The sequence below is a fragment of the Musca vetustissima genome, unplaced genomic scaffold (genome assembly GCF_032173495.1).
Source record: "Musca vetustissima isolate MV318-11 ecotype Yass unplaced genomic scaffold, APGP_CSIRO_Mvet_v1 utg14099, whole genome shotgun sequence".
NCBI lineage: Eukaryota > Metazoa > Arthropoda > Insecta > Diptera > Muscidae > Musca > Musca vetustissima.
This window is the reverse complement of record NW_026872502.1, coordinates 1-134,545: the sequence shown is the minus strand read 5'-3', so window position 1 is coordinate 134,545 and position 134,545 is coordinate 1. Positions and strand designations below refer to the sequence as shown.

General features: G+C 35.0%; 1 protein-coding gene across 1 annotated transcript; it reads left to right on the top strand.

Moving 5' to 3' along the window:
• Positions 1-77,404: 77,404 nt before the first annotated feature.
• On the top strand, positions 77,405-126,726 carry LOC133325411 (voltage-dependent L-type calcium channel subunit beta-2-like). Its single transcript, XM_061534212.1, has 4 exons — positions 77,405-77,529; positions 117,050-117,166; positions 117,298-117,519; positions 126,580-126,726. The coding sequence occupies exons 1-4, from the start codon at positions 77,458-77,460 to the stop codon at positions 126,724-126,726; spliced, it is 558 nt and encodes a 185-aa protein (XP_061390196.1). The 5' UTR covers positions 77,405-77,457.
• Positions 126,727-134,545: the final 7,819 nt, after the last annotated feature.

Sequence of the window (134,545 nt, the reverse complement as noted above, 5' to 3'; positions counted from 1 at the left end):
ATTTTTAATTCAACAGCACTTCATAATGTATATCGTGGATATATGTATATGTCTTATACGACATGTTGTTTATAAACATATTTTTTAAAAAATTTGCTTTCAGAATTCTGAAAATTATAAAAAAAACCTGAAGAAAATGACAATTCCTTTTTTGTCTTGTTTGTCGATTCACTACTTTTTACATTACCAGTAACTACAGAATTAGATAGCTTTTTCAGTCAACAAATGAAGTCAATTGTATACTTTATGTTCCATTTTTGGATATAAAGTCCTAGATCACTAAGTAACTAGCTATATAACTATGTAATAGAAGATAATTGATATTTTTGGATAGGCAATTTTCTGCAAAGACTTTTATTATCTATCAAGAATCCGGAATATTCAACTACTGCTATTTTAGTTGGGAATTTTTAAGATCAATATTGAAAATATTCTGCAAATATATTTAAACCTTTAATGACCTGGAATGATAAAAAATATAATCTGTAGAGGGACCTTTATAGGAAGTCTATATCAAAACATGGACCCATATTCACTTTTTATGTAAAAACGGTTTTAAACCTCCAAGAACCCGAAATGGAATATTCTGTTGGAAAACGTGGTTAAAACTGGAAAAACTTTTATATGGGCGGTTCTATTATATGGCAAAAAAGTGGACCTATATATCCCATTTTCAATGCCAATGCAGAGAACGTTATGTATAGGTGTTCCACATATTGAAGGTCTTATACTTGTCCTCACAACCCAGACTTTCCTTGGTAGTACATCTTTTGTTGGCCTTCTATAGACATGGAATACATTTTACAGGTCTTCTGTCTTATTAGACCTGTAGAATGTATGTTATGATAAAAATACCTGTACATAGTTTAAATGAAGAAGATTTATTTTCACCCAACCCAACCTAACCCAACTCAACCCCACAGTTAGCAAATTGCAGTGAGTCCGTCCACATCACATACTTTGTGGTGGTCATGTTGTTTGCCATTTTACATGTTCTTCAACAAGTTTGACCACAACATTCAATTGATGCTGTGTTGGCTTGTACTTTGGCTCACTGTCAAATGATTTGTCCTGCTGTTATATGCATGTGCCGAAGAATCTTTGTGCTGTTCACGTATTGTGAAATTTTTGTGACTGTGCGAATGAATTCTCTTTACAATAAATACAAAAAAGAGGAACAACAGCAAACCTTCTTCTGCTTCTGCTCTTGAGTTGAATAATAAAATATGAAATGCCATTTATTAAAGCATTAATAAGTGCGACCGACTCTTATTCGGTTATGTGCACTTGCAATTCCAATGTCTGGTTAACACCTTCCCTTACGTCCTCCCTTTATGCCTTTTTCACACAAACACACACACATTCACACCATCGGTCACAGAAGTCCTGTGGGCAATATGGACCCAATGGCCAAAACCCTGAATGCAATAACCTGACACAAATATAAAACAACAACAACACCAATAACAGCAATAATATGAAAACAGACAAATATGTTTCAACCTTCGTCGTCGTTGCCACTGACATCTTCAAAAAAGTACAACAACAAAAACAAATCTGTGTTCGTAAGCATAAAAATTGAAATGAATATGATCGGAAATATGCACCGACAAATATATATGAAATGTGAAATGAAGGAAGGGGTAGATAAAATAAATTTGGAAGAGAACTTAAAAAAATGTTCGGTTTTTATAGAGTCAAAATTTTAAAATGTTGACTCTATAAGAATACTGGGATACCTTTAATGAGGTCTCCGATTAATATAAATAAATTCATTTGATAAACCTACTTTGTATTACAACCATACTTATTAAACTACCCCACTTAAATATTTTGAACAATTTTTTTCTTAAGTTTTCATTTGGACACAGTGGGTGATTTTCGTTAACATACAACTTACACAGTTGTTGCTATTGTAGTTGAATTGCTACTGCACGGCACGATTTACACAACAGCAACAACTACAACCAGAACAGAAAACATTTCATAAGAGCTTTTTGAACTTTGTTTACGCTTATGTTATTGGAATTTTTGTTGTTTTCTTGACAAATACCAATAAAAAGACGTTATCATGCAGAATTTAGCGAAAAGAAAAGAAAACGACACAATATTTTATATGTACTGCAATATCAAAATCTCAGGTAAAAATTAATATTTTTCTAAAAGTGCCAGTGATGTGCAACCTTGGACAAGACATAAAGAATAAACTCATAAACTCTCAATTAGTATAACAAGTCAAAAATGCAATTAAAAAATTTAGCTCGGCTAGGTCGAACTTATTTTACCCTCCATTACATGTATACTTGAAATATAGTTTATAACCCCACGTCGAACTCTACTACAGTGAACTATTTTCGGAATTGTGGCGGGATCTTAATGTATAGGGGATAATAAGTCAAAAAATGTTTCCTAATGATATCTTGGAACTCACTTGGGACCAAAAATACGAAATTTCAGTTAATTTTTATGACAAATTTTCATAATATTTCCACCAAAGTATATTGAATTATATTTGCAATGAAGTTTCTGACACCTATATTATACTTCCTACATAATGGATAATAGTCGGAATCATAACATAAGAAGTCCAATAACTGGACTAATACAAAAAAATTTCCAACCGAATTTGTTAACCCACATAAATTTCTAATAGGGATTTTTACAAAAGATGTACAAAAATACGGATGTGGCTAAATTATGCCAGAATTTCACAGCATATAAACCGACCATTTCAGTTGCGGTTTGTCCATCATAATAGCAAATATCTTAACTCTTTTCATATACAACGAAAGGGGTTATATGTAAGCCTGGGGGGATAAAAAAATTGACCCATATAGATAACGTTAGTCAGGAAGATTTACCGTCAATTCAATAGAAAAACCAGTAAGGAAAGCCGACTATATGATACCCTTCACCACTTTGGGTATATTCAACAGATGAATTCTAGCAGACGTCGCATTTTTAAAGGACCAGTAAAATGAAAGTGGATCCATAAACATGTCATTCTGCAACCGATACTAAATTTTTCATTTGGTCAGATATAGAAGCTATAACTAAATTTGAACCGATTTCAGGAAACTTAGCACCCATCATTTTAGACCTAATTCATTACGCTGTGCCCAATTTCGTGTTAATCGAAAGCTATTAAGGGACGTTGGTACAACATTTACCTTAAATCGGACGAAAATATATATGGGAGCTATATCTAAATCTGAACCGATTTTCACAAAATATAACACACATCATTCTAAACCTAACTCATAACGCTGTGCCAAATTTCGTGCCAATCGAAATATATATAGGGACTTTGGTGGACCAATTACATTATATCGGACGAAAATATATATGGGAGCTATATCTAAATCTTAACCGATTTTCAGGAACATAACACACATCATTCTATACCTAATTCATTACGCAGTGCCAAATATCGTGCAACCATTTACATTAAATCGGACGAAAATATATATGGGAGCTATATCTAAATCTGAACCGATTTTCAGGAAACTTAACATACATCATTATAGACCTAATTCATTACGCTGTGCCAAATCGAGTTATATAGGGACTTTGGTGCACCATTTACATTAAATCGGACGAAAATATATATGGGAGCTATATCTAAATCTAAACCGATTTTTCCCCATGGACGGACGGACATGCGTAAATCGACTCAAAAAGTGATTCTATACATATTCTCAAAAGGGACCGTGTGTCTATCTCATTTCCTTTTGCCTGTTACAAACATATGCACAAAGACATAATACCCTGTACCAGTGTGGTGAAGGGTATAACCAGTAAAGAAAATAGTAAAGTCGGCCCAGTCCGAACCAGTAAAGAAAATAGTAAAGTCGGACTGGGCCGACTATATGTTACCGTTCACCACTTTGGGGATATTCTACATATATATATATATATATATATAGAAGCTATGCTATATCTAAATCGTTTTGCCAATCGGCCTATCTATCGGTCTTTAGTACATCATTTACTTAATATCGGAGGAATGTATATAGGAGCTATATCTAAATCTGAACCAATTTCAAGAAAACTTGACACACGAAAGGTTATAATAACTTCAGTACATTTTACAAAATTGTGTGCGGGTCGGCCAATCTTTGGTTCCTTAGTGCACAATTTACATAAAATCGGACGAAAATATATTTATATTTGGTAAAAATTTAGCAGGAAGATTTGGTAATTCAATATACCAAATTGCTGCCAATTCAGTTTAAAAACGTGAAAAATATAGGATTATGTACACAATTTTAGCTTTGTTTTTCGATTTCTACGGAAGTTGGTGTGATCACAAACGGAATGCCAAAATTAATAGAGTAACTTCGGGTAATGTGGACCATGCGTCAAATGTGGACCACCCCCCATATCTTAGAAAATGTCAATGCCGCCTTGATAAGTATTTTCCTTTTTGTTGAAAACAAACATCGAAATTGGTTTTTAATAAATAATTGCAATGTTGAAAATTTTGTAGTAGAAAATTTAGCTCTGATTGTAAAAGTGTGATTTGAACATTTCTTAGCACAATAGTCGAACGTTTTTGCAAAATAGTCAAACACTTTGTTTTTTCTCGAATATAAAGAAGTTATGTGGTTTTTCTTGTTTTCTTTAACAAATATATACGTTTAGCTGTAATTACAATCGGCGATTTTTAGTTTTTATTCATTTTTGAAGCCGATAATTATTTCTAAATAAAAATATTCAATGTCGGGTAATGTCGTCCTCATGAAAAAGTGGGACTTTTTCATGAGGACGAGTTCAAAACGTGGGTGAATTTAAAATGCGATGAGGTATTCTATCCTCTGAAAACTCGATATGCGAAATTACAGGTGCTTCGGTTGGATAATGAAGCAAGGACCTTCACAATACCGCAAATGGGCCGGTACCCTTAAATGGGGGCTATTCCAAAACATGAACCCATAAAATTTTGCATTCATTGTTACCCAAGAGTGTAATAAATTGAAATTTATCACAACCAAACCACAACCTACCTTTAACTTACTAATACTCATACTGGTCCACATTACACGCATTTATTTGCAGCTTAGAGTTTTTTTTTTTAAATATAATGCAATAACATTTTTATAGACAAATATATATATAATTTTTGACCTGGAATATATTTAGCCAACAAATCTACTAGGTTGTGAAAACAATTTATTTTCACTTTTTACCGTTGGTACGCCCACAATATCAAAAAAAAAAAGAAAATGGTGGTCCACATTACCAGAAGTTACTCTAAACCATCCATAATGTGGTCGAGGGGGATGTAAAAAATTAGAGGACCGATGGAGTAGGACTTGGCCTAATTTTGATAAAAATATTAATATATAATTCGTTTGTATTTGTAAATGATTAGCACATTATGGGACATAAGGAGTGAATCGACAATGTGGGTAAAGATAAATTGTAAATTGTCTTAGGGAAGATCCTCAAAATCCTAATTGTGAAAATTTAATTTTAAATAAAATTGATTTTATACGATTTTAAAGATGAAACTGAACAATATATAATATATTTGATAACATGTCATTTAACCAGAATAGTGATGTAATTATTTTTTTCGAATTGTGGGACGAAACTTTCAGCTTCTCTAGATTCTGGTCCACTGAATTCAAAAATTTGATTTGTATCCTTTTTTTCTTATCAGGACAATCGACAGGATCAATTTTCGGGCAGTGGTCGTATGTTCACACTAGCACTGCTCGAGTACAGGTTTTTTAGAAGATTTATTGATCGTATTATGAGTTTGACAATATGGTCATGCTATCACAGCTCGGGTTAAAAAGAATTGCTGAATACCCGATTTTTTGATATTCTCTAGGATGCAATTATATAGCCGTAAATTACAGCTATATTGAAAGAAGAAATCTAAGATGGATGTGTAACTCAGATCAAGGGGAGTACTTTCAGAGCTAGGCCTGAATAAAACATCCATCAGTTTTTATACCCTTCACCACACTGTGGTACAGGGTATTATGCCTTTGTGCATATGTTTGTAACAGGCAAAAGGAAACGAGATACACACATGGTTCCTTTTGAGAATATGCATAGAATCACTTTCTGAGTCGATTTACGCATGTCCATCCGTCTGTCCGTCCGTCCATGTATTTTTGTGAACAAAGTACAGGTCGCATTTATGATCCGATTTGGATGAAATTTGGCACAGGTCACTTAATTGGCCCAAGGACAAACCCTATTGAATTTGGAAAAATCGGTTCAGATTTAGATATAGGTTCCATATATATTTTCGTCCGATTTATGGTAAATGGTGTACCAAAGTCCCTATATATCTTTCGATTTGCACGAAATTTGACACAGCGTAACGAATAGGGTATAGAATAATGTGTGTTAAGTTTCCTGAAAATCGGTTTAGATTTAGATATAGTTCCCATATATATTCTCGGCCGATTTAAAGTAAATGGTCCATCAAAGTCCCTACATATCTTTCGATTTGCAGGAAATTTGGCACAGCTTAATGAATTAGGTCTAGAATGGTGTGTGTTAAGTTTCCTGAAAATCGGTCCAGATTTAGATATAGCTCCTATATATATTTGCGTTCGATTTAATATAAATATTGTTCTAAAGTCCTTAATATCTCTCGGTTTGCACGAAATTTGGTACAGCGTAATGAATTGCAGAATGACAATTTTATTTTACTGGCCCTTTAAAAATGCGACGTCTGTTAGGATTCTTATATTTACGCATGTCCGACTGCACACCAATTTCGAAACGAAATTTCAGGAAGCTAACTACATTTGTCCGCTGATGTTAATTTTATTTTGGTATTTCAAATGATATAGGAAAAATTAATATTTGAAAGCGGAATGGTACCACATTAAAAAATATAATTTCGGTCCGACAGAACTGAACGAAGGGCTATGCCATGGTACATTTTTAGCCGAAGATTTAACAAGCTGCAAGAACCAAAATGTTAAAATTCTGTGGAAAACGTGTCAAAAATTACAGCCAATTTGCTAGGAAAGCCCGCACAATATCCCAAAAATACCAAATAATGGGGGTACCCAAAATTTTGAGTCAATATTGATAATTTTTGTATGAAGATTTTTGACACATTGAGAATGTTAAATTAGCACATTGGATGATAAATGTTTCATAACTCTACAAAGTTCGGCAAATTTCAGAGGTACCATTATATATAAAAAGTGGACGAGAATAATACCAATAATACCAAATTGTACCGAATTAGGTTAAAAACCCTAAACCTAAACCATTTCCAATACCAAGCATCCTAGGAGCTCTATCGTGACTTATAAAGAAGAATATGACTAAATAAATTATAATTGTGTTAGTGCCAGGGGTTGCACAACCTGCCATTAAAAATAAAATTAAACGAATTTCAATAAAAAATATATTTTTGTTGATCTTGCAATTTTGTGTGTTATTGCAGCTTTTAATATCTCAACATTTTATGTTAAAAAATTCTTTTTTGCATTTTAACGTTCGTAGACTAAACACTATACTGTTACCCCTCCCTCTTCGCGTTTTCAAACCCCACCACCATCCAATAATCATTGAAGCAAACCTTCAGTCAGCATTTATTCGCCTCACACCGAAGACGACTGTCGAAAAATATTTGCCTGTCCATTTTTTTCTGTACATACCAAGTCGTCGGTCTGTTTCGCTGTGTGACTGTCCAGACGTTCTTCGCTGTCTGTGTTGTTGTTTTTCAGTTCAGTTGCTCAAAAGATTTCATTTTAAATAAATGTTGTACTTAATGACTGCAATGAAATATACTTTATAAACCGATAAACCTCAAGAAATAAAAGTATCTTTCCATTTCGTACATCCTTTTGGTTCGATCAGGTATGTAGAGTGTGATTCGTAGTGATGTTGTTGCTGCTGCTGCTGTTGTTGTTCGTCTTCTTGTTCTTTTTGTAGTTGGCTGATATATTCCATCCAAGTGCAGTACCCATACCCATATCTGTCTGACTGTCTGTTCAATGTTTTGTTTGCCAAACTCAATAAAAGTGAATTTTTCGACCAACATTACTAAGGCTAAGACGGGGGCCCAGTCAAGTCCTTCATACCCATCGACCAGACCCGTTAATGAGTTGCGAGCCTTCATTTAGGTTTCACATTATTTGTGAGTTGCATAAAATTTCATATGAAGATTGTTTTGCATTTGTCTGTTTTAAATGTATGTATGTAAGTATATATGTATGTATTTTTGCAGTTGTTAATGCATTGATTATTGTTGTTGGCGGAATAAATGACTTTTGCATCTTTAAAAGTCAAGTTTTCTTAAGCGCAAAATGTGTTTTTTTTTTTAATGTTCAGTGAGTCATTGCAGGTTCTTGTACCTTTTATGCATCTTCGTTGCTGTCGTTCATCTTGGGTATCCTTCGTCGTTTTTTGTTATAAAATCTTGAATTTTATAGTTTTCTGATTTGATTATAAATTATTTCATGACCAATATCTTTATGAATAGGTTTCAAGCTATTTGCTATATTTCTTAAGAAATCTGTCTTAAATTGCCGGACGATGTGACTTTGTAATGAGTTAAGAAATGATTTTAAAAGCCCTCGTTTTAAGTTATGTGCATGTAAATGTGATAAACATCAATGCAAGTAGTTGAATAAATTAACAATTTATAGCGTTGATAATGTTGTCTGATAATTTTTCGTTGATACAATGTTTCAGAATTCCTAAAATAGGGATCAAATTGTCAGCAAATCAATGTATTGGAAAGCAATTCCTGTCACTGAAAATATGTTGAGAAATTAGTGTTGTTAATTTTTTTAAATTCCTTCAAAATCCTAAAATACACAAATTTCATTTACGTCAATCACTTATTAAATTCAGTCCAAAGTCAGATGTGATTATGTTTTTAATTCTATACTAGAAAATAATTTAAACAGAGGAGAAATTCCAACTTTTGTATATAGATTAAGGGGGAAGTTATATACATCACCGTCTCAAATACGGACTGTTATAAAGTAGACAAGTGAAAAAGGCGTTAAGTTTGGCCGGTTTGAATTTTGGTTACCCTCCACTATAGGTAGCTACTTGAAATGAAAATATCGGGAACATACCAAAAACTATACCTATATAAATTGTAACAAGTGAAAAAGCGTTAAGTTCGGCCGGGCCGAACCACCATACAACCCTCCACCATAGATAACATACCAAAAAGTGGACCTATACCGACATGTCTAAAAACGGATTATGTAAACCATAATACAAATTTCAAAAATTTTTAATTGATAATTCAAATTCGAAGATGGGGAATATCGGCCCACTTCTCTGAAACCTCCACACAGGGGCTAGGTCTAAATGCGGCTATAGTTCATGATCGAACCTTACATTCAAATTTTTTATCTCACTATCCTCCGCAGGTGAAATGATTACAATAGAGACTTACAACCAAACTCAAAACGCGGAAGAAATCAGATAACTATTTTAATATAGAGGTTATATGGAGAATTTTTGGTAGAGAGATTTGTTACCCTATACGACTACAAAATACCAAATTGCAGCAAATTCGGTTGAAAAGCGCGCTTAAGAACCCCAAAATACCGAAAATTGGGGTACCCTTATATGGGGGCTACCCGAAAAAATGGACCTATATACATAATTTTTTGTAGGTGGAAAAATACGACCAAAACCCCAAAATACTGAAAATTAGGAGGTACCATTATATGGGGGCTACCAGAAAAAGTGGACCTATATTTATAATTTCTTGTGGATATATTTAGTACCCAATAAGAACTCAATGTACAAAATTTCAGCGTATTCGGTTGAAAAAAGCGCTCAAGAACCCCAAAATGCTATGCTATGTTATATGGGAGCTATGCCTAAACGTGGACCGATATATCCCATCTTCGAACTTGACCTGCCTGCAGACAAAAGACAACCCTAAAATCTCAAAACCCCAAAACGTGGGCCGATATTGACAACGCATGCTAAACTGGAACATTTGTATAAAATTCTGAAAATACTACAATTTTACGCTAAATATTAAAAGTACAGCAAATCGGTAGGTATCTCTGAACCAATTTTTTCAACTTTAATACACATCTTTCAATAGGCTCTTCGGTGCACCATTTACATCAAATCGACGAAAATATATTTGGGAGCTTACGTCTATCTGGACCTAACTCAGTACACTGCACAAAATTTTGCATCAATCGAACAAATATTGGGATTTTGGTGCACCATTTACATAAAATTGGACGAATCTATATATGGGAGCTATTTCAATCGGACAAATATTGGGAATTTAATTATTTAAAATTTGACGAAACTATATGTGGGAGGTATATTCACATATTCACAAATACGTCTATCTCTACCACACTCAGTATGCTGCGCAATATTTTGTGTCCATCAGGAAACCCTTGGTAGTTTGTTGCTTGATTTTTCTAAAATCGGATTCCATACGTTATGCATTTCTTCACAATCGGACAAAAATTGGAAGTTTTGTGCTTCATTTACATAAAATCGGACGAAGCTATATATGAGTTATATCTATATCTGAACCGATTTCAACAAAACTTCACAGATATTAAACTGGGCCTAATTCAGTATGCTGTGCAAAATGTTGTCTCGATCGGATAAATATTGTATGTTTGATGTACCATTTAGATAAAATCAGATGAAAATATATATGGGAGCTATATCTAAATCTGAATCGATGTTTCCTAATTTCAATAGGATTCGTCCTAGGGACAAATAAATGAGCTGTGGCAAATTTCATGCAATTCGGATCATAAATGCGACCTGGACTTTGTTTACAATTTATTATGGACAAACGGATGATGCTATGCAAATTCTCCAAAGAAAATGTGTGTCCATCTCGTTTCCTTTTGCAAGTTAAGACATATGTATAAACACATAATACCCACCTTGTGGGGAAGGGTAGAAAAGGGGGGTTACATGGGGACTACCTATCTTTATATTTTTATCGGAGGGATTTGGTACCCAATGAAACGATTATTTCGATGAGTTACAAACTTAAAAATAAATCTAATATAAACTATGGGTATGGGCCATTGACACTTTCAATCCTACAAATCTCTTGTATCAGATGGTATAATACCAGCAATGTTGCAGAATGTCTCAGGAGAGTAGAGCTGTTGGAAGTTGGAATCTATCCACTCATTAACACGGATATATCTTCTACCATGGTGGATTGGATTGAAGTTAGGCTGAAAGGTAGGATAATCAATGCAAACATTGAATGTTTTATAGCGAGCTTTGTCAACGGAAGCAATCCACAAGGTGGGTTGATGTCGCCATTGCTTTCTCTTCTAGTGATAAAATAAATGTTTGTTATCATTGGCAAATTGCAATTCTTACCAACAATATCTGACATTTTGCAGGGTGTACTAGTATGATCATCAGATCAAATTTTCAACGTTCCCTCTATTTACAATAGATGGAATATCTTGGGATGCGAACTGTCTCGGCAGCATCCTATACCACAGTTTATCTTGGAAAAGAAATGCAGAGGATCGTACAAAGAAAATATAATATTGCAAGAACTCAAGAGGAAATTACTAGGGACTGTCACTGCTCATCGTACTCTGGATTTACGATGCACCTGTCCTAAACAAATGTCCTAAACATCACATTCGATACCGGTGATTATATTTGTCGATAGTCTAGCTGCACTAAAACCAATCAGGTCGTGGACTATAAACCCTAGGGTAGTTCATGATTGTAAATTAGCTCAGATTAGATTTAGATTTTGTTGGGTTCTAGGTCAAAGTGACATCAAGGGAAATAAGGTAGATGTCGAGCTTGCTCGATGAGGATCGCAGTCAATCAATTAAACAATTTATGTCACAGTTAGACCTCCATTTATCAACTTTTTTTTATTGTTGAGGATGAAGAGGAAACAGGAACTATCAAACACCTACTTTGTTGACACGCCATACTTCGAAGCAGAAGGCATAACATTTTTCGGAAATTCGAGATATAAACGCTAGCCTTTTTCTGAAAATAGAACCCATAGGACAAGGCACAAACATATGTAGTCCCTCATATAATGACCACATAACGACGGAACCTCCATACAACAGGATGCGTTAAGTTTTTTTCTGTTTTCGTTTTATTTCAGAAAATATTTCACAAATTATAAATTGGAGATTACCATATTAGTTTAGGTTTAAATTTAAAACAATTTGACATGAACCCTGAGCATCGAATTAAACATTGACCAATAAATGACTATGGTTTTCATTATATCAAATTAAACATCATTTCCAATTCTGGTAATTTAAAAATACAAACAAGATTGGTAATAAAAGCAATGATAGGAATAAAATTTATATTTAGCACCATTTGCAATAATTTATTCAGTATTTCACTTTCAATTTCCTGTCATTGAAATCATCACTTCCTTTTCAATAGAATGACAGTAACAAAATTCTCAAGAATAGCTATCGGGCGAAGACTCAAAATACTCGTACTCTGTGTACTGCCAAAGATTCCTAATGAACTTGACAATGAAATACGACAAAATATGAATTTGATTATGGGATGTCTGCGGAACGTTGCGGTACCAATGGTCGGTTGCTTGTCCGTTCGTATGTATGCATGAGCTGTTTGACAAACAACAAAAACAATAATGCCACGATTACGCGATTATGATTACTCGTCGGCCATAACATAGCGTGCGAGTGAGTACGACAAGTGAATCGCATAAATTTCACCTAAAAGTACTTTGTTGACAAATTCAAATGGCCAACAAACCATCGAACAAAGACCGACACCGTCACACCAACGCCGGTGATGTCAAACCGAATCCATGGAAACAATAAAAATTTGTTGTGTTGATGGCGAAGTCTATTTGCAGAAAAGCGACACGACCATTACATGGTGTACTCGTACGACGAATCAATGAATGTTGTGTTGAGACAGTCCGTTGCGTTGCGACAATCCGTAAAATATTGTCATGTCCAGGGACATGTGTTTTGTGAATTCATATTCAGACGAGAATTCGCATCACAATCACATCATAATTGACATGATGGCGCTTTGATGTTCAATTTGATTTTATTTTTGCGCATTTGCCCATATCGTCTATTGAATTATTCATTGGCAAATGCTGATGGAAGGATACAAATAGATGGATGAAAAATTAATTAACCAATGTGAATAAACATTTGAAAAATTTGGGATTCATTTCTTAGCCGCCTTTGCATTATAGCTCAACCATTTTCAATTTGATTTATAAGGACACTTCTCCTTACTTAATTGTATTTGCAAGGACCAACAGGTCTGAAGAGAGATCACAGGTCTAAATAATGATTACTTGGTCTGTATAGAGAAATAAGTATCAATAAAATAAAATTTGAAATGGGTCTGTATAGAGGCCAATTGAAACTGTAATGAAACCAATTGGTTTATATAGAACAAATTGCTTTATATAGTCGGCTTGGTCTGTATAGGCCCAACAGGCCTTTGAAAAGACCAATTGGTATGTATATAGCTCATAGGTCCTTTAATAGACCAATTTGTCTGTATAGAGACCATAGGTCCATTTATAGATCAATTGGTCTGTAAAGAGACTATAGGTATTTATATAGAACAATTGGTCTGTATCGATAAAATAGGTCTTTATATAGACCAATTGGTCTGTATAAAGACCATAGGTCGGTATAGAGACCACAGTTCTTTATATAGATCATTTTGACGGTATAGAGACCATAGGTCCTTTTATGGACAAATTGGTCGGTATAGAGACCACAGGTCTTTATATAGATCAATTGGTCGGTATAGAGGCCATACGTTCTTTTATAGACCCATTGGTCGGTATAAAGACTATAAGTTTTTTGGACCAATTGGTCTGTAAGGAGACCACAGGTCTTTATATAGACCAATTGGTCTGTATAGAGACCACAGGTCTTTAATATAGACCAATTGGTCTGTATAGAGGCCGCAGGTCTTTATGTAAAAACGAGACAGATGGTTCCTTTTGAGAATATGCAGTCGATTTATGCATGTTCGTCCGTCCGTCTGCCCATGTTAAATTGTAAACAAGGCACAGGTAGCATTTATGATCCGAATTGGATGAAAATTGGCATAGGTATCTTATTTGGCTCAAGGACGAACCCTATTGAAATTGTGAAAAATCGGTTCAGATTTAGATATAGCTCCCATATACATTTTCATCCGATTTAATGTAAATGGTGCACCAAAGTCTCTATACATGTTTCGATTTGCACGAAATTTGGCATAACGTACTAAATGAGGTCTAGAATGATGTGTGTTAAGTTTCCTGGAAATTGGTTCAGATTTATATATAGCTTCCATACATAATTTTGCTCCAAATTTGGCAGGTCGTACTGAATTAATTCTGGAATGATATGTGTTTGGTTTCGAGAAAATCGGTTCAGATTTAGACCAGTAAGGAAAGTAGGAAAGTCGGACTGGGCCGACTATATGATATCCTTCACCACTTTGGATATGTTGTACATATGAATCCTCACAATTGCATTTCACTGTTACTCGAAGGAACATGCTTCTGTTCCTTCGGCAACCTATGATACATTTAATTTCATTCGGGCAGATTCTGCATCTGCACCAATTTCAACGATACGTAATAACGTCATTCAAGTCTCAATTTGATACATTGCGCAAAATTTCGTGTTAATCGAACAAACATTTATGTAAAATCGGACGAAAATATATATGGGAGCTATATCTAAATCCGAACCGATTTTCCCGAAACTTAACACAAATCACTCTAGACTTCATTCAGAACGCTATGCCAAATTTCGTGCAAATCCAAGTATATACAGGGACTTTGGACCACTTACATAAAATCGAACGAAAATATATATGGGAGCTACATCTAAATTTAAACCGATTTTACCGAAACTTACCACTCATCATTTCAGACTTAATTCAGTACGCTATGCCAAATTTCATGCAAATCGAATGATATATAGGGACATTGCTGCAACATTTACATAAAATCGGACGAATATATATACGGGAGCTATATCTGAATCTAGACCGATTTTCACGAAACTTTGCACACATCATTCTAGACTCAATTCACTACGCTATGCCAAATTTCGTGCACATCGAATGACATATGGGGGCATTGGTGCACCATTTGCAAAAAATCGGACTATAATATATATGGGAGCTATATGTAAATTTGGACCGATTTTCTTGAAACTTAGCACACATCGTTCTTGACATAATTCAGCACGCTGTGTCAATCGTGCAAATCGAATAATATATAGGGACATTGGTGCACTATTTACTGAAAATCGGACGAAATTATATATGGGAGCTATATCTAAATCTGAACCGATTTTCAATTTTACACACATCTCTCTAGACTTAATTTAGTACGACATGCCAAATTCGGTACAAATCGAAAGATATATAGGTACTTTGGTGCACCATTTACCTTAAATCGGACGAAAAAATATATGGGAGGTATATCTAAATCTGAACCGATGTTGCCCAATTTCAATCGGGTTCGTCCTTGGGCCAAATAGATGAGCTGTGCCAAATTTCATCCAATTCGGATAATAACTGCGACCTGTATTTTGTTTACAATTTAAAATGGACAGACGGACGGACAAACGGCATAAATCGACTCAGAAAGTGATTCTATGCTTATTCTCAAAAGGAACCATGATTCTATCTATTTTCCTTTTGCCTGTTACAAACATATGCACAAAGACTAATAATGTTTTATGTTTTGTTGAAACAAGTTCTGATACTTAACTTATTTTAGTTATGACTAATGTGGCTGCAAAATTTTTCACGGTAATGTTAACCCTTTTTCGCATCTCAAGTAATTCAATTCATAAATATACATGTATTTGTAACATTATTCCCATACCATACACCACCATCCGTATCTACATTTAAATCTAGTTTTTAATTAATTAAAAATTCCATACACATTGTCACAAATTATATGTCAATAATTGTCAATGAAACTAATAAATAATTGAACCGCCACTGTTTAATTGGAATATTAAATAGGAATTCTTTTCTGGCTGAAATAATTTTGGCTTGTCGGGAATTTGCATGAGAAATGTTTGTTATTATTGTTATTGTGCGACTGCAACAATTGACTCAATATTATTTTGTTCTTTGTTTGTTTTCTTTTCGTAAAAAATTGAACTTGAAATTTTTTGTTTCGATTAATTGAATTAAACGGAGTTCAATGTTAATTTCTCACGAAAAGCTGCAATGTTTATGAACTGTTAAATTTTGTTCGCATATTTGAAGATCGATAATATTTTTGACGGGTTGTAATATCCGAATGGAAATGGAATTTTTGATGATATAGAAATGCGTTCTTAGTCAATTTATTTTTATCTGTCCATGAACTTTGCACAAGTCGGATAATTTATCGGAATGCGGTAAAATTTTATGCTGATAATTTAATTGACCCAAGGACGAACCATATTGAAATTGGTGAAAATTAATTCAGATTTCGATGTAGCTTGCATATGTACTTTTTGTCCGATCTGAATTAAATGGTGCGGCAAAGACCCAATTTTTTTGAGACGAAATTGACATATGCGTACAGAATTAAGTCTAGAACGATGTGTGTTATATGTTTGTTAAATGGGTTAAGAAGGTGCTATGTGTCCAAATGTGATGTGGGTGCCATTTAAATCGGTCAAGATTTACATATAGCTTTATGTCGACCAATTGAAAGTGTTAAAGCATGTCCGACTAAACTCTTGCTCTTCTTCGACCCATTGCTCTTCTTCAACCACTACTCCATAACAATGTACTCGACTCCATACCCTGCAAATCCGCGGTAGCCACAACAATATATGTCCCCATATTTGTTGCGGTATGTCGTTGAAAAAAAAAATCTACACATTAATTTTTTGTTTGTATGTGAAACACGTTGTCCAATATTCGTAGCACATTACATACATATGTATGTACATGGTATATCACGTATAATTCAAAATATTTATGATGTGTGTTCATAAATTTTATGATGTATTTCAATGTGGGACATATTCACTTGATGAAGTTCAGAAAAAAGCAAAACAATAAAAACGAAATATATCAGTGCAACAAACAAGTGGTTGATGTACAATTTTATTGATCATTAGGTTGTAAAACAAACATAATCTCTTTATTAAAAAAATATGTGCATATGTACATGAATACGTATTTAAGATTATAAGATGCTTACGATTGTAATGTACCTAAATATTGGTTAGAGATTTTTTTAAGTTCTAAAGTGTACAATGTTTAAACATTAAGACAATTTTTAACCAGTAAGAAAAGTCCAAAAGTCGGACGGAGCCGACTATATGATACCCTTCACAATATCCTGTATCCTGTCAATAGAAAAGAATGGAATCGTACTAAATTAAATATGTGATCCAGGAACGTACGAACAATAATAATAACTGGATAATACATCCGGATGCCTATTGTTGAGGAAGTGAAAAGTGCTGTATTTTTTCGATTTTAGCAGATGGAACTATCTATATATATAAAAGAGCTTAGTGTTAAGTGAGTGAGTGACTGACAGACCATCGCCCAGACGAAACGGCTAAAGCTAGAAGCTTGAAATTTTGAGTGTGGGTTGTTATTGGTGTGTAGGCGTGAGATAAGGCTGGGTTTTGGAAATTCGAACTAGAAACTAGAACTAGAATTTGGTGCAAGTTGGATTTAGGTGAAGAGATTGAGCTGGAGTCTTCAAGTGGGAATTAAATGACTGTTGCAGTGTAGGATTGAGATAGTTTTGGAAATTCGTACTCTTTGGTACGAAAAGTGCTAAATGATACAAAATTTCGTACATTTTTGATTTTGCTTCAACGAATAGAGCTGAAAACATAAAATTTGGAATTCAGATTACTGTTGAAGATTGAGCTATAATGACATCTTTGGAAATTCGTATTGATGTGTACGAAAAGTACTTAATGGCACTATATTTGGTACAATTTGGATTTGGGTGAAAGGAGATAGCTGGAAACCTAAAATTTGGAATAATGGTTGCTGTTGGAGTATAGAATTAAGATACGGAAGCATAGTACTTATGTGTACTAAAAGGTACTTCATTTTGTACAACTTGATTATGTGTGAACGGATTGAGCTGGACTTTAGAATTTTGGAATAAAATTACTAAATGGGAAAAAGTACTAAATGGTACCAAACAGTTTAAAGTTGTTATTTTATAAAAACAACAATTCACTCTCATTACGGAAATAAGTAAAAAAAAATATCAAACGTTTGAGTAAAAAGCTATTGTGGTATATTAATTACACAATTTCTATTAATAGTGTCAGGCAGACTATTTTGCAAAACCAAAAACTTTTTTTGTATTCCCTTTCCGCATACGAAGTAGCGGGCACTTTACTAGTATATGTATAAATTTTTTTGAAAAGGTATCTGAAATGTCAAAGAATATCTAAAAAGGAAAATAATTTTCGGCCGTTCAAACGACTATATTCATAGTGTGAAACACGATGGGTGAAGCAGCATGCTTGTTCAGAGAGTAAAATCTCGGAACAATATAGGAAAATGGTAAGATGTAATATGAATTTAATTCTTAGAAGTAGACGTTTCAGTGCCAAGAAGGTTTGGTACGCAAAAGTACAGGTCAAATGTAATGAGTTGGAACTCAGAGTATTTTTATAGAACTACATTATTTGTCCCATGTTTAGACGAACTAATTGTATATATCACACTTACATTTCTGGAAAATGAATGAAACATTATCTAGAACTATAAAATTTCAATGTAACGATTTAAAAGAAATCATAGAATTTTATGCAAAGTATCTGAAAAGGGATCTGTGGATCACTATGTGGAAAGCGAAACATCCCCGACCATCTAATCCACTTGATCCGATTGAAGTAATTTGACGAAAATCGATTTCCTTTTTTCAGCTGATGCTGTTGTTACCGATATCGTTATTAAGATTTGTAACAATGTATTTATATTTACATTGTTACAAACCTTAATAACGATATCGGTAACAACAGTATCAGCTGAAAAAAGTTTTTCTACCATACGTCGAGTAAAAAGTATCTGAAAATGCATAATTGTATGCATAATTCTGAAATAAATACTAAACTACTAAAAAATCTAAAATCAGTGAGCGGAGCAGTATAGTCGGACGGGGTCGACCATATGATACCCTACACAACTACCACGAAAATCTAACTTTCTGCGGTTCTATATTCTGAGCCTGGGCAATATTTCGCGATATTTGTACGCATTGACCGATTAAATGTCTACAGCTCCACTTTCTAACTCTGGCATGATTTCCAAATCTTGTTTTCCGATGTGAATATTTAGGCAAAAAAAAAAAAATGGTCACTTTAGATTTTGGTTGGTTTGACCTTCGGAATATTGACCTATCATCATCTTCTAAACAAATCCCATTCATCGTGTAAAATATGTGATATTCTGCCCTAATTATGGCCTCTAGAACGACTACAAAATCTGACAAAACTAAAGTTTTCGATTTATAACACTCCCTAAATGTCATCTCAACACCAGCGACAATTATAGGCGTCGTCCTTGACCATAACTGGAACTTCATGTACAATTTCCCTGCGTTCAGGGTAATGGAGTAATAGTAATACTAAACAATATCATAACACATAGACATTTTTTAAATATTTACGTATAACGCGCACATCCGAGTACCTACAACAATATAATTGGTATTATTTTAAAGGTCAACAACTCCTCTTGCAACTCCTCAATTTCTCGGGTAAATGTTCTTTAGGATTAAATACATACGACCTTGAATACAGTTTTTGTCATTTTCCACACAAAAGTCTGAGTCCATTTAACATGCTAAATGTTGTCCAATATTAATCTATTCTTATTCTTTGTTCCGATATTTGGAACTTTGGGGTTCTCGATGTAAAATTTTGGGATGTTCGGACCATAATTGTGGCCTCTGGAACGACAAAAAGTACGTATTTGCTCCATTTCATCCCCTAAAGATTAACCGATCTTTACCAAAAAATATTGGGGTTTTCATTGGTCAGAACTGCTCCCACATGCAAAATTCCGTGAAGATTGGTTCATAACTGTGATCTATATCGTGTTTACAAATTCAATCAAAAATTTAACTTTTTTCATGTCGGATACCAAACCAAGGGGTTATCTTGATTCCTTTTGCCTGTTACAGACATATGCATAGATACATAATACCCTGTACTACTGAGTGGAGATGGGAAAACAAATCGGTCGGGACATTTATATGGGACCTATGCTCTGAAAAAATTATGGTATTTATTCACCATAAATCATATATGCCAAAGTATAGAAACTTCGATGAGACAATTCGATTAAAAACTACTCGCTATTCTGGCATGGGGCTTATGCCAAAACATAGACTTATATTGATAATTGTCTGCATACATGAATGTCAATTTTCAAGAACCCTTTAACCATGTTACAACCATATGGGTGGAAAATGCGACTCAAGGTAGCAGTTATACCAAAGTTTAAACGGCTTTAACTGGCATTGAAATTTAACCGATTGATATGTTTTGGTAGGATACTTTTAAACCCCGTGATAAACTGAAAACTAAATCAAAACCAATTCGGACGAAAAACGTGCCTAGAACCCCAAAGTTCCAAATAATTCAACAGAATTGATTGTAAATTAATATTAACGATTCACATTAAGTCGAAAATCTCTCTACCAAAAATATAAATGTTGACACAAGATTTCCGGTAATCTCCACATAATAAACTACCAGAAATCTTGTGCCAAAATAGATAATTTATGGTAGAGAGATGTCCAGGTTAATGAGAATCTCTAAAATTAATTCACAGTCAAAAGCTCAAAATTCCTATTATTAAGAGGATACCATTATATGGGGGCTACCTGGAAACTTAGGTAAATATTGATAATTTTTGAGAACTCACATTATAAAATTATGAATATTTGGTCGAATCCAATAAGGTAATCGGTTAAGATTTCCAAATAAATCCCATATATTTATATAATCTTTCTTTAAATAGCTGTGAAGTTATGTGCGTCGACAAAGCTTCGACCCGAAGGATACAAAAGTATCCTCCATCAAGAGTTGGCCATTCAAAAATATCTAAAATCGGCCGGTACCTAAAATTGTTTTATTTTACACAATAGGTTAGGCTGACAGTAGTTAGCCTAATGAGACTCGAGTTGTTTCATGTCGCAGACCTTAGAATGGGTAATACGACTGAACTTCCAAAGTTCCGAAAATACAGACAGAGGGACATTTTAAAATACAGACAGAGGGACATTCTGATGAAAAACGTGCTCAAAAGCTTAAAATGCCTATTATTAAGAGGGTACCATCATATGGTGGCTACCTGGGAACTTAGGTAAATATTTATAATATTTGAGAACTCACATTATAAAATTATGCATATTTGGTCGAATCCAATAACGTAATCGGTTAAGAATTCCAAATAAATCCCATATATTTATATAATCTATCTTTAAATAGCAGTGAAGCTATGTCCGCCGACAAAGTTTCGACCCGAACTTTTGTATCCTCCATCAAGAGTTGGCCATTCAAAAATATCTAAAATCGGCCGGTACCTAAAGTTGTTTCATTTTACACAATTAGTAGTTAGCCTAATGAGACTCGAGTTGTTTGGTGTCGCAGACCTTCGTATGGGTAATACGACTGGAACATCCAATGAACCGAAAACACTGACAGAGGGGCATTTTAAATTCGATATTGTATTATTTGAACCTATTTTAAATTGATTTACAAATTTAATATACCCTCAACAATTTATCTAATTTGTAGGAACTTCTTGAAATTTTGTACTGATTAAATTAATAGTTGATAATAACCTCGTTTGCTAAGCAACTATTCTATAAACCTCCGTTTAAAGATTGAGAATTTGGACGTTCTTAATATGACCAACGACTTTCATCGATCAGACGCCAATGCTTAGGGGTTATTTAAAGATGCGATAACTTAAATAATTCTACATGTTTTTTATACTTCCCCATTCACACTTGCTTCCTATTAAAAAGGCGAGCGAATACGAAAGAGCACATCGGCAATATCAATTTTGAAACATTTAAGTTGTTTTGCAACATTAAATCGTTCGACATGGTTGAGTGTGACGTGACGGTGTCGTCTTCACCGTTGAATTGTTTGTCGCTGTTATTGCTGCTGTCGTCTGATAAATGCCTGAATTGGCAATGTGACAAATACGACTAATAACGATGAAATTCGTTTTATTTCGTTCTGGAATATATCCTTCCCCGTGTCGACTGTGGTCATACCCACAAAACAATCCCTAAAATATAAATGTTTGTCTTTATTAAAAAGGATGATGTCTGTGGCGATTGCAAATGTTTATTAAACACGAACACTTGTGTGTACGCACGACGACGACAAGTACATATTATCCATGCAGTACATTTAACATGGTATTCTATCGTTTACGGGGCAATTTTTTTTAAGTTCGTATGTGGTTATACAACCAACCGCACAAACACAGCGTATCGACAGACCAACAACGACGACACTCCTTTTTCGCTTTTATTTCGAAATGACTGCCAACATATGACGTCCATTTACGTTTGCAATTGGTGTGTTGTTTTCTTTTTTTTTTTTTTTTTTGTTCTTTAATCCCCACGTCCCTACTGTCGTCAAATGTTAGGTTTATCTCTCCACGCGACTTTCAAATTGTTTGTGGTACGTCGTCATTTGCATTCAATGTTTGGCACTTTTAAAATTTGAACTTTAAAATTTTTGAATTGTTGCATATTTGTGGAGATTATTTAGTTTGGATATTTTTTTTTGGTAAAAAATGGATTAAATTTTTCGATTACAGGGAGACAAAATTACTACCATGAAATACCAAACTACGGACACCCCGTTTGGAAAATTATACTTAGACCTTTGTAGGGGGCTATGTCATACAATTATATTAAAATCGGACAAAAATATATAGATAGCCTATACCTATGTATATCCGAACCAATTTCAACAAAACAGAACACACATCAGTTTAGACTCAATTACGAACGCTGTGGAACATTTCGTCTCAATCTAACACAAAATGGGACGAAACTATATGGGAACTATATCTTAATCTTAACGGATTTCTAGAAAACTTCGCATACACAAATCTGTTCTTAATTCGCTCTGCAAAATGTTGTCACCATCGGACAAACATTGACAGTTTGTTGTATTTAAAATCGGACGAAACTATATATGGGAGCTATATCTAAATTTGAACCGATTCTAACAAAAACTCGCATACATCGAATTCGTGGACTTCCCCTTCTTTGCGTGAACTATCAGTTGGCTCGTTTTTATATGCCTCACAACATTACCTGGCCAATGTAGTCGCTGCAGCTCGATACGTCTGACATTGTCAATGTCCGGGAATAGATGGTACAACGCATGGTTCATTCGACGGCGAAATTCACCGTCGACGCAAATCGGTCCATCAATCTTTCTTTTCTCCCAAGCCCTCCAAGATCAACCTCATCTGCTTGCGCAAGTACCAATGCTTCAGATCCATACAACAGCACGGGCAGTATCAGCGTCTCGTAGAGACTTTGGTCTGGTGAGAGGTGGCCTTGTTCTTAAATTGCTTACTCAGACCATAGTAGAATCTGTTGCCCAACACAATTCTTGTCCGGATTTCAAAACGTATGTTATTACGCGTACCGCCATACCGAGGTATAGTTTTCAAGTTTCACAGTGGGTACGAGTCTAGTGAAGGTCTTACAAGTTGATACCATCAGCTTGGTCTTCTCGCAACTTTGGCAGACTCCTTTACAATTCGTTCAAACGTGACTGTTACCGCTCGCAATGTTCGACCCATTATAACGATGTCGTCCCCGTAGACGAGCAACATGTGCTGGTTGGTGTACAGAGAGTCTTTTCTGGTCACATTTGCATCTCGTATGAACTTTTCAAGCGGAATGTTAAAAAGGTCACACAACAAACTGTCACCATGTCTGAATCCTCGTTCGATATTTATGGGCTCCGAAAGGTCCTTTCAGACTTTAACAGCTAACCTTGTGGCAGTTAAAGTTATCCTGCATAGCAGTATTAATTTTGCGGGAATGTCGAACGCAGACATATCTTTAAATACCTCAGAGCGGATAAGGCTGTAGAATGAGGATTTTTAGACGACGAATAGGTGGTATGTGTCGATATGTTTTTCGTGGGTCTTTTCTACGATTTAGTGCAGTGTGAAAATCGGGTGGATTTGCCAAGTCTGAAGTCGCATCGTTCACAATGTACGCTGGATAGCACTTTATATGCGATGGGAGGGAGACTTATTTCTCTATATTTCGCCCATATCGTTTTGTCTCAACAACGCCTTAGGTTTAGTGTATTGCTGGGCAAGGATGGGAACTGCTGCCCCAGTTTACATGGATCAATAAGCTCGTTCTCTGCTACTGTTTTCAGTGTTGCCCCATACGCTGCGTTTTTCAAACTCCTGATAGTACCATTGGTTCCTGGATGGTGGTTTTTGGTACCCAATTGTAGCATTCGCTGATGCTTGTAGGGAGCGGGAAAGCATTCGGAACAATGTGTTTTCGTCAAGTGGAGTAGTCTTCTGCTATCTGTTATGTTTGCAGATTTTCGAATTTGAGATTCCGTGCTTGTAGATCGCACCTTTGCTGCTATATTAAGACGAGTGCGAACCTTGACTGCGACAAGGTAATGTTCCGAATCGTTATTCTGTCCTCAGATTAAATGTCTTCCGGATGGATGAATGTCTTCCGTATATCACAACAGTTTGATTTATCGTTGCTTGATCAGGTGAAATCCAGGTGGCCTCAAGGTGCTTGAATCTGGTGCTGCTAACTACCATGTTTTTTGCTGCGGCGAAGTGAATCAACCTCATGCCATTGTCGGATGATTCTTCAGGGATGCTGAATTTCAAATAATATAATCAAAAATAGTTTCCCTTCCGATTTTTTTATTAAAGTCTCCTAGCTAAATTTTAATATCATGGCCAGGGCAGCGGTCATATGCTGTTTCTAGGCGCCCGTAAATAATGTCTTTGGTCTGCTCATATTGTCTTCCGTCGGAGGACGATACGACTTCCCATTTATACCGATTATAGCAATTCGTTACTGGAGTCAATCTGGAAACGAAGTCTTTTATTCTCTTGTGAACCACAACTCCGCTATAATACAGTGCGTAATCGTCTTATTTACTTACGCCTGTCCCTTTCCAACGAAAACTGTACCTGTTCTGTACATCGTGCGCACATTCCAAGTGCAGATTCCCAAATCGTGGTCCTTCGTACGTTTGTGGGGTCGTCAACATTAGAGGGGGTTTCTTATGGCTGAACTCGCGGCATATATCAGCTCACTATTTCAAAGGCAGCTAACCCAGGTGACACCGCGGGGGTCAGTGTCAACAATTGAGATCAATTAGTATTGGGTCCGAATTGATCATGTGGACTTGGACTTCACGATATGCTGTATTTATGCAAATGTCTCTATAAGCTCTTTGCTTATAGCCAACCAATATCATGTGAATGCAGTCCTTGGTGTCCACCACAACACATTGCAAAACAAGTACGACAGGTGCCAAGCCAAACGAGAGAGGTTTTAGTCCAAACAAGATGGAGGGTGTAGCCAACTCAATTTACATTGGGCCCGAATTGACAGCTCGATATCGATACATATTCTGGATACAGATTAGATGATATGCTTAATTTATTCAACTGCACTCAACTCTCTTCATAAGCTCTTTGGTCATAGCCAATACAGGCTACAACCTTTCTGAAACTGGAAGTGGGGAAATCAGAACAGGAACAATAAATTTAGTTCCAATAATATTCAACCGAAAAAAAATTCTTGCTCAATTTTGTTCCACATCTTCTTGTCTCTTGTCTCTCATAACCGTAAAATCATCCTAGGCAAAATTGTAACCCATAGTCAAGTTAAATCGAATCCGAATATTTTTCTCTCAGTGTATTTGTATATATTAAAGTATTTGTTATTATTTTTACTTGCTGCTGCAGCACTCGCTATGAAAAAGTACTTTTTGAATTTTAGCATTCAAACATCATACTCCGGCTTTCCTATGCTCTAAAGGTTCCACCACCTTCTGTTCACGAACAGAAACTTCGTTAATTTTTATTTTGTTTCATTTTGGTTTCAAAGCTAAAAATAATAAACACCCGTCCACCAGTCCGGTACAAGATATGAATGACTTAAACAAAAAGTATCCCTTAGAAAATATGAAGGCAAAACCAACAACAACAACTGAAAAGGCTTACAAAAAATAAACAAACGCAACGCAAGAATACATTTAACTTAACCTTGACTTTGAAAATTATTTTGCTGCACACTCCAATGAATATCAACAACATCATCGCCGTCGTTGTTGTCGTCAAAGTTGTTGGTTTTGTTGTTGCTAGTATCATTGCCAACACCATCACAATTCCGAAAGCAAAAGAAGCAAACAAACAAAAAATCATCATCGCCATCGTCACCATTGTGAAGAGCGTCATTATGGCATTAACAACGGCTCACATTCTCAAAAGGAGCCTCTTCGCATTTGACGATGAAAGACAAGAAATAAAAAAAAAAACAACAACAACTGCAGCAAAAATATTAAAAGTAGAACGATATTATGAAACCATATCTGGAGGCAGGGCAGAAAAACTTGAAGAGGTTAGATGATACAGCCTTCAGGCAGCAACACACCGAAAAACACACACATACACACAGACACCAGAAATGAAAACATTTCGTTTTTAGGTCGAACTAATTAATGATCTATGAATGAATAACAAAATGCATACGATGACATTTTTAATTATGTACTTTTTTGAGAAGTATTTTTTGGGTACTTTTTACTTTGGTTTGGAGGATTTTAATTATTTTAATGAATGTTTGAGAAATGTAATGTTGTTAAAAGAAAGGAATGAGTTGGGAATTAGTTTTGGCAAAAAAAAAAAACATATTGTAGACCTGAAAGAACCAGTATGAAAAGTACAAAAGTCTGACGGGTCGACTAAATGTCCTCCACCACTTTGTTAGCCTTCAAGAGCTTATTCTAAGATTCTCAATGCGTACACAATACTTAGCGTTTATATGCACCCAACATTTAACAGTAAAGCAATTAATCCAATTTACTCAAAATTTCAAGTCGATCGGGCAGACTAAGTGTCTTTGATACCATTTGTATTTAATCGGATAAAATTGTTTATGAGAATTATATGTACAACTGGGCCGATTAGAAACAGTCTTGACACATGTCATTCGGTATCTGCAGCACAGGGGAGCTATATTTATACCTGTTTACATTTTAGATTTTTATTGGGTAAAAAATCTCTCTACTAAAATTATCAATATATGATCAAGTTTCGGGGTAACCTTATATGGCGGTATGGACCATTCTTATGTCATTTTTGATTTACTGTATTTAGAATTTATATCAAAATAATTTGGAAAATACATATGCGAATTTTGTAATACCAATGAAGAGTAGGTAAGATTGTCTGAAATAAAAAACAATGGAATGAAGAACTATTCGGGTGAGTGGAAAGCAACATAGAAGCAGAAACAGCCGAATATTGATTAATTGGAAATAATACGTTTGTCAACAAGAGATAGAGAGAGAGCGGAAAAACGGAACAGGGTTGTAATATTAATGAAATGTTTACATATTTTGAAATAATATTGGCTTTCCCATGATTATAAGAAAAAGCGGGACATATGTACTGTATGGAAAAATGACTATAAATAAAATTATGAAAATATTCATTAATTTTTTCTGTTTATACCCTTAGCCTTATAGCAAATAAGGGTATATGGGCACTTCTGTGATAATTTACACGACTCTCGGAGGCGAAATAAAACTTTAAATGTTAAATAAATCAAACTCAATTACATGGGAAAACTCTGCGAATTGTGTGAACATTTTGAACTTAAAATATTTATACCCTTCACCACACTGTGGTACAGGGTATTATGTCTTTGTGCATATGTTTGTAACAGGCAAAAATAATCGAGATAGACCCATGGTTGCTTTTGAGAATATGCATAGAATCACTTTCTGAGTCGATTTATGCATGTCCGTCTGTCCGTCCGTCCATGTATTTTTGTTAACAAAGTACAGGTCGCATTTATGATCCGATTTGGATGCAATTTGGCACAGGCCACTTAATCGGCCCAAGGACGAACCCTGTTGAAATTGGAGGAAATCGGTCCACGTTTAGGCATAATTCCCATATAAGGGTACCCCCCCCAATTTTCGGTATTTTGATGTTATTTAGCACATTTTTTAATTTAATTCGCTGAAATTTGGTTCTTTTAGTTCTTATTGGGTAGCAAATTTGCCCACTAAAAATTTTAAATATAGGTCAATTTTTTCGGATAGTCCGCATATAAGGGTACCCACAATTTTCGGTATTTTGGGGTTCTTGAGCTCGTTTTATAACTGAATTCTCTGAAATTTTGTACATTGGGTTCTTATTGGGTACCAAATTACTCCACTAAAAATTATAAATATAAGTCCAGTTTTTCTGGTAGTCCACATATAACGGTACCCCCAAATTTTTGGTATTTTGGGGGTTCTGATCGTATTTTTCGACCGAATTGACTGTAATTTAGTACGTCGAGTTCTTATTAGGTAGCAAACCTCTCCACTATAAATTATAAATACAGGTCAATTTATTCGGGTAACCCCCATATAAGGGTACCCCTTAATTTTCGGTATTTTGGGGTTCTTGAGCGCGTTTTTCAACCAAATTCTTTGTAATTTGGTTTTTTACCATTCACCACACTGTGGTACAGGGTATTATGTCTTTGTGTATATGTTTGTAACAGGCAAAAGGAATCAAGATAGACCCATGGTTCCTTTTGAGAATATGCATATAATCACTTTTTCAGTCGATTTATGCATGTCCGTCCGTCCGTCTGTCGTCCGTCATGTTAAATTGTAAACAAAGTACAGGTCGCATTTATTATCCGAATTGGATGAAATTTGGCATACGTCACTTATTTGGCCCAAGGACGAACCCTATTGAAATTGGGAAAAATCGGTTCAGATTTAGATATAGCTCCCATATATATTTTCGTCCGATTTAAGGTAAATGGTGCACCAAAGTCCCTATATATCTTTCGATTTGCACGAAATTTGGCACAGAGTACTTAATTAAGCCTAGAATGGTGTGTGCTAAGTTTATAAAAATCGGTTCAGATTTATATATAGCTCCCATATAAATTTTCGTCCGATTTAAGGTAAATGGTGCACCAATGTCCCTAAATATCTTTCGATTTGCACGAAATTTGGCACAGCGTACTGAATTAAGCCTAGAATGATGTGTGCTAAGTTTCGTGAAAATCGGTTCAGATTTAGATATAACTCCCATATATATTTTCGTCCGATTTAAGGAAAATGGTGTACCAAAGTCTCTGTATACCTTTCGATTTCCACGAAATTTGGTACAGCGTACTGAATAAAGTCTAGAATGATGTGTGTTAAGTTTCGTGAAAATCAAAAATGCGACGTCTGTTAAGATTCATCTGTTAAATTTACCCAAAGTGGTGAAGGGTATCATATAGTCGGCCCCGTCCGACTTTACCACTTTCCTTACTGGTTTTTAGATAATTTAGAGATATCAAGCATTATAATTGCACTTTCAAAATTTGGCCTGTCCTATTTTTTAGATTTTTTCTGGATCACCCACGCGAACTAACTTATACGCAATTTTTTATTTAGAAGATTTTTTTCTGCAGTTTCTGCATTTATCGTCATTAAATTAGTATTTTTGCTAAGGACAAGAATAAACTAGTAAAGAAAGCTCAAAAATCGGACGGGGCCGACCCGTCACCGCTTTGTATACATAAGAGACATGCTAATATACACAAGACATGCTAATAGAACACACATATAATCTTCAAAAGGCCATTGAAATGGAATCGGGCGAAAATAAATGTGTGATCTACATTGATATACGTGAACCAATTAAAAAACCCAACCCACAACCCATTAGATCTATGAAAGATTGCATGTCAATCGGATCCCTTTGTGTACCATTTGTAAAATCGAGCAAAATAATATATGTGGAGCTATATGTCAATCTGGACCTAATTGAGCAACCGTGCAATAAAAAATTTGGTATGTTGCAGCACAGTGCGCTGTCCACAATTTTATCTCGTGTATATCAAACAGACGTAGCCTCATCGATGCACCATTTACCTAAAATTAGACGACATTTTAACAAATCTTTACGAACATCAAACATTAATTAAGTCAGTATGCTGTGCAAAATTTAGTTAAAATCGGTCATCATTTAGATAAATTGGACAAAAAATATATATGGGAGCTATATCTAAATCTGAACCGATTTCCATGAAACTTTACGGACATCATACAGGACTTATGTCAGTACCCTGTTCAAATTTTTTTATTAATTAAAAAAAAATATTGTGAGTTTGGAGCACCCTTTACCAAACTACGGAGGAAACTATATATATGAGCTATATCTAAATCTGAATCGATTTCAACAAAACTTGGCATACATCAATGTAGACCTAGTTCAGTACTCTGTGCAAAATTTTGTCTCAATCGGACAAATATTGACAGTATGGTGCTCCATTTACATAAAATCGGACGAAACTATACATGGGAGCTATATATAAATCTGAATCGATTTCAACAAAACCTGGCTTACATCAATGTAGACCTAGTTCAGTACTCTGTGCAAAATTTTGTCTCAATCGGACCAATATTGGGAGTTTGATGCACCATTTACATAAAATCGGACGAACCTATATATGGGAGCTATATATAAATTTAAGCCCAATTTCTCCAATTTCAATAGGGTTCGTCCATGGCCTAAATAAGTGGCATGTGCCAAATTTCATACAAATCGGATCATAAATGCGGCCTGTTCTTGGTTCACAAAAATACATGAACGGACGGACATGCATAAATCGACCACGGGTCTATCTCGATTCCTTTTCCAAAATTTCTATTCTATGGTGTATATATTTACTGATGAAGGACATAATTCCGACAGGTTAATAGAATATCCAAGAGGAGTGGTTGACCTTTAAATTGGTATCAATTATATAGTTGTATGTACTAGTATGCGGGAGTTATACTAACTTAATTACAGATGTCTACGTATTTTGATGTGGTTGTTATTAACATTACCACACTAGAAGGCGAAAATGTCGCGTTGAACGCTATGACATTCCGGTTATGATCAAGGTTGACACCTATAAATTTCGGTGACGGACAGAAGATATTTAGGAGATAGAATGGACCAAAAAACAGAGTTCACTGTCAGGGTAAGATAGAGGAGCTGTTGATCTATAATGGATTAAGGGGTGCAAATATTGCGAAGTATCGCCCAGAAAATTAGAATTTTGTGGTAGAAATAGCAGGGTATCATATACTCGGCCCCATACGATTATACCTCTCCGTTTTTTTACCTAGAGTGGATCGAATGTAGTATTTTTCATTGCTGTCGAATTTTGCAGTATAGACTAAAAAAGGAATTGATATATCCTCCAAGGAAACAGTGTGGGTATTAAACTTAGGTTGTAAAATTTTACTGGGACTTTCCACATAACAAATTGTAATAAAACGTTGACAATGTGCGCTACCTTGTTTTGAAAATATGTCGCCTGACAAATCTAGAACTTTATAAATACATAAAACACGTGATACATTTATATGTAGGCCATGTATTTTTTACTCTCACCTCTCGTTAAAAAAAATGCAGCTAAGATCTGGATAATATCAATCGTATGGAAGTTAGTATATATCCTACAAATTCCAAAATTCTTAATGGATACTTCAGAAACCTTTAGTAGATTATGGATAAATATAACATTTTCTTTCCTATATGAATTCTGAAAGTATTGGTATCACCGCGTCAGGATGCATACAATTGGTAGTAATTGCAACCTGTACTGATTTGTTGCATTCGGACGATACTGGGCTGCATAACTTTTCACTCTATGCACGCCATTGCGATAACTCCACTCGACTGATGTTGAAATGTAAACTCGTTAATAAATTCTAAAATGATGTGGTACCTATAGTTTAATGATTGAAATTTTATTGTAAACAATTATCAACATAATAATTTCGGTATCATTCTAACTGAAAGTAGAATTATCCTTCGCTCAAATATGACATTTTATATTTTGGTGCCTAAAGAGTTCCTTGCTTTGCCACGAAAAAAAATTAAATTCTCGATTGATGTTTAAATATCAATCCTGGGGAAAACAATTCCGTTTTTTTACCAAGTATGGTTTTTATGCGAAAGTCATAATTTATCAACAGTAAGTAAAGCATTAAATTCATAAATACAATTTTTACAACATTTATTTTTCTAATGATACTCGTATTATATACAATTAAAAAATAATTATTTTTCTAGTGCTGACACTGATTATAAAATATAACTTTTTTTGCATTGCATTTACAAACCTCAAACATATGTTAAAAATACAAAAAAAAATCAAACTTAACACTCCGTAGTCGTAACAAGAGCTCTAACCAACTGCCTATGCATGTTTTGTTTTATATTTGTTGAGTTCTTTTCTACTAGTATCAATTTTTATTTATATAATTTAATTATATAGAAATAATGCTACAAGCAATTATACATAGATATACTTACAACGCATACAAAATTGAAATTCACATCACAAAAAAATACAAATACATACAAAAAATACACTGTGCTACAAATTGGAAAAGGGAATATATAAAATTCTTTAGTCTCCTTATAAATGCCCCGATTGGCTAACGGATTTTGAATGCACCCACCGTTGTGGAGGGTATACAAAGTTCGGTCCGGCTTTTTCACTTGTTTAAGTATAAACTCCCTCCTGTCAGGATTTAGGTCCACATATTTGGTTAATGTATCTTTACAGATGTCGTCTTTTCGAAGGAACATTGATTTCATACTTTTTAAATAGACTGTTTAAAATGTAATATCAATCAAGCACCCACTGATTATTTGGTTTACAATCAACATGAATTTATACTAATTTCAGTACGTTTTGCCAACCATCGTTCTGGACCTAATTCAGTACTCTGTGCCAAATTTCATGCAAATCGAAAGATATAGAGGGACTTTGTTGTCCCATTTACCTTAAATCGGACGAAACTATATATGGGAGCTATATCTAAATCTGAACCAATTTTCTCGAAACTTGGCACACATCATTCTGGACCTAATTCATTACGCTGTATCAAATTTCGTCCAAATCGAAAGATATATAGGGACTTTGGTACACCATTTACCTTAAATTGGACGAAAATATATATGGGAGCTACATCCGAATCTGAACCGATTTTCACGAAACTTAACACACATCATTCTATGCCTAATTCAGTACACTATGCAAAATTTCGAGCAAATCGAATGATATGCAGGGACTTTGGTACACCATTTGTCTTAAATCGGACGAAAATATATATGGGAACTATATCCAAATCTGAACCGATTTTCACGAAACTTTGTACACATCGTTCTGGACCTAATTCAGTATTCTGTGACAAATTTCATGCAAATCGAAAGATATAGAGGTACTGTGGTGCCCCATTTACCTTAAATCGGACGAAAATATATATGGGAGCTATATCTAAATCTGAACTGATTTTTCCCAATTTCAGTAGGGTTCGTCCTTGGACCAAATAAGTGACTTGTGCCAAATTTCATCCAAATCGGATTATAAATACGACCTGTACTTTGTTTACAATTTAACATCTACAGACGGACAGACGACGGTCGGACATGCATAAATCGAATCAGAAAGTTATTCTATGCATATTCTCAAAAGGAACCATGTGTCTATCTCGTTTCCTTCTGCCTGTTACAAACATATGCACAAAGACATAATACCCTGTACCACAGTGTGGTGAAGGGTATAAAAAGGAAGAAAACTAATTTACAAAAAATATTTGTTGTTGTTTTTTGTGATCAAAGAAAAGTCCTTATTTTTATGTTGGGCATGATAACACCTCATTGGAGCATCGGTATCCGAAAATTCCAACGGTGTTAGAAAGAGTACATGTCTGGCTCTCGTATGAACTAGGATTATTGACTTCGCACAACAATTAACAACATGACGGAACTTTGACAACAACATGGCGGAACAACCTAAGTTAAGAAATAAGGAAGATCTTCTGCGATTGGCTTTATCCTAGTTCATACGATAGCTATACACTCACAGAGAAACTCCCAAAATTTTAAATCGATTGGGTTATTAGTTTTTGAGTTATCGTGCCCGCCATTCGCAAAAACGCTGTTTGGAGAAAAAAGCGTTTAAAGTTTGAGAAGCCCTCTTGCTGCCACTTGATGCTAACACAATAAATCTGCTATATCTTCAGGTTAATTCCCAGTAATTTCGTATTTTCTATCAGTTGATTCCTAATAACAAATACATTATTGCCGAAGCACAGTGTTATTTTTTAGTCGTATTTTAACTAATAGTACATTATATTTAAATAATTTAATTTAGTTGACTTTAGTTATTTTTTTATTATTGTTCATTTTTTTCATTACTCATTTTTTTCTTTGTTTGCTACTGCTACTAATGAACTCTTAACTGCAACTATACACACATAACAGCATACCTGCATAACTGCTGCCTCTCTCTATTTATATATAATTTAATTATAATTTAATTTTAATTTCTATATATATATATTTCTGTTTTGTTGTTTATTTACAGATCAGGATAATGAGGACAACTTTTTATATGTTTTTGTAAATTAAATGAATGTTTGTTCTTGTGAATATATAAATATAAATACCATAAAACAACAACTACAAACCGAAACAAGTCAAGTTAAACAATAAACAAAAAATAAACTGAAATAAATAAACACAAAAACGAATATCAAACTAAACACACAAACTTAAACTGATAACCGACTGTCCATTTTTTTGCAAAGTGCTACTACTACCACAACTACTATTCACTAACTAACTGGGATATGAATGAATGAATGACAAACAGAACGTGATACTACCGATAGAGCAAATAAACAAAAACCAGCAAATAATTCAATAAATTCAATAATTATTTACACTAAGGGATTTTTTGCAGAACCAACAGGTACTTGACAATCATTTCTTTTGTCCTTTTCTTTTGTATTCTCTTAAAATTGTCAATATCATAAACAAGTTGAAAATATTTATTTGACATTTTCCAATTGGCTGGTTTTAATTTGGACATAAAACTTAGACAAAATTCTAAAGAACATATCATTATATTAATAAACAAAATACTTAAATGATACATATATATTTTCTGACAACTACAATACAATAATTTTAAAATATTAAGAAATTTATTGGGTAAAACTTGTTAATAAAATATTTATTGCTGCATAGGTCCAATGATCTATCTACTAAATTTATCAATTTATTGGTGTATATGAAGTAACCTATACCATATGAAATTATTGTATTCTAAGATTTGCGATCTGGTCATTGATGGAGACACTTATTGATATGCTGTCGCATAATATTTGTAATCTTAACGGAAGATTGCGTGCCACTCAAGCCGCTTACCTTATTTACACATTCTCTCATTAGATGGGAGATGTATTAATTTGTATATATTCTGGTTAGGAGGAAACTTATTTGTCAATTTAACCTTGTTTCACTATTTGAACGTCTGTCTATTTAACCGAATGTCTTCCAAGCGAAGGTATATCTATGTTTAGATATAGCTCGGATATAAAAGCTAGTCTTCAATTGACTATTTTGAAGACAATGCCCATTTTTTCAACCGGATCGAATGATGATAAAATATCCTAGCAGACAGGATATAGTATATGTTAATGTTTTGAAAAAAAGTTATGCACTATTTTTATTCCCTCCACCATAGTATGGAGGGTATATTAATTTTGTTTTTCTGTTTTTAACTCATCGAAATAATCATTTCCGACCCTATAAAGTATGTATATATATTCTTGATCAGCGTAAAATTCTATGACGATTTAAGCATGTCCGTTTGTCTGTTGTAATCACTCCAGCGTATAAACGAATTTAGATAAATCGCCGAAATTTTGCATTGAGTCGTCTTTTGTCTGCAGGCAGGTCAAGTTCGAAGATGGACTATATCGGTGCACGTTTAGTCATACCTCCCATTGAATCCCACTAATGTTCGGTATTTTGGGGTTCTTGAGCGCGTTTTTTAACCGAATTCGCTGAATTTTGGTACATTGGGTTTCTATTCGGTACCAAATTTCTCCACGAAAATTATAAATATAGGTCAATTTTTTCGGGTAGTCCCCTTTAAAGGTACACCAAGTGTTCGTTATTTTGGGGTTCTAGAGAGCGTTTTTCAACCGAATCCGCTGAAATTTGATACATTGAGTTCTTATTGGGTACCAAATTTCTCCACTAAAAATTATAAATATAGGTAAATTTTTTCGGATAGCCCCCACATAAGGGTACCCAATTTACGGTATATTTAGAATTCTTGAGCGCGTTTTTCAATCGAATTCGCTGTTATTTGGTATTTTGTAGTCTCATATGGTAAAAAATCTCCCTACTAAAAATTATTAATATTCGCCCCCATTTAGGAACTACTCCATATAACGCCGTGTTTATACCCTTCACCACACTGTGGTACAGGGCATTATGTCTTTGTGCATATGTTTGTTACAGGCAAAAATAATCGAGATAGACCCATGGTTCCTTTTGAGAATATGCATAGAATCACTTTCCGTCTGTCCGTCCGTCCATGTATTTTTGTTAACAAAGTACAGGTCGCATTTATAATCCGAATTGGATGAAATTTGGAACAGCTCATTTGTTTGGCCCAAGGACGAACCCTATTAAAATTCGGAAAAATCGGTTCAGATTTAGATATAGCTCCCATATATGTTTTCGTCCGATTTAAGGTAAATGGTGTACCAAAGTCCCTCTATTTCTTTCGATTTGCACAAATTTGGCATAGCGTACTGAATTAAGTCTAGAATGATGTGTGCAAAGTTTCGTGAAAATCGGTTCAGATGTCCCTATATATCTTTCAATTTGCACGAAATTTGGCACAGGGTAATGAATAAGGTCTACAATGATGTGTGTTTCGTGAAAATCGGTTCAGAATTGGATATAGCTCCCATATATAGCATCGTCCGATTTAAGATAAATTGTGTACCCAAGTCACTATATATCTTTCGATTTGCACGAAACTTGGCATAGCTTACTGAATTAAGTCTAGAATGGTGTGTGTAGAGTTTCGTAAAAATCGGTTCAGATTTAGATATAGCTCCCATATATATTTTCATCCGATTTAAGGAAAATCCCCTATATTTCTTTCGATTTGCACGAAATTTGTCATAGTGTACTGAATTAAGTCTAGAATGATGTGTGCAGAGTTTCGTGAAAATCGGTTCAGATTTAGATATAGCTCCCATATATTTTTTAAATCCGATTTAAGGTAATTGGTGCACCAAAGTCTCTGAAAATCATTCGATTTGCACAAAATTTGTCAAAGCGTACTGAATTAAGTCTAGAATGACGTGTGAAAATCGGTTCAGATTTAGATGTAGCTCCCATATATATTTTCGTCCGATTTTATGTAATTGGTGCACCAAAGTTCTATATATCATTCGATTTGCACGAATTTTGGTATAGGGTACTTAATTAAGTCTAGAATGATGTTGCTAAGCTTCGTGAAAATATCCATGGCTAGGCCGATTGACACAACGTACTGATGTTATATAAATTAGCCTCTGGCAAGTTTCCCTGAAATCGGTTCAGATATAGATTTATAACAAAACGCGTCGTCTGTTAGGATACATATGTAAAGTATACCCAAAGTGGTGAAGGTATCATATAGTCGGCCCAGTCCGACTTTACTACTTTCCTTACTGGTTTTATATTAAAATAGTTAGCTGATTTGTTGCGTGTGTTGGAGTTGTTCCCATATAGGCGTATTCTACCACAGTATGGGGGATAGTCGTTACTCGAAATAGTCAGTTTTTACCTTACAAAGTATGGAATTCTATGACGATTTAGCTATCTGTTGTAATCATTCCGCCTTCTAAGGGTATCGTGATCAAAAATACTCGAACCTAACGATAATGAAATATATCGACCAGTACTGGTCCCCCTTTAGGCAAGCCTCATATAACTTTGCAATTTAAATTGCTGTAGTTTGACTATTTTATACACATGTTTCACCCTCCACTTTTTGGGGTTTTTAGATTTTAGGAAAATTCCCCATTCAAAATCGCTGAAATTTCTATTTGGTGTACATAATGGTTTACGTAAATCGGTTTGTAGAATTGTAGATGAAGATCGGTCAATATTCAGCGGGTCAAATGGACCCAAATTTTTGTGTGAAGAAGATGATAGTATATTCGACAATAGTTGTTAACCTTTAAATTAATACTAATTATATTGTTGTAAGTACTCTTATGTGGGAGTTTTACTTAAATGCTTACAGGTGTCGATATATTCTGATATTTTTCAGTATTGCGGTAATGTAGCACTGATGGATAGAAAATTTAGCATGGAGTTCCCGTTATGGTCAAGAACGACGCCTATAACTTTTCTAGTCGCTCTATACGCCACAATCACAAATTTTCCATTGGGAAGGGGATCTGAGCAAATAATTGGAATGCCTATTTTAATAATGAAAGGTCAATATATAGCGTGTCAAATGAATCAAAAATTGTTTGCGTAAAAAACATAATTTTTACCATTAGAAATAATTTGTTACTCCGAAAAAACATGATTCGGAAAAGATGTCGCAGAGGAGCTGTTGAACTCTAATCGGCAAAGGGAATGCAATTATTGCAAAATGTTCCGATTATTATCTATACGATATTCTTTAGCAAGAATATACATAAAGGATTCATTACAGCTTATAAGCCACCTTTATGCGAATTTCGGTTTAATGTGTTTTCCAACCGTTACCAGGAATATTATTATTTAGCAGGGTGTGTTTGTTTATTATAACCTTTATATTCCTCTTCCTTTTTTCTAGGAAAATTTGAAATTATCTCCGTTTAACTAAGTACCTACTCTTTTCCTTCCTTTCGAACAGATAATTTATAATTTTTATTGTATCTCCAAGTAATGAAATTAGACATTTGTTATTTAATTCATTTTTTAACCGTCATGAAATATATCCTTCGTAAGGACTCATTATACAGCATAAAGTCAGATGTTACTGATGTTGTTGCTGTTGTTTTATGGTGATTGTGACCTCAAGCTAAAGTGAGCATAACATGATATGTTTCTTAATCATTGGCGGCTGATGGCGGCATCATCGTTGCGGTTTTTAATGGCATCAGAACAAAACGCACACACTTTTTACCATAAAAAATCTAAAGTATCAAATGTTAGGTATCATTGGTTTTATCTTAAAGAGGTAACAGGAAAAAGGAAGAAGAAAATAATTGAAAGAGAATTAAATTAAAATTTAAAGAAATTAAACTGTACTCGGTCTCTGAACAGGCGAATTGGTCTTTATAAAGACCTATTGTCTCTATATAGACTTATGGCCCCTATACAAACCTATTGGTCTAAATAAAGACCTACGGTCTATATAAAGACCTACGGTCTATATAAAGACCTACGGTCTATATAAAGACCTACGGTCTATATAAAGACCTACGGTCTATATAAAGACCTACGGTTTATATAAAGACCTATGGTCCCTATACAGACCAGTTGGCCTATATAAAGACCGATGGTCTCTATACAGGCCAATTGGTCTATATAAAGACCATTGGTCTTTATATAGACCAATTGGTCTATATAAAGACCAATGGTCTCTATACAGACCAATTGGTCTATATAAAGACCAATGGTCTCTATACAGACCAATTGGTCTATATAAAGACCAATGGTCTCTATACAGACCAATTGGTCTATATAAAGACCAATGGTCTCTATACAGACCAATTGGTCTATATAAAGACATGTGATCTCTATACCGACCAATTGGTCTATATAAACCCTATGATCTCTATACAGACCAATTGGTCTATATAAAGACATGTGGTCTCTATACCGACCAATTGGTCTATATAAAGAACTATGGTCTCTATACAGACCAATTGGTCTATATAAAGACCTATGGTCTCTATACAGACCAATTGGTCTATATAAAGACCTATGGTCTCTATACAGACCAATTGGTCTATATAAAGACCTATGGTCTCTATACAGACCAATTGGTCTATCTATATAAAGACCTATGGTCTCTATACAGACCAATTGGTCTATATAAAGACCTATGGTCTCTATACAGACCAATTGGTCTATAAAAAGACCTGTGGTCTCTATAAAGACTATGGCCTCTATACAGACCAATTAGTCTATATAAAGACCTATGGTCTCTATACCGACCAATTTGTCTATACATAATTGTGTATGGTGTAAAAAGTTCGGCCTGGGCGGCATTACGATTTTCTAACATTGTTTGGAAATGTTATTGTTGTTGTTGTTGCTTCATGCTCTTTGTGGTATGATAACACAAGGGCGTGTGCTTTGTATACGTTTGTTAAGTGTCTGATCTGTCTATCAACCATTCAGCATGTCTGACCTTACTTTACGTTTCAATGTCTGGCTGGGTTGAAGATCACTCATGGTCACATAAAACCCGGCAGGTGGTGTTCCTAAAAATAGAGAGAAGAGAAAAAACTGAATACTTGATAAAAAAAGGAAATTATGTTTCAGTTAAAGTAAATTCTAACCATGCAATATGTTCTGTTATAATGATGTCCGCTACAATTTTTCAAGGACGGAAGGATAATTTGGAAACAAAAAATGTTAACAATTGCCAACATTAGACTCAACACAAAACAGACAGCAAAAGAAGAACTTCATTTGAACAATAATCCTTTTGCATTTATGGTTAGTTGTATCCTCAGGTTAGTGTTCAAACAGTTCACAAAAACACCTGGTTTTTTATTGTCAAATAAAAAAGTAAAAAAACAAAACTAACAAAATTTACTTTCAAATCACCGTAAATTTACCGCTAACAGCTCACACACAAAGTCCAGTAACTTTGAACGCAACGACAAGGCTCGAAGCAACAAAACCTAACCATAAGGATAATATGAATTATGTGCTGTGAATGTGTGGCATATCTCGTATCCTCTATTGTCTGGATCTCATCGAAGAGACCAATCGCATTGCTTCGCTGTTTTTGTAATGCCTCTTTGGCACATGCTAAACTTTAGGCCATACAGGACTTTTAGTTTCGGTGGTTTCGCTGAATTGTTATTATTTTTTTGTCTGTTATCCTTAATCGTCAGACGCAGATGGTTTGAACTGCAGCACGAGCTCTTACTGGCGAAAACTAATCATTTGTTAAATGTCTGCACAGACAATTCAAGTTCAACTTAATTAATTGCAAAATAATTCATGACATTTTTGTGGATTTTCTTTTCTTTTTTTTTTTTTGACATTTCGAGGAATCTGACTTCTAATTGTGAACGGAATTCTAAGAGAATGGCAACAGATGATTTTTATTTCCAGCATTTGGAGAAATAATTGTTATTACTTTGAAACTATTATAAAAGTAGTATGATGTGTCTCTAATAATGCAGGGATATGTCAATTCAATGAAAAATCTTTAAAATTACAAAAATACAACAACTTAAACAAATACATTAGAATTTATGTTCTTATACCCCATATCACACAGTGACATGTCTAGTTATTTTTAAAAACAATGTACAGGTCGCATTTACGATCCAACTGAAATGAAATGTGGCCCTGCACTTTTATTTTGCCCAAAAATTTACCCTATTTAAATCAGTGAATATATACTTTATGTGGGGAATGTGTCATAAAATTAAATTACAACCACTTCAAAATAGTAAACTTTTCTAAACATTATCCTACGTTCAATATATTTGGCAAACGTCCTTTCCATTTTATCTAGAATGCCAAATTGCATTCTAACCGATATAGCCCAATTTCGAACCTAACATTTTCGTCTTCACCCTAATTATTATTCAATCGGTAGGAATTTTTGTGTAGGGTCTAGACCTAAATGCAGACCGATATAGGTTATTCCTCAACCTGACGTTCTAGATTTTTATCTCTATATCCCCCGAAGGTAGAATGACTACAATAGATGGCTAAATCGACTAAATCGTATTAGAATTCAATACTTTGTAGGGTATAAACTGAATATCCCCCATACTATGGTGGAATGCGGCTATATCGAGACAACCCAAAAACGCGGAACAAATCAGTTAACTATCTATATATATAAGAGCTCAGTGTTAAGTGAGTGAGTGACTGACAGATCATCGCCCAGACGAAACGGGTAAAGCTAGAAGCTTGAAATTTTGAGTGTGGGTTTTTGGAGATTCGTACTAGAAGGTAAAGTACTAAAATGTACCAAATACGGTACCCCTTATATTAGGCGAACGGGAAGAGCTAGAATTCTGAAATTTGGAGTGTGGGTCACTGATGGAAAGTTAGAAAGATGTACAAAAGGGTTTTTGGAAATTCGACCTATAAGTGTACTAAAAGTACTAAATTTAGTTCTAATTCTACATATATTGAACATATATAGCTAAAATCTTGAAATTTTATATAGAATACAGGTTGGGAAGTGGTGTTGATGTATAGAAATGGTTTAAGATGCTCGTACTTATGTTTTTTAAAAAGTACTAAATGGTACTAAATTTGGTACTATTTGCATTTAGTTGAGTGTTCATAGATGGAATCCTGAAAATCGGAGTTAGGACTACTGTTGGAATACAGGATTGAGGTAGCTTTAAAAAATCGTACCTTTGTGTACGAAAAGTACTTAATGGTACTAAATTTGGTGCAAGTTGGATTTCGGTTCACATATAGAGCTGGAGTCTTGAAATTGGGAATTAAAATGACTGTTGCAGTGTAGAATTGAGGTAGTTTTGGAAATTCGCGCTTATTGGTACGAAAAGTACTAAATCATACTAAATATAGTACAATTTGGATTTTGCTTAAACGGATGAGCTTAAAACCTGAAATTTGGAATTCTGATTACTGTTGAAGATTGAGCTATAGAGACATCTGTGGAAATTCGTGTTTGTGTGTACGAAAAGTACTAAACGGCACTATATATGGTACAAATTGGATTTGAATGAACGGAGAGAGCTGGAAACCTAAAATTTGAAATAATTGTTGCTTTTAGAATATAGAATTAAGTATGGAAGCATAGTACGTATGTGTACTAAATGGTACTATATTTGATACAACTTGATTAAGTGGATAGAGTTGGACTCCAGAATTTTGGAATTAAAATTACTTTTGAAGTGTAGGATTGACGTAGTTTAATTATAGAAACAGAAAGTACTAAATGGTACCAATGGATAGGGTTCAGATCCTGAAATTTTGATTAAATTAATATTACTGTTGGAGTGCAGGATTGAAATATGTCGGTAGTTTTGAAAATGTGTCATTTCGTGTACTAAATGGTTCTAAATTTGGTACAGTTCAGATCAGAGTGAATGGATAGAGATGGAAAACTTAAATTTAGAATGCAAATCACAGAATTAAGGTAGTATTGGAATTTCGTACTCTTGGATACGAGAAGCACTAAATGGTACTAAATAGGGTACAATTCGTTTTGTGTGAGCGGAAACCCTAAAATTTGGAATCAAAATTAAGGGTGGAGTGTAGGATTGAGATATGGAGGTACTTTTGAAAATGCATGATTATGTGTAGGGGAGAGGGGGGCACCTTTGAACGTGGGGCACCTTTGAACAGCGCTCATAATATCTTGGTTTAATATTTTTCCGACCCGCAACCACATTTTTGTATATGGCAATCTTGTTCTCTATATGCGTAAACCACTTTGGCTTGCTTTTTCAGTTGTCGAAAAATTGTTCATGGGTGACCATGTTTTCTCAGTGTCATTGTAAACTTTTATTCATTTGGTTGTAAGGGCACAGGAAGAATTCTGTGATAGTTTTCTTTCGTCAAACAAATTTTTTGCATTCCAACAATCATTTCAAACATAACTAATGTAATTTCTTTCATATATTTTTATTACAAAAAAAGTTATTTTAAATTTCCGTAAAATGCCATGGGTGGGGCACCTTTGAAAATGCCCATTAAACTCGAGTAAAAAACGGAGTTTTTAACTTTTGGCTTCGATTTCTCAAAATTTCAAATGGGCTAATAAGATTACGAAATTAACTGTATTTTTCACCATATTAATTTTTGTTTTTTAGTCATTTTATGTTTTAATAACTTTTGATCTAAATTTTTTAAATTTTGAACAGTTTTTTATATATTTTTTAATGAATTAATGCATTTCTGATATGTATGAATAAAATACATACATATTTGAACATAAACACTGTAAAAAATCATGTCGTTCAAAAATGAACTTTGAGTTCGTCCATTAAAACAGTAATAAAATATATTTATCGAGCTTATAGTATGTCATATGTATATTAATTTTAAAGGTTACATATGTACCTATTAGTTAAAATTTATAAGAAACCAAAAATTATAAAATAAAAAATTGTATAAGGCTTGAAAGCAAAAAGTGTTCAAAGATGCCCCCTCTCCCCTACTAAATGGTACTATGTTTATTTATATTGAGAAAAAAAACTTATATTTTAAAATAAAATTACTGTTAGAGTACAGGATTGAGACAGTGTTGAAAATTCAAACTTAAAGTACGAAAAGTACTAAATGGCACTAAATATGCTACAATTTGGATTTATGTGAACGGATAGGGCTGGGATCCTGAAATTTATAATTAAAATTACTGTTGGAGTGTGGTGAACGGCACACACAAAATTTGGTACAAATTGGACATTGGTGAACGGGTAGAATTCGAATCCCGAAAGTTGCAACTTAGGTTACTGTGGGAGTGTAGATTTGATAAACTTTAGAATATGGGTACGAAAAGTACAGAATGGTATCAAATCTGGTACAATTTGGTTTTTGATGAACAGACAGAGCTGGAATTCTTAAATTTTGACTTACGATTACTATTTGAAATAAGGATTGAGGTATATTTGGAAATTCGTACATATGAGTACGAAAAGTACTAAATTTGGACTTTGGTGGAATTAAGATTACTGTTAGAGAGTAAGATTGATGTAGTTTTAGAAATTCTTACTTATAAGTATGATGGTACTATATTTGGAACCATTTGGATTTGGTTGGATCCTGCGATTTGGAATTTAGATTACTGTTGAAGTGGAAACTCTAATTGATTTGTACGAATAGTAAATAGAATAGCAAATGTACTAAATTTCGACACTGACGGAGAGTTAGAATGATGTACCAAATGGTTTTTTATACTAACTGGTACTAAATTTAGTGGTGGTATAGAGGTAGTCTTGAAAATGTGTAATTGTGTGTTCGAAAAGTACTAAATGGAAGTAAATGCGGAACCTGTACGTATTTGCTAAATTATATAATTGGAATTCTGATCTATTTATACCCTTCACCACATTGTGGTACAGAAATGACGTCTTTGAACATATGTTTGTAACAGGCAAAAAGAAACGTGATAGACCCATAGTTCCTTTTGAGAATATGCATAGATTCACATTCTATGTCGATTTATGCATCTCCGTCTGTCTGTATGTCCGCTGTCTGTCCATGTTAAACAAAGTACATAGTACTTATTTGGCCCAAGGTCGAACCCTATTGAAATTGGGAAAAATCTGATAGATATAGTTCCCATATATATTTTAGTCTGATTTTAGGTAAATAGTGCACCAAACTCCCTATATATTCTTCGATTTACACGAAATTAGGCACAGCGAGCTTAATTAAGTCTAGCACGATGTGTGTTAAACATCGTGAAAATAGGTTCCGATTTAGATATAGCTCCCATATATAACTTCGTCCGATTTAATGTTAATGGTGTACCAAAGTCCCTATATATGTTTCGACTGGTTTTAACCTGTTTAATGGAAGTACGAGAGATTTCCGAAAATAGTGCTTATGTGTATGAAGAGTACTAAATCGCAAACAATATACAACAAATTTATAGTATTCACGATTCCATATGAAATATTTTTTGTATTCCCTTTCCGCATACGAAGTAGCGGGCACTTTGCTAGTTTTAATATATAAAGGGTTACATGGGGACTATCCCCAAAACAGGGTGAATATAAATAATTTTTGAGACGGAGAACATCGGAATCCCCAAATTCCAACGGTGTTAGAAAGAGTACATGTCTGGCTCTCGTATGAACTAGGATTATATATATATTAAATTAGTGCTCTACATAGTTTATATAAATGGAAGCGAACAAACATAGGCTCCTCGGTGCACCATTTGCAATCGGACGAAAATATGTACGGTAGCTATATCTAAATCTAAACCAATTTCAACAAAACTTAATTCACTTCAGTCTAGGCTCGATTCAATGTGATAAACATAATATCATGCAAATTAAACAGGATCTATCATCATTAAAAAAAATTGGACTAAGGTATATATGGGAGCTATATTTGAATATGAACCGATTTCAACAATTTCCACAAAACTTCGCAAATTCAAACGCTGTGCAAAATTTTGCTTCAATTGGACTAATATTTGAAGTTTGGTGCACCATTTACATAAAATCGGACGAAACTATACATTGGAGCTATATCTAAATCTGAACCGATTTCCACAAACCTTCGCATACCTTAATACGGATCTAATTCAGTACGTTGTGCCAAATTTTTGTGTCAATCGGACTAATATTGGGAGATAGGTACACCATTTACATAAAATAGGACGAAACTTAAAATGGGAACTATATCTAAATCTGCACCGATTAAAAAAAAACTTCGCATTCATTAATATGGACCTATTTCAGAACGATTTGAAAAATTTTGTCTCAATCGGACTAATATTAGGAGTTTGGTGCACTGTTTACATAAAATCGGGAGATATATCTAAATCTGCACCGATTTTCACAAAACATCGCATACATATGGACATATATCAGTACGCTGTGCAAAATGTTGTAACAATCGAACAAATATTGGGAGTTTGGTGCACCGTTTACATAAAATCGGACGAAACTATATATGAGGGCTATATCGAAATTTGAACAGATTTTTCCCAATTTCAATAAGGTTTGTCCTAAGGCCAACTGAGTGAGTTGTTTCAAATTTCATCCAAATCGGATTATAAATGCGACCTGTGTCTATCTCGTTTCCTTTTGCCTGTTACAGACATATGTACATAGACATAATACCCTGTACCACCCTGTGTGGTGAAGGGTATAAAAATCAAAAAGTTGCTTTAGTTTTGACCACACAAATATTGACTCAATATAGTTTTCCACAGAATATTTTTTATTTCAGAAATAATTTTGCGTTTATATTTGTTGTTTCTTTAAAAATGAATAAATTACCTATATATTCCTGAAAAAAAAATTCACTATAACTTTATTTTCAAAAAAGTTTCATGTTATTTATTCAGTTTTTAATTTTTGAAATCTGTAGGCCTATTCTGTAACTTTTAACAACATTTGATATGGTTTAATTTTCTTTTGTTATTATAAAAACAACAAAACAAACAAATGAAATTGTTGTAAAATAAACAATGATTCGTCTGAATCGGATAATCTGTGGGAGTTTTTTGCACCATTTACAGAAAACCTGTATCTTATTTATTAGGCTGTGTCAAGTTTTGTATCAATCGGTCAAACATTGTAACTTTGATGAATTATTGTGGAATCGGACAAACCTATATATGCGAACTACGAGTATATCCAAATCTTAATAAATTTTTAGGGTTCATCCTTAGTCCAAATAAGTGGACTCTGCCAAATGTAATATCATTTAGATTGTCGGACGGATATGCATTAATCGATTCAGAACGTGATTTTATGATCTATAGTCATTTATGTCTGCAATGGCGATAGTTTCCAAGTATTAAACCTTGGGATGATATCCATTCTAGATATCCGGTGGTTTGATCGGGACTGATAAGCTTAAATACCCATTGAGTTATTTTATAAAATTTTTAAATATGATCAACATTAAATTCCAACAGATAAAATGCTTTCAAACTATATTTCCATATATTACAAACATATGTTCATACAAACATTTCGAACAAAGCGACATTTCTATAAAAACAACAAAAACACATTTTGTTCCCCAGTTAAAACATTGCAGCAATTCCCAAAACCATAACCAATCTTGCTCTCAATTAATTTGTGAATTTAAAACAGACCGAAAAAAAACATCACAAATTGTGACAAATGGCCAAAATGCAAATGGATATGACTAAACCACCGGAGATATTTAAACCCCTCTTTTGTTGGTCATAACTCAATTCTCGTATAGTTGAAGAAGAGAAAAAACACGACAAAGAACTGAAACCATTTTTAAATGACAATTTAAACCAAATCACGATATCTTCTAATGATGAATGTGATGAACTGTGTCGGCAATGTGGCCAAAGTCATTCATCAACGAACGGAGACCTACCACACTGTATTGAAGTGGTTTGAATGTGTATAAAAGAAACAGGAAGCAAATTACTCAGGATGTACAAATTGGAAGATAAATTATAAAAAAAAATAAAAAAAAAACAAAATTCAATAATCATAATAATTTTCAAATAAACAAAATTGGTAACATATGTGTGTATACAAATATTAATGTATGTATGGATGTATGTAAATTTTGTATACAAAGACATAAGGGCATAATGATGAGACATTTTAAAATCGAACAAGTGAAACAGGCTTTATTAAATTTTTATTCTGTTCAACATAGGTATACTGCCTTTTACTTAAGGTATACTTTTTATATAAGGGATAAGTCTTAAGGTTAATCATTATAGGCGAACTTGATCTGCCTGCAAAAAAAACCTGTTTCCCAAATATAATAGCCTAACAATATTGAGCTATTATATTTGGGAAGTATATTTAATATACAATGTGAACCCAAAGTATCAAATTGAAATCGATTTGTTGACAACGCGTGTCCAAAAGCTTCAAAATATTGGGGAAGGGTAATATGGGGCTTATACACAAATATGGACCAATATCTATATCTAAATTTGATAGGCTCGTTTTTAAATGCTTTTGGAACTGGGCATCCTCATCTATTCTCACAACATAGTGACATCCACCTTAGTGACATCTGGCAAAGCCGAAGTCCGAAAAAGGAAAATTTCGTGGTTCGACGGCTATATCCGTCCTCGACGCAGATCGACCCGAAGATCTTTCGAAGAATTTTTCTCTCAAACACTCCATGAGCTGCTTCATCTGATTGCGCAAGTACCCATGCTTCGGATCCATACACCAGTACGGTCAGTATCAACGTATTATAGAGTGTAAGTGAGACCTATTCTTCTCCGAATTTCAAAACTGATGTCATTAGTTTTATTTATGATGGTATCGAAGTATGTAAAATCGTTGACAACCTCAAAGCTGTAGTTTTGAATTTCTACAATTGGTCTTAATCTACCGCGTTGATACAATCATCTTAGTCTTCTCATCACTAACTGCCAGTCCCACATTGGCAGATGGCTGTTACCGCTTGCAATGTTCGACGCATTATGTCGATGTCACCGGCATAGGCGAGTAAGATGTGTTGTTTGATGTACAGAGTGAGTACAGAGTACATTTGCATCTCTTGTGACATTTTCCTGCAGAATCTTAAACAGGTCACACGACAAAGGAACGAAACCGACTTTAACTGCTGAATGACGAACACAGACAGTGTTTTCATCACCTCTGAGCGGAGTGGGCTGTGGAATGCGACTTTATAGTACTTTTTATTAAGTGGAATGGGTAGATGTGTCTTCGTGTGTCTTTTCCAGAATTTAGTGCAGTGTGAACATCTGGTCTATAGTGAATTTGTCTCCTTTTTTGTGCACAGACACAGGATGCTCCTGACCTGCATCTGACCACCGGTCTTGAATAGGTCTGCCATTAACCCATCGACACCTGCTACTTTAGTTTTCTGCAGCCGAGTAATATCTATTGTGACCTCAACTTGGCTTGGTGGTATGCAATGTGGTATCTGTCACCAGGTGTCCTTCTTCTAAAGGAGGATGTGCCTGAACAAAAGCCTTCGGTTTGGTGTTTTACTCGTTGGTAAAATTTCAGGACTTCATTCTGACTGCGGTTTTTTTCTCGTGTCCCCTTTTCTTCCCATAATTCTCTCTGGCATGACGTGTTGCTACTGTCGGAATTGTTGCCCTATACGCTGCGTTTTTCACCTCAGTAGCATTACGAGACTCCTGATCGTAGCAAGGGTTTCTTTATGGCGGTCTTTGGTTCTCAAGTGTTGATTTTGCGTTAGTTTGTAGGAAGTGGACAATTCTTGGTTATTGTGTTTCTATACCCACTTGTTGAGCTGAGAAGGCTTCTGTCACCGCTTGTGTTTGCAGATTTTCAACGTCGTGTCTCCGTTGCGTTAGATCGCACCTTTTCTGCTACATTATGACGAGTGCGAACCTTGGCTGCCACAAGGTAATGATCCATGGCACAATAAATAGGTAGTACATTTAGCGCAGCTGATAACTCGATTAATTGTCAAAGTGCGCAATTTCTACTTGAATTCGATATGAAATGTTGCCAACCACGCGAAATATTTTAAGGAAAAATTTGACAGATGGTCGAGACTAAAACAAGAGTTTTTGTATTGATACATCACCTTGTTTTTGTATTAAGGTAATGGTCCGAATCGATATTCGCTCCTCGGATCGATCAAACTTTTAAAAACCTGGATGAATGCCCTCAGTCTACCACAACATTATCAATTTGATTTCTCATTGTTTGGTCGGGAAAGCGAGGTGGAAGCTGAATTTTTAGACAGTGGGGCCAAACATATTTTCCCTTCCAATTTTTGCATTAAAATCTGCTGGCAGAATTTCAATGTCATGGTCAGGGCAGCGATAATATGATGTGTCTTTGCCTTCGGTAGGAGCATGGGCGCAAATGAGACTAATGTAGAAGAACTTCCGTTTTATACGGATTATAGCAATTCGCTCATCCACGGGACTGAATCTGGAGACGATGTCTTCTATTCTCCTGTTAGCCATAAATCCGCAGCCGACTATAATTCAGTGCGCAATCATTTGATTTTACGTACGCCTGGCTCATTGCATTTCCTGTAAGGCAATAACATCGAATTTTTACATGTAGAGTACATTCGGCAAAGCGAAATCTGTGCCTGTTCTGTTCAAAGTGAGCAAATTCCAATTGCAGATTTGCGGATCGTGGTCCTTTGTACGTCATCAACATTACGTGGGTTTAGTTTTATTTTCTCGTTGCTCTTTCATACTTTTTTATAGTTATTATGGGTGAACTCACGGCACATCAGTTCACTATTTCAACGGGTTTTGAAAGTCGCAAACCCAGGTGGCGCCGCGTGGCTGGCAGTGTCCACCATTGAGAAGAAAGAGGCACAAAGATAAGCCTGGTCTTTGCCTTGTTAAAGCCTATCAAAGTCGTTTGATGGTATCTATCATCCCCTACGTCGCCCACAGGTTACAATAATAATCTAGGGAGCCCATATTGGTGGCGTAGGGCATTATATAGTCGATTTCATCCGACTTGTGTCGTTTCATTACTGGATGGCATTAGAGGAATATTCAAAGGATGTACATGTTCTCGTGTCCAATGTCCTTGTACCTTATCCAGTATAAGAATTTTAGTATAAAGGAGTTGCACAAACCTTAATAAATACAGTTATATTTTGCTTGCGGTATTTTAATACCACATATCAACAATTACTGTCATTTGCATACATATATACTCTTATATTTATTTTATTTCATATTATTATTTCAGCATTATTGTTTCAAAATAACAAGTTTTTATTCCGATTCAGAATTCCGCATTGTTAAGAAATAATTCTAATGCAAAACAACAATGCTCAACAAATAATAATAACAAAGTGAAAATAAGAAAATATTTGTTTGAAATCTATCTCTAATCCACATTCAAACGACCGACCGACCACACCGCATAATTATAGACATGCATGGTATAACATGCTATGATTTTATGGGATGGTATCGTTTGGATGTCGATTGTGACCGTGTGGCTGGGGCGACTGAGTGAGTGAGTTCTGTGAGTGTGTGTCTTAATTTAATGATAGGTTTCACATTATATCGTTCCAATAAATTTGTTGTTCAAACTTTGCCCTCATTTCACGCACAGATTTATCCTCCCCCCGTTCGGGTTTTTTCTCTTCGTCGCTTACCCTGGTGTACTATGTTGGTATGTATGTAGGTACATACCGTGTATTTGGGTATTTTGATTGGAAACGAAAATTAGATCAATTTTTTTCGACTTCGACTTCTTCTTCTTCAGAGTTTTTGATGTGTGCTCTTCTCGACATGCCATGTTGTACTAGGGAGGGTTAGTTGTTGTTTATTGCTGTTATTGCCTTTATGGTTTATACCTAAATCATATTAAGATTTCATAACGGTATTTGTTGCTTGTATTAAACAGACATGACCTGCAGTCATATTTAGGGAAAAAGACCGACTGAAAGCTAACTAAACATGATTTTGTATGAACTTTGAAATTAAACTTGTTTGTAGAGTTGGGAATGAAAAATAAAAAGTTTTCTGAATCTAAAGTGTTGAAAATAAAATCTAAAAAAAATAATGAATGTATGAAGAAATATCTCTAGATATGCCAATTTGTGAAATATATTTATTCTGAACTCATTCAGAGGAGACAGTAGCATTAAAATTTGGAATAAATTGATTAATTTTTGAAGCTCTCGTGATCAAATTCTCAGGATGCAGGAAATTATTCAAGCTCTAATACGATTTTTTCTGTTTGTGTAGAATTATACACCAATAGCGATTAAATGGAAAGTGCGATCCCCGATTTAATTTTAGCTGTTTGTGAAAATTGCTACTACAAAAGTATACGTTGTGCCTTCAAAATTTCATAAATCGGACGCGACCTTTATATGGGGATTATGACATTGTAAATTGTCTGCTAAAATTTAGTTTATGCTCCGATATCGATATAACTAAAATACCAAATTACTGAAATTAGAAAATTCAATATACCGAAAATAAAACCGAAAGATATTTGATAGGATCTTTATGTGGGCGTTCTTTTTTAATTATAGACCAATATCAAACATTTTTTGTAAATATATTTTGCAACATCTAAAAACTCAACATTGAAACTTAGAACCAACTTCGTAAAGAAATCAGACTAAAACTTTCAAAATATAGTGTAGGGTATAATTAATTGTTGGAACGAATATATTTCGTGGAGATTTGGCACGAGAATCAGTGCATAGTGTGTGGCAAATAGGTAGTTTTGGAAGTTCGTACTAGAAGTGTATGAAAAAAAAAAAAACAGTAAGGAAAGTAGTAAAGTCGGGCGGGGTCGACTATATGATACCCTTCACCACTTTGGGTATATTCAACAGATGAATGCTAACAGACATCGAATTCATCCAAATCGGATCATAAATGTGACCTGTACTTTGTTAACAAAAATACATAGACGGACGGACTGGCGGATATGCATAAATCGGCTCAGAAAGTGATTCTATGCATATTCTCAAAAAAAATCCTTATTTTTGTCTGTTACAAACATATGCACAAAGACATAATTTTATACTGTGGTGAAAAATTATTTAAGTTCAAAGATAAAATAAATATCACATTCTAGTACCTCCAATAGGTTCAAAATTTAGCTAATGAATAAATTTTAAAAATCCTGCGAACGGATTATCGTTTTTGATACAAACTTAACCTACATATTTAGCTGGCTCGAGACACAACATTTGTTCGATACGCCGTACTAAAGTCAGTAAGGAAAGTAGTAAAGTCGGACTGGACCGACTATATTATACCCTTCACCACTTTGGGTATATTGTACATACGTATCCTAACAATTTCATGTCAATGTTCCCTCGACGAAACATACACATGCGTTTCTGCAACCTATGCTAAATTCAATTTCATTCGGGGAGATATATAGTCGTTAATCTCACACAGACACCCTACGAAATATATATGGAAGCTATAAGGTCATTTTAATCTCAATTTGATACATTGTGCAAAATTTCGTATCATTCGGACAAACAATTTGGTGCACCATTTACTTAAATTCTGACGAAAATATATATGTGGAAGCTATATCCAAATATGAACCGATATTTTGTAGAGTGTGAGTTTGTTCTGACGAGACGTGACTTTGTTCCAAAATTGCTTACTCGCTCGATAGTGGCATCCGTTGGCTAGCACATACTACACCGACTTTAAAAACTTATGTCATTAGTTTTGTTTATGTACCTCAAAACTATAGTTTCCAAGTCCAACAGTTTCATCCTTTCTTACCATCTTCTCGTCATTTAAATTTATTCAAAGGTGGCTGTTACCCATTGTTCGACCATCATGTCGATGTCATCGGTGTAGGCGAGTAGCATGTCCTGATTTGTGCACAGAGTGTCATTTTCGTTTTCCTTTTCTAACGGAATGTTAAAAAGACAAGAGGATAGATCTCACCGTGTCTGAACACTCGGTATTAGAGGGCTCCGAGAGGTCGTTTTTGACGTTAACAGCCGAGCTTATGCCAGTTAATGTCAAATGTCAAACACTGACATGGCGGTAAACACCTTTGAGCGGATTGGGCTGTCGAATTAGGCTTTTGTAGTCGACGAAAGGGTGGAATGTGTTTTTCGTGGGTATTTTTCAGGATTTGGCGCAGTGTGAAAATCTGGTTTATGGTGGATTTGTCAGGTCTGAAGCAGCTTTGGTATGGTCCAATAATGTCATTGACTTCAGTCGTTCAATAGTTAGTTCCTATATAGTTGCCACATATCGTGCTGTCTCCTGTTTTGTGCACGGGACAAAGGATGCTGAGGTTACAATCATTGGGCATGCATTCCCATAGTGCATGCTCCTGATCAGCATCTGACCACCGGTATTGAATAGTTAGGCTGTTAATCGGTACGTGCTGCTTTATAATTCTTCAGTCGATTAATTGCTATTACGACCTCATCTTGGTTAAGTGGTAGTATACAATCTATACCGTCATCTCTTATTGGTTCTTCTTCACCTCTATCATTTGATACCAGAAGTCTTTTAACTGTATCTGTCACCAGGATTTCTTCTTCATCTCGTCAGTTTGGTGTTTTACTCGTTGGTAAAATTACCCATGTGTTCCTTTTGCGTCAGTTTGTAGAAGCCATTGTGCTTTTATTTTATTATCTGCATAAGAAATATTTTTTCTGGGTAAGATGAACGGAGTAGGATTCAGCTACCTATTGTATTTACAGTTATTCGACGTCAAGTTTCTGTTTTATATTTGATCGCACCTGCTACATTAAGACGAGTGCGAACCTTGGCCGAATCGATATTCGCTCCTCGGATCGATTGAAAGTCTAATACACTGAATGAATGCCTTCCGTCTATCATCACAACATGATCAATTTGATTCCTCGCGGTTTGTCCGATACCCAAGGTCATCTGGCCTTGTGTATTTCGAGATTCTTGAATCTAGTGCTGCTAACTATCATGTTTTTTGCTCAAGCCATTGTCGAATGTTACATAATGGAAGCAGAATTTTCCGAATATTATGTCATGGTCAGGGCAGAGGTCATATGCTGTTTCTAGGCGCTCATAGAATATGTCTTCGGTCTGCTCATCTTTGTCTTCTGTCGCAGCATGAGCGCAAATGAGACTGTTGTAGAAGAACTTAGCTTTTATACGGATTATAGCAATTCGCTCATATACTGGAGTGAATCTGGAAACGAGGTCTTCTATTCTCTTGTCTCTATTCATGGCAGCTTTAATACAGTGCGTAATTATCCGATTTACTTACGACTTACCCTTTCCATTGCGTTTCCTGCAATAACATCGACATTGTACTTCTTGAGTACATCCGCCAAAGCGAAAACTGTTGTTCGGTTCGATGTACTAACTCGCAAGTCGTGGTCCTTTATACGTTTTCAAGGATTGGTTTTCTTTCGACGCCTCAAACCATTTTTATAGTTATTTGGAGTGAACACGCGCACATATCAGCTCACTATTTCAACGTTTGTTGGAAGTACCTACCCAAGTGAAAACACGGGGACGACAGTGTCAACAATTGAGTTGACAGATGACCTAGATTGTCCAGGGCTTTGCGATGTTAAAGCCAATCGGAATCGTCGCTTGGTATTACTTTTACTTTACCCAATATAATATTTGTACCAAAATTATATCAGATCCGAAGGTGGGGATTGTTCGTCCGTTCCTTCTGGTATATCTCTCACAATTTCTTCTTATAATGCGAACAAATCAGATATTCCGATTTTTTTCGATCTCTAAAAAGTTATTACGATGTACACCTTTTTCAATCTTTTAATCCGATTTATCGGTTTACACCTTTTATTATCTCATCAATAAAATTTGTAAAAATCATACGAACTCAATTGAGAATACGATTTAACCAAATATAGCACAAAGTAATAGTCGATTCTGCATATGGGCATTATGGATCCACGCCTTCTTGTACCTTCTCCGTAAATTGTCAACATTTCGATAACATTTTTCAAACAAAGCCTTTGTTTTTATCTGATTGCATTGAGGGTGGTGTATTAAAAGTCCTTTCAAAGGAGCGTATCGTAAATAAAGGTACCACTTCGTATATGTATGGAACGGGACCCAAAATATAACCAAATTAACCTAATAGGACCATAATACAGTTTTATAATTTCTATAACTTAACATTTCACTTTTCAATTTGTTTTCATCCAAATATCTACAATTGAGCCATGTTCCTTTAGTTTAGTCAGTTTCGTTTTGTTTTTTTATTCGGTTTTAGTTGAGTGCAATTCACTTCATGCATTCTTTCACTTCCTTTGGAAGGATATCAACTGCATAATGTTGCTGTCAACATCATTATTATCGTTATTATTGCTTGTCGTCGTCGTTGTTGTTGTCATTGTCTCTTACCTTGTCTTTCCTCTTGCTGAGTGGGGTTTATGACAGGAAATTGTTCTTTTCAGCATACTTCGTACACTACAAGCATTCTCTTGTTTTCCCGAGTTCTTCATTGTCGTCATCTCCCTCTTCTATACTATTATCGCAATATCCTTCTATTTCTACCTTTACTACTAGCTGCTAATCGGTTGACACTAAACACACAATCGACAATTATAATAAAATTGTACGGCATAATTTGTTTGGAGTGTTTTGTGGCGGTGTTTAGGGAAATATTAAGTGCTTTTCTAATACCGGAATTAGGTGCAGAGGGAGAGAGTGTGCTGAAGAATGTAAATATATGAAGGAACTTCGATATATTATTAAATATTTAACCTTAATAATAATCTTGAGCATTTTTATATTTAAATTTAGCTATAAGAAAAACATAATAATTTTAATAATCGAAATATAATGCACTCGCAGACCTTTATTAGATCATTTTCAAAATAAATATATAAAGAATAAATTATAAAATTCAGTATAGTATTTCAACTTAACGGACCATTACAAGTGTACTTTGGTTTCATTTTATTTTACGATATTTGTAATAATGTTTCACAAATGATTGGCAATGCGCTTTCTACTGCTGGTGGCGCCACCTATACGTCGAATAATATACTATATTTGTACATAGCCCAGACATTAGTATACAGGAAATTAACAGTACTATTCGCCGACAGATGGCTCTGCATAACTATTTTTTCAAAATAACAACATTGCCTTCAACAAATTATTTCTGGATATTGTTCTTGCACAGGTACAGAAAAATATTCATATTTGAAATGTCATAAATCCTCTAAGAAATTTATTTTTTCGGTTTTTGATTTGATTTTGGGTTATTTGGACTAGGGTTAAGCAAATATACATAATTGTATTCATTGAGCCACTGTACCTGCTTAAGTACAGACTAAAAATCATAAAAATAGTTTTTTATAAAATTTTATATTTTTGAGTTCTATATGTTCTCTTCATACATACTATATGAACAGAATGGATAATTTTTAATTTTAAAGGCAGCTGGCCTTTAATGGGTTAAACTAAGGAACAATTCATGCAAAGAATGGTTGTGATTCCAGTATTCATTGGTGGCGGCCAACTAATTTTTAATTAAAACGATTTCGGATAAGCGAAACTCGTTGCGCTTAAACGAAGTTTTCAATAAATATCTGAAATAAAAAATAATGAATTTGATTGAGTAAGAATATACTTTTTTCGTAGACATATTATTATATGAGCAAAAATTCGCTCGCGAATGGGCTCATTTTGCGAATGAATTTACCGCGATAAATATTCATGCATTTTTTTCGCCTTTACAAAAATTATATTTTTTCTCTTAAGCGGTGCTCGTCTCATATATATTTGTGTTTTTGCATCAATAAAGTATATATTTTATCAAATAATCGCTTCATCTTTTAAGCGCAGTAAAGTGTTTGAAAATTCATCCGAAATATTAGTTATTGTTTTTTAGTTTTATTCGAATTCGACTGTATAAATATATATCTATAGGCATGACTCATATAGGCATGTATATCGAAAGAAATAAGGGGCTTTGGTGCACCATTTACATAAAATCGGACGAAAAAATATATGGGAACTATACCAAACTATGAATCACAAAATTTTGCACATGTTATTCTATACCTTAAAACAATAGGGTATGCAAAATTTCGTTTAAATCGAATGAAATATAGGGGCTTTGGTGCATCATTTACATAAAATCGGACGAAAGTATCAATGGGATCCATGTCAAAATATTAACCGATTTCAATAAAACATAACACACGTCACTTTAGATTCAATGTAGAACGCAATTTTGTTTGAATCGACAGAAATATAGGGGCTGTGGTGTATAATTTGCATAAAACATGGGAGCTATATTTAATTCGGAGTAAATATATACCACTGATTGTTTGTAACTAACATAAATATTTGAATATTTAAAGATTAAAAAAAAAAATAATAATAATTATTTACAAAATTTGTTGCTGTTGCCTTTGTGATTCAAGTAAAGTCCTTAGGAAAAAAAATTTTTTATAGAAAAACGCCTTTTTTTCGACAAAATATTAAGCTTGAAAATAGAGAATATCCTCACCAATTAAGTTTATCCTAGTTCATACAATAGCTATCTATGTATGTCTAGAATTGCGTGTTAAAATTAGGAACAGACTTGATTAATAGATTTTGAGTTATCGTGCCGTTGCTTAATGCTGACACAATATATCGGATATAACTTCAAGAGTTGTTGAGATTTTCACTTAAAATTTTAATGAGAAATTATTGGGAAGTTTTAGGTTCATATTAAATAAAAATATTTTTTTTTTTAAATCGAGAAGGTGGTTTTTCAAAACTTTTCCTAACTCGGTCAAATCTTGTGACTTCGGTGAACTATTGTGGAATCGGAAAAACCTGTATATGGAAGCTATGTCTAAATCTGAATAATTTTTTCTTCAATTTCAATTAAATGGGCTGTTCCAAATCTTGTCCAATTCGGAAATGGACAGACGGACGGACATGTCCGTGATGAAGAGTATAAAAATAATTAAGACATTTCATGTTTTCTACAAAATAATTCACTTTTCAGGAATAATAAATACGAAAAAATTCGGTACTTTGCTGACTTTAGACAACTTTTTCAACCGGATTGACTCCAATTTGATATTTTGGATACTCATTGATTTAAAATTCACCCTACAAAAAAAAAGAAAAAAAACAGTAAGAAAAGTAGTAAAGTCGGACTGGGCCGACTAATGATAACCTTCACCACTTTGGGTATATTCTACATATGGCTCCTAACAGGCGTCGCCTTTCATTTCATTCGGACAATCAGATATCCGTTTGAAATATTTATGGAAGCTGTAAGTGCATAATTTACATAAAATCGGACGAAAATATATATTGAAGATATATCTAAATAATCTAAGACCTAATTTATTACTCTATGCCAAATTTCGTGCAAATCGAAAGACATATAGTGACTTTGGTACACCATTTACATAAAATCGGACGAAAATATATATGGGAGCTATATCTAAATTTGGACCGATTTTCAGGAAACCTGTGCCAAATTTCATCCAATTCGGATCATAAATGCGACCTGTACTTTGTTTACAATTTTATTGTTATTAACTTAAATAATAATAAAATAAACTTAACAAGTGATATACTGACAGGTACTTGAAATGAAAATATAGGGAAAATAAATAAAAAACCGATTATGTAAACCATAATATAAATTTCAAAAATGTTTAATGGATAAGTATACCCTCAGCCTTATGGCTAATGATGGTGTATACACTTTGGCACGGTGAAAATGTGCTTCATCGAAATATATTTGTTTTAGACCCCATGTTTCTTTGGACAAAATCCGTTTCAGAAAATTTAGATTTTCATCCATCCAATTTCGAAGATTGGGAACATCGGTCCACTCCTTCTGGTACCTCCCGCACAGGGGCTAGGTCTAAATGCGGGTTATAGTTCATATATAAAGTTCATTATCGAACCTTACGTTCCAGTGAAAAGATTACAACAGAGTCTTAGAACAAAACCCAAAACACGGAACAAATCAGATAACGATTTTAATATCAAACAAGTGAAAAAGCGTTAAGTTCGGCCGGGCCGAACTTTGGATATCCTCCACCATAGAAATACTGAAAATTTTTTTAAATGTCATTATAGGGAACATACATATAACTACAATTCTTCCGATTGTTGTAACCCAAATAGAAATTTCAGCGATTTCAATGGGGGTTTTCCCTAAAATCTCAAAACCCCAAAATGCTGACACAGTAGGGTTAAACATGTGTATAATATCCTGAAAATACTCCAATTTAGAGGGCAAATTTATAAGAGGCATACTAAAGCAGTGTAGGATTTAGCGAAAACTTTGTGTTTTCATTAAATAAGAGGTTATGCCTAATTAAGGGCCGATATAGCTCAAGTTTCAAGCTAATAATTTAGTTTTGAATCCCAATACCGCACATCAAGCTAAATATTAAATATGTAGGATGTTTTATATAGGACCTAGGCCTAAATGCGGGTCGATATAGTTCATCCTCAAACCTCACGTTCTATACTATACTATATCGTTATAGAATTCCATACTGCTGGGTATGAACTGAAAATTTGGTCTACAGAATATCCCCCATTCTATAGTGGAATACAGGTATATGGGGATAACCCCAAAACACGGAAAAAATAGCTAACTATTTTAATATAAAACCAGTAAGGAAAGTAGTAAAGTCGGACGGGGCCGACTATATGATACCCTTCACCACTATGGGTATATTAAACAGGACTATTAACATGAAATTGGATGAAATAAAATATGTGATATTTATCTAAATGTGAATCTACCTAGATCTATCCATAAAGTATGTAAATCGACTTCAAACAAAGTATGTAAAACTTCAAACATTTTGTAAGTTGTGCTAAATTTGGTGTCAATCTGACTACATGAAGATTGTGATGCCCAATTTACTTGAGATCGGGCGAAAATATATATATATATGGAAGCTCTACTCAAACATAAGCGATTTCAAACAAACATATCACAGGTTAGGTTATAATAATTTCAGAACGTTTTGTTCCTATCAGCCTATTGGTTCCTTGGTGCGTCAATTACTTAAAATCAATCTATAATAAATGGGAGCTATATCTAAATCTGGACCGATTTTCACGAAACTTGGCAGACATCATTCTGGACTCAATTCAATACGTAATGCCAAATTTCGTGCAAATCGGAAGACTTGGCAGACATCATTCTAGGCTCAATTCAGTACGTTATGTCAAATTTCGTGCAAATCGAAGGATATATAGGGACTTTGGTGAACCATTTACATGAAATCGGACGAAACTATATATGGGAGCTATATCTAAATCTGGACCGATTTTCTCGAAACTTGGCAGACATCAATCTAGGCTCAATTCAGTAGGTTGTGCCAAATTTCGTGCAAATCTAAATATATATAGGGACTTTGGGCACCATTTACATGTAATCGGACGAAACTATATATGGGAGCTATATCTATCTGGCCCAATTTCTCGAAACTTGGCAGACATCACTCTATGCTCAATTCAGTACGTTATGCCAAATTTCGTGTAAATCGAAGGATATATTGGGACTTTGGGGTACCATTTACATGAAATCGGACGAAACTATATATGAGAGGTATATCCAAATCTGAACCGATTTTCTCAAAACTTGGCAGACACCATTCTGGACTCATGTCAGTACGCTATGCCAAATTCCGTGCAAATCGAAGGATATATAGGGACTTTGGTGCACCATTTACATGAAATCGGGCGAAACTATATGTGGGAGCTATATCTAAATCTGGACCGATTTTCACGAAACTTGGCAGACATAAATCTAGACCTAAATGATTAGGCTGTACCAAATTTCGTGCAAATCGAAAGATATACAGGTACCGTTTACATTAAATCGGTTAAATATATATATATATATATATATATGGGAGCTATATCTAAATCTGAACCGATTTTCCCCAATTTCAATAGGGTTCGTCCTTGGGCCGAATAAGTGACCTATGCCAAATTTCATCCAATTCGGATCATAAATGCGACCTGTACTTTGTTTACCTACTATTTAACATGCACAGACAGACGGACGGACGGACATGCATAAATCGACTTAGAATGTGATTCTATGCATATTCTCAAAAGGAACCATATGTCTATCTCGTTTCCTTTTGCCTGTTACAAACATATGCACAAAGACATAATACCCTGTACCACAGTGTGGTGAAGGGTATAAATATAAACCAGTAAGGAAAGTAGTAAAGTCGGACGGGGCCGACTATATGATACCCTTCACCACTATGGGTATATTAAACAGGACGATTAACATGAAATTGGATGAAATAAAATATGTGATATTTATCTAAATATGAATCTACCTAGATCTATCCATAAAGTATGTAAATCGACTTCAAACAAATATAAATAGGTCATCCGTTGGGCTATGTCTGTACTTCTAGAAAACGCAACTACGTAATTCTATGCTCAATTTTGTACGTTGTGCAAACCTTGATGTCAATCTGACTAACATGAGGAGTTTGATGCCCACTTTTCGGGCGAAAATATATATGGAAGCTCTATCCAAATATTAAGCGATTTCAAACAAACTTGTCACAGGTTAGGTTATACTAATTTCAGAACGAATTGGCACACATTATTCTGAAACTAATTCAGTACGCTATGCCAAATTTCGTGCAAATCGAAACATATATAGGGACTTTGGTGCATCATTTACATGAAATCGGACGAATCTATATATGGGAGCTATATAGAAATCTGGACCGATTTTCTCGAAACTTGGCAGACATCTTTCAAGGCTCAATTCAGTACGTTATGCCAAATTTCGTGCAAATCGAAAGATATATAGGGACTTTGGTGCACCATTTACATGAAATCGGACGAAACTATATATGGGATCTATATCTAAATCTTGACCGATTTTCACGAAACTTGGCAGACATCATTCTAGGCTCAATTCAATACGTTATGCCAAATTTCGTGCAAATCGAAAGATATATAGGGACTTTGGTGCACCATTTACATGAAATCGGACGAAACTATATATCGGAGCTATATCTAAATCTTGACCGATTTTCAAGAAATTTGGCAGACATCATTCTAGACCTAAATGATTAGGCTGTACCAAATTTCGTGCTAATCGAAAGATATATAGGGACCGTTTACATTAAATCGGTTAAATATATATATGGGAGCTATATCCAAATCTGAACCGATTTTTCCCAATTTCAATAGGGTTCGTCCTTGGGCCGAATATGTGACCTATGCCAAATTTCATCCAATTCGGATCATAAATGCGACCTGTACTTTGTTTACAATTTAACATGGACAGACAGACGAACAGACGGACGGACGGACATGCATAAATCGACTTAGAAAGTGATTCTATGTATATTCTCAAAAGGAACCATGGGTCTATCTCAATTATTTTTGCCTGTTACAAACATATGCACAAAGACATAATACCCTGTACCACAGTGTGGTGAAGGGTATAAAAATGGGGTTATATGGGGACTACCCCTAAAATGGGGTGAATACTAATAATTTTTGGTAGGGAGATTTGTTACTACATACGACTACAAAATACCAAATTACAGCAAATTCAGTGGAAAAGCGTGCTCAAGAACCTCAAAATGACGAAAAATGGGGGGTACCCTTATATGGGGGCTATCCGAAAAAATGGACCTATATTTATAATTTTTGGTGGGGAGATTTGCTATCCAATAAGAACTCAAAGTACCAAATTTCAGCGAATTCGGTTGAAAATCGCTCTCAAGAACTTCAAAATACCAAAAATTTGGGGATAGCCTTATATGGGGGCTATCAGAAAAAGTGAACCGATGTTTATATTTTTTTGCGTAGATATTAGACACTAAATAAGAACCCAATGTACGAAATTTCAGCGAATTCGGTTGAAAAAACACGACCAAGATCCCCTAAATACCGAAAATTGGGGGGTACCCTTATATGGGGGCTATCCGAAAAAATTAACCTATATTTATATTTTTGGTGGGGAGATTTGCTATCCAATAAGAACTCAAAGTACCAAATTTTAGCGGTTGAAAAACGAGATCAAGAACCTCAAAATACCGAAAATTGGAGGGTACCCTTATATGGGAACTATGCCTAAACGTGGACCGATATATCCCATCTTCGAACTTGACCTGCCTGCAGACAAAAGACGACTCTATGCAAAATTTTGGCGATCTATCTCAATTCGGTTAGACACTAGAGTGATTACAACAGACGGACAGACGGATATGCTTAAATCGTCATAGAATTGCATACTGACCAAGAATATATATACTTTATAGGGTCGGAAATGATTATTTCGATGCGTTACAAACGGAAAAACAAAACTAATATACCCTCCATACTATGGTGGAGGGTATAAAAATGGGGTTATATGGGGACTATCCCAAAAAGGGGGCGAATACTAATAATTTGGTGGATAGATTTGTTACCATATACAACTACAAAATACCAAATTGCAGTGAATTCGGTTGAAAAATGCGCTCAAGACCCCCAAAATACTGAAAATTAGGAGGTACCGTTATATGGGGGCTACCAGAAAAAGTGTACCTATATTTATAATTTTCTGTGGGGACATTTAGTACCCAATAGGAACCCAATGTAAATTTCAGTAAATTCGGTTGAAAAACGCGCTCAAAAAACCCAAAATACAGAAAATTGGGGGTACCCATATATGGGGGCTATCCGAAAAAATTGACCTATATTTATATTTTTTGTGGAGAGATTTGGTACCTATTAAGAACTCAAAATACTTAATTACAGCCAATGCGGTGGAAAAGTACGATCAAAACCCTAAAAATTCTGAACATTAGGAGGTACCGTTATATGGGGGCTATCAGAAAAAGTGGACCTATATTTATAATTTTTAGTGGAGGCATTAAGTACCCAATAAGAACTCAATGAACAAAATTTCAACGTATTCGGATGAAAAACGCGCTCAAGAACCCCAGAATACCGAAAATTGGGGAGTACTGTTATATGGGAGCTATGCCTAAACGTGGACCGATATATCCCATCTTCGAACTTGGGCTGCCTGCAGACAAAAGACAAACCTGTGCAAAATTTCAGCGCCGTATCTCAATTCCTTCGGAAGATAGCGTGATTACAACAGACGGACATGGCTAGATCGTCTTAGAATTTTACCCTGATCAAGAATATATATACATTATAGGGTCGGTAATGAATATTTCGATGAGTTACAAACGGAATGACAAAATTAATATACCCTCCATACTATGGTGGAGGGTATAAAAAGTGATTCTATGCATATTCTCAAAAGGAACCATGTGTCTGTCTCGTTTCCTTTTGCCTGTTACAAAAATATGCACAAAGACACACACCACAGTGTAGTGAAGGGTATAAAAATCAATATTGGTTAAATTGTACATCCCATTATTGGGAATTTTGCGTGTTTCGTGCTTTTTTTTCAATCAAATTGACTGTATTGGGCTATAATGGAGTGGCAAATCTTTACCCTAAACAAATAAGAATACCAGCATAGCTCCAATATAACGGCTCTATCCATTCTGATCTTAAGATCTTAACCACATTTCCCCATTAATGTAATTGCAATTTAGTATTGCGAGGCTTTGGAGGCTGACATATTTACAGAAAATTACCAATTTAGGGCATAGTTTGAACACAGGATAGGTTTGGTAATAATATTACCATGAGCAAAGTGTGAATCAATTGGGATGGTGAATTTGGCTTTATTTCAGTTTTACTAATTTTATCATATATGGCGAAGGTACCAGAAGAAATAAACACCACCTTTAAATAAATGGTCCGTTTATAAAGATCGAAGAAACGAGGCATAAAATGTGCACATTTTTAAAATTTTCGATTCCTTGTGGGTGCACTTAAAAAGGAGGGAATCGATGGGATCCATTGCCGGCTTTTTATATGTGTGGTTAAGATATAACAAAGTGCAAAGTTTGGTTCAATTCAAACACAAAATTAGCTTCATTTGAAATTTGAACAATGTACAAACTCCTTGTGAAGATACAGAAAGAGTGGAGCAATAGATCCCATATTCGCTGTTCACTTGTTAATTGAGAAAATCCCATTTAATTGTCAGTAGTAATACAACGGAATTTTAGTCCGACATCCAATACACATTTTTATATCCTACACAACTATGTTGTCAGGGTATTATAGCTTTGTGCTGCCCCAAGAGTTTGTAACGCCTCGAAAAATTGGTCCTAGACCCACCTTTAAGTATACCGATCGTCATATCTCGACTAGCTGAGTCGATCTAGACATGTGTGTCCAGATCGACTCAGATCGACTAAATTGATACCAATAATATATATCAATTATATTGTCGTATGTTCTCGGATGTGGGAGTTACACTTAAATATTTACAGGTGCTTACGTATTCAGATATTATATAGCAACCCTTACCACACTAGAAGGCGGAAATATAACGCTGATCGATTTGAAATTTTCCATGGAGTTACAGTTATGGTCAAGGACAGCGCTTGTAATTTTCGGTGATGATCAGATAATAATTTTTGGATGAAGTGGACCGAACAATTATTTTTTTTTGCAATTTTTCGAATCGATATATAGGCCACAGTTATAGGCCGATCATCACCATACGACTGAGGTCAATCTGGACAAGTAATAAGAAGGGATGTACTGAATATTAGTAATATTCGGAAAATGTGTCAGTGTATGGAAGATGTGCTGTTGACCTCTAATCGGGCAAGAGGGTGCAAATGTCGCGAACTATTTTCCAGGCTCGGAATAAACTTCTTTAGAAAGTTAGAACTCCGTCGTAGTTATGTAGGGTATGGCATGGTCGGCCCCGTCCGACTATACTGCTCCGCTCACTGGTTTAAAAATATTTTTTTATCCAAAATTTGGCAATGCTCAAATAGCTGGTATTTATATGGGCTTCGTTAAGTTTTAGCCGTTGTAGTTTTGATGTTGGGATATAATGAGATAACTAACAACCACGCATACGATGTTTATGCAGCCAATATAAGAACACCACCCGATATTTGTATGTTGGATATCATGTTGACTTTTTTGTCCCTTGATAATCTATAAATAAAACATACTTGTATCATGACGGACCCTCCAATTATTATTTGCCCACACATATTTGATTATTTTTATTAGTTGTTCACAATAAATAATTCATTGCATTTAAACAATATAAAACAAATAAACATTGCCACCTTCACACACACACATATATATTGGGTTTGAGCTAACAAAAAACTTAAATTAATATTTGTTAATTTTGCATTTCCATTTAATCCAATACTTTTTGGCTGTTATTGTTGTTATTATCGTTTAGTGTTGAAATATTTTTTCCTCCGTTTTCCGCAATAGTTGTGGGTGACGTTATTGTTGGGTTTTATTTTTTTTTCCAAAACATTAACGCACACATAACTACATTTCTATGCCACACTAAACATACACAATATTTGATATTCTGAAATTCCTAAAACATGAGGAAATTACAATACAAAATAAAAAACGCGTCAGAATGTTGACCTAATTCTTAAATTTTGCCAAATTTGCAGGAAGCGAAGCAAAAAATGATGACATTGGTGGAACCTATTTTAAGTTCAAATACACTGAACCGAATACGGGAACCAAGCTGGCTGGCTAGCTGTATGGTAGTCAGTCATCATAACCTCAATAGTGTAGATAATAATGCTTATCCAACAAAAACTATTGTTGTAAGCTTTAATACAGGAAGCCAAGTTTGTTGTAATACCCCAAAAAAGAAGAAGACAACAAAGAAAGGAGAATTGCAAAAAAAAACCAGAAATGCAAACAAAAAGAAAATGCTGAACTAAATCCATTGTTGGGCCCACACAAATTTACACCCAAACACACTATCAAGAATTTAAAGTTCTTCATATTGTTCTTCTTTTGTAAATACCAGCAATTACAAGTATAAAAACTTTCAATTGAAATAACATTGTAATCAGTAGTACGAACAACGTTAATTATTCCATACCATCTTCATCAGGAACGCCCACACCTAATCACAACATTAATTGGACATGATGAAATCTTCCATTGCTCTATTGGCTTTTGCCGTTGTCTTATGTGCCGTAACAAGGGTTAGTGCTTATGGTGGTGCCGGTGCAGGCGGTGGTGGTGGAGGTCTTACTTTGCCAGCTCCACCCTGCCCCAAGAATTATCTATTCAGTTGTCAGCCAAATCTTTCACCTGCTCCCTGTGCTCCATCTGGTCCCTATGGATCTGCGGGTGCATATTCAGAGAATTATCCAACTGTTGTAAGTGCACCTTATGTCGCATATCAGGCTGCTGGTGTTCCTGCCTATCTACCCTATCATAATTTCTATGGACATGGCGTTGCAAATAACTAAAATGTATTGAGTATGGAATTTTCGTTATATTGAATGATTGTGAAATAAAAGACAAAAACAATATTAAAAAAATATTTTATATGAATATTTCCTGGTTTTACAATAAGTTGAAAAGGAAGATGTCTAAGTTCGCTGGGGCTTTTAGGATTTTTATACCCTACACAACTTTGTTGAAAGGGTATAATAGCTTTGTGTGGCCCAATCGTCATATCTCGACTCGCTGAGTCGATCTAGGCATGTGTGTCTCTCGGTCTGTCCATTATCATTTGTAAACACGAACAGGCCACAGTTATGGACCAATCGCCACGAAATTTGCATGTAGGACGGTTTCTGGCCAGAGGAGACCCATATTGTTATTGGTAATGATCGGTTAATATTTAGGGGATGAAATGGACCAAAAGCTATATTTTTGTTTGTAGAGGCCACAATTATGAACAGATTATCTCGAAATTTTATACAGAGAAAGCGGTCTGATCATTGAATAGGCATTGTTTTAATGTTGTGTGAAAAATGACAACATTTATATTTTATGGAGTATATTTTTACTCCTGAAGGACATACACCCGAGCGGTAGATAGTATATCCAATATAAGTGGTTGACCTTTAAATCGAAACCAATTATGTTGTTGAATGTACTCGGGTTTCTTATTATGTGCTCTTATAACAATAACTACAGGTTGAGATGAAAAAACTGCAACCAACTTCAGACTGCTGTCATTTCTAAGCCACTCGTCCGAAAGCGGTCCAGTGACAGCTCATTATATTGTTTACAAGCGTACAAAAGCATTATGGTAAGAATTTTCCAGAAAAAAAGTTATACGTGATGGAACAGAAAGAAAATAGAGTGAAAAGAGCTAAAGAGCATGGCCGAAAGTGGTGAACTGCCGAATTTGGTTTTCTTCGATGAGAAAACATTCGTTGTCCAACAGTTTGTAAAAAAACAAAATTATCGTGTTTACTTGCCAAAGCGGTCAGGTGAAAATGTGAATCTTCGGTTGGCCACCAAAACTCAAGCGCCGGCCATGGTGATGATGTGGGCCGTCATAACAGCCGATGGTAGCTCTTCGCTCGTATTAATCGAATATCATCAGAATAAATGCTGAATATTATCGCGAAAATATTCTGGAGGGTGTATTGAAGCCTTGGCCACGCAAACATTTTGGCCGCATACCTTGGACATTCGAACAGGACCATCCTGAGTGCAATGGTGGACGCGCCACTCAAGAATGGTTACAAAACGAGGTTCCTTGATGAGGTTCTTGATCAGCGTAAAATTCTATGACAATTTAAGCATGGTCAAGTTCGAAGATGGGATATATCGGTCCCCGTTTAGGGATAGCTCCCATATAAGGGTACCCCTAATTTTATTTTTTTTTAGCGTTTTTGAGCGCGTTTTTCAACCGAATACGCTGAAATTTGGTGCATTGGGTTCTTATTATTCTTAATATTCGCCCCCGCCCCTTTTTGGGGTCGTCCCTTTTATACCCTCCACCACAATGCGGTACAGGGTATTATGTATTTGTGAATATGTTTGTAAGAGGCAAAAATAATCGAGACAGACCCATGGTTCCTTTTGAGAATATGCATAGAATCACTTTCTGAGTCGATTTATGCATGTCCGTCCGTCCGTCTGTCCATGTTAAATTGTAAACAAAGTACAGATCGCATTTATGATCCGAATTGGATGAAATTTGGCACAGCTCATTTGTTTGGCCCATGGACGAACCTTATTGAAGTTGGGGAAATCGGTTTAAATTTCGATATAGCTCCCATATATATTTTCGTCCGATTTAAGGCAAATGGGGTACCAAAGTCCATATTTATCTTTCGAATTGCACGAAATTTGGTATAGCCTACTAAAATGGTGTGTGCTAAGTTTCGTGAAAATCGGTTCAGATTTAGATATAGCTCCCATATATAGTTTCACCCGATTTAATGTAAATGGTGCAGCAAAGTCCCTGCAAAAATGTGCCTCATCGAAATATTGATTTTAGAACCCATGTTTTTTGGATAACTCTCGAAGGGAGTTTCATACAAACATAGTTTTAAATTAAAAATGGGAAATATCGGACCATCCCTTCTGGCACCTCCCTCACAAAATGGAAGGGTCCAAACTTTGTACAACCTTTTACCTTTACCAAGCCTAGATTAAATCCGAAGATGGGACCCATTGGTCTACTTCTTGTACCTCCCCAATAAATTTTCAATATTAAAAAATCCAACATCAAGGGAATAGATCTAGTCCGAATACGGAACCATTGGTACACTTTTTCTGGTATCTCCCCCACAAAGTCAAAAATTTCAATTTGTATATATCCAATATCTGGCGATTGGAATGTCGGATTCGAACTAAACTGTACACAACTTATTAACCTTTCCTAGCCTAAATCAAGTCCAAAGATGGGACCCATTGATACACTCCCTACTTTAAAAATTCAATATCGTGCGAATATAATGTTCGATTTTTTTAAACTAAAAATGGAAAATATTGGACCACCCCTTTTGCACATCCCTCACAAAATGGATGGGACCAAACTTTGTACAACCTTTTACCTTTACCAAGATTAAATCCGAATATGGGACCCATTGGTCCAATTCTTACTTGTACCTCCCCCATAAATTTTCAATACTAAAAAAACCAAAATCAAGGAAATAGATCAAGCCCGAATATGGAACAATTGGTCCACGCTTTCGGGTACCTCCCCCACAAAAGTTTAAATTTTCAATTTGTATAAATCCAATATCAGGCGATTGGAATGTCGGATTCGAACTAAACTGTACAGAACTTATTAACCTTACCTAGCCTAGATCAAGTCCAAAGATGGGACCCATTGATACACTCCTTACTTTAAAAATTAAAAAAAAAACCTGCGCAAACAATAGACTGAGGTTATGTATATATCTGTCGGCAACACCGACTGATACTTTTTTACTTGTTAGTTTACCGTCGTCGACCACTGCATAGCAGATCTCGTCTCATCCTGGCAACCTTCACTTAAGAAGACGGCTTCTTATGAAATGGTGCTAACTTATTTCTCTTTCCTTTAGTCCTTTTGGAATTCCCGCTTTATACTATAGATTTCGAAGCCCCCCTCTGCGTACGTCCCTGCGCGGATGAATATCATTTTTAGGGGAATGTGAGCTTTTTTACAAATATACGAAAACCTCGCTGAAATAATTTTTTTTCACATCCGCTGGGATGCGAACCCTGCACCCATCGTTTGTAGTCCGGTACAAATATTTTCTTATATATTTTCACAAAATAAACTAACTCAACTATTTGATTGATATCCATATAAAAATACACAATAATCTAATTATTCCGGATGTATTTATTAACACACTTAATAGAAAATTCGAAATTATTTACTAAATAAATATACAAATTCATATTTTCAATGTTCGCGAAATATTTACTTCAACCAATATATTTCAATTCTGTTCTAACAGCAAGAATTTTCATTGCCCTTCGCGAATTTTTGAAATCAAATGCCAATGAATGTGTCATTTTCCATCTGCTGATGGCAGCGAGTGTGAAATAGTGCATAAATGTTAAAAGCAGACATGGTTTTCTGTTTTACATTAACTGGAATTTTTTCGTTGCGATTTTATTTCACCAGCAAAAAAAATCCCCTTATAAACAAATCGTCTACAAGAAGTTCAACGTCATCGCCAGACATCAACAACGAAAAAAAAATTGGAAAAACATTTTAACATCAGCTGGACTAGAAACAATGAAATTGCCGACGTTGCTACGTAAGAAATGTAAATAAAATGCTTCGTTAATAAAAAATATTCAGACGAATGAATGTATGTCCGTGTATATACTCACATATGAGTTGGTATGTATGTTGTTATGTCCGAATTTGAGTATTTGAAAATATTACAATTCTTGAAAAAAATAAGCTATTCGAAAACAAATAAAACGATTTGTTTTATTTCTGTTGCCGATGATGATGATGATGCTGCTTATGACGATGATATTTGTTCTTCCTATAATCTATAGGTACGCTACATTTGGTCATTTTGCACATGTTATGGACTATGACTCACAGACTAATTTTTTTTGTAACATTAAAAGAAGAGGTACATAGAATCACTTTTTCAGTAACGTTCACATTTATGATCTAACATGTGAAAATAAATCGATGAATAAATGACCTGAAATGTTTAACCAGTAGGGAAAGTAGTAAAGTCGCACATGGCCGACTATATGATACCCATCATCACTTTGGATATATTCAACAGATGAATTTTAACAGATGCCGCATTTCTGACGGACCAATAAAATGATGTTGGATCCATAAACATGCAAATATCTATCGGACACCCGTTGATTATTTGGACAAATATCTGATAAACCACCTCATGTTTATGTTCAGTGCACCATTTATCCAAATTTGAACCGATTTCAAAAAAACTTTCCACATCGGCCTAACTTTGAGTCTTGTACCATTTACTTAAAATTGGACGAAACTATATATGCGAGCTATAAATCGGACCCGATTCCTAGAAAACTTGCCGAACCTTAGACAATGTTAATTTCAGTGCAAAATGTTATAGCAAACTTTGGGTCTTTTGTGCCCCACGTTATGTTATAGTATCTTCAGTACAAACTTTGGTGCACCATTTACATAAAATCGGACGAAAGTATATATGAGAGTTTTACCGAAACCTGAACCGATTTTCCCAAAACTTACCACTCATCATTCTTGACACAATTCAGTACGCTATGTGCAAATAATATAGGGACTTTGGTACACCATTTACATGAAATTGGACGAACATATATATGGGAGCTTTATCTAAATCTGAACCGAATTCCACGAATCTTGGCACACGTCATTCTAGACTTAATTCAGCACGCCGTGCAAAATTTCGTTCAAATCGAAAGATATACAGGGCCTTTGGTACACCATTTACCTTAAATCGGGCGAAAATATATATGGCAGCTATATCTAAATCTGAATCGATTTTCAGGAAACGTAACACACATCATTCTAGACCTAAATCATTAGGCTGTGCAAAATTTCGCGCAAATCGAATGATATATAAGGACTTTGGTATACCATTTACATTAAATCTACATATAAATCTGAACCTATTTTTGGGAAACTTAACACACACCATTCTAGATCTAATTCATTACGTTGTGCCAAATTTCGTGCAAATCAAAAGATATATAGGGACTTTGGGGCACCATTTACATTAAATCGGACGAAAAAATATATGAGAGCTATATCTAAATCTGAACCGATTTTTCCCATATTCCCGATTTTTCAATAGGGTTTGTCCTTGGGCCAAATAAGTGACCTATGCCAAGTTTTATCCATTTCGGATCATAAATGCGACCTGTACTTTGTTTACATTTTAACATGGACAGACAGACGGACATGCATAAATCGACTTAGAAAGTGATTCTATGCATATTCTCAAAAGGAACCATGTGTCTATCTCGTGTCCTTTTGCCTGTTACAAACATATGCACAAACAAATAATACCCTGTACGACAGTTTGGTGAAGGGTATAAATATATGGGAGATGTATCTAAATCTAAAATCTAACCGATTTCGACGAAACTTCACGTACGCCAAACTGCACTTAATTCAGTACTCTCTGCAAGATTTTGTCTCAATCGGACAAACGTTGGAAGTTTGGTGCACCATTTACAAAAAATCGGACGAAACTATATGTAGGAGCTATATCTATGCACGGCTGGTTTAAATTCCTTATCCATTTACAATACCCGATTTATACTGACCTTTGTCGGTTTGGATCCAAACGTAGGGGCTAAACTTGGCATACTTCAAGTGGAATTTTTAAAATTCTCCAGGCAATTAATACCCTCAGCTATTAGATTGTATTTACCCTTAGCCGAGGTGGGCACTCCGAACTCGACTTCTTTTATTTCCGAACCTGTGAGCTCAACAATTGCACTTTCATTAAAGTAGAGACTTGTAATGCCCACCTTAATTTGGCATGCAGAGTCCACGTGATGTACGGCCACAGCTACCGTATATTTGTCATTGGAGTGTATGGTACCGGAAGCGATTATGGTATATTTGCTGGAAGAAAAATCAAGGAGAAGGAGAAGAATAACTGATTAGAAACTTCAGGTTGTTTGTTGGAAATTAAATGATCGCTGGAGGCAAAGGTTATCATGGGAGTGTAGGTTAATTTGTTCAGCATGTTATCCTAACCACTGGGAGGTTAAAAAAAACTAGTGAAAAACCTCAACTGGGAGGTTTAAAAAAAAAACTATTGAAAAAGCGGTAAGTTCGGCCGGGCCGAACTTTGTATACCCTCCACCATAGATATACTGACAGGTACTTGAAATGAAAATATACGGAAAATACCAAAAAGTGGACCTATACTGACATTTCTACAAACCGATTATGTAAATCATAATACAAATTTCGAAAATTTTTAATGGATAATTGTACCCTCAGCCTTATGGCTGACATGGTGAAAATGTGCTTCATCGAAATATTAGTTTTAGACCCCATGTTTCTTTGGACCAAATTAGTTTCTTCCAAACTTAGTTCAAATTCGAAGATGGGGAATAACGGTTCACTCCCTCTGGTACCTCCCACAAAGCGACTAGGTCTAAATGCGGGTTATAGTTCATATATAGTTCATTATCGAACATTACGTTCTAGTTTTTATCCCGATATCATCCACAGGTATAAAGATTACAATAGAGTCTTAGAACCAATACACGGAACAAATTAGATAACTATTTTAATATAAAAAAGTGGGTTAATTGGGAACTACACCAATCTGTACCTAATTCAGTACGCTGTGCAAAATTTTGTCTCAAACGGACAAACATTGGATGTCTGGTGCACCATTAAAATCAAATCGGACGAAACTACATATAGGAGCTTTATTTAAATCTGAATCGAGTTGCACAAAACTTCGTATACATCAATATGGATATATTTCAATACGCTGTGCAAAATTTTGTATCAATCGGACAATCCTGGGGAGCTTGGTACACTATTTAGATAAAATCGGACGAAACTATATATGGGAGCTATATCTAAATCTGAACCGATTTTCACAAATCTTCGTATACTTAAAGGATTCAGTATGCTGTATAAAAAGTTTTTTTATTCCGACAAATATTGGGTGTTTGGCGCACCATTTAGATAAAATCGGGCGAAAATATATATGGGAGCTATATCTAAATCTGAACCGATTTTCTTTTCAGTTTCAATAGGGTTCATCCTTGGGTCAAATAAGGGACTTGTACCAAATTTGTACACCCTTATATGGGGGGCTACCCGAAAAAATGGACCTATATTTATAATTTTCGGTGGAGATATTTGCTACCCAATAAGAACTCAAAGTACTAAGTTACAACCAACTCAGTCGAAAAATACGCTCAAAAATGCGATCAAAACCCCCAAAATAGTGAAAATTGGGGGTACCGTTATATGGGGGCTACCAGAAAAAGTGGATCTATATTTTTTTAATTTTATTTTGGATAAATTTGGTACCCAATAAGAAGCCAATGTACCAAATTTCAGCGAATTCGGTTGAAAAACAACTAAAGAACCCCAAAATACCGAAAAATGGTATGGTATGGACCTACATTTATAATATTTAGTTGAGCGATTTGTTAACCAACAAGAACTCTATGGTGTAGGGTATAATAATTGTGTAAACTTACAACTTGCAAATGAATAGATTGATTACGCTCCCGAATATATAATATTCGATAGATATGATTTTTATGGGTGCGATTTTTTTAATCAACTTCTTGATACACGACTACAGCTATAGGTTGATCTGGCACTTATTTATCAATCTGTTGGGCGCCAAGAAAATCATAATTCCCGCCTTAAAATTATAAATTATAAATAGCGTGTCTAACAGTTGGCCACCGTGAAACATTTTGTTCTCCTACAGACACGGCCATGTGTTTGTGTGTCTACGTCTCCCCGTTCATCTATTGTGGTTTCGCTAATGTTTTTTGGGGTCGTATTTTCTTCGTTTTTCCGTTTTTCTTCGATACTCGCGAAAAACAACAACATTTTTGTCTCTGTCCCATCGTTTTGACTGAAGATCAAATTAGTTGAAATTTTTATCTTTCGGATTTCGGTTCAGCGGATATTCTCTGTGTGTGTTTTTTTTTCTGGTTAACGGAAAACCAAACGAGCGATCGCTTCCATATTTTTCTTTTTATTTAACAAAAAATTCTTGCAACAAGAAATAAAGGAAATAAAAAAAATATTTCAATAATTTAAATTGTGAATTTCAATAACCCAAAAAGGCAAATAGTGAAAATAGTTAAAAGGAACAAATATTTTAAAATAAAGAATTGAATAAAAATATTACAAAAAATATATTGAATTCTTAAAGTTATTTTAGAGCCTCTAAAGTTCTATAGAAAAATATTTTTAATATCAAATTCTTCAACGTGTTGTTTTTTTTCATTTTGCCCAAAATAATTGAGGCTAAAAATATCAATCATAAAAAAATATATTAACAACAATTTGTTGTATATTGTGAATTGCATAAGTTTGTTATTGCTGTTATAAGCAATTAAAAAATATTGAAATAAAAAAGTCTTATTCAGACAAAAAATAAAGTGTTAATATTGAAGAAATTACTTGCAAATTTATTGTTGTCTTCTACGGAATTTGAAACCTTGTCAAAATGAAGAAGCTACATATTGGCGGTGGCAAACACAAAGGCAAATCCTACAAACCTTTCAAAAACAAACGCAGGGTAAGCATTTTTTTTCAAAATCGCACTAAAACATTTTTTCTAGTAATTTTTGTATTTGTTGTTTTTTTATGAGTTCCATCGTGTTTCTTGTAGCGGAGAGTGGGGGGTTGTTTTTATTCTCATATTGAACAAGTGAATAGCATAATTTGTCTTGTCGTTTCTAGTCGAATACAGTGGGGGATAAATATTGAATAGTGGATAGAATGTTTATTGATGTATTTTAAATATTATAACATTGAATTTAAAACATGTTGATAGACTAGTCTACCCTTACCTGTATTTTATGATCGATTTATGGTGTTATCTTAGTTTGGGTTAAAAATAATCTCCAAATTAAATGTGGCAATAATGTTGGAATCAGACTCATATTTTATTTCTTCCAAACGTTTGTACAAACATAGAAAATATTTTTTTTAAATATTTATACTTAAACAATTTGCAAGCATTTATTCAGCGTAGACATTTTTATACACTTATTCCGGGAAAATATAAGCCAATATTGCTAGTGTATGCATTGTACGCGTCTAAATAATAAAAATCGGCTTTTTATTTATATTTATTTGGAGCTCAAAAATTTATTTTAAAGATTTCAGAACTCTTCTAAATATAATCGATTTATGGCATAAGCGACATGTGACTGCGAGATATGTTCGCAAAGATCGGTAGACACGATTGCTCAAGAATTATTAATCAAATCGGTTCTAAACGTTAGTCTGAACGTACATAACTATCCTAATAACTTGAATAAATAAAAAAATATACATATGTGAGCCATTCTCCATGTTATCCCGTTGGAATTTTTAGTTTCACATGTTTCAGTGATCGGAAATCATGCCCACTGTCGTAAATAAGGAAAATTATTTTATTAAAACAAGTGAAAAAAGCGTTAAGTTCGGCCGGGCCGAACTTTGGATACCCTCCACCATAGGAATATATATATATATATATTTACGTGAAATGAACGTATGTGTAACATACCAAAAAGTGGACCTATAACGACAATTCTTCAAATCGATTGTTGCAAACCATAATGTATACCAAGTATAAAGTTCAGCATTTGGTTGGAGGTTTTCCTAATAACTCAAAACCCTTAAAAATTTAACCTGTGTTATGAACGCATGGCAGGGTGAAACATTTGTATAAAATCCTCAAAATACTGCAATTTAGAGGACAAAGTTATATGAGGCATACCTAAAGCGGGACCAATATTGACAACATTGTTTAGGAATTAGCGAATATTTGGCGTTTTTATAATAGCGCAATTTCGAAGCTAATATTAATACTCTTCACTTGTTTGATACAGGCAAAAGGAAACGAGATATACAAATGTTTCCTCTTGAGAGTATCCATATAATCACTTTCTGAGTCGATTTTTGCATGTTCGTCCGTCTGTCTAACCATGTTAAATTGTAACCAAAGTACAGGTCGCATTTATGATCCGAATTGAATAAATTTAGCACAACTCATTTATTTGACCTTAGGACGAATCCAATTGAAAATGGGGAAAATCGATCCAGATTTAAATATAGTACCCATATATAGTTTCGTCCGATTTTAGGTAAATAATGCACCAAAGACCCAAATTTAAGCCGATTGGTTTTATATAGGCACTATGCCCAAAAGCGGTCCGATATAGTCATTCTCGAAACTGAACTACTAGTTTTTTTATCTCGATATTCTCTAAAGGAAGAATCACTACAACAGATGTATAAATCGACTAAATCATCTTACAAATTCATACTATGTAGGGTATAAACGGACAATGTTGAATAAAGTATATCCCCTCAACCATAGTATGAAGGGTATATTACCTCCATACTATGGTGGAGGGTGTAAACAAGGGGGTTATATGGGAACTACTTATAAAAGTGGAGAATATTGATAATTTTTGGCAGGGAGATTTGTTACCATATACGACAAAATACCAAATAACAGCGAATTCGGTTGAAAACCGCGCTCAAGAACCCCAAAATACGGAAAATTAGAGGGTACCCTTATATGGGGGCTACCGGAAAAAATGGACCTATATATAATTTTTTTGGTAGAGAGATTTAGTACCTTTTAAAAGCTTAAAATAAAAAATTATAGGCAATTCGGTGAAAAAATTCGGTCCGGTACAAGGGGGTACCCTTATATTGGGTACCAAATTTCAGCGAATTTGGTTGAAAAACGCGATCAAGAACCCCGAAATACCAAAAATTAGGTGGTAACCTTATATGGGAGCTATGCCTAAACGTGGACCGATATAGCCCATCATTGAAGTTTTTGGACATCTATCTCAATTCGTTTAGACGCTAGAGTGATTATAACATACGGCCATGCTTAGATCGTCTTAGAATTTTACGCTGATCAAGAATATATATATATATATAATGATTATTTCGATGAGTTACAAACGGAAAAACAAAATTCATATACCCTCCATACTATGGAGGAGGGTATAAAAAACACACACAAAGTAAAGTCGACTTATTTTCTTCTACTTAAAGTCTTCAAATATATAAAATCGTTCAAGTTGTAAATCGACAATGGGGGTTTCCCGTCGGTCAAAATTGTATTCAACAAACATGACATATAAAACCCCCATTCTCTCCTTCAAAAAATCGATATGTTCTTAATTTTAACACGTTATTCTGGACCTATATAACTATCGTATAAACTCCAATCCAAAAACATAAAAAAAATAAATAAATAATTTTCCTAGCTCCGCCATTTTGCAAATTTTTGAGCGAAGTCGATAATCTAAACTAATACCAGAGCCATACATAACTTTTATATACTTCACCACACTGCGTTATAGGGTATTATGTATTTGTGCATATGTTTGTAACAGGCAAAAGTAAACGATGTAGACACATCTTTCCTTTTTGAGTCGATTTATGCATGTCCATCCGTCCGTCTGTCCATGTTAAATTGTAAACAAAGTACAGTTCGTATTATGATCCGAATTGGATATAATTTGGCACAGCTTATTTAGTTGGCCCAAGGGCGAACCTTATTGAAATTGGGAAAAATCGGATCAGATTTAGATATAGCTTCGTTGGATATTAAGTAAATGGTTTACCAAAGCTCCAAAATATGGCGGATTGACACACAATTTTGCACAACGTTCTAAAGTTACGATAGGATAACGTGTGCAAAGTTTTATTGAAATCGGTTCAGATTAAGATAGCTCACATATTTAGTTTCGTCCGATTTTAATTAAATAGCGTTCCAAAGGTTCAAATTTAGGCCGATTGACACAAACATTTGCACAACGTACTCAAAATATAATAGTCCAACGTCTGCCAAGTTTTACTGAATCGGTTCAGATTTAGATATAGCTGACATATATAGTTTCGTCCGATTTTTTGCAAATGGTCACAAAATGTTCCACAACGTACTAACGTTGCATGTGCTGTGCTGTAGCGTAATTAATAGTTTGATTTAAATCGATTTATAATTTTTCTCCCATTGCACAAAAACTTCTGTAAACCTGCCCTAATGAAATGGAATTTGGCATACGTTAGCGAGGACATGTGTGTGGATTGATGTATTCAATAAGAACTCATTGCACAAATTTCAGTGGATTTGAAAAGCCCGCTCAAGCGCCTCAAAATACAAACAATTGGGGGATACCGTTATATGGGGGCTACCAGAAAATGTTGGTCGATATTTATAATTTTTAGTGGTAATAAGAACTCATCGTTCCAAATTTCTGCAAATTCGCATGAAGAGCGCACACAAAAACCCCAAAATATCGAAATTTAGGGGTACTCTTATATGGGCCCAATGCCTAAGCGTGGGCTGATATAGCTAATCTTCGAAATTGACCAGCTTGCAGACAAAACACAACTCTTTTAAAAAATTTGACCATCTATTTCAATTTGTTTAGAGGCTACTGTGATTACAACAAACAGACTGAAATGCTTAACTCGTCATAGAATTTTACGCTGACCAAGAATATACACTTTATAGGATCGGAAATAATTATTTCAATGAGTTATAAACGGTAAAACAAACTCAATATACCCTCCTCACTATGGTGGGGGGTATAAATAGGTACAAATGTACCCGGTTATTGATCTTAGGGTTAAGTACGCTCACATAAAGATACAGATCACATATTTAATTTAGTCCGATTTTTATGTCTATATTGAATATACCCAAAGTGGTTTAGGGTATCATATAAGTCGGCCCCGTCCGACTTTAATACTTTCCTTACTGATTTTTATAATACATACGGCACAAATGTCGAAAATCTATTCAAAATCATAAGATTTTTGAAAAAAGAGTTTTTCCATTATTAAAAAAAGTTCATGACAACTTTATCAAATTTCAAAAATGTCTGTTCAAAAAGTTTACGTATACAGAGGGGAGCCTGGGGTGCTCGAACCCCCTAAAGGATTTTTTTTTCGCAGTAAATTTATGTTTGCGATATTATTTTGTTTTGTAACGAAATGAAATCTTGTATACAGCTCTGAAGGTCTATATTCGGTCGGATCGGCACACCAGGTGACTATTTAGTTTGCTGTCAAAAATATATTTTGAAACCTATGAATACAAATTATTATTCTTGTAAAATAAATAGTAGATATTTTGTAAAAAATGTATAGCTATTGTGAAACCGTATTTAAGATAATCACGTAAAACTGAGTTTTGTTGAATAATTGTGAATTGGGGAAAAGTCAGAAATATATATTATACTTTTACATATGCAGCTGACATTGTTTTGAATAATAACAGACTTTCTGAAATTCTCTAACATTTTTCCCTGTATTCTCTACTTTTTCCGATATCTTTCCGAGTAATCTGAACATACTCGAAAAGGAAATTAGATTTATAAAAAAAATAAATAAATAAAAAATAGAACAATTTGAAAACTAAAGTGATTTGATAACCCTTTGTAATTGATTGTTTAGATAGTACTTAGAACACGAATCACAAACTATAAAAATATTAGAAAATTTAGAGCCAATTGGAAATACAAGTCAATAAGATTGAAATATAATCTTAATCTAGTTTATCTACATTTCATCAAAAAGATTATATTCCGGATTGGAATATCTGATTTTAACAGAATGATCTGTAATTTGGTATTTTGTTTTCTCATTGGCTTTGGTCAAAAATATCAAAATTTTATTTTCGTTTTATTATAATCCCATATAACGGTAGCCACACCATTAGATATTGAGAATTTCTATCATTTCTTTTCTCACGAATTTTTCGGTCCTAACATTATATGAGTTTTTTCCTAGGAGACCACATTAATTTTAGATATTTTGATTGCCATTTTATACCCTCCACCATAGTATGAGGGTATATTAATTTTGTCATTCCGTTTGTAACTCCTCGAAATATTCATTTCCGACCCTATAAAGTATATATATTCATGATCAGGGTAAAATTCTAAGACGATCTAGCCATGTCCGTCCGTCTGTCCGTCCGTCTGTCCGTCCGTCTGTTGTAATCACGCTATCTTCTGAAGGAATTGAGATAGGGTGCTGAAATTTTGCATAGGGTTGTCTTTTGTCTGCAGGCAGGTCAAGTTCGAAGATGGGATATATCGGTCCACGTTTAGGCATAGTTCCCATATAAGGGTACCCGTCAAATTTCGGTATTTTAGGGTTCTTGAGCGCCATTTTCAGCCGAATTCGCTGAAATTTGGTACATTGGGTTCTTATTGGATACTAAATGTCTCCACAAAAAATTATAAGTATAGGTCCATATTTTCTGGTAGCCCCCATATAACGGAACCTCCTAATTTTTAGTATTTTGGGGGTTTTGGTCGTATTTTTCCGCCGAATTGGCTGTAATTTAGTGTTTTGAGTTCTTAATAGGTACCAAACCTCTCTAAAAAAATTATGTATATAGGTAAATTTTTTCGGGTAGCCCCCATATAAGGGTACCCCCCAATTTTCGGTATTTTGGGGTTCTTGAGAACGTTTTTCGCTGAACTTTGCTACATTGGGTTCTTATTGGGTCCTTAATGTCTCCACAAAAAATTATAAATATAGGTCCAATTTTTCTGGTAGCCCCTATATAATGGTACCTCCCAATTTTTAGAATTTTGGGGGTTTTGATCGTATTTTTCCGCTGAATTAGCTTTAATTTAGTATTTTGAGTTCTTAATAGGTACCAAATCTCTCTACCAAAAATTATTAATATTCGCCCCCTTTTTGGGGTAGTCCCCATATAACCCCCTTTTTATATTAATATAGTTATCTGATATGTTCCGCGTTTTGAGTTTGGTTCTAAGACTCTAGTGTAATCATTTCACCTGCAGAGGATAGCGAGGTAAAAAATTAGAACGTAAGGTTCGATAATGAACTATAGTCGCATTTAGACCTAGCCTCTGTGGAGATTTCAGAAGGAGTGGACCGATATTCCCCATCTTCGAATTTGAATTATCAATTAAAAATTTCTGAAATTTGTATTATGGTTTACATAATCCGATTTTAGACATGTCGGTATAGGTCCACTTTTTGGTATGTTTCCTTTATTTTCATTTCTAGTACCTGTCAGTATATCTATGGTGGAGGGTATACAAAGTTCGGCCCGGCCGAACTTAACGCTTTTTCACTTGTTGTTTTTATGGTGGTATCTACAGAACGAGACCTCCAACATTTTGGATAGTTTGAGCATTACAGAATGCTTGTAATTTTGAATTTAGAGACCTTAATGGGTTAATCACTTTCGCACAGAATTTCAATATAGAATAATAGAATAATTTTCAATATATGCCCTTATACAAGGGTCACACGTTATTTTCGCTTTGTTTAAGGGTCTTGGCCAATTTTCACATCTGAGAGTTGTTTGATATTTCGCATTGTTCTGGAGGCTATTTACGCGATCGATTTTAGGTATATTGATTGCCCAGCATACTTATCAGGCGAGATATTTGTTATTGTCTATACTCCATTAGAAATGGCAGAATCCTTAGCCCTGAATTTTATATATTCAATTTTGTTTTTTACCATTCTGTATTCTTTAAATTAGTTTTCTTGGAATTGTACCCCACTGTGCTATATGGCACACGTTTAGTTTTTTGTCCTAGATACTACACATGATCGTGTCTTTGTGCTTTCGACGTCGTCTTCGTCGTCAGATAAAACATTTGTCAGGTCTGTATAAAAAAGATATTTTTAAATAATGTAGCTGTGCGTTTCCCCAGCATACTTGCCGAATGTTTCTGATGATGTTTCTATTGATAAATGTGTTGTTTGTTTTATTTTTTCTTAATTCTGAATGGGTTGTGAATGGATTTTTATAAGTACCAACATATCAAAATTTTTATAAATTTATTTCGATTTCTAGTTGTAATAACTTTTCAATTTTTAATTACGTTTGGTTCATATTAAACATCAATTCTGCATATCGATCAATATATCCAACATAGTTGCCTAAGTTGCTTGTAAGGGAGACATTCTAATTTACGTATGTAACAAACACACATTCGCACGTATTGTATCATTTTTTTTTTCCAAACATGTGTAGAATGCGAAAATGCCAAAAAGCTGTCTCCCTTATGATATGAGCGAAGAACAGTTTACAGATGAAGCAGAATAACATTAAAAATAAACGAAACAAGTGTGTCTGACAAGCACAACGAACTACAGAATAAAGCAAAGAAGGAGAAGAAAATAACAATTACGAAAATGCATGCAGGGAATAGTAGACTTTATATTTTGTTTGAAATTTTTTTGGCGCCTGCGCCCTATGCAACGTCAGTAGTCAGTGTTGTCAGACATCAGCAGTGTTGTGTGTTCGTTCAACTATGAATGGGAAGTTTCACAGTGAAAATGAGGAAAACGAAATGAAAAAGAAAATACACTCTGTAGTAGAAAACACACAAACATACTCACACATTTACTTATTATGCGAATAATGGAAAATATCTGGGACTGTGTGCGTGTGTTACCATATGTTTTCTTCGCGTGGCTTTTTTGCTTTCATTTATATTTTGTTTTCTAGAATGTTTTTTTCTTCAGTTTGTCTTCTGTTTTGTTTATGTCATTAATTTCCTTTGAAGTCATTGTTCATATTTTTCCCTGTTAATTTTTTGAATTTTGTTTTCATGTTTTTCTATTTGTAAGTTTTTTGTTGTTGCTGTTTTGGCCCAAAACACATCGTGCTATTTAACATTTTGTTTACATTTTTCCTAATGGCGCGAGTGGAGATTGGAAGTAAAATTGTTCGTGTTGTCAAATTCTCACAGTTAACGTCAATGTTGTTCTCGCTCCCCAATTTTTGATTATTAGAGTGGTCGGCATATTTACTTAAAAGTGTAATTTTTAGGATATTTCTAGAATAATATAATTTTAATAAGATACCCTACACCACATTGGTATAGTGTATTCATGAGGTGCTCTAAGAATATTTTTTTTTTTAATGGGGATCATAAATTATATATTATATATATGGGACTTTCGCAATGCAGAATTATTTATCAATATAAAATCGGTGAAAATAGATTTAAAGTGATTTGAATGTGTGAATCCAACAAACATATTCTAATGGCTGCACCACAAGAAATCGGACTATTGGAGGTATATGTAAATCTTATATCGATCTACATACCCTTGTATATTGGACAGGTATTTCCATTTAATTGGTTGAAATTTGATATTTAGGGTTCCAATTGCGTGCAAATTTTCTACCCAAAATTATATATGTATGTATATTATAATTTTTTTTGTTTAGTTCCCATATAATAGTAGCTCGCCAATGATTGGTCAAAGTTATATTTTGAGGGTTGTGTGGATAAGCTTCCTATACAAACGTCTTCTTCAAAAAACCTTTTCTATATAACTCAATTTTCCTACCAGGCCATATAAATATATATCATTTCCGGAGGGAATGAGAAAAGAAAAATTTGACTTTCGTAAATATCATTATCTTTCCTTAAATGTTATGTATTTAGGTTCTCCAATACAAAACTACAAATATGATTAAGGTATACAAATATTTTATTTGAAACACGTAACATAACATTTATTCGCGGAAAAAATACCCAGATCCCTACAGTTTTGAACAGAATTTTCTTTGCAAATATATATTTGAAGACTTAAAGGAAAAGAAAAAAAACATAATTTACAAAATTAGGTTGTTATTGTTTTATGGGATTAAAGAAAAGTACTTATTTTTGATGGCGGGAACATCGGAATCCGAAAATTCCAACGGCTCTCGTATGAACTAGAATAATTGACTTCGCTCAAAAATTAACAAAATGGCCGACCTTTTTACAAAAAACCAAGGTATAAAATAAGGAAGATCTTAACTGATTAGATTTATCCTAGTTCATACGATGGCTATACACTCAATTATAGTACCCGCCATTCGCAAAAACGCTGTTTGGAGAAAAATGCGTTTAAAGTTTGAGAAGCCCTCTTGACGCCTCATGATGCTAGCACAATAAATCGGCTGAATGTTCCCTGTTTTTATACTCCTTACCATAGTATGGAGGCTATACTAATTTTGTTTTTCCGTTTGTAACTCATCGAAATAATAATTTCTGACCCTTTAAAGTATATATATGTATATATATATATACTTGATCAGCGTAAAATTCTATGACGATTTAGCAATGTCTGTATGTCTGTCTGTTGTAATCACTCTAGCCTCTAAACGAATTGAGATAGATCGCCAAAATTTTGCATTTTCGAAGATGTGCTATTTCGGTCCACGTTTAGGCGTAGCTCCCACATAAGGGCACCCTCTAATGTTCTGTATTTTGGGGGTCTTCAGTGCGCTATTCAACCGAATTCGCCGAAATTTGGTACTTTGGGTTCTTATTGTGTACCAAATATCTTCACTGAAATTATAAATATCGATCCACTTTTTCTTATAGCCCCCATATACCGTAGCCCCAATTTACAGTATTTTGAAGGTATTAAACGCTTTTTTCAACCGTACTCGCTGAAATTTGGTATATTGGGTTCTTATTTGGTACCAAATTCCTCCACTAAAAAATATTGTTATTTTCACTTGTTGTTTTTAAACTATTTTCTTCTATAAAGTGGCATATAAAATTAAGAAAACAAGTAGAAATGTGGCAAATTTCATTCAGTGTGAGCTTTCTATACATTTAATCATGCGGTTAGCATTCAAATTCTTTAAACTGGTCGAGACCTTTATATAAGGAAGGTTCATCGAATTATGCTCTGGAAAAATAAAGTTACACTCTGCTTGAAATTGCATCTAATACGTGGGAAAACCACAGAGTACGAGCATTAATTATATGTCAGGGTGAGATAAGAGTTGACATAACCCCTTCTGTAGAATACAGCTCTTCTGGTTGAGCAATGTGGCAAAAACCTTCAACATAGCGAAAATTGGGCGGTACCGTTATATGGGACATATACCAAAACCAATACCAGAACATACTATGGGAACTCTAAGCGTGGATTAAAAATAATAAAGGCCTTGGTACTTCTAAGCTTTGATTTTTTGAAAAGAAATTTGAAGGAAATTCGTATCCCCAAGCGTGGAATTTTTAATAAAAATGTGGATTGTTTAAAAAAATTTTTAAGGACATTCGTTCTTCCAAGCGTGGATTTTTTAAAAAGAATTTTGCAAAAACATTTGTACCTTAAAGCGTGGGTTTTTTTAAAAAGAATTTATCAAGGACATTTGTACCTCCAAGCGTGGATTTTTTAATAAAGAATTTTTCTAGGACATTTGTACGTCCAAGCGTGGATTTTTAATAAAGAATTTTTCAAGGACATTTGTACCTCCAAGCGTGGATTTTTAAGAAGAATTTTCAAGGTCATTTGTACCTCCAAGCGTGGATTTTTTAAAAAGAATTGTTCAAGGACATTTGTTCCTCCAAGCGTAGATTTTTTAAAAAGACATTTTCAAGGACATTTGTAACTTCAAGCGTAGATTTTTTAAAAAGAAATTTTCAAGGACATTTGTATCTCCAAGCATGGATTTTTTAAAAAAAGATATTTTCAAGGACATTTGTACCTCCAAGCGTGGATTTTTTAATAAAGAATTTTTCAAGGATATTTGTACCTCCAAGCGTGGATTTTTTGATAACGAATTTTTCAAGGACATTTGTACCTCCAAGCATAGAGTTTTTATAAAAGAACTTTTCAAGGACAACCCGCAGTAATTTCAGGACGCTGTGCAAAATTTTGTCTCAATCGGACAAACATTGACAGTATGGTGCACCATTTACATAAAATCGGGCGAAACTATATCTAAATCTGAACCGATTTTTTCCAATTTTCTATGACCAAATAAGTGAAATGTGCCAAATTTCATCCAAATTGGATCATAAATGCGACATGTACTTTGTTCACAAAAATACATGGACGGACAGACGGACACGCTTAAATCGGCTCAGAAAGTGATTCTATCCATATTCTCAAAAGGAACCAAACAAACATTAACATAAATTGGTGTTCATTTACCAGCCCCCTTATAACAGGTATTAAGTATTAAGTATGACTTTATTAAATAAGGCCTACCGGGTGGCGAATTCATGGCTTAGTCTTCTCTTGCTGTCAACAATTTAATCGCGAAATACCAACCAGAACAGGATAAAACTCAAAATATCTTTTATATAGGGAACATACCAAATAGTGACCTTTCTACAAACCATAATGTACACCAAATAAAATTTCAGCAATTTTTAATGGATATTTATACCCTCAGCCTTATGGCTAATGAAGGTGTATACACATAGTTCAAGTTTGAAGATGGGGAATATCGATCCACTCCTTCTGGTACGTCCCACACAGGGGCTTGGCCTAGTCATAAATCCGGGGTATAGTTCATAATCGAACCTTACGTTCTAGTTTTTTTTATCTCGATATCCTCCTCAGTGAAATGATTAAAACAGAGTCTTACAATCAAGCCCAAAACGCGGAACAAATCAGATAACTATTTTAATATAAAAAGGGGGTTATATGGGGACTATGCCACAAAGGGGGCGAATATTAATGATTTTTGGTAAGGAGATTTATTACTATATACGACTACAAAATATCGAATTGCAGCGAATTCGGTTGAAAAACGCGCTCAAGATCCCCAAAATACCGAAAATTGGGGGTACCCTTATATAGGGGCTACCCGGGGACCCATATTCATAATTTTTTGTGGAGAGATTTGGAACCTATTAAGAACTCAAAATACTAAATTGCAGCTAATTCGGTGGAAAAATACGATAAAAATCCCCAAAATACTGAAAATTAGGAGATACCGTTATATGGGGGCTATCAGAAAAAGTGGACCTATATTTATAATGCACTCAAGAACCCCAAAATACCGACAAATATTTGTTGTTTATTTATTCTTCAAATAATAAATTTGATAGTCAATGAAGAGTTCGAATTCGCCTCCCTGTTAACCATATAAATAAACCTTGGGTAAACCGAAATATTTTGTTCGAGAGTAAGGTTTTTACAGTTTTAGAAATTTTACAATTTTCAAGTTTAGCTGAATCGTATAAAAATTGTTCTCATTAGTCGGCCTAGCAGTGTAGTTTATGACATATACGCCAAATCAACTATTATGAACCTGTCGTAAAGTGAAGTAAACATCTTTATTTTTTAGGGGGTAAGAAAATACCACCACCCTAGAATGTTAGTAACGCAACATCTGTTTCCACGCATTGGAATAACACTCATTCGCACTTTCACACACACACACACACACAAGCACACATATGTAAACAAAAACTCTCCACAATGAAATGTTCACATGTCAAAAAATGATTCAAAACAAGAAAGGGTGGCAATGCTACACGTAAACAAAATGTGGGTGGGGATGATTGGTGGTGGCGGTGGTGCTGTCATTCTGTCGGTCGGCTATGCTATGCTCGCTCTGCTATCCCCCTTTCAAACTAAACAAAACATTTTGTACTGAGAAATGATAACAACATTCAAACGTTTCGAACATACATCAGACAAATGAAGAAGTTCTGGAGGCGGTTTGAAAAACAGCAGAGCGTAGCAACAAAGAGCACCAACGAGAGAGGCAGTGCGAGAGAGAGAGCGCCCGTTTTAACGAGAGGACGAAACAACCAACATATTTTAATAGAAATTTTCCCAAATACAGAAAAGAATGAAAAAGTTTTTCAGTTCGAGTACAGAGATAAGAAAGAAAAGTTGAAATCGAAACGAATGAAGTAGTGAATGTGTAAAACAAAATTGTTTTTTATATATAAAAAAAATTAACAAATAGAAAATAAAAGAACGGAGTGAATTACACCAAAAAAGGAATATCAAGTGTGTACAAAAGAAAAAGTTCTGCGGAAAATTGTGTGAATTGTGAAAAAAAACTCGAAAACATATTTAATAAAAATATGCCTTAGATTTGCCAAGGATTCACAAAGTGAAGTGTGAAATTTTGAGGAGCTCCATCATAGTTTTTTTATTCCATTTTTGGTTTTTCTTATGGCAACCTTGTACGTTTTATGTTGTTGGGAGTTAATGGGTAGATGATTAGGAACTTGAGAGAACAATGTTCCATCCGTTTTTGGGGCGGAAGTGGTTGGTCGGTAGGGAGTTTTTTGTCTCCAAAATAAAATATAATGTCAAAATAGTATCCTTTTTACTGTTGTAATTATATTCCATGGTAAATATTTTATTCAATGTTAACTTTTATGGGTCATATCATGTACCGATTTTAGTTGTTCCAAATTTAGTTGACTGTCAGTCCTATTTTTGTGATTTTTTCTTTCGTTTTGTTGTTCTCTTCCTTATTTTATTTCTTAATTTATTCTTCTTCGTCCTCGTAGTTTGTGTTCCCTTTTTTTATGTGTTATGAAGGTTTTGAGGTTAAGTTTTCGCATAGGAGCCAGTGTTGCCGTTTTTTTTATATTATATTATTAATGTGGTTGTGGGTCTAAAGGATCCAATGATAAAATTTAGATATCTTTATATTAAATTTAATACCGGTGTTTCTTTTACAAGGATCAAGTTGAAACTTTTGGAAAGTTTCAGTTGGTTTTGCCGACAGAAATATAACCTCAGCCATTTCCTGACTTTTTTAAACTATTTCAGACAGTATACAAAGTCACAAACTGTATATTGTTCACATCTGTCAGTAATATAAGTTATGGTAATTGACCTATATAGCCTAAAATATCGGCTGAAATCACGGTAGAGCTAGCAATATATTAGATAGAGCTTTGAAATGTTTCACATACATTGCTATTATTCCTAAGATGATAAATATTGCGAATATAATGTTTTGGTCCAAGTTTTCATTGATTGTAAAAGGCACCTACTGCAAATGTATTATGTTATAGTTGCCACATAAAAGGTCCAATCAACTTTAGGTATTTTGAATGCTCATCAAAAGTTAAGACCGGTCGAACTTGACAACATTTTTATTTGTATCAGGAATATATTTTGATGTTTTTATTAAATAGTTGACCAACTTGGGGAATGTGTTGCCCCAAAACCCCATAATTAGATCAAAAGTATTATAATGTGCAAACAGTGGATAAATTGAAATGAAGAATCTCTGGGCTTGATCTATGTGTGGTTTGTTTGTAACAGGCAAAAGGAAACGAGATAGACACATGGTTCCTTTTGAGAATATGCATAGAATCACTTTCTGAGTTGATTTACGCAAGTCCGTCTGTTCGTCCATGTATTTTTGTGAACAAAGTACAGGTCGCATTTATGATCCGGCATAGCTCACTTATTTGGCCCAAGGACGAACTCTACTGAAATTGGGAAAACTCGGTTCATATTTAGAACCAGCTCCCACATATATGTTCGTCCGATTTAATGTAAATGGTGCACCAAAGTCCTTATATATCTTTCGATTTGTACGATATTTGGCACAGCGTAATGAATTAGGTCTAGAATGATGTGTGTTAAGTTTCCTGAACACCAGTTCAGATTTAAATATAACTCCCATATAAATTTTCGGCCGATGTAAAGGTCTACCATGATGTGTGTTAAGCCTTAAATTTGCATTAAAAAGTTCTTAATCTTGAATTAAAAATTTAATATCGGCTGCAGAATGACATGTTTACGATCCAATTTCATTTTACTGGTCCTTTAAAAATTCGAGTTTTTTGTTGTTGAATATAGCCAAAGTGGTGAAGGGTTGTATGTGTGATATCGAAAAAATAGTAAAATCGAGTAGATTGACATTTCTTCGAATGTGCGATTTGTAAAAAATTTACTAGGATATGATATTATGAAGATATTTTGTTTTAGGAAAATAAACTTGAAGTTTGGAAAAAATGTTACGATGTGCTATGTGTAGTTCAAACCTGTAGGCCTATTCTTTTCGATATTGTTTAATTTTCTTTTGTTATTGAACAAATGAAATTGTTGTAAAATAAACAATGTCGAAGGAAAATTAACAGCTATAATGAAGATAAAACTGTGGGTCTCACAAACTTTAAACAATTCCCAAATGTTGAATTTTGCCTTTATATTTAATTTTTAACAACAATTGTTAAAAATGTTGTTAATAAACAACACAAAATATTCGACTTAACAATCAATTTATGCCTTGTTTTGTTCTGAACTTGTATGTATTTCGTTTTCAAAATGTTCAAAATTGAAAACTTTTTGAATTTTACAATTTGTCTACAATTTTACAGAATAACATTTTCGTTACTGCAAACGATTTTATGTGTAGACAAAATTGTGGATTGTCGGATCGTTATAAGTTACAGAATCGACCTACTGAAATAATTTTTAAATCGACTCCTAATTTTATGAAAATTTTCTGATCCAAAGATTTGTAACTTTCAAAAGCAAACGATATAAATCCATAGCTTATTTTGAGGAAATACATAGAAATACTTTCTGAGTCGATTTACAAAGTACAGGTTAAAGTGATGAGATGGAATTTTGGAATTTCATTTAGCGAATGAACGAAGCCTACTAAAATTGTGGTCAGATTTAGATTTAGCTCCATATACATATATTTTCTTCCGATTTCAAAAAATGGTTCACCAAAGTCCCAGTGTGTGTTCGAAGGAGACAACATTTTGTACGGTCTGCCAGATTGAGCTTAGACTGGCGTGTATCGTATTGAGTCTCATGAAGGACATATGTTAAGTTTTGTTGAATCATATATTCTTTCGTAGGTATTTTTACATAAAATTGTGACTTAGAATGATGTGTGGTAAGGTTTGTGGAACTTAGTAGGAAGTAGATAAAGCTCATTTATAATTTCGGCAGATTTCACCAAATACCAAAATGTTCTCAGTTCGCGACGAAATTCTTCTCCGTTCTGTTTAGATTTAGATATAGTTTTGGTATATGTTTGTGTTTGACCGATGTCTTACTTTTGCCCATTTGAGGTGATATTTTTCACAGAATCTTATGAGCATCTCTTTAATGTACCCAATATGGTGTATAATCGATCCTGTCAAACGTTGGCCCTTTCCCTATTGCTCCCAATTTTTTCACAACACGTGCTCAAGCTGCATAAAATACCGATCTTGGGGTGTAGCGTTATATGGGGGCTTCCCTAAAAGCTGGACCAATATTGAAAATTCAGTAGGAAGATTTACTACTACACCACAACTTAAAATAACAAATGTAGAATCATGTGCCGAAAAAGATGAAAATACGGAATATTGGGGGGTACATTTATATGGGGACTACCCCGAAACATAGGTCAATATTGATATTTTTGTAGGCCGATCTGATAGCCGTGAGTGAATCTAAAATATAGCTGATTATGTTAAAAAACGAAAAATCGGTGTACCGTTGTACGGGGGTTACCATTAAAACTGGGCCAATACTGATAATTTTTAGTAGGATATCAATGATACCAATGAGAACCAAACATAGCACATTATAAGAAATTCGGTTGAAAAACGTATAATTTGCATATTACCGAATATTTAGATATGGAGGTTATACCAAAACTTGGACCAGTATACTCAATTTGTAATACCAACCATCCTAGGAGTAATATCAATGCCAGTGCAAAATTTCAAAGCTCTATCCCATTATTGTGATCTTTATCGTGATTTTAACAGACAGACAGACGCACATAAATCGACATAGACTTTTATGCTGATTAAGGGTCTTCGGTGAATATTTCTCCACCATATGGTGGAGGGTGTAAACATTATTATTTGCTCTATTTTTTGGGGGTTGTCCTCATATAATATTATGGGGGATATTTTGTTTTCGAAATTGTCAGTTTATACCCTCCAAAGAATAGCAATATAAGTCGGACATAGTCAGAAGTATTGAACTGCAACGAATACGATGGCTAGGCCATTTTTTGCAAATGGATGAGAAACCCCCAAGCTTAAAAGGCATATAAACGCGAGCCTACTGACGGTTCACGCAGATGGAGAAAGCCACGAATTCGAAGGAAAGATCAGTGGTGGATGACATATCAAATCATTGTATTTCAGATTGGAAAATCTGTGCGCAAGATCGAAGCGCCTTGAAATCTTGTTTTTTAAGTTCGACTTATGGAACAAATGTTCTGTTTCCGTTCATTATGGTTAAAAAAAATCATTAAGCAAAATCGTCTGTATAGGTCCACTTTTTGAAATAACGATAATAATACGATCCTGTTCATTATTCATTACATCAGAAGTCGCGATAGTATAACATAGTTCCTCTTTGGGGTGGGAAACTTCTTAGCAAATAAATGTCAATATCCTATGGTGGAAATATAAGAAAAGTTCCCATCAAAAGTGATTGCAATTTAGTATTACTGGTCGTCAATAGTTTCCATGATCAACAGTTGCTAGAATGTTGCTCTGCGGTATTTTGGCCTATTCCCGGCGAAGCGCGTGCTTGAGGTGAACGACACTTTGGTATTTTTTAATGCCAACCTTGCTTTCCAAAATACTCCACACACAATAGTCCAACGGATTGGTAACCGGAGATTTTGGTGGTCATTGTGTGCTGGAAATGAAGCGAGGAACCTCATTTTGTAACCATTCTTGGGTGGCGCTTGCTGAGTGCGATGGTGCTGAGTCCTGTTTCGAATGTCCAAGGTCTGCGGCCAATATGTTTGCGTGACCAAGGCTTTAATACACCCTCCAAATTTTCACGATAAAATTCGGCATTTATTCTGATGCCACGGCCGATTAATACGAACGAAGAGCGAAAATCGGCTGTTGTGGAGGCTACACCATCACCATGGCCGGCGCGTGAGTTCTGGTGCCCATCAAAGGTCCACCTTTGCAGCTGGCTTCTTTAGGAAGCAAAAACGATAATTTTGCTTGTTTACAAACTGATGGACCACGAATGTTTTCTCATCGGAGAAAACCAAATTCGGCAGTTCACCACATTTGGCCAAGCGAATCAACTCTTTAGCTCTTTTGAGTCTATTTTTATTCTGTTGCGGTGTAAGTTCTTGCACTTTTTGGAATTTCAATGGCTTTACCCCAAACTTATTTTTCTATATCTTCCGAATGGAATATTGCGAGCCATTTTTCGGCGTCTGCGACGCGGGTTTCGATCAAGTCGCTTCTTTACTTTTAGAAACCATTTCTGCTGATGTTGCTGTTTTCTTCCGTCTTCTTCCTTGATATCGGGCTACGCTACCAATATCACGGTAACGAGCAGAGGTACGAGACACAAAAGATTTATTCACATTTAAATGCTGGATAGCCACTTGTTGTTTTCCAGTCAAATATAAGGAAATCACACTATCACGCTTGAATGTCATCACGAATAATTATTTTTTCTGGAAAATTCTCACCAAAATGCTTTTGTACGCTTCAAAACAATGTAATGAGCTGTCACTGATATAATTTTAAAAGCTGTCGGACGAGTGGCTTAAAAATGACAGCAGTCTGAAGTTGGATGCAGTGTTTTCATTTCACCCTGCATAGTCCCACGTGGTTTTGGAATCTTCATTACACCTACCTCCCCTTGTTTTCAATAAAATTTTAATACCATATTTAGTATACGATTAAGAGTTAATTGAAAAGAGGCCTATATGAAAATTTCTTCCTTTCAAATATTAATTTGATATCAGATCAATAAATAGTTAACAGGAACCTAGGGATCTGAAGAATTCGTGTAAAGGTTCTTCGACCCATTTTTATACCCTTCACCACACTGTGGTAAGGGTATTATGTCTTTGTGGATATGTTTGTAACAGGCAAAAATAATCGAGATAGACCCATGGTTCCTTTTGAGAATATGCATAGAATCACTTTCTAAGTCGATTTATGCATGTCCGTCCGTCCGTCTGTCCATGTTAAATTGTAAAAAAGTACAGATCGCAAGTACAGAACCCAAGGACGAACCCTTTTGAAATTGGGAAAAATCGGTTCAGATTTAGATATAGCTCCCATATATATTTTCGTTCGATTCAAGGTAAATGGTGTACCAAAGTCCCCATATGTCTTTCGATTTACACGAAATTTGGCACAGTGTAATAAATAAGGTCTAGAATGATATGTGCAAAGTTTCGTGAAAATCGGTTCAGATTTAGATATAGCTCCCATGTATATCTTAGTACGATTTAAGGTAAATGGTGTACCAAAGCCCCCATATATCTTTCGATTTGCACGAAATTTGGCATAGCGTACTGAATTAAGTCTACAATGATGTGTGCAAAGTTTCGTGAAAATCGGTTCAGATTTAGATATAGGTCCCATATATAGTTTCGCCTGATTTTACGCAAATAGTCCACTAAAGCCCCTGGAAATGTTTTGACTTGCACGAATTTTGGCATAGCGTACTGAAATAAGCCTAGAATGACGTGTGCAAAGTTTCGTGAAAATCGGTTATGATTTAGATATATCTCCCATATATATTTTCATCCGATTGGATGTAATTGGAGTACCAAAGACCCCATATATATCTTTCGATTTCCACGAAATCTGGCATAGCGTACCGAATTGCGTCTATAATAATGTGTGCTTATGTAGAATATACCCAAAGTGGTGAAGGGTATCATATAGTCTACCCAATCCGACTTTACTACTTTCCTTACTGGTTGATATTGAAATTGTATATTATTTTCAATTTACTGTTCTAGAATTAATTGCTATTAATATCGGCACTTCACTGATACTGGAAAAATATATATCCACACGATGAAATCCGTTCAAAGTTATAATATTTATTCGCCTTTTCCACTCCGACCAAATTAAATATATGAAAAAATATGCTATCAAATGGCAACCCTGATTAGAACATATTTTAATATGTAATTGCTCTCTTAGTATGTGTTTGAGTGAGTGAGTGTACGTGTCTTTCCATGAATTACATTCACACTAAGGTCCTCTTCAGTGTAACCCTTGGCAAGTCAAGTGCATAATGAACAAAAGTAAAATAGAAAAAAAATATATTAAAAAAAATCATTTCAAACTTGGACAATTGTTTTTGTTTTATAGTTCAAGTGTTTTGCAGTAGTAGATTGTTAAAAGAAAGTTCCCAGGAAAAAATAAAGTTCCAAGTACAAAGTAAAAATACAACAACAAAATCATCAAATAAAAACGGAAACGGCCGAGAAAAAGGAAATAAAAAAACCCCGAACAAGGAATACGAAAATCACGCACAAATATTCTGCAAATATTATTTTGCAGGCTAATAACATAAGTTTTAAATAAATAGTAATTAGAACGAAAAAAAAATATATTTTATAAAGTAAAATAACTAGTTATAAAACAACAATACCAAAAAATTCAAATCCACCACCTACTAGAAGAAAAACTTCTAGAAAAAAAATCAAAAGAAAAACATAGGCTCATATTTACAGCTGCCAAATGTTGTGTGGACCAGCAACCAACCAACAAAACAACCCCCTTTTTAAGCAAACATACACATAGTGAAACAGTAGAAGAACAACAAAAACAACAACTAATTTCTTTTATTTATAAGAAAAATAAAAGAAAAGTGTCACAAATCGCCGTAGATCCATAGGAAAATTGGAAAATAGTTACTTTTCGTTTTGTTTTGTTACTTTGTTAAAGTTCCTTTATTTGGTCAAAGCATATCCTTAAAAGTGTGAGAACAACATAAGTCCTAAAAATATACCTCTGTGTTTGAGAGAGGAGAGAGAGAGTGTGTGTCAGTGTAACAAACGGAAAACAGGAAAAAACACCGAAACAAAGAGTGCGTGTCTCCCAATATTTTGCGTGAGTCAATCAATGAGTGTGTGTACGGGCCGCTGTTAGTATGTGTGTGTAAATGTTGTATATCCTGTGTACGTTCCCCAAGGAAAAGTGCAATAGCTGGCAAAATTCTATTTGACACCAATTTATTTTAAATCCAAAAAAGACGGACATTTCGAAATACTCTCAAACATTATCCTCTCTCACTAACATCAAATTTTGTTATTGGTGCTCCAACAACAACAACATTAACAAAATAAAATTACGTACCCCTTGGTGTGTGTGTTGGTGACGTTGAACCAGACCACATACCGCTCGTCTCTTGTTTTTTTGGAAACTGTCTACGAAAATTCTTTCAAAATATCTTCATTCGAAGAAGATTATCGGGCTGATCGGCCCATGGTGCAACGTGCATCATCTTCAGATGTACCTTCCGTATCGGGCGGCCATCGAGAATCTCGATTTGGCCTTGGTTATTCATCATATCAAAGTGGATACAATAAACTATTTACACAGGTTGGTAAAAACAGAAGTATAACACAAGACAATTAAATTGGAAAACATTTAACATATGTTCAACATTGAACACAAACAGACAAATGAATATAAACAAAATAAATATAAACAAATTTGGATTTGTTATATTGTAGGTAATGAGAATGATTTTTAAAGTTTTCGTTTGTAGTTTTCATACAAGATATCGGTCAAACTACCCTGTGAATATATAAATCCTACATATAATTATACCCTACACAACTATGTTGTCAGGGTATTATAGCTTTGTGCAGCCCCAATAGTTTGTAACGCCGCGAAATATTGGTCCTAGACCCACCTTTAAGTATACCGATCTAGACATGTGTGTCTGTCCGTCCTTCTGTCCATTATACCTTGTAAACACGATACAGGCCACAGTTATTGACCAATCTTCACGAAATTTTGCATGTAGAATGGGTTCTGGCCAATGAAGACACCTATTGTTTTTGGTAAAGATCGGTTAATATTTAGGGAATGAAATGGACCAAATACTAAATTTTTATCGGTTTTTCTTGTCGCTCCAGAGGCCACAATTATGGCCCAAACGTCGCGAAATTTTACATGGAGAAAGGGATCGGGCTAAAGAATAAGCCCGATAAAGATTGGTCAATATTTAGCGTGTCAAATAGACCCAAACTTTTGTGTGAAAAATTACAAATTACCCGAGAAGTTGACAGTATATCCAAGAGTAGTGATTGATCTTTAAATTAGTATGTACTCGGATGCGGGAGTTACACTTAAATATTTACAGGTGCTTACGTATTCAGATATTATTTAGTAACCCATTACCACACTAGAGGGCGGAAATATAGCGCTCATCGCTTTGAAATGTTCCATGAGGTTCCAGTTATGGTCAAGGCCAACGCCTATAATTTTCGGTGATGATCAGATAATAATTTTGGGATAAAGTGGACCGAAAACTTATTTTTTTGTGTTTTTTTCGAGTCGATATATAGGCCACAATTATAAGACAACATCACAACACAACCCACGGGGAGTGGAATATGGACATGTACCGAATATTAGAAATATTCGGAAAATTTGTCAGTGTAAGGAATAGCTGTTGATTTCTAATCGGGCAAGAGGGTGCAAATATTACAAAATATTTCCCAGGCTCGGAATAAAAATCCACAGAAAGATAGAATTTTGTGGTAGTTGTGTAGGGTATCGTGTGGTCGGACCCGTCCGACTATACTGCTCCGCTCACTGGTTTTCTATTATGGACCTCCTAAATATATAATGTGCCTTATTTCATCAGAAAATGTTAAAAAATTTAAATATGGGAGCTGTATCGAAAACTGAACCAATTTTCACGAAACTTAGCACACATCATTCCAGGCTTAAGGGAACCCCCCCATTCACGATTTTAATTTTTCAAGATTTTCAATGGGCTGGTAAATGAATACAAATGCTTGTTAAGGTTTGTAACTTTGCACATATATATTTGAAGATTTAAAAGAGAAGAAAAATAATTTACAAAAAATTTTTGTTATTGTTTGGTTGTTGTTTTTTGTAATTAAAGAAAAGTCCTTATTTTTGATGGCGGGCATGATAACTCCTCACTGGAACATCGGAATCCGAAAATTCCAACGGTGTTAGAAAGAGTACATGTCTGGCTCTCGTATGAACTAGGATTATTGACTTCGCTCTAAAATTAACAAAATGGTGGACCTTTGAAAAAATATTTTTGGAAAATCGCCGATTTTTTACCAAAAACCAAGTTAAAAAATAAGGAAGATCTTCACCGATTGGCTTTATCCTAGTTCATACGAGAGGTATACACTCCCAGAGAAACGTTGCAAAATTTGCAACCGATTATTAGTTTTTGAGTTATCGTGCCCGCCATTCGCAAAAAAAATATTTAGAGAAAAACGCGTTTAAAGTTTGAGAAGCTCTTTAGCCGTCATTTGATGCTGACACAATAAATCGCCTATATCTTCAAGAGTTCTTGAGATTTTCACTTGAAATTTTGTAGAGACATTCTTTAATTAGTGTAGATTCGAATTATATCAACAAAAATGTTGACCCCGAGAATGGGGGGGTCCCCTTAATTCAGTACGATATGCCAAATTTCGTGCAGATCAAAATATATATAGGGACTTTGGTGCACCATTTACATAAAATCGGACGAATATATATATATATATAAATATATAAATCTAAAGCGACTTTCCCAATTTAATAGGGTGAGTCCTTGTGCCAAATAAATGAGATGTGCCAAACTTCATCCAATTCTTTGTTTACAATTTAACATTGACGGACGGACATGCATAAATCGACTCAGAAAGTGATTCTATGCATATTTTCAAAAGGACCCATGTGTATATCTCGTTTCCTGTTACAAACTTATGCACATAAAAAACAGAGTTTTATATGCGTAGACGTAGTTCGGCCCGTAGATTTTTTTTGGAGAATTTGCCTTTTAAACACTCCAAGAGCTGCCACATCACCTTGTGCATTTACTGCTGTTGGCTGTTACCGATCACAATGTTCTATCCATTAGGTCGATGTCATCGGAGTTAGGGAGTAACATGTGCGGTTTGGTATACAGAGTGCCATTTCTGTTCACCTTTGCGTCTAGTATGACCTTTTACAGCAGGATGTTAAAAAGGTCATACGGTATTGCAGGTGTCCGAAAGATTCTTGCAGACTTTAAATGATCACGACGGGCCTTGTCGGTGTAACAAAGACCTATGTGGTTGTTGAAATTTGGTTTGTACGATTTTTTTTGAGACTGCAAATAAGTGTGTCGAATTTGGTACAAAGAGGTTCAGATTTAGATATAGCTCCCATATATATGTTGTATCCGATTTCTCGTCTAAGTAACTCCTAACTCACAAAATAAATCCGATCATCGTAAAATTTAGTTAGCATGGCTTTTTATAGGCTAGAAAACAACTCAGAAAAAATTTTTTCAGATCGGGTCAGGTTTAAATATAACATCCGATTTCACGTTTAAACCACACCAAATAGACGTAGACCCTAGCAGTTGATGTTTATCTAGTATATCTACCTTTAAATTGATACCAATTATATTGTCGTATGTATTCGTATGTGGGAGTTACACCTAAATATTTAAAGGTGTTGACGTATTCATATATTATTTAGCAATCCATTACCACACTAGAGGGCGGAAACATAGCGCTGATCGCTTTGAAATTTTCCAAGAGGTTCCAGTGGTGGTCAAGACCAACGACTATAATTAATTTTCGGTGATCAGATAATCATTTTGGGATAAAGTGGGCCGAAAAATATTTTGTGCGTTTTTTTTTTTTTTTTTTTTTTTGAAATACGAAATATTGTCCAGGCACGAAATAAACATCCACAGCAAATTAGTATGGTCTGCCCCCTCCAACTATACTGCTCCGCTCACTGGTTTTGAGTTTTGCCTGTCTTGCAGAAAATGTGCGATATATGGAAGCTATAACCAAATCAGACCCTATTTTAAAGAAACTTTCCACAGATGAAATTATACTAACTTCAGTACGTTTTGTGCATATAGAAGATTTTTTGGGTCTTTGGTCCACCATTAATTTAAAATCGTTCGAAATTATATATGGGCTCTATATGTAAATCTGAACCGATTTCGACAAAACTTGACACACATAAGACCATACTAACTTCAGTACGTTGTGTACAATACTGTGGCAATCGGCCTAACTTTGGGTATTTGGTGAATCATTTACTTAAAATCGAACGAAACTATGTATGGGAGCTATATGTAAATCTGAACCGATTTTTCCCAATTTCGATAGGGTTCGTCATTGGCCAAATTAATTACCTGTTCCAAATTTAATCAACTTCGGATCGTAAATGTTACCTTACTTTCTCAAAAGGAACCACTACGTCTATCTTGTTTCCTTTTGCCTGTTACAAACATATGCACAAAGACATGGTACAGGGTACCACAGTGTGGTAAAGTATATAAAAACATGTACCTGTCTGGTCTAAGATCATTCGCTGATATTTCTTCATGTATCTCTCAATTATTATTTGTTTATTCAATACCGATTTTCAAAACAAAATGTTTATGTCTTTGACCAGAACATCATTCTTTCGCTGTTTGAAACATTTAAACAAAATTTGTTCGCAATGAATACGATTGATTGGATTTTTGTCTTAGTGTCTATTTTGAGAATCAATGGAAAATTCCACAAGATATTTATCAACATAGGTCAGTAGCATACGTCAATATGTTATAAAATATCAGATATACATACTTCAAAGAAATCCATAAGCTTTGGCCGATGTTTTGGCCAAAATAACCATAAATTAAAATGAACCCTTATTCTTCGATCAAATAAATCGATTGTTTTTAACGCTTGAAATAAAAATTTGAGGAATATTTAATGTTAAATGTGTTTGAAATTTTAATTGAAGACCCCATAATGAAATTCTAGCTACTACTTTTCATACGTCGCAATCTATATATATATATCAGCCCACTTTTAAGGACAGCCCCATAAAACAATGCCCAACTTCATAATTTTCTCATTGATGTGACCGTAATTTGGCCACATTTAAATGCATTTCTGCCGACCATTTTCTATATGGGCCCTTGTTTTGATGTAGCCCCCACATAAAGAGCCTGCCCACTTTCGACATTTTGAAGTTTTTAAACAAGTTTTCTCATGGAATTGGCTATAATTCAGGACATTAACAACCGAATGAAAAATTAGCCATAAAGTGGTCTAGGCGATATCCAATTCTTCAAAACGCCGTGAAATTTAATGATTTGAAAATGTTGCTGCTGATAAAAATAAAATTTCTCGGGTCCATTTTTTACAACCCTTCGTATTAATTATTTGAATTTTTTGAAATTGGTGTAACATTTTCATTAAATCGGACTTATATATATGGGAGCTATACCTAAATCTAAATTGATTTGGTATTCCAAATTTCGTCTTAATCTGATAAACATTGGGAGTTTTGTGCATCATATACTTAAAATCGTACGAACATCTAAATCTGTACCGAAACTTAGCACACACCGTTCTAGATTTAATGTGATGCGCTATGCACAATTTTGTGAAGAAATCTAGGCTGTTTGTTCTCAGTTTGAACCGATTTTCACCAATTTCAATAAGGTTCGTCCTTGGGTCATATAAATGAGCTATACCAATCGAAATCGGATAACAATTGCGAACTGCACTTTATTTACAATTTTACGCCAATAGACATGCATAAATCGATTCAGGGTCCATCTCGTTTCCTTTTGCATGTACACTGTGAAGGGTATAAAAGGGTAATTACAGCAGATTTTTATTTCACTTACAACCAAATACTATATTTTTTTAATAAAACTAAAACATCCTGTTTTGCAATTTCAGCTTAAAAGCTTTCAATGTAATTTAGTAAATTCAAAGTCGATTCCGAGCTAAAGCAATTACAACAACAATAACAATAACCAATTATCTTCAGTGGTGCATCATTGTACATCTTATGGCGACCACAACTCCATAACAACAAACATTAAAGTGCCACTTAGAGATAGATATATACAAACACACACAGACAAACATACATACTTACACAGATTTAGGTCAATGCACAGCATCCTGGTACGTCTGAACGAACGAACGAATGAATGATTGGATTGAATGAATGCATTGGATTTGTAATACAGCATAACACAAACACATACACACACAAGCCAAGTTATGTCAAGTCATCCTCGCAATCCTAAAAAATAAGAACAATGCCTTGCAATCAATTCCATGATAAATATAAGAAGGACATATTTTTGAATTATAATCGACAACAAATCATTGAGGCGAATGAATTTCATACAAAAAAGAAATTGTGTTTCTGTTGTCTCTTGGAACAAAGGGATGTGTGTTGGGTGGGCGGGTGAGGGGTTTGGCAGATTATGTTGTATTGTCCATTGTGCCATGAGATGACATATATGGATATACAAGTTTCCGGACCTTGTTTGTGTTGTGTTGTCGTTTCATGTCGTCTCTTTTTTTACTATTTTTTCAATTTGCAATAAAAAAGTCAACAGGTCGTCCTTTGGATTATTTATTTTATAAATTTATTTCTGTGTCAGTGATGACAAAACAGTTGCCACCACTCTATTGGCTTTGCTAAGCACAACCCTTCGAAGTTCATAGAAATAGCGTATATTTAACACCTTATTGTGCCGTTGTGGTAAATGTGTGTGTTGTATATACCTTCATTTATCCCAGAATGTGCAATATTGTTGCACAAAGGATAATAAATAACACTCTTATTCGCTTTCATTCCTCTCCAAATCCCTTTTCAGAGATACTTTAAATGGAATGCTTTTAAATTGTCATTGACTATGGTTAACTGGTTTGTGTGCAGAAGTATATGCGGTGAATCTCTAGAAAATGTTGTGTGTGAGAGAGAAGTACAAGTTAAATCCCATGCATGTAGATATTCCTGTGGTATACCAGGGGGTTTTTCATTGTAGACCGCCATAGATATATGAGGACATGGATATACTGGTGTATTTGCATAGAACTATTTAAAGTTTTAGGGACCTGGGCATATTACGTTCCTATGACAGTCTCCGTCATTATGCTCGATCGGTCAAAACATTTTGTACCCTATATCATGCGGTGAGTATATAAAATATATTTGTCTGCAGGCAAGTCAAGATCGAAAATCCCCATATTACCCCTTTTTTATATAGAAATAGTTATGGTTTGTCTCCATAAAACCGTATTCCTCCACAGTACGGGGGGATATTCTACAATCGCAATACCCTACAAAGTATGGAATTCTAATACGATTTAGCCATCTGTTTTAATTACTATACCTTCGGAAGATATATAGAATAAATATAGAACGTCACGTTCGAATTGAGTTCCAAAATAGTAGTTATTTTTGGCTACACGCTGGTTCAGACTCCAACTCAATGTTTATTGACGACTTCGAACACTTTTAAATTGTTTTCAATGTAGGAGCACGTTTTCACATATTCCCGAATATGTATTAACCAATAAGAACCCAAAATACCGAATTTATGTCCATTCAGTCTGTTAATTATTTTTTATACCCTACACAAGTATGTTGTCAGGGTATTATAGCTTTGTGCAGCCCCAAAAGTTTGTAACGCCGCGAAATATTGGTCCTAGACCCACCTTTAAGTATACCGATCGTCATATCCCGACTAGCTGAGTCGATCTAGACATGTGTGTCCGTCCGTCTGTCCATTATAATTTCTAAACACGATACAGGCCACAGTTATGGACCAATCTTCACGAAATTTTGCACGTAGGATGGGTTCTGCCCAATGAAGACCCCTATTGTTTTTGGTAATGATCGTTTAATATTTAGGGGATGAAATGGACCAAATACATAATTTTTGTCGTTTTTTCTGGTTGCTCTAGAGGCCGCAATTATGGTCCGAACATCGTGAAAGCATGCCTGATCGGTCAAAAATTACAAAATTTCCACTCTATGGCGTATATATTTACTCATGAAGGACATATATACGAGAAGTTAATAGCATATACAAGAGGATTGGTTGACCTTTAAATTGATACCAATTATATTGTCGTATGTACTCGGATGTGGGAGTTACACTTAAGTATATACAGGTGTTTACGTCCTCAGATTCAGTAACCCATTAGGAAACTGGAGGGCGGAAATATAGCGCTGATCGCTTTGAAATTTTTCATGAAGATCCAGTTATGGTCAAGGACAATGCCTATAACTTTCGGTGATGATCAGATTATAATTATGGGATGAAGTGGACTGAATACTTAATTTTTTTGTGTTTTTTTTCGAGTCGATGCCAATAATAATCCGAATATCACAACACAACCCACGGTGAAGGTAATCTGGACAATTAATTAGAAGAGCTGTACTGAATATTAGTAATATTCGTAAAATATGTGAGCGTAAGGAAGAGGCTCTGTTGACCTCTAAACGGGATAGAGGGAGCAAATATCACGAAATATTGCCCAGGCTCGGAATAAACATCCGAAGAAAGTTAGAGTTCCGTGGTAGTTGTGTATGGTATCGTATGGTCGGCCCCGTCCGATTATACTGCACCGCTCACTGGTTTAGAAATATTTTTTCTAGAAGTTGAAATCGAGTTAACTTTTTTCGGCTTAGGCATAAGAAAAAAAAAGACAAAACATAGAATATGCATAGAATCACTTCCAGGGTCGATTTATGCATGTCCATGTGTCCGTCCCGTCCATGTATATTTGAGAGCAAAGTACAGGTCTTATTTATGATCCGATTTGGATGAAATTTGGAACAGACCACTTATTCGGCCCTATTGAAATTGGAGAAAATCGGTTTAAATTAAGATATAGCTCCCATATATAGTTTCTTCCGATTTTATGTAAATGATGTACCAAAGTTCCAATATTGGTCAGAGTCAGGTCTTGCTTGATGTATGCGAAGTTTTGTTGGAATAGCTCCCATATATAGTTTCGTATAATTTTATGTAAATGTAAATGCTTGTCCGTATGATTTTATGTAAATGTAAATTTTTGTCCGATTGATGTTTGTCCGATATATAGCTTTTCGACCGATTTGATGTTAATGGTACACCAAGGAGGCTATGTTTGGAATTTAGAATGCTGTTTATTGGATTTTGTGTAGATTTTAATTTTGGATAGCGCACTATGCTGCAGCATACCAAATGGTGGATACCAGGGATTCTCAAATGATTGATTTTCAATTTTTCATAAATTACAGAATGATATGTGTATTGTTTGTTTTAATTTAGTTTAAATATCTATGCAATTTATTCCGATTCCATTTCAATGGTACTGCACATATGTTATGTATATTCTATCTACAGGAAATTTCACATTTGAGCATGTATTGTATGTACCCAATGTGGTGATGTGGTCGCCCCGTCCGACTTTTGGACTTTCCTTACTTGGTCTTATATCTTATATTATATCTCTTTTATTGAATAATAAATTACCTTTGGTTTCACAATTTTTGAATTAATTATCTTAAACAAGTTCTGGATCAGAGAAATCGAATTTTTTGAATAATTTATTGTTGATTGGATGAATTCGTAGTAAATTCGAACTCAGTACCTTCTGATTTTGTCACTTTTATCATAAGGTGTAGATTTGATTAAATTTGCCAATCTGTTTGCAATACCTAAAAATATTCGTCGGAAATCGCAATCTTCTTGGTCTCAATACCATTATATATCGTCTCTCTGCCTATATGTCTGTCGATGGAGATATAAGTTTTAAACATATATAGCTACAACTCCTAAGATATTGGATAATATAACGTTACCGTCCAATGTTTGATATTTTAATGTTTTTGGTCGATTTATTTTTTACAAAGGAACAACAAATTGACGTTTCGGGTTCTTATAGGGTAAACAACTTCTTTGAAGAAAAATATAGCTCAGTGTTTTCAACTGCTATAAAACGCCCACCCTTTTCGGAATGTTAAAAGTCCCAGTCGTATTTAGTAACCCGCAAGTTTCCAATCTTTAATTTGATATTTCTTTTCCTCAGAGCATAAAAACGGGTTTTGAAATACCGCTCGATGAAGTTTCGTTATTTTGAATTTCCACTTCATGGTATGGCATATATAATTTTAGACCGTACTTAATGACGTTAAGGAGCGATTTTTTCCATAAATCATAATATGTTTCCGAAATATTTCCGTGTACGCACCATATTCCTCAGAACAAATTCCATGTGAGAGTTTTCCGAAATCTATAAACTAGAAATTAAAAACCAGTAAGGAAAGTAGTAAAGTCGGACGGGGCCGACCATATGATACCCTTCTAACAGACGTCGCATTTTTGAAGGATCATTAACATGTAATTAAACAAGTCATTCTGCAACCTAACCTAAATTTTGGTCAGATATAGAGTTGCTTCTTACAAAGGGACAAAATTATGTAATTAAATTTAAAGCAAAATATCGAAATCTAAACCGATTTCATCGAAACTTTTTACATGTTAGGTTACACTTATTTCAGAATGTTTGTTTTAAATTCGGCCACATTTTTAATTCTTCATTTACTTATAAATCCAAACTTCGTGGAAATTTTACACACATCTTTCTTAACTTAATTCAGTACGGTATGCCAAATTTCGTGCAAATCGAAGGATATATGGGGACTTTGGTGCACTATTTACCTAAAATCGGACGAAAATATATATATGGGAGCTATATCTAAATCTGAACCGATTTTGACGAAATTTAACACACATCTTTCATAACTTAATTCAGTACGGTATGCCAAATTTCGTGCAAATCGAATACTATATGGGGACTTTGGTACACTATTTACCTAAAATCGGACGAAAATATATATGTGAGCTATATGTAAATCTGAACCGATTTTTCCCAATTTCAATAGGGTTCGTCCTTGGGCCAAAAAAAAAGTGAACATGCATAAATCGACTTAAAAAGTGATTCTATGCATATTCTCAAAAGGAACCATGTGTCTATCTCGTTTCCTTTTGCCTGTTACAAACATATGCACAAAGACATAATACCCTGTACCACAGTGTGGTGAAGGGTATAAAAATAGGAGGCCAATATAAAGAAAATCTATCGAATTGATTAACATCTAAATTTTATACCAGACTAGATTATAGAATTCTTCAAATACAACTTATGTACCCCAATGTGCGTATAAAATTCACTTTGCTTCCTATATATGTATATACATACGTAAATTTATGTGTGTGTGTTGCACTCAACCCCAACCTTTCATAGCTAAAACCTATTAAAATATAACACCACTCTCTTTCAAATGTAGAATACGTAAGTAATAATAATTAATTCACTTCAAGTAGACGCTCTTTAAAGCTAAGCTGTTTAAAGAAAGGGAAAATAGTTACAACAACGACAACACACACACAGAGCTAGCATAGAATAACACACACAAAACGAACGAACGTACGAAGGAGAAGGCAAGATTAGTGCTGTAAAGTAAATGGAGGGAAATTAAAATAAAGGATAGTCGGCCTGTCCGTCTGCCTGCCTGCTCGTCCCTCTTGCTTGCACAAGGATTAACAACGACGACTCGAAAAAGGGGGTCAACTTAAATAGTTTGTACTTGTTTCCATTCATATGCACAATTGCCAAATAGGATGAACTATAAATGGCATTGTATATGAGAGAATATACAAGCTACTTTTCTCCATCATCGTCATCATCTCTTCTTTTATGAAGCGGGTAGGATTGCCAGGTGACCTGAAATGGTTATGGTGGTTGAGATGGGGTTTTCTGTTAATGTATTTTAGATTCCGAAATTTCTGTTTAATATTCATTCATTTAACATATCATGTATGAAGGCGTATTCGAGGAATGGATTTGAAAGGTCATGTAGGTATCATACAAAGATCTTAGTTTGATAAATTAAACCAGTAAGAAAAGTAGTAAAGTCGGACGGGGCCGAATATATGATACCCTTCACCACTTTGGGTATATTCAACAGATGAATCCTTACAGACGTCGAATTTTTTAAAAGACCAGTAAAATGAAATTGGATCCATAAACATATCATTCTGCAACCGATACAAAATTTTTCATTTGGTCAGATATAAAAGCTATATCTATATCTGAACCGAAAATATAACAACTGAACAGGAAATTTTACACACATCATTCTAATTCATTAAGCTGTGCCAAATTTCGTGCAAACCGAATGATATTAATGGACTTTGGTACACCATTTACCTTAAATCGGACGACAATATATATGGGAGCTTTATCTAAATCTGAACCGATTTTCAGGAAACCTAACACACATAATTCTAGATCTAATTCATTACGTTTTGCAAAATTTCATCCAATTCGGATCATAAATGCGACCTGTACTTTGTTTACAATTTAACATGGACAGACAGACGGACGGACATGCATAATCGACTTAAAAGTTATTCTATGTGTCTATCTCGTTTCCTTTTGCCTGTTACAAACATATGCACAAAGACATAATACCCTGTACCACAGTGTGGTGAAGGGTATAAATACAATTGTAAGGCTATCATTGAAAGCCATTTATTAATTCAAGTAATACCTCAAGTTTGAAACCACTTTACAATAAAACTCAGAACCAGTGAGCGCAGCAGTATAGTCGGACGGGGCCGACCATATGATATCCTACACAACTTCCAAGAAAATCTAACATATATTCCCTTCACGGTGGGTTGTGATGTTCGGCTTTCAATTGTGGCCTATAGATCGACTCAAAAAAACACCAAAAATTTAAGTTTTCAGTCTAATTCATCTGATCATCGCCGAAAATTATAGCCGTAGTAGTTGACCATACCTGGTTCCTCATGTGAAATTTAAAAACGATCAGCGCTATATTTCTGCCCTCTAGTGTGTTAATGGGTTACTGAATACTATATCAATACGTAAGCACCTGTAAATAGTTAAGTGTATCTCCCACATCCGAGTACATACGACAATATAATTGGTATCAATTTAAAGGTCAACCACTCCTCTTGGATATAATATCAACATCTCGGGTCGATGTCCTTCAGGAGTAAACATATACACCATAGAATACAAATTTTGTCATTTTTCACACAAAAGTCGGGGTCCATTTGACCCGCTAAATAATAACAGATCTTTATCAAAACATGCATGCTTATTCTCTGCCCCGATCCGCTTCTCCATGCAAAAATTCGCGGTGTTTGGGCCATAATTGCGGCCTCTGGAGCGACCAGAAAAACCAACAAAAATAAAGATTTTGGTCCATTTCATCCCCTAAATATTAACCGATCTTTTCCAAAAACAATAGGGATCTTCATTGGCCAAAACCCATCCTACATGCAAAATTTCGTGAAGATTGGTCCATAACTGTGGCCTGTATCGTGTTTACAAATTATTATGGACATGTCTAGATCGACTCAGCTAGTCGAGATATGACTATCGGTATACTTAAAGGTGGGTCTAGGACCAATATTTCGCGGCGCTACAAACTTTTGGGGCTGCACAAAGCTATAATACCCTGACAACATAGTTGTGTAGGGTATAATTATGATATGAAATTTACATCAACCCCACCTCATATGTGAGTGAGCATTGTGAACTTGACAATTTACGTCTGAATACTATTTTCGTAACTACACGTCTCCAACAAACTCCCCCACCATTGTAATATATTTTCAACAAAGTGCAACATATTTTTAATTTGTTTGCCATTAAAAAATTCCAAAAAAAAAAACTGTTTAAATTGTAATGAACCACTCACCGGCATACTTTGCCAAGAAATAAAATTTTACATTTATTTCCAAAATGAAAAATTCAATTTGGTCGTTTGCCAAATTCTTCAGTTGTTTTTGCTATAGCTGATTTTATTAATTTCTTGGTTTAAATTGTTTACAATGAGATAATTGTGTGAAATATTTGGCTATTGCCTCCTCAATAAGATGAGGGTACGATTTACTGGTCAATCACATTATTACACTAGCATGTAATTATTTAAATATCAAACAAGTGGAAAAGCGTTAAGTTCGGCCGGTCCGAACTTTGGATACCCTCCACCATAGATATACTGACAGGTACTTGTAATGAAAATATAGGGAGCATACCAAAACGTGGACCATAATAAAAATTTCAGAAATGAAGGTGTATACAATTTAACACGGTGAAAATGTGCCTCATCGAAATATTGGTTCTACACCCCATGTTTCTTTGGACCAAATCCGTTTCATCTTATTATTTCTTCCAAACTTACCTCAAATTCAAAGATGGGGAATATCGGTCCACTCCTTCTGGAACCTCCACACAGGGGCTAGGTCTGAATGCGGATATAGTTCATTATCGAACCTTACGTTATAATTTTTTATCTCGCTATCCTCCGCAGAAGAAATGATTACAACAGAGTCTTAGAACCAAACTCAAAACGCGGAACAAATCAGATACCTATTTTAATATAAAAAAGGGGGTATGGGGACTACCCCAAAAAGGAACCCAATGTAGCAAATTTCAGCGAATTCGGTTAAAAAACGCGCTCAAGAACCCCAAAATAACGAAAATTGAGATGTACCGTTATATGGGGGTACCAGAAAAAATTGACATATATTTATCATTTTTAGTAGGGAGATTTGGTACCCAATAAGAAATCAAAGTACCAAATTACAGCCAGTTCGGTGGAAAAATGCGACCAAAACACCAAAAATACCGAAAAAATGAACCGATGTTTATAATTTTTATTGGGGAGATTTGCTACCCAATAGGAACTCAAAGCACCAAATTTCAGCGAATTGGGTTGAAAAACACGCTCAAGAACCTCAAAATACCGAAAATTGGGGGTACCCTTATATGGGAGCTGTGCCTAAACGTGGAACGATATAGCCCATCTTCGAACTTGTCCTGCCTGCACACAAAAGACGACTCTATGCAAAATTTTGGGGCTCTATCTCAATTCATTTAGGCGCTAGAGTGATTACAACAGACAGACGGACATGCTTAAATCGTCTTAGAATTTTACGCTGATCAAGAATATATATATATATATACTTTATATGGTTGGTAATGATTACTTCGATGAGTTACAAACGGAAAAACAAAACTAATACACCCTCCATACTATGGTGGAGGGTATAAAAATAGCTGAATATATGATAGACGACTACATGATACCCTTCGCCTTTTTCTGTATATTCTACACCTGTACCACGATTTTTAATATGTGATCTTTAATTATAACTGAACCGACTAACATGAATTCATACCCATGCCTTTCTGCTTTCTGCAATATAAACTCAACTGGTAACCCACTTGACATAGGCGGCCAAAATATTTTATATATCAAAGCGAATATTGGTATGGAAATTGGTCATATATTTGATATAGCGCCCATATGACCGTTCCTCCCGATTTTTTGTCTATTGTGTTTTTTCGACCTTATTGTTGATATTCCAGTAATGAGATTATTTGAGCTTGAGGACCTCAAGCTCAAATAATCTCATTACTGGAATATCCATGCAAAACTATATAGATGTAGATCCACGTTTTCTGGTAGCCCCCGTACAAAAGGACCCCTATTTTGAGTATTTATCCCAAAATTGGGTATAACTTCATTAACTGTCGAACCACTTGATATAGGCTGCGAACATTTGGCTCAGATAGTTTTTATATCAATAGAACTACTGGTATGGGAAATGCAGTCTATGGGTTCAAGTTTTGATATAGCCCTCATATAACCGTACCTCCCGATTTAAGGTAGTTTTTGTCTATTAGACACATTTTAAGATCAAATTGGCTGTAATTTAGCACAGAGAGTTCTCTATGAGTATCAAATATCCATGAAAAACTATATAGATGTAGAACCACGTTTTCTGGTAGCCCCCATACAAAGTTATCCCTATTTTGAGTATTTACCCATAAATTAATTAACTGGCGAACCACTTGACGTAGGCGGCCAAAATTTGGCTCAAATTTTGTATCAATACAAATACTGGTGAGGGGAATGGAGTCTCTAGGCCCAAGTTTTGATATAGCCCCCATATAACCGTACCTCCCGATTTAAGGTAGGTTTTGTCTATTAGACACATTTTAAGATCAAATTGACTGTAATTTAGCACAGAGAGTTCTCTATGGGTACCAAATATTCATGCAAAAATTTATAGGGTTAGGTCCACGTTTTCTGGTAGCCCATATACAAAGTTACCCCTTTTTTTGAGTATTTACCATTAACTGGCGAGCCACTTGACAAAGGCGACCAAAATTTGGCTCACATCTTTTTAATGTCAAAGCTGATATTGGAATGGAAAATTGGATCTCTGGGTCCAATTTTTGATATAGCCCCTATTTAATCGGACCTCCCGATCTAAGGGAACCCCCCATTCACAATTTTAAATTTCCTCTTAAATTATTTTTTTGTAGGTTCACATTTTCTGGTAGCCCCTATACAACGATCATTCTAAACTTAATTCAGTACGCTATGCAAAATTCCGTGCAAATGGAAAGATATATAGTGGCTTTGGTACACTATTTACATAAAATCCGACTACTATATATATATATATATATATATATGAGAGCTATATATAATCTGAATCGATTTTCACGAAATTTAGCACACATTATTATACAGCCAATTCAGAATGCTATGGCACGTTTCGAAAGATATATAGCGGCTTTGTTGGACCATTTACATTAAATCAGACAAAAATATATATGGGAGCTATATCTAAATCGGAACCCAATTTCAACAGGGTTCGTCCTTGGGCCAAATAAATAAACTGTGCTAAATTTCATCCAATTGGGATTATTGTTCACAATTTAACATGAAGAGACTGCATAAATCGACTCAGAACGTGATTCTATGCATATTCTCAAAATGAACCCTGAATGAATCCTTTTGCCTGTTACAAACATATGCACAAAGACATAAAACCTTGTACCGCTGTGTGTTGAAGGATGTAAAAAATTTAAATACGATATGCAAAATTTCGTCTCAATCGACCAACTTTGTTTTTTTTTTCACCACTGGAAATAATACAAAATTATATACACGAGCTGCAACGGAAACTAAACCGTTTCCAACTAAACAACCAAAGCAGAGCAGTATAGTCGGACGGGCATTTCTTATCTTATCCTGGCATCTCTTCGATGTACGTTTTCCTAGAGTAAACAAAAGTCTTGGTTCTTTTGAACCGATAACTATTGACCGATCATTTTCTAAACAGCCAGTCTAATTAGTTGGTCAGAACCCCTTCCCCGTGTAAAATTTTAGATATTCGGCTTAGAACAGAGGCTTCTAGAGCAACAAGAAAACCAAACAAAAATAAAGTTTTCAGTTCCATTTCATGCCCTAAATATCATCTGATCGTCACCGATAATTCATGCACATTTTCATAGCGATCATCGCAACATTTCCTCCATCTAGTGTGGTACTGGTAATACTAATCAATATCGGAATATATAGACCCACGTCTTCTTCCACATCCGGCATTCCAATATAATTGGAAAATATGGGTTCATTTGACCCGCTATATATTGTCCGATTATCAAGGAAAGAGTCATACTTGTTCCTTGCTTTCTCGGTTTAAAATCTCTCTATTTAAAATTTCGTGATGTTCGGGTCATAATTGTGGCCTCTAGAGCGATCAGAAAAAAGACAACAATAAAGTTTTTGGTCTATTACATACCTAAAATATTATCCGATTGCATATTACAATAGGGGTCTTCATTGGCCGGAAACAGGCATACATGCAAATTTTCCTGACAATTGGTCCAAAACCATGGTCTGTATCGTGTTTACAAATTATAATGAACAGACGGGCGAATACACATGCCAAGATCGACTAAGACAGTCAAGATATGAGGATCGGTATACTAAAAGGTGTGTCTAGACTCTCTTTAGGCCACACAAAGCTATGATACCCTTACAACGTAGTTGTGTAGGGTATAATTAACAATAGTATTCTACACTTAATTCAATATGCTGTGCAAAATTTCGAGTCGAACGAGCATATATATGGAAGCTATATCTAACCGATATCTACCGATAATTTATGAATGAATTGTGTTCTCGCGAATGGACTTAAATTTCAGTCTGCCTTTGAAATTACGGTACCAATCTCAATGCTTAGCCATGTTGTATTTAAGATTGAGCTTTAGTTTTACTCCTAGCATGTTTGGTTGTATTGGATTATTTTATAGGGTATTGCCGTATTTTACAACCCAAGGGGCTGTTATTTGGCATTCCGGGTCCTTGGAGGGTGTGAAATATGTTTGTATAGTTTGAAAGTTTTAGCTGTATTTCCCCACCTTAGTATATGTAATATGACATTCTTCTTTTGAAGTATAAACCGGATTTTCCGACGGCACCTAAAATTCTTAATGGATTTGCTGGCATTATACTCTGCTAATAAAACATTCATACAAATTCTGATCCGAAATTAATCAAATCTGTAATTAATTCGAAGATCTTATACATATTCTATTCTTATTTCATATATATAATACTCTTTATTTTTCTTAAATTACAATAGAAAATACAATATTTATTAATAATTCAAATTTTTCTTTTTAGGGTTCTGCCGACTCCAATTACTCACAACCGTCATCCGATCTGTCGCTAGACGAGGAAAAGGAATCGCTTCGGCGAGCTAAGGAAAGTCAGGCCCAAAGCCAGTTGGATAAAGCTAGAGTATGTAGTATAAATTAGGCGGCTAGTACCAATTGCGTAACAATAATAATAATGCTTGATAACCAATAACCTCTCCATAATCTCTTTATCCTTATCTTAATCCCGATAATTATAATCAAACAAAAATCTAGAGTAAACCTGTTGCGTTCGCTGTGCGAACAAATGTTGCCTATGATGCCAGCATCGATGACGATTCACCCGTACAGGGTGGTGCTGTTTCCTTTGACGTTAGGGAATTTCTACACATCAAAGAAAAATATGATCATAACTGGTGGATTGGTCGCCTGGTCAAAGAAGGCTGTGATGTGGGATTCATACCCAGCCCCGTTAAGCTAGACCATATACGTTTGCAGGTAGGTTAATGACACTGGGTGTGTGCAGTCAAGTGCACATTTAAGTTCAAATCAAAACAACCCGATGTATCTTCGGTGAAACTAACCTACCTGCAAAATTTCGACCTGTTGAATTGAAGGGTATAAACCAGTTTTCTTAAAGAAACGATTATTGTGAAAAACAAAATTGCACCATCCTTAAAAAAGTTTGCTGATAAATATGTAAAGGAAAATGGAAAGGAAATATAGGAATCGCGATTTAGTAACTATATATCACGTGTGATTGGAACCCGTAAATAAATTTTGTTTTGGTAGAATGGGGGTTTTTCTTTTTATTAGTGTAAAAAATACATCCGTCGTCTATAGTAGCAATGAAGTGATGGTTTCACCAGCTGTTTGGCATAATGGCTTCTTTTGTACGCATGAGTACTCTGAAAAGTTTGGCGAACAGATCCCAAACGCATCCGCCGATATATGTACGCTTTCGATAGTAAGATGCCAAAACATCTTTAGTATGCCAGCTACTATGCCAATTATCCACAATGCTTTAATTATACGCTTGAACATAGCCCTATACAAATATTTTCCCATAGCTGATTAGTGCTAAAACTTATTAATATATGCATTTATTTTCCAAATGATTGAGTTCTATGAATTTAAGAAAAACATGGAACTCAGTTACTGTACCATCTCGAAAATTCCCTTAAATATTATTTTATATTCTAAGTACATACATGGGATGCTAGTATGCTATATTTTATTAAGATATTGTGTTATATTTCAATTGGGATTGAGGATCATATATATTTGTAAGTATTTACACCTATATGGATATATTATTTACTATATTTTGGTACTATCAGAGAAGAAATTAAAAATAATCTTATTATCTCAATAAATATATTTAACTATGGTATGCTGAGGATAAAGGGTAGGTCCTTTCCTATATAAGGAAGGGTACCAACGGAAACGCCGCACCGGAAATCTCCAAGAAGACCTCTAATAACTTCATTATCCGAATCGTCGTTGTCGGAGTACGAGACGACCCCACAGTTTCCGCAGCCCACATATTATTGACGTCTCACAAATGTATCGTTCCTGTAATTTTTCTACCAAGGGGACCACAACAGAATCAGCGCAACATACACTAGTCAATTATGGAATAGAATGTTAATATATGCATACCGTTCAGAAATAGCTTTCTACAACTTCATTTCAGAATTTCCTCATTCCGTCCCTAATGACCAGTGAGTTGCAGTTGAGTAAATCGATAATGAGAGTACCTTAACAAGGATAGGTATTCCAATAAATATCATATATTGCAGCTAAACAATATATGATGTGCGTTATCCAGAACAGGAGCAGTTTTCGCTTTGACGGATGTACTCAAGAAGTACAAGGCCAATATTTTTGCCTTATAGGATATGCCATGAAAAGGGACAGGCGTAAGTAAATCAAATGATTACACTCAGTATTGTCGCTGGCATGAAACGAGACATGAATTTGGCTGCGGATTTATGGTAAACAGGAAAATAAAAGACCTAGTATCCACATTCACTCCAGTGGATGAGCGAACAACTATAATCCGTATAAAAACGAAGTCATTGAGAAGTTCAAAAAACAAAATTGAGCAGTCCAAAGACATATTTTACAAGCGCCTAAAAATATATATAGGAATTATTTTTGGGCCCAACGTGGGAAAATTCAGTCTCCATGAAAAATCATCCGACAATAGCATGAGGTTACTTCACGACAGCAACAAATGGTAGTTATCAGCATCAAATTCAAGCATCTCCATATACACAAGGCCACTTGGACTTCGCCTGATCAAACAACGAGAAATCAAATTGATTATGTTGTGATAGACGGAAGGCGTTCATACAGTGTTTGAGACATACGATCGATCCGAGGATCGAATATCGATTCGCACCATTAGCATGTAGCATCCAAGGTTCATACTCGTCTTAATGTAGCAACAAAGGTGCGATCTAATGTAAAACCGAAAATCGACATCGAAAAGCTGCAAACACTCAAGTTACCTACTTTCTAGTCGAAAGCGCTCCTCGTCCCGATAATAATTTAGAAACACAGTGGGCAAATAATTGCTCACTCCCTACAAACTGCAGCAATAGCAACAAAGACCACCATCAAGAAACCCATGGTACGATCATCAGAGATGAAATGTATTAAAAAAAAAAACCAGTAAGAAAAGTAGTAAAGTCGGACGGGGCCGACTATATGAAACCCTTCACCACTTTGGGTATATTCAACAGGTGAATCTATACATCAAATCGGACGAAAATTTATATTGGAGCTATATCTGCACCGATTTTCAGGAAACTTAAAGTACATCAATCTAGACCCAATTCAGTACGCTGGACCAAATTTCGTGCAAATCGAAGGATTTATAGGGACCGTTTATATTAAATCGGACGAAAATATATATGGGAGCTATATCTAAATCTGAACCGATTTTTTCCAATTTCAATAGGGTTCGTCCTTGGGCCAAATAAGTGACCTGTGACAAATATAATCCAATTCGGATCATAAATGCGACAGGCGGACGGACATGGATAAATTGACTCCGAAAGTGATTCTATGTATATTCTCAAAAGGAACCATGTGTCTATCTCGTTACCTTTTGCCTGTTACAAACATATGCACAAATGCATAATACCCCGTACCACAGTGTGGTGAAGGGTATAAAGAACAAGAACAAGAAAAACGTGAGCGTTATTAAATCGAGATGTACAGGAGTCAGAATGAAGTACGGAATGATTACCGACGAGTAAAACACCAAATTGCAGATCTTGGTGCAGGCACAAATGAACCAAAACTTTGGTATTTAATATTAAACTTGATAACCCAAACGCATAGCTCCCGAAGTCTTTAAAGTAGGAGAGGAGTCTGTAAGAGGTATTTCACAGGACGAATTTATTCCTTTCAAGGATAATAAGCATGGATTGTCTAAAATGAAAAGTATTACAACAGCCTTAAAGGCAATATCTTTATATAGGTATCGAGTCCTGAGCAAGACTGACAGTTCATTGATGGAACTTGAGAATAGCACCTTTCGACCGTGTTTGAAGCATAGAATAATCAAATGGAAGTTTGGGCGCCAGCCAACTCTCAGCTCACAACAGATAATTTGTATTAATTATCTTCAAATGGAAACGGCTATCAACAAAGACTATTACGAAACTGATCGGGACCATTATCGATGGTCTATGTAAAAGCTTATCGAAGCCATCAGATAGGGACAAGGTCCAAAAGTCACTTTTTGACAGCTCTTGGGGTGCTAACCTCTTATAAAGCAATATGTTGATCGAAGATAACCTATGCGGTACCGACGCGGCAGTCCACCTCATTTTGACAACATTTATATGAGAAATTGCGGTAGATGATCTCAAAAACCATGTTCCAACGATTTCCGCAATGTTCTAATATATTACAATCCATGAACGACATAGAAATAATTTTGTACAACCATAGCTGGCATATGTTCTGTGTTTTTTAAATATGGGATAGGAATTATATATCCGGGTGTCTGTTCCACAACCATTTTTCACCGTTTATTGAAAACCACATTCAGGTCTTTGGTGAGATACATTTACTGTGTGGGGTGGCTCCATTTCTGCGGATGTTCAGGGCTCAGTCGACTACTGCGATAGAAGTTTTAATGGTGCCTCAAAACACGTCTTTGTCGTCATCGGAATATGTGGCACACAGCAACTTGTACCGTTTTTGCAGTCGGTCTGGTGCTGGAGTATTTCAATGTCCACCATGAGCTATGGTATTGCATACTAGGTAATGACCAGAGGTGTACAACTCTGGCAGATTACGTTTTGTCGGTTAATTAAGATGACCCCACGATAACTAGAGGCGACTGTCGTCAAGACAACAATATCGTGTCAACTGGCGTAATAAACTTTCTATCGGCTCAGACTACCTTACTAGTTTCGTTAATAAACCACATAATTTCATAACCTCTGAACGCCGTACTTTCTTAAATATGGCAAAACTGATTGGCAATGTTTTAGATATATAATAAATCACCGCCCTAGAGAATTGGTACCTGAGATGTATTTCGGGGACGTCACTGCATCACCTAGTTGATGCAGCTCGAATACCCGACGGAAGACCAATTTTCACAAAGAGAACTCACACTGAAGTCGGAACATGCCATATGAGATCATACACTGAGAATGTGACTAGACCATCTGATGCTATGCAGCTTCGAAACCGAAGAAAATAATTTGTTGGCAACTGCCAAAACGTCAATCACATTTAGCGAAATAACGATTACAGATCCGAAAAGGAGTGTAAGTTTTTAACCAGCAGTTTATAGAGCACACCGAGAGTGAAATGTTGAAAATGAGTGTGGAACGTGCTATAAAAGCCCTCCGATGCGCAGGGACACCTCCACAATTTATGAATGATTATGTTACAGATGCGATTCGAAATGGTATGTAATCCAAATAGAGGGACCCAATGGTAACTTAATTGAGTTCCTCTAATGGTACTTCTTAAGAAATTGTTGAACCTGGATATCAGTTATTAGCTGTACTCAATCCGTCGATAGCCGCCCACATTGGTCTGATGCTTTGAAATTGGGTCCCGTTAATAAAGGCAAGCAAGGATGCGTTAAAGTGGGAGTTCTCCAAATAGGGGCTCTTTTCTGGACATTTTTAACCTCCACCGAAACCCAACGGCATGCAGATGTAATGTAGGCGAATAATTGTTCGATCATGACGTCTTGTCCCATTTTCAATTAAACATGTGAAATGTTAATTTCGATATATTTGCCTGGTTTTTTCCATCTAAAGCGTATGACGAAGTCACCTTGTTCACCACGTGGGCTGTCGAAATGAAGGTCAATTGAACATAATTTTTGATGGTGCACAAATTCACTTCACAAGCCAACGCAAAACGTTTGGAGTAAATTTGGACATCTTATTTAAGTCGCCTGCGTTAAACTTAGAACTTTAAAAAAGTCCTCAAATCGTTTGCCGACAGCACTTCGTTTACTGACAAAGAAATTTTATTGACTTCTTACAACGCAATATGTTGGTATTTGGTAAGTTATGTGGCGCTGTTGCGGAATGTAAGCCATACGTAGTGGAAGTGTATTTAAACCTGCTAGAATATCGCACAGAGAATTACGACAGGCTGCCATCTTAAGACACCAGTGGACAATTTAGATGATGAGGTCTAGCACGTTCATTGGCATACCACGATATTGCAAATGTATCGCTTGATTCATTTCTATCACCGGAATCATTATGTAACTTCGGCCAACATGATAATAAATAGGCAGTACCACAGCCAAATAAGCAGTACCACACAGGCACATGTCCTACATGCGGACTAGGACCTCTGCTCAACTGCCTAGCTAAAGCCATTCTATTTACAGGAGGCATGAAGCGAAAGTCTTACACAAAAGGATGTTGTATCAGGCATGCACCTTCTTGTGTGCTATCGCCAGAATCATCCATTGCACATAAGGAGTGACATTTACGATCATCAGAACTAGCAAACAGCAGTGAATGACATTCACACAGAATGTCATAAATAGTGTATACATATGGACTAGGATCTCTGCTCAACTGTATTTCTCAAGATCCACAGATTGTCCGAATCTACAGGACCTCTTGCGCGTTGTAAGCCACACCTTGGCAGACTCAACTCAGTTTGTTCAAATTGGCTGTTACCGCTCAGAATGTTCGACCCATTATGTCGGCGTAGTCGGTTAACATATGCAGTTTGGAGTACATAGTGCCACTTCTGTCCACATTTACCTTGTGCCAGTTAAAGTTATCCTGCGTAACCACATTAATTTTCGACAAATAGGTAAAATGGTTCGATGTGTTTTTCGCGTGTCTTTTCCAGGATTTGGCGCAGTCTGAAAATCTGGTCTATATTGCATTTGCCGGGTCGGAAGCAGCATTAGAAAGATCCAATAATATCATTGACCGTTCGCTCACACAACACGTTGGATAGATTAATTCTCTATAATTGGTACTTATCGTCTGTTTTCCTTTATCGTGCACGGGACACAGGATGCTGACATGATGCTCTTCAACAGATCTTCAACATACTGTTTGTATCTGTCAACAAGTTTCCTTCTTCATCTTGACTAGAGGATGTGCCTGTATGAAAAACTTCAGTTTGGTATTTCCCTCTTTGGTAAAATATACGGACTTCATGCTGACTCATGAACAACTCGATTTGCCCACGTTCGTGTTTTTTCTTGTTCTTTCTTCTTTGGTCTGAAAATACGTTTCTCTTCTCTCCACTCCTTTTCTCTCAATAATTCTCTCTCTAGCATTACGTGTTCCTACTGTCTGCAGTGTTGCCCTATACGCTGCACTTTTCATATCAATAGCATTACGACACTTCTGATCGTACCAGTGGTTTCTTGGTGGTGGTATTTGGTACCCAAGTGTTGTTTTTGCTGCAGTTTGTAGGCAGTGGACAATTCTTTGCCATTGTGTTCCTATATTCATGTCGGGACAAGAAGTGATTTCGCCAAGCAAGTCGATAAGTTGAACGGAGTATGCTTCTGCTGTGTTTGAAGCTTTTGAACGTCGAGTTTCCGTGTTACATTAGTTCGCATCTTTGCTGCTACATTATGCTGCTACAAGCTAATGGTCCGAATCGATATTCGCTCCTCGGATCGATCGTTAGTCTTAAACACTGATAAATGCCTTCCGTCTATCACCACATGATCAATTTGATTTCTCGTTGTTTGGTCGAGAGTAAGAGGGTGCGCCAAAATTCGCTCGCGAATGAATTAAAATACATCCTTTTCGTTTTGTGCTCATTTTACGAATGCATTTATGGCAGGCATGCTCACCCATATACGCTACCGTAACTGAGGGTCGATTGGTAAACACATTTTCTCTTTCTTTCTCTTTACGTCAGTCGTTTTTATTGGTGAATTCTCAGATACGCTCGCACACACTTGCTCTCAATTTAATTTTGCCCAACACTGATTTATGGCGATAAATTCTGTACCAAACGAGCATTCGCCAAAGACTGTTAGCACACACATAACAAACGAGTGAGAGCACACAAAAACGATCGTTCGATTCGTTTGGTGATTGAAATTCATTCTGACATTCTCTCGCGAATGAAAACAAACATTCCCGAATTCTCACGAACAGCAACAAAAAACGTTCGAGAACTCAATAGTTGTTGGACATGTGGTTTGTTATGCCACACACTTTCTGCTACTCACACATTCATTTGTTGTGTGTGTTTACTTTTTATGATATTTTTGTTTGTGGTTGTTTTTAACAGTGCATTCTCGAACATTTGTTTTTTGAATTTTTCAAAAGAATGTTCTTCGGCAACAAATGCTAGCGAACGAACGAATCGACGACGCTTGCAGCGAAATTTTATCGTTCGTGAATTTTTCGTACAATGCGAACATTCGCGAGAGATTGCAAATGCTTGTTCATTCATTGTAAAAGAATGTTCTTCAGCAACAAATGCTAGCGAACGATCGAATCGACGACGCTTGAAGCGAAATTTTATCGTTCGTGAATTTTTCGTACAATGCGAACATTCGCGAGAGATAGCAAATGCTGGTTCATTCATTGTAACTTTATCATTCGTGATAAATTGAAAAATATTCGAATTCTTGTCGTCAGCATTCGTTAGAAAGAGTGTATTTTAATCATTCTCCGCACCCTGTTAATTCAAATGACCTTGTGTATATCGAGATGCTTGAATCTGGTGCTGCTAACTATGATGTTTTTTGTGGCCGCGAAGTCAATCAACCTTATGCCGTTGACGGATGATTTTTCATGGAGGCTGGTTTTTTTCCGACGGTGGACCAAAAATATTTTCCCTTCCGATTTTTGTATTAAAACCTCCTAGCAGAATTTTAATGTCATGGCCAGGGCAGCGGCCATATGCTGTTTCTAGGTCTATTCAACTTTGTCTTCCGTCGGAGAATGGACGCAAATAAGATTGATGTGAAAGAACTTCGGTTTTATGTGGATTTTTGCGATTCGCTCATATACTGGGTATCTATAATTCGGAGCGTAAATGTCTGATTTACTTCCCCCTGTCCCTTTCCATCGCATTTCCTGTAAGGCAATGATGTGGACTTTGTACTTCATGAGTGCATCCGCCAAGGGGAAAATTGCGCGTGTTCTGTAAAAAGTGCACACATTCCAAATGCAGATTCGCAGGTCGTGGTCCTTTATACGTTTGTGTGGTCGTCAACATAAGGGGGGTTTGGCTTTCTTTTTCATTGCATTCTCATAGTAGGAGGTGTTTTCCGAGCGTGGGCAACTAACCCGACGCCTCAACACATGTTTTATTGGTTTTATGGGTAAGCTCCCGGCACATATCAGCTGGGGTTTCTTCACGTATTTCACCTATACATAGATGTCTATGGATGTAAGATGTACGTATGTCTTCACGAGATAGACGATTTTCATTCATATATTGGAATCGCAGTGGATCAACAAAATATATAAGACCAGCGTATCAATACTTCGTAGTACAGAACATTGGTGTTTTTACGATTGATGTCAAAGGAATATTATTTATTGGTCCGCTTTATATAATATGCTTTTATCTTAATATGTATATATTTATCTTAGTATGTATATAAATGTATAATTGAGATAATTCGAATATTTGCCACAAAAAATCGGTATCTCTCGGATAACTGAATTAATATTTAGAGATTTTTTTTAATCAAACACGTGATACATTGTTCCAACTTATATTATAATCAGTTTAATATTTATAAAAATGTATGATACCTATATTTTACAAATCCATAATTTCCAATATTAATATTTAACAGCAAACTTTTTAAAGGAACCTACATTTATAAATTAAATTTAATAAAAACAAACTGGAACTAGTTTAACCAATCAGTTCAGCAGGAAAAAATTAAATACAAAAAAAATTATCACACATTTTGAATGAGAAAAGAGAAAAAAATGGTTTCATCGAAGATACATTTTTTCGTGGTGAAGACACTCTGTGCCATTAACTAAAAATTTATTTCATAAAAAATAATAAAACATTTTTTATATTTTTTTCGGAAATATTTAGAATCAAAACCGACCCACTGGTAGATTGTATGGTGGTCCTAAAGGCTCATCGAGTGGGAACTTAGGCGGTCAAGCAGGTGCGGAGCCATCTCGAGGTAGCACACCCCCTACACCTGGTATGACACACATGTTCATGATGATTTTTTAGTTTGTTTTTTTTTATTATTTTTGGTTTACTTTTTATTTTAATTTTAATTTTTGAGTTCTTTTTTAATTTTGTTTTAATTTATTTTTTATGAATATTTTCTTCTTCTTGAGAAAAAATTAAAAGGAGAATGGAATTAATTTTTTAGTTTTCTATATTTGTTTTTTCTCTTATAAATGTTTGAATTTTTAATGCCAAGCAACAGCAATAACTACAACAAAAAACGTGTATAAAATGGGGTGTAATTTTGAAATTAAAATATCTAATGAGACTATATAATTGAAAATAATTTTTTAGCGGATGGAATCAACTGGAAATTAATCTTGCTTCAATTGGTAACATATACTAACTTCAAATTGAGATAAACTATGGGTATTTAGACTCAATTCGATTCTCTGCGCAAAATTGCGTATCAATCTAATATGAGTAGGGTCTTTGGTACATCATTTACATAAAATCTAAACAAATGATATGTATAGCAAATATATCTATATCATAGGTATCCTGGGTATTTAGTGCACCATTTAGAAGAAATCGGATGTCACTGTATAAATTAAAACCGCCGATAAGTTCGGCTTGCCATATGGCTAATGTGGATATATACACTTTGATACGGCAAAAAAGTGCCTCATTGAAATATTGGTATTAGATCCCATGTTTCTTTGGACCAAATCCGTTTCAGATAATTTTGACTCTATGTACAAATGTCCGTCTGTCTGTCTGGATGGTTGGTGCGCTTGATAACTCTCCGGACTTTGCATATAATAGTAATATTTCTTCCAAACTTAGTTTAAGTTCGAAGTTGGAGAATATCGGTCCACTGGTTCTGCTATTTCCCCAATAAATGGTCAAAATGTTCAATATTTACAAATCCAATATTAGGCGAACGGAACGCCCGATTTACCTAGCCTAGATCAAGTCAGAAGATGGGACCCTTCTCGTACCACAACCGCAAACGGTCAAAATGTCGAATATATATAAAACTAATATCAGGCGAATGGAATGTCTGATTTCAACTAAATTTTGCATAGCCTATTATCCTTACCAAACCTAAATCAAGTCCGAAAATGAGAATCATTGTTCCACTCCTTCTGGTACCTAAATAAATCCAATATCAAGCGAATGGAATGTTCGATTTTAACCAAACTTTTCACAACCCATTGTCTTTATCAAGTCTAGATATGGGACCCCATTAAGGGTGAAATGTTTCAATTTATATAAATTCAATATTAGACCAAATCCGTTTTAGACAATTTGGTCTCTATTTACAAATGTCCGTCCGTCTGTCTCGATGGCTGGTGCGCATGACAACTCTCCAACGGAATAACCTATTTCATCCAGACATTGCATATAATAGTAATATTTCTTCCAAACTTACTTTAAGTTCGAAGTTGGGGAATATGGGTCCACTCCTTCTACTATCTCCCCCAATAAATGACGAAACTTTCCAATATTTAAAAATTCAATATTAGTCGAATGGAAAGTCCTATTTGAAGCAATCTTTGCACAATCTATTATCTCTACCTAGCCTAGGTCAAGTCCGATGATGGGACCAAATGTTCAATATATATAAAACTAATGCCCGATTTCAACTAAATTTTGCACAACCTATTATCCTTTCCAACCGTAAATCAAATCCGGAAATGGAAATCATTGCTCCACTCCATCTTGTTCCTCACTCACAAATACTATAAATTGTCGATGTTAACCAAACTTTTCTCAACGTATTAACTTTATCAAGCCTATATATGGGACTAATTGGTCTACATCTTTTGGTACCTCCCCCATTAATGGTGAAATGTTTCAATGTATACGAAATGCAATATTAGCGAAAGGGGTGTCCAAACTTGTCACAACCTCTTACCTTTACCAAGCTTAGATCAAGTCCCAAGGTGAGGCACGTCGACTTTCTCCTTCTGGTACCTCCTCCAAAAATGATCAATATTTAATAACCATGCAAATAAAATATTAAATTAGATAAAATGAAGTATTGAATTCGGAAAATTAGTTTAGCACCTCAAACATAAAAAAATCTCCATAATTCCAAATATCGTTATATGGGGGACTGATATTGGTAATTATACTCTGCATCAGGGATGGAAAATGCAAAATGTGAAAATGTACCAAAAGAGTACTTTTGTTAATAAAATAGTACTTTTTTCAAGAAAATACAAAAAAAAAACATTTTAATCAGTTTCATAAAGATCGATTTTCAAGATATCACTTAGTGTATCTTTCTGATGGTAATAATATGAGAATTATTGATTCGAAATATGTATGCTATAGACTAATTTTAGTTGCACTACCTCTTTCTCGAAAGCTGAATTTCAGTTCCAAACTGCTCTTGAAATTATTGAAGTAATCACACTACTAGGAATGTTATCAATTTGCCTACCTCAGGACATAGAATAGAGTATGCCAAATTGAGTATGTTTGTAAGATACCATTTAAAAAAATTGGAACTCTGTTTGTAATTTTAATCATAACTGAATAGTTATCATCCGTAAACCTGTTCATTTTTTCAAGAGAAATATTGCAATCAGATCAATATCTTTATCTGCATACTTTTGTCGGTCATATCTATAACAAATTCTAATCCAAAACATATATATATATATATATCATGGTTTAATGTTGAATAAACGAAAAGGTACTGAAAAAAGTTCACCATCTGCTCTGCATACACAAATATCTTGTCTGCAACGCCGCGAAATATTGGTCCTAGACCACTGATCACCACCACACCGCCCGCGGGCGCTTTCTGTGTGCACGCATACAATCATAGTTTTGTTGAATAAACGACAATTCACCACTCTAATTCCACCACCAAGTGGTTGCATGTTAGTAAACAACGTCGCAACCAACTAGTCTCGTATGAGCAATTGATGAAGGAGGTTGTGCTGTCACTTGTTTCTTAAATAAGCATGATCATAGACCGGACATTTTATTCAATTGGTTATCCAAAGGGAGTTTTTGGCTTTTAAATTGAATTATACTTAAAACTTTACAGGGTCTATATATTTTCCATAAATGGTCAAGGACTACCACTGTAATTTTCGGTAATGTTCTGATGATACTTAGGGAATGAAATGGATTAAAAGCTTTTATTTAGTCTGGTCAGTCTAGAGGCCAAAATATTATATATATCCGCAAATGGTTATTGCGAACTCTGTGGTGATTTTTACACACAAATAAACATTAAAATTGAATTGTATATAGGGGAATATGTAGAGATGTTAAATGTGAAAGACCAATTTTATACACACTCCACGTTATGGTATAGGGTACATAAATTCATGATACTACGGGGACATCGTAAAATATAACAAAGCTTCATTCATTTCAATAAATACCATATATTACCTTATATATAATCCTGAATGCCAGAATATTTCAGCTTATGAAAATTCGTCTGACCACTTTGGATATACACAAAAGCTCCTCCAGAAGATAGAATAAATGTATCATCTTTGGGGTACATGAAATCGGACATTTGTATAAACTCAAAACAAAATTATGTATAAAAGCTATATGTAAATCTCGCTTTAAAAAAAGGATGACTTGAATATCTGGCTTTGCCGACTATATTATAAACTACAACATTAAACACGGAATAATTGGTTTCCTTTCTTTTATGAAAGTACTTAGCTCCACCGCCACGTCAAGGCTTATTCCTTGGAGGAGTAAAACAGTCGAATAATAAAACACTACTAAAGTAGCGGCCATTCAACATGTTTCAGTTGTTAATATAGCCATCATGTAATGATGGTGGAAATAACATATTTAATATATCTTCATTGTCTGACTAAATTTTTAACAGGTGTTAAGAATTGGAGACAAAAAAATGGAATAATTAGTTTCCCTTCTAGTTTGAAAGTACTTAGCTCCACCGCCACGTCAAGGCTTATTCCAAGGAGGAGTAAACAGTCGAATGATATAAAGCTACTACGCAGAATAGCTTATCCTTCGACATGTTTTGGTTTTATTTTTACTTGTAATATAATTGCAAGAAAAACAATCAATTCAAGCAAATAGGATTGTCTTAAAACTGTTAACATAAGTTAGCAATTTAAAACACTTTTGATATGTATTCATTTTGATATACAAATAATATATCAAATGTACAATTGCATTTTATTTCTTGCTAAAATCATGTATTATAAACTAAGAATTTGTTACAGGTTTATTTAATATGTGAATACATATCACGTCATGGCATTTACTTAACTAAAAATTAATACAATAAGAGAAAATATTACAATTCAATTGGATATGTTAACACATATCGTGTCATGGTAACTATGTACAGTTTCGTATGTTATAGCATTTATTATGCTATCGTCAATATTACTGAAACACCAATCAATTTGTGTTAAACCTTTCGTTGTTGGTGTATTCAGAATAGAAAGAAGGTTGTTATTGTTTAGGAGTATTTCAGTTTCCGATTTTGTTCGTTGTCGGCATATATTGAAATCTCCTAATATAACAACCTTTTGAGAGTTTGTATTTATGCAGTTCTCCAAAACATAGTGTAGTTCATGATGAAGAGAATGCACCCCATAATTACTGTTTCGATATAAGACCATTATGTGAATATCTCTAATTTGAAACACCAGGAATTCAAATGTTTTATTATGTACATGGACCTTTTTTTGGTATTTATACTGAGTAAATTCTGAGATTTCATTTTTCACAAAAACAATTAAGCCCCGTTTACATCTTCGACTGCTTTGGTCCGTTGAATCCAGTCTCATTCTTGGCAATACTGTGAACCCTGGAATTTCATAGTTTTCATTATGCAGCGTCCAAGTTTCAACAAAACATAGTACGTCAGCCTTTAACATTACCGAATCATTCCGAATGTCTTCAATATGAGCATGAAGGCTTTGAACATTATGGTATACAATTTTCAAAGCAGTAATCTCATGCATAAACTCGTAATGGGTTTTAAGACACTTGTTCGTTCGTAAGTTTGTCATTTCCAATTGTACATTATCATTTTCTTTAAATGGCTTTGGTGGTATAAATGAACCCAGCAGAAAAAGTCCAGCAGCAGTAGTCGCTCTACTACAAGCTACATATAGTGCTGATCTACTCATGCGAGACTTCAAGTGCACGGCAACTTTTTCATACGTAGCTCCTTGGCTCTTATGAATAGTTATGCCCTCTGCTGGTACAATTGGAAACTGCTTCCGATCTATATTAACCTGTTCATTACGTTTATATTGAAAGCTTTTTACGCAAACATCAATTGGTGTCCATAATGATTCACACGGATGTCTTTTTTTGGAACGGGCTAAAATTCCTGTATTTTCCTGAGGAAATTTCATCCAAAGAGTAGAAGGTTTTCTCGTTGTGCCGATGAAATCTATTTCCATTAGTTGACCAGTAGCTCCATTCACCAAACCATCACTGGTGTCAATATTAACAGTTACCATATATTTAGCTGTAGTTTTTAATATCAACTGATATGGTAATCCCTGCGTTTCCGATACCTTAAATGTTTTCACAGATTCCAAGATTCTGTTCCTATTTTCATCTGTTAAACCCGTGGATTTCACAAAATCACATGCAGTAGATAGAACCTCTTCTGTAGGAATAGAGCTCAACTTCAAAGTATTGAATATGTTGACTTCATCATTGGAGCAAAACAGATGAATGGCTTCATCAGGAACAGCAGTCGGTGATACAATGCGCTGTCGCAAAAGGGAAACGTCATCATTGGTCATTTGTCCAGAAGCCATATTATTTAGAGCAATAGCAAACGATCGATCTTCTCTTTGGCGCATTATTTCTGTAAGTTCGAAATACTTGAATTTGTCCCACGTGGTGGTTCCATATATTGTAGCGTATGGATCAGTCGTTGGTGCTGCAAATATCCACCGATCACCAACAGGTGAAAGTTGCATTAAGTCTCCAAATACTAGTACCGATATACCGCCAAAATATTCAGAACTTTTGAATATTTGCTTTAGTCTTGCATCTAAATAGGAAAACATTTTTGCCCCTACCATTGACACTTCGTCAATAATCAGTAACCTCAAATTCATAAGTTTGGTGTAAATTGAATTTAAAGCATCAGGACCTAACGGCCTCAGTTCTGAATTTGACTGATTAACGGGAAGGGAAAACATTGAATGCAATGTTGCACCACCAATGCCAAATGCAGCTTTACCTGTAGGAGCTGTCAATAGCACTTTTATTGAAGTTGGGTCGGACCCTGGGATAGTATTGAGCCTTCTGTTAATGGTTTGATAGATAGCCGATATTAATCTACTTTTCCCAACACCTGCACCACCACCTACAAATTCATAAAATGTTGATCCACATTTTATATTATGGGAAAGATGTGTTAAGTACAATTTTTGCCTTGTATTCAAGGTTCGAACCATATTCAATAGATCGGAATCAGACATTAAAGGAGGAAGTTTAATTATCCGGATAGACGCTTCACAATTTTCATTCGATGTGCCATCACCCTGCGTATGTAATATGTTTACATTCGGATCTATGTCTGGCACCCCAAGAACTCTGAATTCGTCATCAACATTTCGTATTTCTTCTTCCTCGGCAATATCTTCTATTCTCTCTTCATCTCTTAGACGCTGAAGAACATTTTCGAGTTCTCGATCCTCAAATACATCGTATTTTTTTCTGTTCAACTCAATACGTTCTTTAAAAGCATTACAGGAAGCTTCGTTGTCATTTTGAAGTAAGTCAATATCTTCATTTCTCCAAGGATAGAACAGCATCATGAGCTCTCTAAAATAGTCACTTCTGTGAGTGTTAACGTTATATCGTCTGTAACGAATAACATGAGGCTTAACTTTTTCTTGGATGAATCCACTATTATCCTTCAATTGGAAAATGCCTAAAGTTTGCTCAGAATTTTCTTCGTGGTCGTCATGCTCTTCGTAGTCCCCTGTACTGGCATTGTTTCTGCGGGTTCTGGAATATTTATAATTGGCTGCGAAGTCTGCCAAACATAAATCTTCTAGTTCATCAGGTCTTTGAATATAGTGTTCTAAAATACCGACAGCATAAATATCAGAGGAATCGGGAGGTAAGTTCAGTAACTGTTCTCGAGGTCTCAAAATAAATACTCGTTCCTCCGGTCGCCCGGTATTGATATAAACTTCAGCGTTACTACTTTCGGAAAGCCGCATTCCTAAACAGCAATATGTGGCTTCTTGTGCTGATATTTCAGTACCCGAGATAAACTTATGAGCAATGTGCTGTAACTTTTGCTTTATAGAATAATTACCAGCTCGTATCTCGTCGACAGCATCACGAAGTATTCTGGATACACCACGATTTGATTTATTAATGTAGTTAATGATATAACTACAGCACGCATAAGGATCTAGGATATATTGAATATCCATATTTGCTCTGTGCAGTGACAATATTGTTGGATTGTATGCATTGACCATTTTATCTTCGAACCTTCTTTTTAAGAAAATTTTAGGCTTTTTTAACGAAGATCTAAGAGCTAATAAATAATTATCGTACGTTAGACCTATATTTTCGTGTGCCAGAAAATCATTAAAATTATTTAATTGAGAGACTTGTTGAGAGTCCAAATTAGCATTTAATAAACTTTGAATTTTATCATAATTATCTTTATGCTGCAGAAAATTCTCAAAATTATCCGGAAGGGGCAGCAAAATCTCTGTGCTTGGCATAGGCGTTGTGGTTGTGGCGCTGATATGATATAAATTCCTGTAAATTTTCATTAGAACCGTCTGTGGAAATATATTTATCTATAAAAGTAATTACAGATGAAAAGGACGAAGAATTATTTAGATCTATTTTGGGTGCA

Excerpts from the sequence above, each read along its gene's own strand:
- LOC133325411 (XM_061534212.1), top strand. The coding sequence starts at position 77,458 with ATGAAGAAGCTACATATTGGCGGTGGCAAACACAAAGGCAAATCCTAC. Across the intron at positions 117,167-117,297 it reads GCCAGTTGGATAAAGCTAGA|AGTAAACCTGTTGCGTTCGC; the intron begins GTATGTAGTATA and ends ACAAAAATCTAG. Across the intron at positions 117,520-126,579 it reads TAGACCATATACGTTTGCAG|AATCAAAACCGACCCACTGG; the intron begins GTAGGTTAATGA and ends GGAAATATTTAG.